At 41.9% G+C, this 116548-nt stretch overlaps 2 protein-coding genes across 2 annotated transcripts; both read right to left on the bottom strand.

Annotated features, from left to right (window-relative positions):
• Positions 1 to 14703: 14703 nt before the first annotated feature.
• On the bottom strand, positions 14704 to 18811 carry LOC137284834 (uncharacterized). The gene is made up of 2 exons (XM_067816844.1): positions 18279 to 18811; positions 14704 to 15259 (listed from the first exon to the last, which is right to left on the bottom strand). The coding sequence occupies exons 1-2, from the start codon at positions 18809 to 18811 to the stop codon at positions 14704 to 14706; spliced, it is 1089 nt and encodes a 362-aa protein (XP_067672945.1).
• A 2657-nt stretch (positions 18812 to 21468) lies between these two features.
• LOC137256214 (GAS2-like protein 2B) lies at positions 21469 to 114370 on the bottom strand. Its single transcript, XM_067793939.1, has 5 exons — positions 113455 to 114370; positions 48107 to 48214; positions 42894 to 42990; positions 38431 to 38863; positions 21469 to 26857 (listed from the first exon to the last, which is right to left on the bottom strand). The coding sequence occupies exons 1-5, from the start codon at positions 114067 to 114069 to the stop codon at positions 24235 to 24237; spliced, it is 3876 nt and encodes a 1291-aa protein (XP_067650040.1). The 5' UTR covers positions 114070 to 114370; the 3' UTR covers positions 21469 to 24234.
• Positions 114371 to 116548: the final 2178 nt, after the last annotated feature.

The raw sequence follows: 116548 nt of genomic DNA, 5'->3' as shown, positions 1-116548 counted from the left end.
AGTGGGAAAGATGAAGAATGTGGGAGTGAAAGTTACTGTACCATAAATAGTTTTTCGTCACGAACTGAAGCAATGCCTAGAGCATACATTGGGTTTCAGGTAATCTGAATGAACAGTGTCTGTCTGGGTTTTTTTTGTTACGGAGCATCGTCTGCATGAATAATGTTAATACTGAATTAGAGATTTCATCAAATAGCTTCAGGATATCACAGATAGAGATAATGTGATCCGAATTGTTCATCTGAGATATTTGGCATTGAATGGAAGATATCTTTAATTGAATTTGGAGATATCTCGAAAAACACTAACGATATCTCAATAATGTTTGCCGTTCCTTCCTGCTACTTGTATTACAGATATTAGTAAAGATGTCTTCCAAATTATAAGTGATCTCTTTATTGTGATTTGAAGTAACAGTAATTGCCTGAATTGAATACATCTCTAAATATATTGAGGATATCTCTAATAGAACTAAATACATGTCAATCGTTTGTGGATATGTTACTTATTTCAAGATACCTTGAATTGAAAATATTTTTTCCATGTCAGTTGTTCTATTTTACTTGATATCTGAAAGCAATGATAGATATCTTGATTGATTTTCCGATATCATAAATACCTTATCCACATCTTTAAATACTACAGGTACCTTCAGAACACTCGAAGATATCAGTGATGTCTTAGTAAATGTTAACACGGCCTGCCATACAATCCGGTCTGCTTTGTTCGAACACTTTTTGTGGATGGGAAAAAGACTTGAGTTTAGTTTGTTTACCTTTTCTGTTTTGTTTTTGTATCTGACACCTAAGTTGCTAACGTATAGTACACCTTAAATGTAATCAGTTTAGCACCAGCACAACACATGTAGATTTATGTTTCGATTTTGAACTGAATATATACCGACAGAACTTCTTGCATCTGGATATGACTCGACACAAATTACAGCAATAGCTGTACACAAAGGCCGTGCGCAGTCAATAGTTTCTTTCGTTTAATGACAACCTTCTTCCAAGCGTTTATGTCCTACTTGTACATTAAAGATTTAGATACTGCTGCGTGAGAGATTGTACACATGAGTCGTCACAAACTGTTACTGTGGAGGATCAGAAGTGCACCGTTGCATTTATTGCTTGGTAGTCGGAGCAATTTACGCCATGTCAGTATGACATTATCTATCTGAAGCAACTCAATCACACATGACTTGAATCAAACTGGAGGAGGTGCGTCTTGTCGCTGACAGTTTTGAAAGAGCGTTGTCAACACTGTTGGTGCTGACCTCGAATACAGTCAGATGTGATATCAGTAGTACAAACATGATTGTAGTAACCCCAAACTCATATCACATATGCTTGTGTTCATAAATGGTTGTCTAATAGTGATGCCACCGTGTGTTTACACATGACGTCGTCGAAAGCATGTGAGAAACAAAGTCAACTGTTCACCTGCATATACTGTACAAATCAAAATGGGTATATTTACCAGACATATATACCAGAAGCAAAAGGCGGTGGGGTAGAGTAGTGGTTAACGCACTCGCTCGTCACTCCGAAGGCCCGGGTTCGATTCTCCACATGGGTATAATGTGTGAAGCCCATTTCTGGTGTCCCCGCAGGAATATTGCTAAAAGCGACGTACAACCATACTCACTCACTCAGTCATCAGTCCAGAAACAAGAAACAGTAAACGGATTCAGTGTAGATTTTACTGCCGCTAATGATCAACCGATCAACAGTCCATAAAAACAGGGGCGATTGGGTAGCCTAGTGGTTAAGGCATTAGTTCGTCACGCCGAAGGCCCTGGTTCGATTACCCACATGGGTATAATGCCCAAAGCCCATTTCTGGTGTCACCAGCCGTGATATTGATGGATTATTGCCAAAAGCGGTGTAAAACCATACTCACTCACCAACTCTCGTAAAAACAACACACATGACATATGCACACAAAAAAATCACATTAGAAGGGGCTCACATGCAGGTGCATACCTTCAACAGATAGTGTGGCACCATGTGCATAGAAGCATGCCTCGGACCGTCTCATTGTTAAGGAACCAAATGTCGATAAAAGTCCAGGGGAAAGCATTCCATATACGAGAATTAATTTGGCCTTGTAGGAGGATGACGTCGTGTTGGATGCGACCCGTGAAGATCCGGTTAGAATAGGTCTTTAGCAACCCATGCTTGCTCGCTACCTTGGTTGACACATGTCATGATGTTCAAGCCGTTATCACTGGAACGTCTTTATTGCGTGGTCAGGCTCGCTAACTTGATTGACACATTCACATTCGGCTCCCAGTGGCGCAGATTGATGCTCATGCTGTTGATCACAGGATTTCCTGGTCCACACTTGATTTATAGATGGAATATTGCTGAGTGAGGCGTGCTACTAAACTCACTCAGTCATTCACTCGTACAAGGTACACACTTTCTCCCATTCGTGTTCAGTGGGTTGCGAATCACGGGAGACTAGGGTAACATGGTAACATTGTTCTGTGGTCCATGCAGATAGCAAAGATACTGACCATGTGCGTTTCCATGGTCCCTTCGGCTGTTTCAGCTGTTCGGCAGCCCAGTTTTATATCGTATCGTTTTCTAATTGTCCCTGTACTCATCAATTAATCACTCGTATATCATTCGGCAATTCCCCCGATGTACGATGGTTTTTTGCACTTTGATATTTGCAAATGCAGACTTTCGAAATGCCTCCTGAAATGAATTCATTTTCTACATCGTCTTATAACATCATAGGAGATATCCACATTAATTAATATAGTTCAAACACAAATTTGTATACTTGAAATATTTCTGATTGTCGTTGTAATTATTTTTGTATCTGTGGAATGTTGGTGTTGTTGCATTTATACATTGTCTTAACAATATAAACAAGTTGAACAGTTCAGCTGTTATGGGTACGGTCCGAGGTTGAAGTCAAACACATTACATTGAATAAAAGCGTTGAGAAGATTCTCTCAAGCGTATGACTCAGGGATGGTGAGTACAGATATATAACTTACACACAATGGAAGACGGGAAGGGTACATAAATAGAGGCCACACTATTCTGTACTGATAAGGAAGAACAGCTTCTTTATGGATGAACAACTTTTTTATTCAGGTAAAGGGACGTTCCTATACAGTTTTCTTGTATGAGACAGGTAAGACAGATATATACAGAAAATATTTAACAAATAGTGACAAAGGCCAGTAACAATAGATACTAATTTATAAACATGCCACTCAAAGAAGTTAGTTTGTACTACCACACTATTTTCTACAGGCACGCTATTTTGTACTGCCTTACTATTTTGCACAGCAGCACTATTATATACAGTCACACAATATTGTACCGTGACACCATTGTATACAGCCACACTGTTTTGTACTGCCTTACTATTTTGCACAGCAACACTATCATATACAACCACACAATATTGTACCGTGACACCATTGTATACAGCCACACTATTTTGTACTGCCACGCCATTTTCTATTTCGACATTATTTTAACTGATAGTCTTCTCTACTGCCACACTATTTCGCACTGACAAACTATTTTGTACTGCATGCCACACAATCTTGTACTTCCACCCTGTCTTGTACTGCAACACTGTCTTCTAATGCCACACTATATTGTACAGCCACACTACCTTGTACTGCCACGCTATTTTGAACTGTCACACTATTTTGTAAGCCACACCACTTAGTACTGACACACTATTTTGTACTGACACACCGCTTACTAACGGCACACTATTCGTACTGACACACCATTTTCTACAGCTTGCCACACTATCTTGTACTTCCTAACTATTTTGTACTGCCACACTGTCCTGTACTGCCACTCTATTTTGTTACGGCCACACCCTTTAGTACTGCCACACTATCTTGCACAGTCACACTGTCTTTATAACTGTTTTGTAAAGCGGCATTACTTTGTACTGACACACTATTTTTTTCCTCCACACTATTTTCAACTGAAACTGTATGTAGAACTGACACACTATTTTGTACTGCCACACTGTTTTGTACTGCCTGCCACACTTTCTTGTACTGCAGCACTATTTTGCATTGTAACACCATTGTGTACAGCCACAGTATTTTGTACTGACACACGACGATGTACGGCCACACTATTTTGTACTGACACACTATTTAGTACCGACACGCTACGATGTAGAGCCACGCTATGTTGTATCGACACGCTATTTTGTACTGACACACTACGAGATACAGCCACAATATTTGTACAGCCACAGTATTTTGTACAGCCACAGTATTTTGTACCTTTGTATGATTTGTATCGCATCATAGAGCTTTGTTCGTTTCACACCTGGGTCTTTTACGGACTCACCCGGGAATAACTACTCAGTTCAATCCAGGACTCACCACGAAACAATACGTCACCGAGCATTGTAACGTTGAAACATGGCGTTCGCACACAATAAAAGTAGTGAATAAAAAAAAATGAAAAACGTTATCCCTGGTGAGCAGTCAGATGCGCTTGTGTGAAAAGCCATAATCATCAGTTTTAATTTCTTCAACGGTGTATTCATATGCCTATTTCATATCTCCATGTGACATCAGAGATACCACGTGATCAACAAGGCCACGTTCAGAACGGTCCTTTCAAGTTTGAGTGCGAGATCAAGCTTTGGCTCTTTAACCACAGAAGTATTCTCCAAAATCAAGAGGGCACGATAGCACCAAAGTAAACTTTCGAACCTGTGACCTTTGTTGTTATCTGCTCAGAACTCCTGTGTCCATTACACAGGGTTCAATTTTTTTTGTTTCTAATATCTGTAACATGCATCACTAGATATTTCATTGGAGTGAGTGGGTGGTCGGTGAGGGGCTGAGTGAGTACGAAAATGCCCTCTGTGGCACTATCCAAGCGATATAATGACACCAAACCCTTCAAGCTGTATCCGGGTTTGTGGTATGAGGAGTGAAAGCTTTACCCACTTCACTGAAATTAAAAATTTTAATAAATTAAGCGACCTGTCAATAGAGTGTTTATTGCCTTTATCACCGCAGATTTCATGTGTTTACTTTAACATCTGTTGACAAGGAATGGAAGTACAAGACGCTAGACCTTCGCAAGAGGATCTCAAGTAATGCGATCAAAGGTTTTAACATTCAATTTGACTTCTATTATACGATCTCGTGTGTTCTCCAGAGAACAACAGATTTGCATGTGTGTGTGTTTTGGAACGGGCTGGTGGGATATAATCATATTTTCGTGACCTGCTAGTTCCATCACTACTTAATGGAGCACTTTCGACAGTTATTGTTTCATAGGCACAGTCACCACTTGAGAGTGGGAAGCGTACAAGGGGCTCTGCATTTAGCAGATATTTCTAATGAAAATGGAAATGTAAAGGGTTTGAGGATATTTTAATGTAAGCATCAAATACAAAAATAATGAAATTCAGGAACAACAAACATTTTATGATTGTTTCGATTAACTATTTTCCAGACTAATACAAGCAAACGTCATACACTAGCCACACATGTGGGAATGTCGTTTTCTAACTGATGAATCTCAAAGTTATAAGTTTATATAACTCTTATAGACTGTACGCTTACCGATGATATTCTTCTATTACTCTGGAACATTCCAAACAGGTACGTTCTACAGGTACAACGAGGAAATATTTGTTGTGCTTGGGTTTAAATATGCACGTAAGTGTAGCTTATTTAAACACATCAAGACAACAGTTGTCTAAATGGTGTCATCAGAAACACTTAGTTTCTATGGAGAGAGTGCAGTGTAGAGAGATTGCATACTGTCACGAACGTCCCTGGCAGTGTCTCTCAGTAACGTCAGTAGCCTCCGGTACATCAGTCTTCTCCGTTTAGGTGGCTTCACTGTTGGCGTCATCGTCGTTGATGTTGTCGACATCGTTGTTGTCGTCATCGTTGTTGTCGTCATCGTTGTTGTCGTCGTTGGTTTGAAATGAGTAGATTTCATATCTAAACAATTGACGGCATCCATTTTCTCCGGGTACTTGTCACAGTTGAGAGAATCCGGCCAAGAAAATCCAAACTTATTCAGCAGGCCTTCACAACCACGCTTGGCGTCCTCGCATACGTGCCTACACGTGGGAATTGTGCCAAGCAATGGATCGCAGTAGGGGAAATACGTAGTGCACACCAGGAACTTGAAACTGTCTGAGCATTTGACTCTTATTAGTGGAGAGAACTGAAACACTTCCAGACCTGCACTCACCAAGTCGTGACCGAGAAAGTTTGGGAACTTCGACGTATTGTAAGGCATGTCCCTGCACAATGGAGGAAAAACTGTTGGCGCAGAACACATACCTTCGTTGCTGGATCTTCCTTCGACAAGCAGAGAGTGGAAAATGAATAAAGCAACAAGTCCCCGTGTTAGTCCGACCATGATGATATCCGTCGGTATAGTGACATCAAACTGTGGATTGGTCTCTTCTGATGTTGGTACCCAAACACGTCTTCAAACTGAAAACAGCCCTCCGGCCCTTATTAGCTGATCAGTGGATGCCTCGGCTCTTTTTTCAAACAGTGACTAACTCTTGACATTGCAGCGTCTACGCCGTCTTCAAATGTTTACATATTTACGTCTCTCCGTGAATGCATCCAACGTAGGTGTTCTGTATGACCTTGCTATCTTGACGCTCTCAAAATTTGTGACTGAACGTCAAGACTTATCTTCATATAAACTCTCTTCATCCATGTAGGGGGGTCATAACAAAGACACAAAAACTAATCACTGGTTTAAAAAATTATACGCCAAATAAATATGTATTTTGTTGATAACATATATACACTTTATGGATAGCAAAGACACACGGTATGGATAACAAAGACACTTTATGCCTAGCAGAGACAGGCTTTTTTGGGAGCAATTCATTTTACGGGCACACAGACACACTTTATGGATATCACTGACACGCTTTGTTGAGAACAAAGACACTTCACACACAACAACTTCACACTTTACGGATATCACTGACACATTTTATTGGGAACAAAGACACTCTATGGATAACACAGATCCTTTATGGGTAACACAGAGATAATTTATGGATAACATATTCAAGCAAGACCGACCAAAGAGTGTGGTACAAATTTATATGTAAAACGATATTTCTATCTCAAAACAAATATAAGCTGTACACATGATAGTTCTGTACATTCGTGACCAACTTGTCTTATTCCGGGAAGGGCCGAATAACGACTCGTGCCCCTCTCGAAGGATTTCATATTGGCGAAGGAAAACCACAACTACTTCAAACAAAAGGATAACTCTGTCTGCTCGATTCTAATGATACTTAATATCACCCGTGTACTCGCACATCATTGTGCTGTTTTTTTATTTTGCTTATTTACTTTGAAGAATAAACAAAACGAGGAGAGGAACCTACTTGTTAAAGACACATTCTGACGTAATTATTACCAGATGTTCTCCGTACATTTCCAATTTTGACTAGGGTTTAATAATTACAAATGGGATTTTTTATTGAATATGGAAATAACATTTATTTCAGATAATCATAACAAACCCGTGCGTTCTGATTGGTTTGTCGTATTTTTGCACATAACAAACATCGAGTTGGGTCGAGTCTTTTTGGAGGTTACAGAAAGGCGCGAGTGGTGACGAATGAGTTCTGTACACCGATACTAGTATATAACAGGACGGTAACGCAGCTAACCATTTCAGGCCCTACAATGTAAAACATGTCCCTTAAAGGTTCTGCTTACTTCTCCCAATTTTGTATGATATCAAAGAAAGTCATAGGTCAGGAGAATGTAAAACTGTCATCCTCTGCTCCAAACTACATGTTCGTCCGTAACATTTAACAATTCGATCTGGTCATCTGTTATTTGCAGCCGCCCTTGCGCTATCGCCACGAAAACCAAACTGTTTTATGTTATCAACATAAGGACGTTAAACATCAATCAATATCTTTCTTGATCTTGTATATGAGATAGGAGCATTTCCTTTCCGCTGGATATATCCAGAAGCACATTTTTAGAAAAATATTCTGATCCGAATCAAAATCAAGATAACGTTCTAAACAAGCTACTGGACAAAGCATGGCTTATGTACGTCTTATAGCAATCCATGTACCGTCTCTGTAAATGGCAATCTTTGATTTTTCAATGAAAACATGCATATGAAAATGACAAATTAATTAAAAACATCAGAACGTGATACATAGAATAACTCAGCTGATCGAAAAATTCCTGCAAATGCAAACATACACACAGAAAGCATCTAAGTTCAGGTAACCCAGCTCCTTGCATTTTGTCATCATACAAGCGTTCAAGAATATCTACCGTGACAGATTCTTTCTTAACCACAGCTTACGAAATTATAAGGATTGAATATGTTCCTAAATCACGCCGAATGGATTCTATCATTCCTATCTATAAACAAAATGGCAAAGACAAAACAGATAAAAAAAACTATAGAAGTATCACAATTACATCTGTCATCGAAAAACATTTTGAAAAGATCATACTGAATAGAATAGAGCGGTGGATTGAGCAAAACGAGTTGAACTTTCCAGACACTCTACAGTTTGACCACCAGAAGAAGAACTGAGCCAAGACATGGACTCTCCAGGAATGCATCACCCATTACATCAACCCTATCTCCTCTCTATGCAACGTTCTTTGATAATGAAAGGGCTTTCGACCGAATATGGCAAGATGGCTTGTTTCACAAACTATTTGACCTAGGCATAAACTAAAAGTGCTGGCGACTCATCCGTCATTCATACAGTACTGCACAAGCATATGTTATATTTCAAGGGTGTTCGTCAGATTTATTCCATATCTAACGTCGTGTAGGCCTCGGAAGAGTTTTGTCTGCATATCATTTTCTGCTTTTCATTGATGATCTCATGAAAGAATTAAGGACTATAGTATAAACATGGCTAATATGAACATAATTGGACTACTCACGGAATGCAATCTCTAATTGACTGCCTGTACGAATATGCCAAAAAATGGCGCCTCGTTTTATGATCCCGACAAAAGCTGTTCCATGATATTCAGCAGGAGGCAAAGCAGACCCTTAAACCTAACATTCAAAATTGGCCAAAGCATTATTAAACAAGTACAAGAAACAATATATGCAGGAGTATTGTTGACATCAAATGGAATCTCCACATGTCGAGCTAAGTAAGCCCGTGCTTATCTGAATTTGTTCACAAATGTGAGCCACATTGCTGAAATATATATATCTACAATATCTTGTGACCACTAACTGTTTTGTATTTTGTATTGTTCATTTATGTAATGCTCTTCGCTACAACGGAGGAAATAATATATGTCTGTCTGTCAAGCGTTCAAGACTATCTACCATGACAGGTTATTTCTAGCTTCGGCCAGGTTTTTCCCAGCTGACTCCATGACATTCTTGATAAAAACCATTCTCAATGGGACTCACAAGCCCAAAAACTTAAATGTACATGATGCAAGCTCCAAAATGCTGTCGACACAGGTGAAACAGTTTCACTACTGATACAAAATCTAATGCACAATGCAACGGCGATACAGGTAAATCGCAATTAATCTCATCTCATAGCGCCCACTTTTCCCGCGCAGCAAACCGGTACTGATACCTTCTCTTTGTCGAATCAACTGTTGCTCCAGACATCGATGGGATATCATCAGTCAATGCTCTAACACTTCCTGGGAGTTCACTCATGCACTCTAATACTTTCTATACTCGTGCTGGCAAACCTCTGTAAACACTCGCAGAATATATGAACGAGAATCAATGATCACAGCAAGTATTTTAAAATCAAAATCTTTCTGACAGAGCACACCACCTTGTGTCCTAGAAGCTGCGTACACTTCCTTAGCTATGTGAAGATACATCCAATCCTTGACCTGTAGAATGAACACATTCTAGCACATATCAACGGCCAGAAACATGCAGAAGGTCATTCGAGAATCACTAAAGTACCATCTGCACGTCATTCCTTCAAATGCATGAGAACCCATGAAATCATTTTGGGGGGGGCGGAATGACCCAGCTGATAGTTCGTCTCCAGTTGACGTTAAACAAACCACGCTTGACTCCCAGGATAGCTGTGTGTGTGTGTGTGTGTGTGTGTGTGTGTGTGTGTGTGTGTGTGTGTGTGTGTGTGTGTGTGTGTGTGTGTGTGTGTGTGTGTGTGTGTGTGTGTGTGTGTGTGTGTGTGTGTGTGTGTGTGTGTGTGTGTGTGTTCAGGGGGGTCAAACGGGATCAGCTGGTCAGTTTTGTTCACGATTGCGTAGATCGATGTTCATGCTAGTCATTACCAGTTTATCTTGTCCACAGTCGATCATTCCATTTACAGACCTCCGGCATGTAGGTGGAATACTGCTGAGTGCGGTGGAAAAATAAACTCACTCACTCACTCTTGCTAAGAGCGACGTTAAACAACTAACAAACATAACATTCGTAAGCTGTAATTTGTCTGGATACGTCACATGTTGTATATGACTTACTCCAGGCAAATCTATAATTACCAATTTTCATAACGCCCTCAGCAAAATATTAGAATACCGTACCAAGAGGAGACCTCAGAGGCAAAGCATGAAAGTTGGCGATGACGATGACGTAATGAAATGACTGAGACTCTCTATATTTGTTCCAACACTGGGCATCCACTGACAATAACATCTTCATTTCATAACCTGCATTTCATATTGACATTTTGATGTACAATCCTTTGTCCGCCATTACAATGTGCCTGACATTTCACTCTGGCAGGGAATAGAATAAAAGTACCATCATGTGTTGAAGAATATTATCCCACTTAGTCTTTGTGCCTATTCTCGTTGTTGTAGTGAGACGCTGTTCCAGATGAGTGTTACGCGAAAGAAGGATATCTTACGTTTTAATTTCCTTCAACAGTGTATTCATGTACTTTCTCCGTGAGACAAGGGAGACACCCGAGCAACGCCTAGTTTAGTACCATGGAGTGTGCAAGATAAAACTAGTAACGCAGCAAAAATAACCTCTTTTCAACAAAAGTATAATTATACATATCAAACTAAATCTAATAACTAACAATTGCTTTTAGATAGTTTCAACTACGAATAAGACATTCCTTTAACAAATCTAATTACTAAACCCATGCAACGAACTTCTACTTGACTGATCCCACTACCTTTCGCCCTATCACATGTTTGAATATCCAATATTCACAGGGTGTTTGACAAACCTCGTCTCATCTTACTGCTCTTCCAATGAGAAGGGGAATACTTCATGGGGTTTATTTTACTACTTTGCTTTTTTTCTATAAATCCTTTGAGCTTTACCTCCATAAAGAGGAGAGTTCCCATCCCGCACCTCCTCAACACCTCCTCAGCACCTCCTCCTCCCTAACACTTTTTACCGATCTCTTGCTCATCTCTTTTACATGGATGACATCGAGTTCCATGCCAGTTTGATAGAGCAGACTCTCCTTGTCGAGTCTCTTTCTAATGGTATCCGCATGACATTTGGACTCGAGAAGCGTAAATCTCTTCATTTGAAACGTGGCAAAGTAACTAATAATGGACTGGTTCAGTTACAAGGCGGAGGAGTTATGGAGCATCTTGTGGAAGATCAGGCCTACACCTATCATGGAATGCAAGTTCGAGACAAGCTCCAGAATGCCCAGATTTAAGACAAACTTCGGGCCGAGTACAAATTCTCATTTCAAGAATATTTGGAGCTCAGAGCTAAATGCTCGAAAAAGTTAAAGCCACCAATACTTTTGCCGGTCCTTTTTTTGGACTAGTTGAATGGACTATATAAGATATCCAGAGTCTTCACTACCTGATCAGAAGGATCGTGTCTGATCACAGAGCCCAACATCCTCGTTCTTTAATCAATCGTTTATATGCCAATCAATTCTGGAGGTCGGCGTGGCAAGGTTGTTGAAACCTGAATTTGAAATTTGAGGTAGAGTGTGTTGATAGCGATGTACTGCTGGATATCGTCCACTAATGTGCTCGCACGTGGAAACAGCAACATATTTAATGGTATTTGTTGGTAACGTGATTTTTTACCAAATCAGACTTTGTGGGGTTTTTTCAGATTATTACTTAGGAGAAATTTTATATAACGCTATTGCATTTGAGTACTTCACATGTTGATGCTGTAACTTGTAATACACAACATAACCTTGTGTAGCATTTACATAAATTGACAGTCATTGAAAACTGTAGTCACAGGTAACGCAATAGAATACTACTTGAAAACAAATCACCAAAATCACGTATTAAGCCCAAGACAGATTCATATCAGGGGATTCATTGACGAAATGTTTGGCAATCAGATTACTAAACTTCTGTTCATCCAGTTTGACTAGTATTTATCACATAAATTGGTTTCAACAAAACATTGTAATATATAAATCAAAATGAACAAATGTCCAGTCAATGTCTAATGTCTAGATAAAATTAATCATGGTACATGAGTTCCAAACTGTCTCACTTGTGACGATGTGATGGGCACCTCTAAATAAAAGAAGACAGTAACGTCATGGGCCTAAATATGTTGTGTGCACTTTTCATTGGAATCATAAAGTCACGAGAGCAGGATAACACCAACGTAATGGGCTATGTGCAACGAACGTTGTTGTTATCTGTTCGGGTCGAATGTGTCTATTTACCAATGTTCGAATAGTTTTGTTGCTAGCATCTGTAATATGTTATCACTAGATATTTCGTAGAGGCAAGTGAATACATTGGTATAGAGCAAAATGCCTCTTGTGGCAAGTTCCAGCAATATCACAACCTTTGAAACTGAACTCACCAAAGTGTACCCAAACATGGACTCAAACCGCCTCTCTGTCGTGACGGGTTCGAGCATTGCCCACTGACTGATATACGGACATATTGAGAGAACGAATATCTTGAAAAGAAATTGAAGTAGCAGTCCTTAGTCCTCTGTTTAGATCTCAAAAGGATGTCAAGTTAAGAGATCAAAAGTTCCAATAGGCTAGGCCTCAGTGAAACATTCACCCCGTTTTATTGTAGGCATGTGAAGGACATTATGACGTTGATGCTTCACTGTCGAGCTATGATGTCAGAAGCATTTCCAATTTTGACTTCTATCATACTTTCTCGTGTGTTTTCCAGAGAGAAACTGAATTTCCTTTGCATATGTTCTGCGACGGGCTGGTGGAATATGTTGACTTTTCCGCGGCCTGCTAGATTCCGCGCTGTTTGATAAGTGGTTTCGACTGTTACTGTTTCATAAACTCCTGATCATCAGTGAAAAGTGGGAATCGTGAAAGGGACTCCGCATTTAGCGAAGTATTTCACATGAAGATGGAAACCTGAATCGTTTAGAAGGTAATGTTATGTAGGCACCAAATACACACTTTGTTCATTTTAGGAAAATCAAACAGTTCATATCTGTTTCCATGAATGTCTCTTCCAGACTATTTCAAGTAAACATAATGAATGAATGAATGAATGAATGAATGAATGAATGAATGAATGAATGGTGAAGAGGCCACAGGAGCTTCACACAGGCAACAAACTATCGGAATATAACTGAGACACAAGAAGCGCCTGTAAAATCAGAAATATAGCTGTAGTTGACAAACCAGAGATTATGGAAATCCCAAGAAATATGTTAGAATAAGACCATCGTAAAATGAACATTCAAGGGTAAAGAGTAACTCAGTTTCTATCACAGGAATAACACAAAGGGGACATATTCGCCGATCTCTTGTTAGTCCCAATTTACAACCATATTCAATCATGTGACAGTGGCTGGAGCGCCGAAGAGAGCCAAGGAAGTTCTGTACACTTTCACTGTGAGATAGCTCTGAAACTGGACAGTATTTCTGATGGATTTATAAAGTGTTAACTTGTTTAGGTTAGCACACTATATCTGTTTATGAATATCAATACATCTTTGTTTAAAAGTTTGAAGAAATAAGAGGGAATTTATAGTGTCCTGATTGATCCACTCTGAGCCGTAAGAAAAACGTCTTAATTTCTTCACATTCAAACCCCTGCACTCAACGTCCCAATTTGCAAGGTCCTTTTCATACAAATAAACATGCATAAAAATAATATTGCTATATTGAAAGAGGAGCCTTACCCAACACAAGATGATTTGTATAATGATTTACTTTTATGGAGTAGCATCCAAGCTCGTCCAGCTTAATTTCATTTGTTGTTGACCTGTTCAGGCACAAAATGGTTTTATAAAATGTACAGCAAAGGTTTTCAATATCAGGGGATATAGGGAAGATCCAAAATTCACTACCATAAGTCAGTATAGGCATAAAACCTTCACATAAACAATGTGGGGTTGAATCTGAAGAGGCACCTTGTGAAAGTAGTCAATATTTAAATATTAGATTTGATACAATGCATGGTAAGCAAGTGTTTTTATTAACTGGAATTATAACTCCCATGCCTTAGGATAAATACCTGATGATAACATCATAAATATCATATGCTAGCCACACATTTTGGACTGCATTTTTCTGGTTAGTGATGTTCAAATTTATAACTTTTATAACCATGCATGCTTACTAACAGTTTCTTAATACATTGGAACATTCCAAACAGGTACGTTGTAGACTCCTCGGTGTTCGTGTGTCCAATCAATGCAACAAAATATCTGTTGTCCACCTGAATGATATTCACGCAAGTGTAGCTTACTCAAATTCCTCAGTTGTCTAAATAGGTATAATTAGAAACGATTTAAGTCTCTAGGGAGAGAGTGCAGTGTAGAGGGATTGCATGCTGTCACGGACGTCCCTGGCAGTGTCTCTCAGTAACGTCAGTAGCCTCCGGTACATCAGTCTTCTCCGTTTAGGTGGCTTCACTGTTGGCGTCATCGTCGATGCTGCTGTCGACATCGTTGTCGTCCTTGTGCTCGTCGTTGGTTGGAAATGTGTAGATTCCATATCTAAACAATTGGCGGCATCCATTTTCTCCGGGTACTTGTCACAGTTGAGAGAATCCGGCCAAGGAAATCCAAACTTATTCATTAGACCTTCACAACCACGCTTGGTGTCCTCGCATACGTGCCTACACGTGGGAATTGTGCCAAGCAATGGATTGCAATAGGGGAAAAAGGTAGAACACACCAGGAACTTGAAACTGTTTGAGCACTTGACCTGAATTACTGGAGAGAACGTAGCCACTGTAAGTGCTGCATCCTCTGAGGTTTGGCTGAGGGAGTTTGGGAATTTCGTCGTATTATAAGGTATGTCCCTACACAATGGAGGCAAAACTGTTGGCGCCGAACACACACCTTCATTGCTGGATCCCCTTTTGGCAAGCAGAGTGTGGAGAATGAACAGAACCACAAGCCTTTGCGTTAGCCTGACCATTATGATGTGCGTTAGTTTTTATATCTCAAGAAAGAGCAATCCAATGCAGGTACCCTGTATGACTGTGCTATCTTGCACTCTGACAATTTGTAACTGCGCGTGGAGTTTTATCATAGGTAAACACTCTTCATCCAGGGGTCATAGGTCAGGGGCTGTGGTAGCGATAACGTCATAAGGTTGGTTGTTATGGCATATTTTACTGCTAACATTTCAGTGTAATGTTGTTATTTTCCAGCAGGCCATTGTAACAAAAACAGGAACGCCGTTTACATTTCACGCAAAATAGACACTTGTTGATAAAAAGGGTTTGGGGATTACAAAAGCACACATTGTGGATGACAAATACACATTTTATCGACAAGGGCGCACTACATGTATAACAAAGATACGTTATGCATAGCACAGGCAAACTTTATGGAAAACGCAGCCACAATGGATAACACACTTTACAGACAACAAATATACACATTACGGATAACACAGACGCATTTTCGGATAACACAGACATTCTTTCAAGCACACTAGAAGCATTGTAGGGATAACACTGACACAAGTTTTTGAGAACAAAGACACATTAGACTCAACAATCACACACTTGTGTTGTGACTGTATATTAACACAAGCACTTTAAAGACAACAAAGGTACACGTTACGGAAAACACAGATACACTCTACAGATAACACTGACACACTTCACTGATAATAAATCCTCATTAGGCTCAACAATTACACTCTTTATTGACAGCACAGACATTATGGATAGCACAGACACCTGTTCTGGATAACGGACACATTTCATGGACACTAAACATACAAAATGGATACAGACACTAGCGATAAGAAAGACAATGTGCATAACACATACAAACTTTAAGTATAACAGTGGCCAACTGTGTGTCCAACACAGGCCCACTTAAGGGATAACACTGACACATTTAATTAAGAACAAAGACACATTAGAGCTAAAAAATAACACACTTCGCTGATAAGATAGACACTATGGATAGCACAGACCCATGTTACGAATAACAGACACATTTTATGGCTGCCAAAGATACACATTACGGATAACTCAGACAAACGTTACAGATACCAAAACACTTTCAGGAACCCATGCATGTCTGGATAACACAAACACTCTTTCGGATAACATAGACATACTTTATACATAACACGAGCACGTATGGATAACATACATGATCTTTCTGGATAACAAAGTCACACCTTTGAATAACAAAGTCGATTTTTGAATAACACAGTCACTTTTACAGATAACAAAGTCGCTTTTGGGTGATAAAGGCACACGTAATGGCTATCACAGATACTAGTGCACTACGGATAACAAACACGCTTTATGGATAATAAAGCCACGTTCAATGAATAACACAGATACTGCGGATACCAGAAATTACTTTCAAGTACAAAAAGAATGCAGTATGAAGTGAGTAACTGGAGAGGGTAATCAGACTTGATAACGTGGTCGTGTAGATCGATGCCCATACTGTTGATCACTGGATTGTCTGGTTCAGACCTGACTATATACACACCACGGTCAAACAACTGGAATATTGCAGAGTGGGGAATTGGTCACGAGAGGCCTGTACATCGTGATTTCGTACTACTACACGCTGTAAGGCATGTTGAATGTGATCTAGCATTGTACCGTTGAAAGATGGCGTTCGCATGGTTCATGTTGGAAGCAGCGAATGAAAATTGAAAAGGAAACACATGAGCAATTATATTTGGTATTGATGAAGAAAGATAATCTTGAGTCAGAGAATCCTAAACGCTTCAGCGGTGTTTTCAAGTATACTTCCTCGGTGAGACCACGGAGCTACAACGTCATCAGCAACACAACGTTCCGGACGATGGAGGCGAACGTGTGCCAGATAAAACTAGAAACGCACCTAACATAAGTTTGTTTCAGTTCAAGTTTGAGAGCTAGAACAAGATTTATCTCTTTAACCACTGAAGCATTTCTGTGTCTCTACAAAGTCACACCAGCACGATTCCTCTTATGCAATACACCATCTGCCTTGAACTTTCCAACCTGTGACCTTGTCTTCTATATAGTCAGATGTGGTATGTCTATTACCCACTGTTGAAATTGTTTTGTTGCTAGCAGCTTTAATATGTTATCACTAGATATTTCAGAGGAATAAGTGAGTTAGTAAGTGCCTTAGTGGGTGACACAAAGTCTCTAGTGGCAATATCCCAGCAATATAATTAAACTGTAACTATGTATAAATCGGGTCTGCGATGTGACGAGTGAAAACGTTACCCACTTGAACAATTTATTTTTAAAACTAAGCAACCTGTGTTGTCTATTGTATTTATCAACGCAGTTTGTGTGGACAAGAAACAGAAATACAAGGCATTGGTCCCTCGCTTATCAAAATCCCAAAAGTATTTCAAGTAACACAAAATAGGTTTTAACATTTAAACTTCCGTAAAACACTCAACTCTTTAACAAAATGAATGAAAATGTCGAACGAAGGTCAAAGATAGAAGGATGAAAGACTGAATTTATTTTATTTTCCATGTGGAGACTTGTGGAGCCTGTTGACAAGGAATGGAAATACAAGATGCGATGGTCCTTCGTTTAGTAAGATCTCAAAAAATGTCAAGATATTACATTATTACATATATTTAACATTATTACTGTCTAGACAGTATGCTTACCAATATTTCTTATTACATTGGAACATTCCAAACAGGTACTTTGTAGACTCCTCGGTGTTCGTGTGTCCAATCAATGCAACAAAATATCTGTTGTCCACCTGAATGATATTCACGCAAGTGTAGCTTACTCAAATTCCTCAGTTGTCTAAATAGGTATAATTAGAAACGATTTAAGTCTCTAGGGAGAGAGTGCAGTGTAGAGGGATTGCATGCTGTCACGGACGTCCCTGGCAGTGTCTCTCAGTAACGTCAGTAGCCTCCGGTACATCAGTCTTCTCCGTTTAGGTGGCTTCACTGTTGGCGTCATCGTCGATGCTGCTGTCGACATCGTTGTCGTCCTTGTGCTCGTCGTTGGTTGGAAATGTGTAGATTCCATATCTAAACAATTGGCGGCATCCATTTTCTCCGGGTACTTGTCACAGTTGAGAGAATCCGGCCAAGGAAATCCAAACTTATTCATTAGACCTTCACAACCACGCTTGGTGTCCTCGCATACGTGCCTACACGTGGGAATTGTGCCAAGCAATGGATTGCAATAGGGGAAGTAGGTAGTGCACAACAGAAACTTGATACTGTTTGAGCACTTGACCTTTATTAGTGGATAAAACTGGTGCACTTGTAGCCCTGCACCATCCAAAGTTTGGCTGAGGGAGTTTGGGAACTTCGTCGTATTGTAAGGCATGTCCCTACACAAAGGAGGCAAAACTGTTGGCGCCGAACACACACCTTCATTGCTGACACTTCCTTTGGCAACCAGAGTGTGGAGAATATACGAAACCACAAATGTTAGTCCGACCATGATGATGCCCAATAGCCTCGTGATCTCTAGTACCAGCAAATTCAAACTGTGTATTGGTCTCTACTGATGTTCGACACCCAAACAGCTATTTCAGCCCTGATCAACTGATTTTCCAAACAGTAACTGACTGTGGTGGTTAGGTCAGCTCAGTGACGCTTCGACTTCACTTCGAATGTTGAGACATATTTACGTCTCTCCGTGATCTTGTCCAATGGAAGTTGTGTTGATCAAGGCGATATCTTGACACTTTCAAAATGTGTAGGAAAAATGGGGACCTTATCTTCAAGTAAATACATTTCATCTCGAGTAACATCGCTATTGTGGCTACAGGTCAGGGTCTGTGTCACTGTGGCTGTGTTGTAACAATTTCGCATTTAATGTGAGAGCGAAAATAGTCGTATCATACTGTCGGAATGTTTTTGCAAAAACCGAATCTCGCAGAAGTTATACGGTAATATGCTCGTACTGTTTCAGAAATGATTTTGACTCTCATATAATTGGTTAAACAGGTCACTAAATTTAAAGTGAGTAAGTGAGTTAATTTTACAATGCTTTTAGCAATACTCCAGCAATATCAAAGCGGGGAAATCGGAAATGGGCTTCACACATTGTACGCAAGTGGGGAATCGAACCCGCGTCTTTGGTGTGACGAGCGATTGCTTTTACCAAAAGGCTACCCCACCGCTGTCTATATTTAAAGAAATTCCTATACTTTAACACATCGTTTTTTCGAATTAAGGGACTTATGTGAATAGTTGCAGTTATCCAATTGCAAGGTACGATAGAACCATAAAACGATCACTAAAATAAGAATACGATAAGGACCAAATATTTACTTCGAGACAACAGAAGTTCGACATGCTTTATAGTATATATTACTTAAAAACTTGATTTCACCGAAAACCCCATCAGTACCGATTGCTCCGTTGGAGATATTATATCACAATTAATGCTATTAACCTAAACAGCCTATCTAACAACAGACTCGTCGTGGGAGATAATCTTAGGTCCGTTTGTCTCGCAATGGGAACGATTACTTAGAAAATTACTCGAAATCGGAAAAGGTCTTAGACTATTAAATGTCTTCAAATGATACCTCACTGAATTTCCTCTACCCATCAATACCCTCTGTATATTATCATAATACCCATGTGTGGTAAAGGTTCTTTGAGAAGCGTCCCGGATGTTGTGTGTGCAAGGTGACCTCTGTAACGGACGGGGCACAGGGTTTGGAAGAACAGGACAAACACGTGTCACACCTGCTACATGGCATACCTCGTTGTCGACTGACAAGATGCGCAACTCAGCTGATGAGAAATAATTTATTTGATTTGAAGGTTTGTTGTATCTTTTATCGACTTCAGAAAATACTGGATTGTGATTGGTTGATTAAAGTCATTCAGAGGTATGTAATCACATATAATCAACACTATGTATATCTTTTAATCAGATTATTCTTAAGAATGCAGTTATGGTATAACAAACTATAATATCTCTCATATTTTTCTTAAAGACCTCACGCTCGTAATATTTATCTCCCTCGGTGTGAAGCGGAAACAGGCAACCGTGTTATGACATTAACTCTTCTAAGGCCCTTGGTATGTCGTGATTGCCTAAATCTGCCGTTCATCCTTCATTTCTGGAAAACGGACTATAACCAAAAACACAGTTCTTGCACAGATATTGAGGGGGTCTCCATAACACAAGTGCCAGGGTGTTATTGATCAGTGTCCACTCTATAGGACTTGTGTCTTGTTGGTAATCTGATGTCATTTCTGTTTGAAGTTGAATCTACAATTTCCATACTTGGGTCACTTTCTCCGGGAATGCTCTTTGGTTGACTGAACATTGAAAAGACTTTGGTTCTGAGACATATGTATTTCAGTGTCGGTATCAAATTGTGAATTTGCTTTGTGCATTCAGTGGTTTCACGATGTCTGTCATAGAAATAATCTATAATATTTTCTTTCTAAAACAATTAACAAGGAAAACAATTACCGTAAATGCCACAAATTCTGCGGTACGTGCTGAAACTGGTCTTCATATACTTACATACAATATGTTCTCACTGATAACAGTGTGTATGGATGTCAATTACTGCAAAATTCCCCCAATTTCAACAATACTATACAGTGCTAAGTATACTTCATATTCATGTATTTCATGGTAAATTAAAAACTGCCCAAACTGAATTTCGATGCATATTATACAAAATGAATATTTCGAATGATAGCTCAACAATAATTATGGTCAAATGGGTCGGGCTATGACGGACACTTAACTCCAGTCCCATTCTTTCTTCCTCCGAACTCCATTTTTCAGAAACACCCCTTCCTCCGACCGACCGCTACTGCCAGTTCCGTGAATATCCGGGTTAGGCTTGGTTTACAGTAACGCGCCCTTGTCGTAAGTGGCAACAAGCTAACAGGATCAGGTGGTCAGGCTCGCTGACTTGGCTGACACGTCATCGTATCCCAGTTGCGTAGATCGATGCTCATGCTGTTGATTACTGGACTGTCTGATCCAGACTCAATTATGTACAGACCTCCGCCATATAGCTGGAATACTGCTGAGTGAGGCGTTAGTCAACCTACCATATCAACATACCATATAGGGTGTATAAGTTGGACCTGTATATCAAACACAAGACAATTAAGTCGAAATATATGCATTTATTTCATCAAAATATGCACGCAACAGAGTGAAAATAAATAAATACTGTCTTCTATTCCAAACATCACAGAAACAGCCTCTGGAATGCCAATAAAGATAAACGATGGCGCAACGTTCTTGACCGAGAGTTACTTCCCTTAGCATCACCATGACGATAAGGCTTTTTACAATTGTCTTAACGAAACATCTGTACAAACAAATATTTTTTAACTGAAAACCAAGGAGGGGAAACACAACCGTTACTTTAATGAGGATAGACTATCCATGACAGACAAGTGATTTAACTTACAGAGACGTTTTAAATGGCAATAGTTCATTGACCTGCAACGTATGTACCCGCGATACTTGTAATCGGCTGGTAAATATGAGTCAACCGATTGCCTTACACGCCTTGCAGTTAAAAGGGGCAAGGTATTTCGTAATGTATCTGCCAATACTATTGATTATAGATTATATCATGATCACTAATATTATGATGTATTACCTCCTTGGTGTATATTCCCGGAAATGAATACATGTCCAAAATTATACAGATGAGGCAAGGAGAGCACCGGTCTTTGAAATCAAAAAGAATATAAGAAATGGTTCGAACATATTTTTCAGTTTTTTAATCAATATTTAAAATTTTCTTCTTTTTTGAGGGGGCATTTTAATTCACGAAAGTTTAAGGAACAAGGCGATTTGAAACCAACGGATTTCTAAATATTTCAACATTTTTCCAAAGCAGACATGGGTTTAACACATTATATCCATGTGGGTTAATAGAACTCGGTTGTATTAACAAATCAGCATGGGAATAAATACAAGGTGCGGTCCATTGTTAATTCTTTTCCTCTCACTGATAACATCCGTCAACTAATGACAATGAAAGTAAAGGTATCCATGGCGACACATACACATTATCAGAGATATCGGTTGAGTTTCTTGTTTCTTCATGCATCTCACCTTGACCTCGAACTAATGTCAGATTTTGTAGAATCAATGAGATTAACTCTGTTCATCGCAAATATTTGGGGGCTGGTTTGAGATGTGTATTTTTCAGAATATTTAATTTGGGGGTTCAACAGAACAACAGAATATGCCGGGCAAAGGGGTACATGAATATGTATTGTGGCGTATATCATTCATATCTGGGATAGGTTAAGCATGTGAACCCCAACATACATGTTACTTTATAAATAAAATGTACAGATATATACATCCTGTAATGTAGTTCCAATATTTAAATGCATTTTATTCTTCACCTTGCCAATTTACTGGAAAATCGAAGTAAATTATGATAAAAAGAGAAGGTAGCGTTACCAATGAAACACGTCTACCGTATTCGATAGAGTTATGTCCCTTGCACCATGATCTCACGACATCCGACTATCAGCAAAACGACTAAGTTGTTCGAATGTACACAAATGAAAATGTCGTGGTCGCTTGCATCATCCGTGAATATATGAAATAATGAGTGAAAATGCTATTATTCTGAGACAAGCAGTTCACGAAATATATCTGTGTATGGATATTGATTTTCTCTTCAGAGTGCACGCTGAGGCAGGAATATATTTTGAGACAGCTCAATAATTTGAATCTATACCTCAAAGTATCTAATAAAACTTATCGAAACTACAGAAGGCCTTGGCAATCAGTTATACTTTTAGCAAACTCATGAAAACATTGCTTTTGTTACATTAGCTTGAATTTACTTCCACACATCAAAAAATTCACAATGGTTGGCCCATGAGGAACTACCATGTCACGTGACGGCTACATACCTGTACTTCCTTCAACTCACCTGTATCACGGCCCTTCTCAAGCTATTTACTCCAACTGATATACAGGTAAAATGCGTAAGAATATGTCCTAAAAATAACCAAGTGTTATTCTGACAAGCTCACGAATACATTCTTCAAACAGTACATTCCATCGATCATCTCAACGATCTGTACAGCCAAGCCCTTCAAACAACTTTTAAATGAATCCTTGGTCTTTCTGCCTCGACAGCAGCACAACGTCCATCCTCACAAAAAGCTCGTGGACGGCTGAGAGTCTCCATGACTCACTCAGTACCGTCACAAACAAGCGCACGGGTAAAGTCCATACGAATGCACACTTGTCGCGAGACACACCGCTCACGTAGTCATCCTTCTTTCCAAATGCCCTGAATTGAAACTTGAACCGGTTTCTTCTTTATAGGTTGCATTCCAGAATGCCAACACAAACACCCGATGGCTATCAGCTGACCGATAAGTGTATTCAAACTGGTAAACCAATAATTGTACAATGTTATCTTTAAATTATATTCCATCCGGATATTCGTCATTTATTGACACGTCTTATCCTTGAACAATTCACGAGTGAAGTCCGAAAAGACAATCTTGTCTCGTGTTATCCAAAGGCCATTCTTCCGTTCTGGCATACACAATGTCCTTGGACATTCAGTTCTCCTGAAGTAAGTGTGATAACCAACGATGTCATACCCAAACAGCAAGGTTCACGAAACCGAACACTGAACACCAGCGTATCACGTGCTTCTCAAAAGAAGTTATAGAGGCCTCGCTCCTTCATATTGCAAGGAATTCATTTTCAATCCATGACAGTTTTACGTTATGAAAGAAACGGATAGTCCTTACATAATTTTCTATAGCATAGATGAGCTGAAACAGAACCTAGGTATGATACACGTATTGCTCTCGTCTCTCACGTCAGTGAATCTGTGGAAGAAATACCACTAGTCGATGAAACTAGTTTGAACTGCCACATCATACAAATTCGGAATCATTATCAGCATTTGAGAGTGAAAGACTTGACAGGGAGGACACCGAGTTGGAGGGACTTCTTTCCTGGGATACTGCTCTCACCAGTCGCGGTGTCTTGTCCTTGCCGTTGAGGAAGGTACTTCGGCCAGTGGTCAGCGGGGTGGCCATTCTGGGGACGGGGGTTTCAGATCGATCCTGCAGCTCTTCTCTGTCACTGGCGATTCGAGCCATCTCAGTCAGCTCGTCTTCATCATCCGGATTATAAAACACAGCTGAGTCCTCGTTTGATGTCTCACTCAGGTTCCTATGGAGGGTTTCTTTATCGAAACTTAAACTCGTTGACAGATTACTGAAGGATTTTGATTTTCTGTTTTTGCTAAGATTTGGGGCCGGGATTCTGGATTTTGGCCCATCTGAGTCTTCCTTCCTGGGACGAAGCTTTGCCATTTCCTTCAGTTTATAAGCAAGCGCTTCTGCGGTGTTACCGAACGTATCCTCGTCGCCAGAATCGATTTCGTCCTCTATACCCGAGGAAGATACCCCGTTGAGGGGCGTGGAGGTGAGATTGTGGGTTGAGGATGCGAAAGATGGGAGAGACCGTGAATGGTTTAGAGGGGACTCCAAAGTGTTATTGCAGTTCACTGGAGTTGAATGCGAGGACACACACTTTGAGTTGCCAGAACTCAGCGATGAGAGAGAAGAATTTGAAAATCTCACAGAATTCAAAGACCTGTTAGAGGCTGCTTTAGCGTCTGGATTTTTCAATATTCCCTGAGATACAGTACTGTCGCGATTGTTCACGCTGTCGTCATCATTGATGCCACCAACTGTGTCATTAACAGACGCACGCAATTCTTTTTCCCGTAACTTTTTGAATAATTTTTCCATCTGCAAATACGCTTTTGCGTCTTCAGGGGGAGCTTCAAGTTTATCCGGATTAATAACAACTCCATTTTCAAGGGGAACACGAAGAGCCTCTTTAATCTCTGCAAACGACCGAGAAGTCAATTCAAGTTCTTTCCTGTTCATAGAATTCGGGGTCATAGCTCTTTTCGGCCTTGGGGGTAACTTTCGTTTCGTATCGTGAACCGTGGAATTGACCCAAGCTTCTGTCCTACTCTCTACAGACTTACCAGAACTGACAGAAATCTCCGACTTTCTTCTAGTCATCTCTCGTCGAATCATAGAAGGATCAGGAGTCCTAGATCTCTGACGAGACCGAGGGGAATCACAGCTTTCACTTGAAGCACTTCGAACAAATCTGTTCGTCTTTTTGCTAGAGTCATACTTAGTATTTCCGTTTGATGTCAAAGTAATGCAGTGAGCACCATCATTAGTCCTGGACACCATCAAACACTCCTCCGTAGCTGCTTGTCGAACGAGTCTCCGTGGCTCAGCACTGGAGGTTCTCTGTCTCCTTTCTGCAGCACTCACAGTCCTTGATTTAGATCTGGACCTCTCGTCACTAGTCACCGATTCGGATTCTTCAGAAGATAGGGATGCTTCCGTGGAGGTTCTACTGACACTACTGCGAACATCTGCCACGCTCTGAGATCTTTTAGACAGGGGATAATTGGAACTCCTCGACACAGCACTGGTTCTTGAAACGACACTCCTTCTTTCCCGCGAAGGTGTTGCCGTTCTTGATTGGCTTTGAACCGGGCCAGGCGTGGAGGACCTACGAGCGTGGAAGATGCTGGTGTAAGATTTCTCTTGAGGCACGGTAGATGCTGGCCGGGGAGGAAGTTGTTTCCGAGTCGTACTGGGAGTTGTGGGTCTGGCTATTAATCTCCTCTCCCCTTTCTGAGGTCCAGCAGGTGTATCATTGTCATTTGCCACAACCTGAGATGAAGGGGTTGAGGTTCGGGGGATACCGCTCGGGCGGGGAATGCAGGAAGGGGTAGAGGGTCTTTCACTAAGCACTGGGGTTGATGGACGGTTGCCAGACTGACCTAACACAATGTTCTCATCCACAGACGACGGGGTAGTGGCAGCGGAGTGCGTTGGTGTCTTGGGTCTCCCATAATTCCGTGTGGGCGTTTTGGGTCTCTGGTAAGTGCTTGTGGGCGTTTTAGGTCTCACAGAACTCGTAGGAGTCTTAGGTCTGGATTCAGAGCCCAGACCACTTGGCCTTGACACTGGAGTTTTCGGTCTCGACACGGATGTGGGAGTTTTGGGTCGGTTGGGTAGTGAACGTTTTGGAGTGTCCCCGTTCTGAGACAGATAGCCCGAGTCGTTGCTAGAACTGGTCCTACTGACTCTGGCGCCTGCGCTCGACTCCAGTGATTGACACACTGTCCTTGCCTTTTCCCGCACAGCCCGCCACGAGCTAGTAGCTGAGGCTGTCCTGGACGACAGCGTGTGAGCCTTGGCACTGTCGGAGCTCCCCTGAGATCGAGGAGAGTCGGAACATTGAGATGCAGATCCGTTCTGAGATGCTGCTCCGACCTGAGGCACAGAGAGCTGCTTGTTGAGAAGGTTCCGAAACTCCTCCAGAGTCATCGTGTTGATCTGCTTCATGTCGATGTCGCCGGAGGAGGCGGCATTGCCGTCGTCGTCCACGTCTAATGATTCCATGGACATCTTCCGCGGGGTGCACGGAGCTGTCTTGCTCACACCACTCGACCTGAAACAAACGAAAGTTTTATTAGTCACATAGTGATGTAAACATTTCGAATTTCAGTTTTATTCAGTATGTTTTTAGCAATATTCCAGCAGTATCACGGAGGGGGACACCAGAAGTAGGCACCACACACTGAACACATGAGGGGAAACGAACCCGATTGTTCAGTATGACCAGTGAACGCTTTAACCACAAGGCTACGCCACCACACCCTCTCGAATCTACAAGGACGTGTGAATGTGTTATTTTCAACCATCCAAATTGGTTATCAAGCAGCCAACAGATGTACATCATTACTGTTCAAACAAACGCTCTAAGAACATGTAGGAGCGTTGTGTACTACAAATAATCCTGAAGTGTTGGAAAAGAGTGTGTGAGGTTTAAAGTCGCAGAGATAACTATTCCAGTTGTTTCACAGATGGCAGCCCTTAACCGAGATGGACCAAGGAAATCAGTGATTGATATCATGAGCATCGCTACATGTATTTGGAGAACTTGATCAGTCAGTCAACATATCGGTTATCACACTATGACATAATGTGTGGCGTCACGTGATACTGACAAATGAGAAGTGTAACATCAGCACACTCATACGTTCGACATAAAGAAATCATTTAAATGACCGTTTCAATAAATGTGTTAACAGGCTAAATCACGTTAAACCAACAAATGCCTGGGACGTATATTACTACCAATGTCTTGATACGAGACAGAACCGCAATCTTAAACATTCACATAAAGGACAATTCTTGCGGACGTTAGTGTTGGAAATGATATAAATTAATTTGTCAAACACTAACTGGTTAAACATACTTCGCCCCTTACAACAGCAACAACAATAAATGTGAAAAAATGTGTTTTGTGAATATACCTAAACTGATACGTTCTCTTTTCCACATTAAATATTTGAATGGTGGTGCTCACACACAGAATCGTAGCGTGGTGACTCTAAAAACACAACTTCAGCAGCCATGACTCCATCAAACAGCGTGACAGTGACAATGATTCGTGACAGTGACTTAACTCACTCAGCTGTATCAGGAAACACCTCAATCATCTCAACGATCATTATCCCGCCAGGTGATCCTGGGACTCAGACTAATTGATGTTTAGTCGACGTTAAGATTTACATAAATTTACAAAATCGGTTTCTGTAAGTGATGGAGTGGGTTGGCTCCTAGTCAAGACCCATCAATATACCACCATGGATACGTGACTTGTGTATGATGTACCTTGGATGCTACATTAACACTGTGATGTCTATTGTCACCTTGATGCCACTGCTACAGCCACGCTTGGCTGGAACTGTATACATTTACCTGTACATTAACATAGCATCGACATGACTGAAGGTATTGAGGTATATGTGATGTCAACAAATCGCTGGACGGTGTTGTTTTCAGATACCTCCGTCAAGGAGAATGGCCATGTAAGTGTACATTTCCACCCCCAGTTAACTGTTGACTGAAGCTGGCGAAGCGGAGACGTGGGAAATGTTGGACCTGTCTGGCTGCTCGTGTTGGACCTGTCTGGCTGCTCGTGTTGGACCTGTCTGGCTGCTCGTGTTGGACCTGTCTGGCTGCTCGTGTTTATACATTCTCACTACATAATAATGTGAGTTTTTGCCGATGAGGTGAGGTGAAATGGAGATTAGGGTAGCGCCGCAAAGAGCGCGCGCGCATGTGCTATTTAGGTGTGTGTACGCGTGTGCGTGTGCGATGTTACTGTTTAGTCTTGTTGTACATGTGTTTGTTCTTAGACTTAGCATTTCAGTTGCCTGGCAAAAGGTTGGAAATAATCGAAGCAATGTCTCTTAAACTGGCGACTGATATCATGAGCAACTGACTCATCAAAGACATCGAACTGGAGCAACCAAGACAAAATGCAACCTCTAACGACCAGGGTCTCCTTTCACGAAGCAGCCTTTAACTAAGTTTAAACTTAACTCCTATAATGAACACTGAACTGAGGCTACCTTAGTGACTTACGATCACCTTTGTGCTTTGAGAAAGGAAACCCAGCTTGAAAATCCAATTCTAATCCAGAATCACCTGAGAAAGAAGGCTTTTATGTCATTTTATCACAAAATCAAATTGGTTTCACATTAGTCAACTAACCATTCACTATGCGCTTTTTTTTTTTAATCCAACTGCCAACTCGAACTGCACGTCCAATGATTTGGTGTTGAACTTCTTTGTCGTAGGAGATATGTCATAAATAACGTCGCCGGTGCTGATAACCCCATGGCTAAAATGTTCGCTTGTCAAGCCTAAGAACCAGGTTCGATTCCCCACATGGGTACCTTGTGTGAAGTCAGTTTTATGTGCGCTCCCATGTAATATTGCTGGAATGTGGCTAATCACGGCGTAACACTATAAACACTCACAGACAGTTGGAAACGGCGAAAAACCCAAGTCAATGCTGTAAACCCGACTGAACCAGGTGAATTATATCCAACTGGATAAAAACTAAGTAGGTGGAGTATTGAGCGACACCTACACAATCAGATATGTACTCGGCTCTATGTATTAAGCCTATTGATTGTATATCAGCTGATCTACACGCACTGTCGACTCTGTATACAACACAGTATAGTTGTGTCCACGATCATGTTTTAATCAAAGCGAAATAAATGAGATCAAATGGAAGGTGACATTCAAGGCACCACACCTTAACCTCTCACACATTCCACTTCAAGAAATCGGCCAAAAGAACGCATTCGTGACCTCTCGTGTCATTCCGGGACAAAAGAAAAGGCTGTTCACGGAAAGGGGCGAGGGTGGACGAACGAAGGGAGAGGGTTGATTTAACTTGTCAGCGACGAGTTACCTGCACTTTGGCTTGAGACAAAGGTTTCATTGTGTAACGTTGTGAGGTGAATTCAATGTCGGAAACCCGAGAGATTAGCACGCACAAGCAGGCATGTTATCGGATGGAGAGAGGCTAATGAATAATACTGGGCATTATATGTATTTTAAGAGCTATTGATAGTAGTGGTGTACATTTCATTACGTAACAATAGCTTTTGTTTCCAAGCCTCGGGCCGGTCCGGACTGAAGACTAAGACCTCTTAAAGCTGCTTACATCTGTATTTCTACACTTTTAGCTTAGGTACCGCTGTCTGTGGATATTATCCACCAATAATGATTATTAGCAATAATAACTGGCCAAGGTCAATCTGACTATCGTCCTTCATACTGATGCTGGGTGGAAGACCTTAGACCAGCAAACCCCACTCCAAACGTATCTGGCAAACCCTTTGGTAGTCAACCCTTTCATATCAGCTTTTGGGTAATATAATACTGATTTATGGAATTGAACTCTGGACCCTCGAGACGAGTGACCACGCCACCCACTAGGATACTGTTCTTCAAAGGTGTATCCTTTAGAATTAAACACGGTCGCCGGACAGCATCCTTGCCATTCGGTTAATATATGCTTAAACCATTCCAGCGTTCGCATCTTACGCTACTGACATCCTCTTGCATCCAGGGAGAGACAAACAAGGTGAAGCGAGTATCGCTACTCGGCAGCAGTTAAGAAGCTACTGTAATTCACCGTGTCTCTATTTCACTGCCACCGAAAACCAGTGTGACCACAAAACGTAGACTAACAGCTAATCTCTAACACATTTTACAGAAGAAGAATGGTTTTTAATTAAAATAAAATACAATGAAAGGGACACTATAGTCTTTCTCCGTTTGTAGAAACTGAAACGGCGGTGATCTAGACTTGCCATATATTCGAGATTTGCATGGGCTGGATTTATTGGGTATTTTTGTTTTAGGGCTTGTATGACAGACTACAAGAAGAGCTGAGATATCGAAAAAAATAAAAAAAACAAGGGACGAAGTCAACTTTTGAAGGAGCACCGTGTTATCTTGGGCCTGTTCATAGTCTGACTATAAGCTCCTTGTCAAGTGCGTCCCACGGTCTGTGGGGTGTCAACTAGAATGGGACCGGGGCAATCTCTGGTCTGATAGGGGGTAGATAATGGACACTGAGTCGGAGTACCGTCAGTGTTACCTGGGAATCGGGGAGAAATCTCCTTCATACCTGCCAGGTAACGGTGTATACCGATAAGCTCTGCAGTGCAGATGTGATAAAACTTTGATATATTAGCCTTTCAAGGAGGAAGAAAGACAGTTGTCACATCCGAGGTGGACAAACAAGTAAAAACAAATACGTTGGCCAAAGGAAACACGAAAACATCTTCTCATTCACCAGCTATCGGCTTACAGACTACGCTGGGGACAGACATGAGTTAGGGTGGCACCTCTGGGCGGGATATAAGCAGTGTAATGTTTTTTATTGTGCTTACTTACAAATAAAGGAGGCGTTGGAGTAGCCTGGTTGTTAAAGCGTACGCTCGTCACGCCGAAGACCCGGGTTCGATTCCCCAAGTGGGTACCATGCGTGGGGCCCATTTCTGGTATCTCCCTCTCCCTCCCCTCCCCCACCCACCCCACCGTGATATTGCTAGAATATTGCTAAAAGCGACGTAAAACCATATTCATTCACTCACTCCAAAACAACGCGTAGCTTTTCGTTTAAATATCTGTTACCTCTTCAAAATATCCCCATAAATACACGTACTAAGTACTTAATAATAAAGTATTAAGCTCTTCAGTATCCCAAGAATAACAACCAAAAATCATTCCATATTCACTTCAAGCCAAAGAAAGCCAAACTGCATATGATGCTGAAATGATTCGCATAATTTTGATTAAAGCGTCATGGTTATTAATCTTTAATTGAGATTATACCTACATCAGAAAATATATATTACATCCTTTGTGTTCAGTACATGTTGTCATTACATTTAAGAAATCGAACTTGGAAATCTGAGTGATAGGCGAACGCACTATCCGTTAAACTATCGAACCTGTTTTGGAAACAGTATCCGTCTTCTGTGATACGGGTCTGTATTCACTAGTTCTTGCCTTGGAGGGTGTAAATACAACCTGCTGGACCGAAACCGTCAGATACACCGTAATTACATGTTTGGGATAAAGTGCTTTAGCACTGTTTGGGTTGCTACATCAAGACGAGAGAGTATTTGACTCCTCAAAACGTGAAAATGAAGCGTTGGGAAGAGGAAAAAGTTATATAGTGTTCGAAACTAAGTTCAGTAGCTGCAATGTATAACTGACTTGTGAAAAAACTAACAGGTGCATACAAGCTGGTGCATAGAAAAGAACGTTAACTACAGAAAGATGTATGTCACATTAATACGTGAATTGGGATTTTAATACTTTGTACTAACATAACCTCGAAAATCACTCATCACTTCTGATTCAACTTGATTCACAAACAACCGAATTAACATTTCTATTAAGACAGTGAACTGTTACATATATATAACAATGGGTTTACAAACCTTAAATGTAGCAATATGGCTATTCGTTGATCCCGTGACATTTTGAAACGTGTACATCCGAAGAGTTTAAATCCCAAAACTATATTCTCTCTCCACACTCTGAAATGAGTGATACAGTTTCACCACGCCAGCATTCAACAGGGCATCTTCACTGTTAAACGTCAAGGCCTCAAATGCTCTCCTTGTTTAACACCTATTCTCAACAAACAGCGGCGGGTCGGCGAGTTCGATTGGATGAACTGATGTCCTGGTGAGATATGTGTGTCGTGGCCCCTGTTTCACCACACAATGGATGCACAGTGTAAACCCTATATTTTCAAACTCATTTCTATCTAATTGCAACGTCAGTATTATACATTATACTTAACTCTCAATGTATGAATCATCGTGCTACATCGTGTTCAGTACGGGTTTGAATTAATCATATGTTTCATAGCATCGCGGCTCGGTGGGGGCGATAGGACTGCTAACTTTCTCACAGAGAGTTATCTCAAGATGAAACTTTTAAATTAGACGCGCCAATTCATTGACATATATGAACAACACATTTCTACATATTCACAGCGTACAGCAGGTTCAGTGAGTGAGTGTGGTATCCTGGCACGGGTAAGGAAAGGAGTAAGGAGTGCGATTATCCAACGGCGTGGTAGTCGCATTGGACACATTGTCGGGTTTAATCACATTGTACTCTTCAGGAGGAGTATATGAGGTGTACACATACACACTGAGAGAAAGAGAGAAAGAGAGAGAGAAAGAGAGAGAGAGAGAGTCTCTCCCTATGTGTGTGTGTGTGTGTGTGTGTGTGTGTGTGTGTGTGTGTGTGTGTGTGTGTGTGTGTGTGTGTGTGTATTTAATCAACAGTGTGAAGAACAGGAAAGTTAAAAGCCAAGTTTCTGTGCATTTTCTTCTAAACACAAGAAAGGACGTAATTGAAAACTGGATTTTACCTGTAAAATCACAAATGCTATTAAATTGTTACCAGGTTGGAAAACGAACCCGGACCAGTACAGTTCTGGGTTAGAATTAATCTTCAGTAACCTATGCTTGACGTAATAGGCAACTAACAGGTTCGGGTGGTCAGGTTCGCGGCATTGCTTGACACATGTCATCGTGTGCCATTTGCGGAGATCGATGTTCATGCTGTCGATCACTGCAATATCTGGTCCAGATGCAATGTTTAGAAACTGATGTCAGATGACTTGAATATTGCTGAGTGTGGCGTTAAACGACAAACGAAAGGAGTGTTGAAATACGTTGCAGAAATACTGATAACTTCAGATACAAAACAAAAAGATGACACCCATGTCAAACATATATACTACCATCGAATACTCATTTCCTGTTTTTTTCATTTATCCAGCATCAAGCATGGGTATATGTGTTCTACAGCGCATGAGTTCAAACACTGAGAGTGTTGACAGAAAACTACCTGTACATGATAGATAGGCTCTGCCCGGATCAACAATGGAAGTCCACACGTCATTGATCAAGAATCTCATATAGAAAGCGATATAGTGTAACGATCTTTCATTAAACGTGTACGTCCAGATGAAACAGGTACAAGGTAGAACATAACCTAGATCGATACAATTCGATAGAAAGGTTACCAGGTCTCAATTCAATACACGTACCTAAATATACAGTAAATACATTACATTACACTGACTTGCACTTGTGCATGTACGCAGTCGGACTTGAGTCGAAGCTAAAGGAACGTACGCTACTTTCAGTTATCCGAGTTTCGGCTAAACCGCTAAATGTTGATCCCTTTGGGGAAAGCTGGTCCAGGGTTTCCCTTCGAGACATACTCGACATAACGGGGTTCGAGTGTGCTGAGCCGCACGAATTAATATTACCACAAATCCTTGAGTTCATGTCAGTGCAGGTATTGACAAATATTATTTTAACGTCCCTACAGGCACTAACTCAGTGGAAATTCGAAACAAACAAATGAAACATACTGTTATGGACCACACGTGTAATTGAGAAGCTATAGAGCTGCAATATGATGACAAAGAATCTACCCAATAAGTTATAAAGCTCTCTAATGTGTATTTTCAATAAAAAGGGGTAGCAGACAACAACCCCGCGTACCCTCAACCCAATTAAATATTTACATCAACAGCACTGACATACAGTTGATCACATCCCTTCCACTCCGCCCCTCTGAAAAACCAGGTTTTGTTACCTACAAAATTGGCCCACAGTTTGGGTATGTGTGTATGTGTGTATGTGTGTATGTGTGTGTATGTGTGTATGTGTGTATGTGTGTATGTATGTGTGTGTGTATGTGTGTATGTGTGTGTGATAATCAGAATGATGTAATACCCAGTACCATTACAAGCACACGCGTCTCGCCTGAAACTTGATACGCCTGCATGAGGGAATACCTTCCCAATCAAACTGTCCCCATAATGTGTGAGTCTTAACTCGGTATATAGACAGAGAAACACGATATTATATTGTAATAACTGTCCTCGAAGTCGCCATTTAGGCCTGGCGAGTGGACATCATAAAACTATACACACAGCCGACATACCTACACAAGTATTAATCCTCATTCCATGTCCACAGGTAAAAACTGACCACTCCTCCACCGATGGCCGCTGTGCGACATTGTGAGACTTGGTGTCACAGGAGAGTAAATATCAACTAGTAAACAAGATGATATTCAGCGTCCAATAACTCCAGTAAATAATCAATTCCCGAGCTGATAATGTCAGTGTAGGTCCGTTACTATCATGGAGGCCATATTGAATACGGCTCACCCGGCACCTGACAATACCGACCTGAGCCGTGACACGGGAGATTCTATCTACATACTGTAAACTTGCATATGGGTTCAGACCTGTCTACTTTCAGTCTACACACCTCAGGCATTCACAACACCCAAGCCGGATAGACAGCACCAAGACGGCCGTTTAATGAGGTTTACAGAATAGACCATAGTAAGGTTTAAACATGAGCCGGCAGTTTCGAGCTCAATGATTTATGTCATATTCCGTTATGCGGGACATCGGAGAGGGTTTGGAGGCACAAGTTATGACTCCAGTTTCATTATTTAAGAATGCCGGACAGGAGAAGTGGCGTACACAACCCTGAAGGGGGGTTGTCAAGCGTTGTTCATTCAGACAGTCACGTCGCTTTTCTTTCCCCACGTTTGTGGCGAGATAGGTATCAGACTGATTTTCGCTTAAAAGATCATCACCATTCATTCCTATTATCAGATAGAACAAGTCTTGCTTGACTTCTAACAGGTATTGTCGAGCCCATATCGAAATACACTGATATTTTAGAGCTTCGTGTGATTTTGTAAAATTGAATTGTAGAGATGTCTCATTATTAACTAGTAAAAAGTAGATATAAGCCTATAAAAGGTTAACTTGGGTTATATCGAACCATAAGGAGCCACTAATTCCAATTCGTTATAACCACAGTTTGGTTTACCCATTTCGACTAAAATAGACAAGAGGCCTGCACCATTAACACCTGTAGCCATCAGTTCGACATGAGAGTAGTTCGTTTTATAGGTACCTCGTTATAAACGTATTTTACCGTAACAGGACCATAATTCACAAAACATATCGTCCGACTAAATATCTAGTTAAACAGAACACGTAATGACACACAATGTCAATCGGTATTAATTTCAATACAGCTCCAAGTACATCGATCGGGGAACATGAGGTAGGCGAACATGAGGTAGGCTAGCCTTGTTAATGGGACAGACAGAGACAGAGCAGCAGCTTCTAACACAATGAAGCTAACCTGCAATGGAATTGATCAGCCAATTGAGGCCGGTAATTTACTGTCATTGTGCTCTACCCGCGGCTGAGACCCGTACCCAGCAACGACTATAAGAGTTGTTACAGACCATTGGGCTCTAAGTATGAATATTATTTTTGCTATAAATATGCCTGGAACCTGACAGAGAGGAGAAAAGGAGGGCGCTCGGGTGTTACAACATATTCTCCAGTAGATGGAATCACGGCTCACGCCGCATTCCAAAATACTATAGCCATATTACGTGAATAGAAAAGGGGAGCGGGTGGAACACGATGGTGGGATGGATGGGGATGGAATGGGATACGGAGGTGATGAGATCTTCGAAGATAGCGAATAAGTATGGCTTTACGCCGCGTTCGGCAATATTCCAGCAATATCATGGCATGGACAGCAGAAATGGACTTCATACATTGTACCCATGTGAGAATTGTACCCATTTGGCGTAACGGGCGAACCCCACCGCCCCAACAGACAGTAGAACAGGTGCGACTAACGGGATCGGGCGGTCAGGTCGATGACTTGGCTGAAATGTGTCATCGTATCCCAATTGCGTAGATGATGTTGATCACTGGATTCTCTTGTCTAGAATCGACTATTTCCAGGCTTCCGTCATGTAGATAGGATACTGTTGAGTGTGGCGTTAACCATCAATCCAACATGCATTTTGATACCGGTTGCATTCTGTTTCAAAACTAAGGTTGATCCCAAAATAAACCCAAGAGAAGTTATCTTGAATGTTAACCATTTGATTCAGTCATAATATAGTATTTAAAGGAATAGTGAGTATTGCTTTGCCGGTGTAGCAATATTCTAGCAATCACTCATTGAATGGACTTCGCACATTGTACCCATGTGGGGAATCAAACCTAGGTGTGATGAGTAAACGTTTAAACCACGCCCCTAATGAATACAATTCCTATGTAGTGAACTCAGCTACGTCACCAACATTTCTAATTAACAGGGAAGGAAATATTAAAATAATGCAATTTTACTTATTTTTCGGTATCTCTCTTGTTCTTTGTCACTGAGAACTTTCTTGCTGAACGTGCTAAGATTAAATAGAAAAGGTGCAATGGGGTTTTGTCAAGAAATGAACACTTGTTAACCCTTCATGGGCCCTAGTTGGGGTTGTCACCTTAATACACACTGTTACCTGAGGTTGAATACAATCAAGCCATTTTACTAGAAATGCCGTGACCTCGGTTAGGTCATTTCACTAGAGTTTTACCCACTGAAGGCACGTAGTGCCATCCCCTTAATACACTCCCTGTCTTTGCTAGACTTAAGTATATTTCAACACGGCCAGTCTGGCAATGCGACGTCATACGGAGTCACGCGAAGCATAAACATTCAGGAAATGTCGGTAAAAAAAGCTTCGGTTACCTCGGCTTATTGATTAAAATTCTCGTTTCGAGTTTCACATTCCACAGTGAAATGCGACTGTCTCACGGCAGGTAGTTTTTAACACTTTCAAACGTCTGTATTGTTGTTTATTGTGGGTCTCTCGAGGTGTGTATTGTCTGATTGTTTTAGCTGACGATTGGGTTATGTCAGAGTCTCCAACAGAGACCCATGTCCAAGATTTCATGTGAAACGTAATTCCGCTTGTGGAGGCTTGACATTGTTTGTTCTGTTTGTTTAACTTGGAATTCGGAAATCCCCTAGCCATGTGTTAATAGTCGAGTCTGGGACAGAAATTGCAGTGATTAACATCATGATCATTATCTCGGTGTGTGTTTGTTGCATAACGCTGCATTCAGCAGTATTCAAGCTGTATGGCAACGATCTGTAAATAATCAAAATTGATCAACACAATCAAGTGATCAACAGCATGAGCATCGATCTACGTAACTAAGATACGATGACATGAGTCATGAAGTCAGTGAGGCCGATCACACTGAGCGCATAACTTTTCACCGTTCTTTGAGACAATGTGCAAAAACCTACCCAAGTGGTCATAATAAAAGCAAGGAATTATATGTGAGCAAGAATACTGCATTATGAGTGGTTGAGCTTCATATTTAACGTCGCATTCACAGTTTTCATAAAGAGTGAGTGAGTTTAGTTTTACGCCGCACTCAGCAATATACCAGCTTTTTGGCGGAGTTCTGTCAATAATCAAGTCTGGACCAGACAATCCAGTGATCAACAACATGAGCAGCGATCTGCGCAATTGGGATGCGATGACATGTGTCAACCAAGTCAGCGAGTCTGACCACCCGATCTCGTTAGTCGCCTCTTACGACAAGCATAGTCGCCTTTTATGGCAAGCATGGGTTGCTGAAGGCCTATTCTACCCCGGGACCTTCACGGGTGTCATAAAGAACTGTATATCACGGACATACACGCGGCGTGTAAGCAGTGATGGTTCAGAGGGGTGAAGTCAAGGGGAGTAACTCTATTACATTACCTTGAATTAGATAGGGTAGTGTCCCTTGACCTTGGTCCCGGCGAGGCCGACCGTCGACTTGGCGTGGGGGGTCCCTGACTTGATTTGGGCGTGGGAAGTTTCCGACCCACATGAGACACCGGGGACGGACTTCTGAGTCTGGAAGGGTGGGGAGATTTTCTTCCGGACTGACTAGCATTCTCGTTAGACTGACAAGACAATTGCTGCGGAGTAGGAAGTTTCCGAGAAACAGGGCCAGGGGATTTACTGCGCATGACGGTAATCGTTGAGGATTTTTGAGACGCAGGCCCGGGCACGGACATTTTCCGCGGCGACTTCATTGCTGGTGTCCCCCCAGGGGTGGGGGTGGTCGTCCGTGGGGGCGTAGTTCGAGACGGGGTGGATCCACGACGCGCTTGAATTAGGCGCTGACTAGGGCCAGGGCGATGGTGACCTGGAATGGAAAAGAATGTGAAGGTCGTTTATTAATCAGTGTCAAGGCGAGAACGTTATGCGATGACGGTAATGATGTTTGGAAGAGGAATAAGCGGATTATCTCCGGGGTATTTCCTTTTCGGCAGGGGCATGAAGAGCTCATTGTTGCAGCCATCTGAGGGACGGCTTCGGTATAATTCTTTACTTGTTTCATTCACAGCCACTAAGAACAGGTCAATCCCAGGCTTAACGTAATGCCACTGATATTGACAAATGATTTCAATTATTTTGTTCTGCTAGCGCAGTGTTGAAATAAGCTTAAGCATTTTGCCATTTGAGTTCAGTGACTGTAATGTTTCATGGGGGCATCCCTATCTGTGGAATGCACGATATCAAAGACGTCGATTTGATCGCTCTGAATGTCCCCGGTGTCAGATGCACTAGCCGTTACGCGTGTGTGTGTGTGCGTGTGTGCGTGCGCGCGCTCTGTATTTTCCTATATTGTTTTTAATTGTATTGTGTTGAATGGCAGGGCATAAATCATTTGTGTTGTGTTGTATAGCCCGCTGGTATTATCGTGTGTCATACTTCACTGTATTAATAAATATAATTTTGTCTGCATGCCCAGGTGACTACAGTTTTACGTGCATACCAAGGTAAGCACAACTTCGTCTGCTTGCCCAGGTAAATATAGCTTTACGTGCATACCAAGGTAAACACAACTTCGTCTCCTTGCCCAGGTAAATATAGCTTTACGTGCATACCAAGGTAAGTATAGTTTTGACTCCATGCTCGGGCAAATATAGCTCTACTTGCATGCCAAGGTAAATGTACCTTTGTGTGCATACCAAGATAGATATAGCCCGATTTGCATGCCCAGCTATACAGAGCTTTCCGTGCACGACAATTTAAATATACCTTTAAATGTGTGTCAATGTAAATATCAATTTACGTGCAAGCCAAGGTAAATATCGCTTTACGTGCAAGCCAAGGTAAATATCGCTTTACGTGCAAGCCAAGGTAAATATCGCTTTACGTGCAAGCCAAGGTAAATATCGCTTTACGTGCAAGCCAAGGGAAATGCAGCTTTACGTACATGCTAAGGTAAATAGACCTTTACTAGCTTCACGCACATGTCCAGGTAAATATAGCTTCACGTGCACGTCAAGGTAAATGCAGCTACAGGTAGATATAGCTGACATGCAGTATCTGGTAAATACTGTTTTAAGGATATACCAGGTAAATACAGCTTTGTAAAATGCTTAGGTGAATTTATTTGACCTATATGACCAGGTTGTTTTACATAAATTCAAGTGCAAATAAAGCAATGCCAGGGTAAATATAATTTATAGTTTTACCCTCATTCCCAGGTAAACATGGGTATTACTAGAGGTAAGAATGTAAATGCCTATTTTCCCAGGTAAACACGACATGCTTAGGGAAAACGCTTGCCAGACAACAAAATATCAAACCAACCAACTACAAAAGACCATTGTCGATTATATTCCTCTATGAATAGAGGCCTTTACCGAGGCGAGGCGAGGGACGCCAGTGTCACCTTGACTCGGTGAAACTGATAAAAACATTGACCACGGAAAAGGTTTATTTCACGACTCTGTATGCATACATCTCAGAGAGGTACTGAAAATCAACAACAACTGACAACTGATCACTGGACACGGATCGAATGTATAAGGATATGGATCGAGATTATGTATAAGCAGATTTGCAGTGACAGTGTGGTAGTATTGCTATTTCTCAAAATTATGACCCAATAATGTCCAGTTATAAAAACAGCTCAGCGTTCTGTTATAATAGGGGGTGGTATCTAAGAGCTTCTTAAAAAAAGGTTAGACCGTAATATTTGTATATGAAGTAATGTCAGATATTCCAAATGCAATCGACGTGTTCTTGATTTTCAAATTCCATCTGTCATACCTGCGAGTTTCAAACATTCATATTTAGTACATGTTTGGTTGTTGTTTAAGGAGGCACTCTGCAATGTTCCAGCGCTATGTGATGGCAGTCCGTAAGTAATCAAACCTGGACCAGGCAATCCAGTGACTGACACTAAGAGTATCGACTTATGTGGATACAGTAACATGCACCAACCTTGTCACAAAGCCTGTCACCACGATCCCTTCCTCGTTTTACAAACATTAGTCTATGCTTAAGCAGAGTCTAATGTTTGGACGCGAGAATATATATGATCGTATGTTCTTCAACTAGCAGCTCTCTTAACCCCTGTCCTAACACATCTGGAGGACGTCGTAACAGTTTTGCAGTTTAACATGGACACCGCTTTCAGACACCACTCTCTGACACCGCTTTCAGACACACTATGAGTATACCGACTCCATGCCGAACACTCCTTGTTTTACCCCATTTCATACATCCAGAGCCCTTACATCAACTGAAATTGGAAAGGGAAAGAGGGAAACTCACGTCACAGTTAGCAGATCCTTGTACGGCCAATGGGGGAAACTTTGTCGATACACTCACCGTATCGAGTGTCGGCTTCATACATGGTACTCATGTGGGGAATCGAAAGCGGGTCTCTGGTGTGACGAGCGGACGTTTTGACCACTAGGCCACCCAACCGCTCCATATATTGTGGCAGTTGCAGTAGATCCAAGCACGACTATGATGCTAAAGTCTCTCTCTCTCTCTCTCTCTCTCTCACACACACACACACACACACACACGCGCGCGCGCGCACTAACCCCCACCCCACCCACATTGTTACATTGTTTATGTAATCTCGACCTTAAATAATGTAAATGTACCTCTTCCATCAATCACTACGAAATATCACGCGAAGCGACCAAGTCGTACCGCATATCGTATCTACAAACCGTTAAAGATATATCAATAATGGTAAACAATGGCATGTCTTTAAATCCAGATTAATGTCAAGAATAGACAAAGAGTTTCACTATACCTGAGGAATGTTATTTATACACATAGACGGCCCAGTATCTAAGCTCAAGTCGCCTGACGCCGGGTCTTCGCCTCCACCCCTCTGATTGCAATTGCCGGGTCTGCCCGTGGAAGTGACTGCGATTGATAGGGGATCGCTGCTACCAAGTAATCATCTTGTGTTTCCACATCGATCTCAGTAAGGGAGCATGTTATACCACAGTTGGGGGAATGACGCAACTGCGATTAACTGCTCTGGGTTGGCGTGATAGATCAGCGGCCGCGTGAACGTAATGAGCGACTTGCGTTTAACGCCACCTTGAACAATGTTTCAGGTTTATCAAGGTGTGCAAGTCTGATGCTGGAAGATGACTGTATGGTCACGTATGACAGAATGAGACTGTTTTTCAGCCGCTTTTAACAATCTTCCAACAAAAATTGGACTCCACGCATTGCAACCATGTGTGAAATCGAACCCAGGTCTTCTACGCGTTGGACCACTAGGCCACCCCACCACCTTGAGATCCAAGAAACATAGTCAGTGGGAACCAGAATTCGAATCCAGGGCTCTGTTTCACCAAGGAGATTATCCCTGGTTTCACAAAGATATCGTAGCGCTACGACTGTCGTAAGTCGGTTTACAGTATAGGAGGTACGACATACGGCAGTCGCAGCGCTACGACTATCGTAAGTCGGTTTACAGTATAGGAGGTACGACATACGGCAGTCGTAGCGCTACGACTATCGTAAGTCGGTTTACAGTATAGAAGGTACGACATACGGCAGTCGCAGCGCTACGACTATCGTAAGTCGGTTTACAGTATAGGAGGTACGACATACGGCAGTCGCAGCGCTACGACTATCGTAAGTCGGTTTACAGTATAGAAGGTACGACATACGGCAGTCGTAGCGCTACGATACCCACTGACTTTGCATCATACTGGTTGCCGTATTCGCGAAAATGTCATAGTTTCTAATTATCGTTGGTATCGGCAAATCTAGGGATGCAACTATGCACAGTAGACTATTACCTGTGCCGCCTGAAAACATATATTAAGGGTTCTGAAGAGAGTACTTTTAGTGTGTATGACTGTATACCCGGGAGCGGTAGCTGGAGTTATTCCCCTTACCTTGGAAGTTGCACCGGCAAGGGTCGTGTTTGTCGAGGTAGTGTTCGAGGGTATCCCAACCCCCGCCCACTCGCACCATCACGTGATTACGTAATACCTGGAAGCAGAAAAAGCAACATGTGACGGTCTATCTATATCATGCAATCAGGCCAGTCACGTTTGTGTTGTGTTCATGTAATGGAACCCATAGTCCGTATGTTTTAAATTTTATTTTAAATTCATTTGAAAAAAATGTATTTGTTTAAATCTATTACAATACACACTTAGGTCAGAAACCTATTCACAATAAAATCCAGTTTAGTTGGCAATGATGTTGTTGGGCAATGTCAAAGAAAGGCAGGTGCAAAAGCAGTTCAAGTTCTCTGTTGTCGTTGAAGATCTGGGCTCACTTCCCACATGAGAAAATTAAGGGAAGGCCATTCTTAATGTCTTCTGACGCCATATCGATGGAATATTGTCAATGTGGCTTAGAGCAACACTCATTCGGCAACTTCAAAGAATTTGCTTTCTTTTTCTTATAATCATCGGCCGTGACATTGCCGGGATATCGCCAACAGCGGCTTAGAACCCCACGTCCTCACTCACTTGACGTAACCAATCTCTGGCTTGTAGCTCCGGTCCATAAGTGCCAGATCCGATTATGTACTGATTCTTTGATTTATAGCACGCTCATGTTGGAACGTTAGGCTTGTGTTACACCTCAAAGTGCCGGCATTGAATCATGTGGTGTTGTATACTGTCAACAGAGGTAAGCGATCTGATCCAGCGTGCTGTGTTACGGGTGCACATAATGGCTGTTTTACGGCCACCCGGAGACCGAAGCGAGGGAGTCCATAAACTGCCTTTAATCACGTACCATTGCGGGAGCTGAGTGAGTGTTGTTTTACGATTTTTAGCAATATTCCAACAATATCACGACAGGAGACACCAACTATAGGCTTCACGCATTGTACCCATGTGGAGAATCGAACCAGAGTCTACAGCGTGACGAGTGAACGCTTTAACAACTTAGCTACCCTAGGGCGCCTGGTGGAAGCAGAACGTCAACATGACCAATCACGTATATCCACACTCTTTCAATTCCCATATGACCCGTGAAGGTCCCGGGGTAGAATAGGCCTTCAGCAACCCATGCTTGCCATAAAAGGCGACTATCGGGATCGGGTGGTCAGCATCGCTGACTTGGTTGACTCATGTCATCGCGTCCCAATTGCGCAGATCGATGCCCATGTTGTTGATCACTGGACTGTCTGGTCCAGACTCGCTTATTTACAGACCGGCTCCATATAGCTGGAATACTGCTGAGTGCGGCGTAAAACTAAACCCACTCACTCACTCAGTTCCCATACAATAGCATGTATGTTGTGACTGCACGGGCAACGAATCGCAATGCACGCAATTCGGATATGAACATACTGTGTTTGTATGCTGACTGCATGTTGATGAAACAGAAAAAATTATTCGGAATCAAATCAGCCGTTTGAATCAAAGGTGGTCAATGTGATTTGAAACATCTGGCCAATCAGAGGTGGTTAATGTGATTTGAAACCTCTGACTTTCCGATCACAGTTGGTTATTGTGACTTGAAACTTCTAACTGGCCGATCTGAAGCTGATTACAGGTATATTACGTTGTGTGAGATTTTGATGAAAGACTAAATTGAACCTGGTAAAACACAGATCTATGTATATCAAAATGCTAGAGAATAAATTCAAATCCAAACATCAACGGATCCTGGCATAGTTAGTGGAAACAACTCTTCCCAACAAATAAAATATGTCGTTGAAACCACCAGCCCCATCTCAAGTGGCCATGAAGCTATAACATATATCTGACAAAGGAGAAACATTTCAGCCGCCCTATACAGGTAAACGGCACACATGGTATGACAAGGAATTAGGTGTACAAACATCACGACCATGACCTCTTCACCCCCAAACAGGTACACGCCCCTGTACCAATACAGGCTGCGTTGATGGTGTTGTCACAGTCAGATAGGTTGTAATTAGCAGGTGTTTGAGGTCAGGGTGATGGATAGTTGTGCTACATGATGATGTCCAGTAGTTTTTCATGGAAAGTATGGGGATGGGAGGTAGTCGGGGGTAGGGGTGTCAATACTTTGGACCTGATCGGTGTCTTCAATCCTAATATTTACACCGTCAGCGGAAAAGGTTAATGAGACAAATTTACAACACGAGGGGTTGATTGATAATAACTTAATTAATTCAAAAGTAATTCTATAACAGTAACATTTTAGCAATAGTAATTTTTTAAAATATCATTCGAACATTAAGTATTCAACGAGCTCTTTCGAGGACAAAAAGGAATGCTAAGAAACAGTAGGTTGTTTTTCCTACATAACTGTTTTTATTTCCCTTCACAGACACAATGGGGAAGCCAAGTGGTTAAAATGTTGGCTCGTCACGCTGATGACACGGGTTCGATTCCCCATGTGTGAAACCCATTTCTGGCGTCCCCCGTCGTGACATTGCTGGGATGTTGATAAAAGTGGCGTTACACCATACTCAATCACTCACATACACTACACTAAACTCAGTTAAACGTAATTTAGGCACACAACGCTGAGCACTATACATATCTTTAAAAAATATCTGTCTGTCTTGATTATAACTCTATAACTTTAGCCGGAGAGAACATCTCAGTCAAGACTGTGACAGAATGGAAAGCGAGCCAATCACAGGAGAATTTGAACATTTCTAGGTTTCACAACAAATGATTGCGTCGAACAATGCGTTGACAGAAGCCATTTTGAGAGTCAATGAGACGGAAAGGCGGAGAGTCAAAGAGATGGATCACATTTGGCCTGGACTTGATTCAGTCTCCATTTCAAACAGTTACGTCTCGTGCGTGCAATTTATTCGACACATATCTTAAAAAGACAAACATATTTGTCTTCGGTCTTAAACTGAATATCGGTATTATATTTAATGCGATGTCAAATGGCAGACTATTTATCAGTATATAATTGGGTGAATATGATTTCTGGGCGCTTTCAGCAACTTTCTTCAATAACACGGCACGTTCTCACATTTCACCCACAGGGAGAGGTCTAACGTCATTTAACGTCACCCTGATCAATATTCCATGTATGAAATGGTGGTTGGTACCAGATATGGTCCTCTAACTCTTTAGCCGTTACTCCCTTTTGGAGAGTGAGTAAATAAGGTATACGCCGCCTTGAGCAATATTTCACTAATAACATCGGGGTAGGGGGAGATGGGTGGAGGGGTTTGGTGATGCAAAAAATTGTCTTTTCACATTATACCCACTCAGGGCATGACGAGAGAGAACATTAACTGCTGGGCTACCCCGAAGGGCAATTTACAAACACGGGTATAGCTAGTGCTAGCTAACCTAGAAACATAACCATGGCGGATTGGATGGGATTCGAATTGGTGATCATAGGATTCGGGCACACCCTGGAAAGACGAATCGCGCGTCTAAGAGAGTTTCACCAAGTCTACTTACACCAGAGCGAACAGAAGTAGTGTTGGGTGGTCGAGATTATCTTGCACCTGAGTAATCCTTATCCTCAGATAACAAAGGGAATTCTCTAAAGGGACAAATGTATACGAACACTGTGAACATATCAGCTTGCAATGCATGGAAAGTCATATGTGTTTACACTAAGTCAAAAGACATTACACGAGGCATGAGAATATTTGCCGTGGTCAACCTGCGCAGTAGTGACCACGCATTGTGGGTCAACGGCCGTTCTGGTACTGGGCGTCCTTTCACAAAGCACTAAGGTGATCGTAAGTCACTAGGGTAACCTTAGCGCAATGTTAATGAATGGGAGTTAAGGTTAACCTTAGTAAAGGTTAAGAATGAAGATTTTTATGGATATCAACTTCTTTATATGAGAACACAACGTTTCGGAGTTAATGCTTACTCCTTCATCAGTTATTTCACTTCTAAATGCCCTTCAAGACTTAGTAAAGGTTGCCTGGTGAAAGGAGACCCTCGACACATTAGTTGTTGTTAAGAGAATAGTAAAAGAAAAAAATACGACAGAATGAAGCGCGTCTCTATTGTTGCTGTTTTTGTTGTTGCTGCTGCTGATGTTGTTGTTGGTGGTGGTTTGATTGTTTGGTGGGAGTAGAGGGTCTTTTTTCATTTTCTTTGAGTCTGGACCAGACATCACAAACAGTGATCTACGCAGCTGATATACTATAACATGTGTCAGCCAAGTCTGACTAACCATAACCCGGATCTACACGGGTCAGTTATTTGATGTGATGTTTTCGTTTCTTTCTTCCTTTGATGTTTATCTGCGCATTGGGAAATATTCCAGGCATATGACGAGTCTGAAATAATCGAGATTGGGTCAGACAATCCGGTGACTCACATCATGAGCATCGATCAAGTTAGCGAGCCATACACCGTCTCAAGGTAAAATGCCGATGCCTTCTTTTAAACACTTCAACCAAAGTTTAACTTCCAATTGTTACAATTAAACATAAGTATCATAATATAAGCTTGGCTTTGTTTATTGTCTAACGCCGCACACTTCAAGGTGTATGTTAGTTTTTGGCGACATGGCAATCTGAAATGTGCCAGCCACATTGCAAAGGTGTGTAAATAATCGAGTCTGGACCATACAATCCGGTGGTCAGAAGCATGGGAAGAGATTTTTGTTGTGATGGGAGTAAACAGATCATGTTCTCGGGCTTGGTTGATTTGGGGTCACTGTTCCCCGACGGCAGTGATTAGGGTCAACACCTGGCTAGTCTTGTCCAGACTCGAACATGTTCAAGCTGTTGAGCTGCTATGAATGCGGCGTTACATAACATACCCTCACGACTCGTTTCAACCAACAGTTTCAAAATACAAAACTAGAACATTCCCACTTTCGATTAAGAAAGGCGGTACTGTTGACAGTTTCCGTTAAACCAATCAAGAGACGTCACTGAAAGAGGCAATCGGCTGGTCAGGCACGTTGATTTGGTTAATGAATGTACAATATTCGAAAAGCGAAGTGCGATGTCGATGTTCATGATATTACTAAGTCATGATGTCTGGTCAAATTTGATTACAGACAGATAAATATAACTGGAATATCGCTGATTTTAGCGTTAAACAATAAACACACAAACAAAGAAACATGAGACGTGTTTTCACCGCCCAAACCACGTTTAGAAACAGGTAAAGTGACTTTTATTAGCAAAAGAAGAAAGGAAACTTTGACCTACCCTGACGAAGATGAGAGTTTGGGAGTCGCCAATCTTGTATTTTCCCTCCCCGACCTTGATCAGCTGAAACTGTATTGGGCAGGAACATCTCCCCACCAACTCGCGCACCTGTTGAGAGATTAAAGATTCCGTCGTCACATCAGTTAAACTCTTCCAAGCTCGGTTCAAGAGTCGATAGACCGTGTCATGTGACATATCTATCAGATCAATTGAGTAAAGTTGTCATATTCGGGTTAAAGTGAATTGAAATTACGCTTAATCAACTGATCAGAACACAACAACTAGCAATGCACAATCACGACCAATGGTAAGTATGACAGGAGCCAAACAAGATGTATCCACTCGATATAAACCCGCACGTGATCTCACTGACACACCTGGGGGATCGCGTGCTGCACGTGTGGCGGACAATAATCAAGTAGATAGTGAAATTGACATTGTTTGTAGGCGTTAAGCTTCAGAGAGCAGAACAAAAGTCTATCGCGTGCTTCAATCTAAGAAATAATTATTCCTTAAAACCGCATCGGCAATTTGCAGCTATTCATGGCAAGTCACGATTAACAAAATGAAATAATGAATACCCCGGTAGTATTTTGGACATGGTAACACGCGGACATGGTAACGCACGGAGGGGGAAAGATCACGAGTTATACCGGTGAACAGAGTTGGTTTAAGTAAATTATGCGACGGTGGGGTGGTCAGGTGGTTAAAGCGTTTGCTCGTCACGCCGAAGGTCCGGGTTCGATGTTTTTCTCGCATTTTACCCATGTGAGAAATAGAGCCCGGATCTTAGGTTTGACGAGCGAATGCTTTAACCATTCGGCTAAGTCACTACCCCTCCAGGTAAGTTGTAAAGCTCCGAGAACGTAATCTGCCGTGGCGAGAACCATTGCATCGATTGTTTTAGCGTCGAACACACGGCCACTTGACCATTATTAAATACTTTATTGATTTGTCACCCTTTGCGAGACAAAAATAAACCCGAAAAACAAAAATTGGCATCCGTGTACCAGATTAAAACTTCATGGCATCTAACGTATTGCACTTCAGCATCCAGAATGGCACTTAACAGGACTTGGCATCCGGTGTCCCACACGGGTGTGAAATTATCTGGATTTATCATTCCGCGTTATGAACACTTGTCTCAAAGTTTGAGGTCATCTGTTTCAGAGTATCCAGTGCTGCTGATGTGTCTCTTCAACAAGAAACACTTGTAGAAAACTGGAGAAGAACATCAATGCAAAATTTATCTGATAACAGAAGCGGGCTGAATATAACAGATTAAAGTCAAGCACCAGAGAATGAATATCCTCATTTGTCTTTTAAGGCCATCTGATCTTTTCGTGAAACAAGGCAAACTAAAGCAACTAAAAAGAAATGCCACCAAAGGCGTTTTAACATTCAATTAACTTGAAATGTGCAACGCAATATTAGGAATGTCAGACATATGATTCATCCTCGCTATCGTTTTGTAAGGCTAGCCGTGATTGGGACACCGGACACAGGACACTTCAAGAGAGAAAGATAACCTCCTCACTGTCATATATAATTTATTGCTTCAAAGGCGTGAGAAATTTAAAAGTACAGCAAACGCATTATCGCTATGAAATATTAATGTGAAACGCTATGCCTGCAACAAAGGTGATTCATTTTCAGCACAGCCATATTGAATTATGATACTATATTGTAATTACGTTTCCAAACTTTTTAGCACGCAACTCTCACAACAAATATCGATCGATATCGATAATGGTCAACGCTTTCTCTTTATTTATTTAGTGAGTGAGTGAGTACGGTTTTTTGTCGCTTTTAGCAATATTCCAGCAATATTACGGTGGAAATGGGATACACACTGTACCCATGTAGGCAGTCGAACCCGGGTCTGTGGTATGACGAATTTGCACCTGAACCCCAATCCCCACCCCCGTCCATTTGTCGAACTCACTTTTTAATGTGACGCCACAACGTCTATTTTCTCAATTCTTAATCCCAAATTTAAGGGCAACTAAAAGTATATCCAAAGAAACCAAATATGAATATGAAACGTTAACGAATGACAATAGCCATTCCATATTGTGTGCCGAAACGGATTCTTTTAGACGTAGGAAATAGAAAAGGTAAATTTAGCGTTATCACTTAATAGGGTTGTGCAATAGTAACCTGATAAATTCATTACTCACTTTTTTCTCTTCTTCACTCAAAACGGATATGGCTCTACACATTTTTGTTTTCATAGAAATGTCAATATTGCCGACAAATATTTTCATTTCACTGAATATTTAACACACATTATTTAAAGTGCGGTCACTTGATGTGGACAATGCGAATAAAGGACACGACTAGCTGAACGCCTTGCATGTCCTCTCCAAACATTAAATATCAACATCATATGGTCTTTCCGCATCATGTTCACATTTCGCATCATACTGCATTCCTCGCAATGGTGAAGTTCCTCTTATAGTGAATTCCACTTTATAGTGAGTTCCTGGTTATAGTGAATTCTTCTTTACAGTGAACTGCTCCAGGACGATCCCAAGCAGTTAATCAGATCACATAAATTTCCACATATTACCGTAAGTCCAGAAAGTGCAAACTGTGAGGTATCAATTGCAAGAGATATTGTTTCAAAATTACAGCATTTTCCAACGATGCTCAAAAGAAGCCACGCCCTACTAAAACCATGAAATGAACATGCGTTGCCAAGAATCGGTGTAGGAATAAAATGGCATCTGCAGATGGTGGGCTGTTTGTTGAAGGGGTGACTCCGATAACTTTTAGTCTTGGACCTATCCGTATACGAATGTTGTTTTACGACGCTTGAAGCAATATTCCTCTTGCATCATGGCGCTAAACCTGCCATGTGCACCGACAGCTCTCTGTACTCTGTGCCGGGTGGCAGGTCGCTGGTGCCGGGTGGCAGGTTCATATCTCATAACACAGTATGCAGCAAATTGTGTCGTGCATAATTCACGTCTATACGGCAAATGCCTTCTCATATGGCAGCCGCTGATTGGTCTAAAACTGGCAGCGTATTGGTGATATTCTGGGCGTACTAGTTACACAGAGATATGGGCTAAAACCCAAGATGTGGGATCGATGTCACTTTGGGAATCAATCGATGTGATCAGTAATGATTGCGGATGAATGTCAAGACGATGTCGCCAAGCTGCTTGAGCTTGAGGTGGCGTGTGGATCGATAACCTGGTGTATCTCGTGATTTATTCCCGATAAAAATAATTTGACAGTTTGTATCCTGTATTTCCTTACTATAACTTTTTTAATTTTTCATTTATTCATTTTTCTTATATTTTTTATTTTTTACCTTTTGTTACTGTTTCTAGTGGAAAGTTTAACGCCACTTTAACCTGCTATGCAGAATTTCAGTCATGTCAAAAAAGCACAAAAAAAAAACAAAAAAAACATAACAATTTATGCCGTGTTACCTTGATCGAAATGACACAAAGAGAAGAGGTAATGTGTACGCTATGGCATCAAACGTGATCTTGATGTTGATCGCTAGATTGTCTGGTCCAGACTCTATTATTTACAGACCGCCGCCGTATAGCTGAAATATTGCCGAGTGCAGCGTTAAATTGCAAACCAACCTAACCAATATCAAACGTGGCGCTGTTACTAGTGTTGCGTTGCAGAGGCCGAGTCAGTGCTGAGCGAAGGGGCACTTTCATGCTAGCGACACTATATATGGGGCCAGACTATGTCAATAACAATCAAATTTGTATATCACCAAACTTAAACCACATCCATGAAAATATTCAATGTCAATTGATCTCACGTCAAGTGTCAGAGACATTTTACAAACGCCTCGCCTAATACCCACCTCGCGAGTACAGAGAGAGTTACCTCCCTTCCATTTGTGATTTTAGCTAGTTGATCTTTCAAAGCACATTTCTCTTAGTCTCTGAATATATATAAATTTGATTATAACAAATTATTTGAGGAAATCTGCTTTATTTAGGGCTTTAGTATTGCACGGAGGACAAGTGTGAAGGGAAAATAATATGGCTCAGAGACTGTGAGACTAATTGCGGTCACACAAGTCATTTAAGAAAGCTTGAAAAAATACGAATTTTAATAGCGAAACAGATAAATCAGTCTATTGTTTGAATGTCATTATTTGAATTTGAAGAAGAAATCATGAAATCATATTATCTCTTCTTCAAAACCATGACAGATTACTCTGAGAGAATCGTGTGGTTTGAACGTCATGGCAGTAGTATGACGCGATCCATCCTCGATATCTCCAGGGTATACGTGCCGACGTCTCTCCGCGAAACTCTGGATGCACTGGGGGGCAGCTGCACCCTAGCATTTTTTACAGATTTCTTTTCCTGCTTCTATGCGATTCACACAAGAGCGTTATCAAAGATATCCTTGAAATGTTTAACATCTCATTACACGTATGAATGAAAATGTTGAAGCGAGCGAGTAAGGTTTTCGCCACTTTTAGCAGTACTCAAGCAATATCATGGCGGGGAACACCAGACACGGGCTTCACACATTGTGAATCGATCCCGTAAGAGCACGTTTATCACAAGACTAATAGTTAGATTACTTGTAACAGAGATCGATTCTCAGGTTCGCTGACGTGGTTGATGCATGTCATCGTAAGCGTTTGCTTATGTGGAGAAAATGTCTTAAGTCTTCAGATTTCATGACACTGAAATGTTTTAGGGTCACTTCGACAACGAGCATCGGACATAGTTCAGGACCAATATCTCTTCAGCTAACGGAGCCAAGGTGCAGTGCGGTTATCTGTAATGTGTGTTTACATACCATATTGCTGAAATGATGTTTTGGTCAATCTAAATCATTTAATCTTAAGTTCACAACAGTAACGTCATCACAGGCTTTATCAGTAAATGCGATTATCTGTGACTGCGGGAATGTGCGATTATCTGTGACTGCGGGATTATGCGATTATCTGTGACTGCGGCAATGTGCGATTATCTGTGACTGCGGGAATATGCGATTATCTGTGACTGCGGGAATGTGCGATTATCTGTGACTGCGGGATTATGTGATTATCTGTGACTGCGGGAATGTGCGATTATCTGTGACTGCGGGAATATGTATACAACAGGGATGACAGACAGTCACAAATGATTTCGGTGACTGTGTTATAGACTCCTTTTTTGTTCACTCAGGCTTTGTGTTGTGTATGGATTGGTCAAGTGATACCTCGTGCCAAGCGAGCTGATTCCCCTACATTCGCGTTTTGAATCTTATATCAGTATTCATGATGATAGTCGGGCCGATGGGGTAGCTTAGCGGTTAAAGCTTTCGCTTGTCACGTCGAATACCCGGGTTCGATTCCCAACGAGTGCATTGTTTGACGCCTATTTCTGGTGTAAAAGCGGCACAAAAACAAACTCACTCACTCACTCATGCTGACATTCACGGGATCATCTGGTCCAGACGCATTAAACACAAAAGCCATGTTGCTTGAATATTGCTAAATGCGGCGTAAAAGAAACTACATATCCTTTTCATAGGACTACCAGCCGCACAAAAATAACAGGAACACACCCCATTCAGAACGCTACATATTCGTTGACACATATTGGTAGGTTTTAGTTGGCGCGTCCAGCAGATGACATTTGGCTAAACGCTAAAACATGATACAATTCTGTTGGTGTTAATGTTAAACCTGGGCAGCTGTTGCTACCAGCCATACATTATTCTTCACAGCATAAAATCTCACAGTCCCTGAACGGCATTAATGTACTTCCACCAAGCACCTTCCACATTGCTAAAGCTCTACATAATACAGGTTCACATTTCCTCAGGTTGTGAATCTACCATCTCACTGTGGCTTGTTTCCAGTTTAACAGGAATGCTCTGTTTCTGTCAAAATAATATATACAAATAGAGGCACTGGGCATGTTGAAACAACACAACTAGGGGAATATATCATAATATCTGATTGTATTATTTTCAAATAGGTCAAGACACAATGGACATATTTCACTATGAGCGGTCTAACCGATAACATAATGTTGGCTCCTTAAACTAGACAGGCCCTCACGCCTGAGCGCCTTCTGAAGGAAACAGCTCGTTCAAGGGAGGTAACTCCAATAACCTTATTAACCACAGATAAACGTGCCACTTAGAAATAAAATGTAACCTTGTTTTGGGCATGTACACTTGCCAACTACATCGGTAGACGTACATAATCTTAATACATTATACCTATATTTACATTTTATACTTGCGCCAAGCTTAATATCCAAACAAAACCTCTAATAATCAACTATGGTGGTCTTATAACAAGAATTCACTGTAAAATTTGTTTTAAAAAACACATAAAACGAAATATTTTTTAATACAACAAAGGCAAGACTGTCAAACATGTCCTTTCACGTCATCCAAATACTTCACTTATATGATCTGAGCCGATGTTGCAAAACCGGTCGCAATTATCATAAATGTAAGTTTCCTGGTCTCGTAACAAGGCTTCAAAGACGCGTCATATTGTTTGTTATGCACCCTGAAAATGTACCTGCGTTGGCAAACATCTGAATAAAATTTCCTTTGTAACCGCTAATGTAACTACTGTTGTCAAGCCCGTTAAATCAGCTCCTCGCGTTGGCTCGTCTGTGAGTAATTCTGAATGAAACCTGAACTCCCAACACTGTATTCCACTCCCGTGGGGTTATTTTTTTCATACGTGCGATGCCTCCAACAATGCATATCCTGTGAGGAGCGTGGAGCGTGAAATAAGCTGGAAGAACAACATATACTGTCTATTTATAAGGATATAGACTTGATTGACTGGGTATGTCTGTGTGAAGCGCACAGAATGTTATTGTCTATTCAAGAGAGATTACACATACGTGGGTGTCGAGGGACTGGCTACGAAGCAATTTAGTGTATATTAACATGGAGCTTGTCAATACTTTCTGTCACAGCTGTAGGTTATTCGTTTCGAATTCAGTCTCCATTTTGTTTTAAGCCATACATAAGATATACAATCGTGAAATGGCAGTTAAGGACATGTTGTAAATGTATAGCAACGTGCTAGTGTGTATGCGTGTATGCGTGCATGCGTGCATGCGTGCATGCGTGCATGCGTGCGTCCGTGAGTGCAAATGCCGTGTTTATAGTGCTAGCCAAGTGAATCCACGCCACACCATGGATACCACATACAGACACAATATACCGGCTCCATGACGACCATGATCCGCATGTCGACTGTCAGGCAGGGTATCAACAAGCAGCTTCTGTTGACAGTCTTCTGAATGATATCCGGGGAGATACTAACAACAAGACTACGGGGACAGAACGTGAATGTAGTCGTTGTGTTATATAACATCATATCAAAGAGAGCAGTTCCCTAGCGATTTTAGGTAGAAAAACAACATCATCTGTGTAGGACATCAAGAGTATTCAGTGTGTTATTGTTTGTTTGTTAATTAGCGGACCCGTGAAGGTCCCGGGGTAGAATAGGCCTTCAGCAACCCATGCTTGCCATAAAAGGCGACTATGCTTGTCGTGAGAGGCGACTAACGGGATCGGGTGGTCAGACTAGCTGACTTGGTTGACACATGTCATCGGTTCCCCATTGCGCAGATCGATGCTCATGTTGTTGATCACTGGATTGTCTGGTTCAGACTCGATTATTTACAGACCGTCGCCATATAGCTGGAATATTGCTAAGTGCGACGTAAAACTAAACTCACTCACTCACTGTTAATTAGCGACGCTCTCATCAATACTCCACCTACTCCACCACTGTTTGAAAATGATCGAGTTTGGACCAGACAGTCCAGTGATTAACATCATAAGCATCAACAGTAATGGGGATACGTTGAAATGTGTCAGTCAAACCAGCTGATCCCGTTAGTCGATTCTCACGACAACCTCGCTCCACCACATGGACACTTCACGCGTGAATCCAATTTCTTATGTCCTCCGCGTCATACTGATGGACTATGAAGGCGGCCAATTTCTTATGTCCTCCGCGTCATACTGATGGACTATGAAGGCGGCCAATTTCTTATGTCCTCCGCGTCATACTGATGGACTATGAAGGCGGCCCAACTCACTCTCATGACAGGCATTGGTAGTTGAGGGCCAATGCTAACCTGAGTCTTCTTGGGTATTCAGTCACTTATATAAGGAGATTATCGTGACGAAGATTAAACAGAATGCATGTCAGATAGATCCGTAGACTAGATAGGGTCCTATAGATAAAACTTTGACGACCCGACCCTTGACGAGTGTTTTGACAACATGGCTCAGGATTGACAATCACACAACATGTTCACAACGTGAACGTATTGAGATAGACATTTTTGGTGCAGAACCAAGTCGTGTCTCTCCAAATGCCTGCTGCTATTCACTATATGTGGGCTGTAATCGCTCACTGCGTGAAATCCTCGAGAACCACGGTATATTAAAGACATCACGACTACTTCCAATCAGTTTAAACGGGTTATCTTCAGTCTGTGTAGTGTCCTCGAGGTAGCCATGTCTACTGTAGAACCATGGTATATAAAATTCATAACGGCTACATCCACTCAGTGTAGGTGGGTTATCTTCGGTCTCCATATCACGGAATATCATGTCCCCTGGCTGATGTCGAGCCATCCCGCCGCTATCAACACCCTCTTCTATCGTCAAGACGATAACCCCTTCACGCCTGCCGCCAATAACACTGAGCTTCTCGGTTCTATTATGCATAATTTATAAGCTGTGATAAAACGACCGGCGGTGTGACACGGGGTCAGATTGACATTGTACGTGATAACTGGACACTTGCACCTGATTTTTATGACGAAGTTGAGACCGCGCCAGGATTAACGGATAACCAAACGAAATAAGTCTGGGCTTATAAAAGTGTTGTAATGTGCAAAACGGGTTCTTAACTCGTTCCAAGTATAACACCTGCTCGGTTGTCATTCTCGCAAGGAAACTGAGATACATGATTAAATATCACTGACGTGTTAGAATTTTGAAACAAATATCATATAATCTTTACAAGAACTGAATTGATATGTGGTGTTTGTTCGTAATTTAACTTCGCACTCCGGATTATTCACGCTATATGATCAGAGATGATCGACTTCACACAAACCAGTGATTGACATATGAACATCGGCACGTGCAGCTGGGCTACGGTGACGTACATCAACCATGTCATAAAGACTGACTGCCTCACAGTCACTCCCCTCACACGACTAGAATGAGTTGATGAAGACCATTTCAGTATCAGAGCAAATGGAGGGATTCGAACTCACAATGGAGGTTTTGAGAACACAAAGAGACGCAATCCGTGCAGGCTCCACGGCTACCCATCTCCACACTCTATCCATATAAATACAATTTCAGTTACATGGCAGGTCCTTGAAACTGTTGTGTCTGTTTGCAGAATGACATATACCCGATGTACTAGAAAGCACTTCTGTCACATGTTCTCGCAAAGGTCAATGACCGCCCATATGCAGGTAAGCTGGTAATTATGGCGATGATGATGATGATGATGATGATGATGATGATGATGATGGGAAGAGTAAGATTATTAATTGCAACTATGGTTCGATTCCATTAGTAATTATGATCAGTAGTCATGAGAATACAAGATGGGTCTTCAGCGTCATGAAACCTCTCATTTACCGTTAGAATCTATCAGTTATTCCGCCAGTGAGACAGCATTTAGTCATCAGCATGGGGTGACTAAACCACATTTCCGCTAGACGTGGTGAAATGTCGTTAAGAGATTCTCCACACGATTACCTGAGCGTTATCATCTGCCCTACCTCAAGTTACACCAATTACCTGCACTGGCCTTAAACCCTGATCTGACAACAAACTTAGCTTCATTTTCCGCTATCCCCTGCTACAAATTTGTTTACAGGAGACGGGAACACTATTTCTGCTTCTTTGTTGACGGTCAACAAACCCGTGTTGTTTTATGGCTTTACGATGTGTACAGTCAATTGTAGCAGTCAGTTACACAGAGCCTCTTAAAAACGAGAATCCACGGCACTGACTGTGTCACACCGTCGACCAGTTTGCGAAATTACAACTACGCCTGGTCATACAAGTATATACTTATCAAGCTCTCCCACAGTAGGCATTCATAAATCAAATATTTATCAGATGTAATCCGCATGGGGCTAGGTCCTTGTTAAACGGAGCGGTCAGTAACTGGTGGGCTTACGCCGCTGTTCTACGGACAAGTCTGCGCCAACATGGCCGAAGAGGTGGATATACCCCTTAATAAAGTTAATCCAAATGTCATCACGCTCTGGTTGTCGAGATAGTGAGTGTGGGGGCAGGGGATGAAAAGATTAAGGAAAGTGTTATGGGTAGCGCTGGATGTTGTTACAGTGTTTTGCAGTGACACGCTGGACTGTGGTCAAATGTCCTGCAAAGGGTTTGAGAGTAAACTGACTGGGGTGTGGCTTCCGGGAACGCTAGGGGTTGAAACATGCTCTAGAAATGTTTGGGGAAAGATTACCGAACCACAAACACGTTTGAGGGCGTTGGTCTGATATAGGAGTCGACGTTGTACTTTAATACATGTAGTGTTGTATTGAGCGACCTGATATAAACTGATATAAGAACAATTCATTTAAACAAAGAGTGGTAGGATAGCACAGTGGTTAATGCTTCTGATGAGTACGATGCGAGTTTGATTCAACATTTTTGGCAAATGTCACAGGAACATTAATATTTCATCAACAAACAGTTTAATCTGCATAAATGTATAACATCCATTCATTGAAGGAAATGAACCCATGTTTTTTTCCAGGTCGATATGTAGAGTTCTTTCCCTTATCCGTTTCTGGATCTGCTGGTCGTGGGACATTGATATTTCTTCACTCATAAGTTTAAAATATCCTTTCACAACACTGAGCGACATGAAGCCATTTATTTTCGAAGTCGAACCACACTATGTGGAGTTCTTTCCCTTGGCAGTTGCAGGATCTGCTGGACGTATCAATAGTAGTTATACACACCTATGGGTCTTAGTCTGTCAGTATCAGACCATTAATCACAGTTTTCACAAAGTGGGAACTTCTTGGGCCTTCTTCATAGAACCTTGTAACTTTTAAAGGTGTAGTTAAACCTAACTTATCCGTTCAAATAGAGCTGGAAAACTACAAAGTCGGGGAAGGGGACGGAAAATCAGTTCTGTTACCGAATTATTCAGTCAGGAATGGATGAATGGCGTGTGCTAGTTTTGGTGTACGGTCTATCTATAATCTGATCGGTACATTAAGAGGCGAATACTTCAGTCCCTCTGAGAGGATCATATCTACATATATCAAAGCGAACCAACACCAGCTCACCCTAGGCAATGAACTGTCGACGATAAGCGTGTATTCATGGTTAATAAGTCAGACAACCCAATCTACATCTGAAACACCTTTCAACCCTCATAATATATGGGGTTTCTCTGAGATAAAAAAGCAGTATCCCCCCGATTAAATACGTATGAACGAATTCGGCAAACAAGTGGGCAGATCATGAAGCAATACTAGCCTAAATCGGACGACGGACAACTTCATAGACCTCTATTGTCAAGGGATTGACTTGTGACGCGGGTATAATCTGTGACCAAATTTGAACAAGAACTGGGGCAATTGTCGCTGGATTCTTTCAGCGGGAGGTGGCACCGTCACAATGGCTTGCGCTGGAGACACACTAGGGAGGGAAGGGGGATATCATGACTATCACGGTGCACCAGAAACCCGAATAATTTGGCTTGACAGAAATACTATGACATGTTATACCAGTCAAAAGGTAGGGCATATATTCCATATTGCGAGCAAACCACTAGCCTATACCAAAACATATGAGAAAAAGTGACGTATATCCACCCTGAAGAAACATTTTGAAAGGAATGGAATAAACGGTCACACTTGCCCTTAATTTCCCTTATCGTCTGTTTCCTCCTTCTCATCATCTTTTGCATTTTATCAATCGTGTAAATCCAATATCCCCTGCTTTGTAACGGTATATACACATGGTGCATAGACTAACGCTCATATAGTCTTTATATAATTTTCATGGAAACAATCATTCCTTTTAAACTGAAAAAAGGTCACAGCGAGATTCAGAACCTGGGCCCAGATTTTCGAAGCTCTCTTAGCGTTAAAATAGTCGTTAGTCTATGCTAACGCATAGCACCGACGTCTATCTTAGCAGTAAGAGAGCTTTGAAAATCTAGGCCCTCGGGAAATCTAAATGTGCTCCACATATAGCAGCGTTGTATTAATATAATAATGTGGTTCAGGACTGCGAGACAGACTACAATATTGGACAAGGAAGTGAGACGTTGGCTACCCTTCGTCCAACACAGTCAGGGACATGAGCTGGTTTTGCCCCCCACACCGACCCACAGTTCGTATTCATAACGCTATTTCCTACCCTTATGAATAAAAGGTAACGTTTCACAGAATCGTGCTTGGCCTGCGCTGGGAGAAGATCAAGGCATTCTTATGGGGCCTTTGACACACTATTACAAGTGCTGACAAATACATTTGCCCTTGGACTTGACAATGACAAGGCATGAGATAAATAAAGAGGGTTTCCCGAGGAAATGTACATAACGTGTTAATCGATAAACGACTTTTAGTATTGATTCTTCTGAACTCTGTTTTTGAATTAACTCCTATAAGATATTCATAGCCACGAGTCGTGCTTAAGCGTCACCATACATATATACGAGTTTATTGGATGGATAAAATTATCAATTGTTGAAACAAATCGGTTACAGCTTTCTTTCTTCACAAACATAGTCAAATATTACTTATTTAAGTCTACGACAGAAATATTAACATTTCTTGTTCTGAAAATGTCATAGACAAACTTCGTTGCTAAGAAACACGAGAATTATCACACGATCGTGATAAAAAAAAGAATGGTAATGAGCATGTTTCTAGCACCAGGGCCGTGTGTAACTTTAAAATAATATCGCAGATATATTTTTTGCAGGTTGCAGCACGATCTGGTGCACTGCAGTGAACTGGGTCGACGACTGTACACAGTCGCGGGAGGCTGTAGCCGTAGTTGTCACAGTACATCCACAGTGGTTCACGTCTTAAATCAAAAGTGACGTCATGGAGAAGATCTTCACATCGCATCGATGTAAAAAGGACCAAATGCAGCGATAGTAACAGATCGCTTATATGGAGCTCTTATCCAAGCACATTACCTGCTCAGGCGCTACGAACATTACTTTCCCCGGTCATAGGATACTATCCTGCTTTCCATATGTTTGTCAGCTCCTAGGGGATCATACAGTCGTGCTGTCTGTTAGGCGCAATGAACTGAGCACTCACATTGCCAGCACATCCGCACGGGTACCCATTTTACAACTGGATGAACTGAAATGACGTGGATTTAAGCATCTTGACCAAGGATACTGCGCAAAAGTGCCTTCCTTGCCTCCCGAACCTAGGTGCCTCCATTAGGGATCAAACACGGGCCTTCTGCGCGATTGGCGGACGCCTTACCGCCTTAGCATTGAACTATTGCGGTCCATATGTACAAAACGTGCATTATTTTAAGTCTGCGTTATGACCTAGAAATTGGTGCTGACATCGCTTTGTACATGTAAACCCTCTTGTCTGTTTTTTCATGCTAAAGGATATTAATTTGAAAATAAATTAGAAAATTTTAATTAAATGTGCTTCTGGTAACATTTAAGCTCCAGTTTCAATTTAACAAACATATGATTTGGGAGCTGCAACTGAAGGCATGCGCACACACACGTACGAACACATACGCCTGGAGAAGACGGAAACCCTACACAAATACAGGTCCTCCGACCAGAAGAGACACCTTACTGCACACTCGTGCAGATCCTGGGTAGAATTGGTCTTCAAAAACCCACGCTTGGCTTCAAAGGCGTCTAACGGGATCAAATACTTGCCGAACTGATTGACTAATGTACCCGTATCCAAACTGCGCAGATCTATGCCAGTGATGTCAGCAATTGATCATCTGGTCCTGGTTCTATTATTTTATTGCTGAGAGTGGCGATGAAAAACAAACTAACAATCAGACATCCTTGATACAGTAATGTTCTTTACATAGGCGAGGACCAGATCACTAGATAAGTAACAACGCACCTCCATCTACCCTCAGCCTTACCCCAACAATTACAATGAAACTGCCGGGTACCTCAAGGTTATCGGGTAACCCGAAATTCAACCAGCCAGCGTTAACACATAGTTCCGAGCTAAAGGTCAGCCAGTGGTCAGGTATGTCTACTATCAGGTGTCTGGGATCGGCTGCACACTGTTTACCTGTCAGCTGCGGTCATCGATAAGATGTTTACCTGTGCATTACACCTGACAAGGTAGATCTGCGTTCATACACGTCGGGTCAGTCAGTACAAGCGACAACATTCAGAACAACTCGCTTAACACGGGAGTGAAAAGCGACGTGTATAAACATCCTCACTAGACTATTTGAGAACATTACCTCATGGTTTTTGTGTGTTACGCGTTCAGTGACTCATTCTTTAGATACATGTCGACCTGTTCAGCTATGTTTATTTGTTGAAAGACCACAATGTATGTCGTTCATGGGCTGAGTGAAAGAGTTTAGTTTTAAGCCGCTTTTAACAATATACCACCTACATCACGGAACACCAGAAATGGGCTTCGCACATTTCAACCATGTGGAGGATCGAACCCGAGTCTTGGTGTGACCAGCGAACGCCTTAACCACTACGCTAACCCACCGCCCCTTCAGGGCATGAGAGGTGGAAATCTTGCAGGATGAATTAAATGTATGTGGGTTCAAATTCAGATTGCCACCATTTTATTTATCTTGAAGTTATATCTAAGCTGTAAACATCTGACTTCCGCAGGGGTGAACATGAGATACCGTTAGATAAGGAAAATATGGTTCCTAACGGCACTGAGCCCAACTCACTCAAAGAAGAATGAAAACACACGGGGATTTAATGTTGCTTAAGCATTTAAGCAATGTTTCGGAGGAGACATAAAGTATAGGCATCACTCATTGTATCCATGTAGGGAATCAAACCGGGTTTTGTGACAAGTAAACACTATAACCAATAGGCTACCCCACCGCGCCTGTGTGTGTCAAGCAACCAGTTACCGCAGAAGCAGGGACGTGTTAAATCAGCTTTGACCGCCGTGAAAGCTCACTTGATGTGTGAGAAAGCTCAGCCTTTGTGTGTAATCGGAAAATACTTCGAGTTCATGTTGACATGATCATCAAGTTCAAGTATATATATCAGTGTAGCAGGGTTACTGAAGTGGGAAATAAAACCATAGGGGGTAATAAAACCAAGCTCGATAGGTTTATTGCTTCTTACCTAAATACCGAGATTTGAGATGTTTCCCTTCCATTACATGAAAGTGTAACAGATCCGTGAATGAGAGAGTGCATGAGTCCAAGCGACGAGCGAGTATGCTTTAACGTCCTAATTTGCTGTATTCCCGAACCATTACTTCAAAGAATTCAAGAAATTATAGATTTTACGAAACAGGTCAGTGTCGAACTGGGGTCTTCAGCGTGATGAGACACCGCTTTAACCGCTGGATATCCCCAGCTGAATTTAAAATCACAAATTTGAATTATAAATAAACGATTATTTTGCTTGTATTTTTTTTCCATTGATCACCAGCACGAACATCGATTTACGCGATTGGGATACGATGACGTGTGTCAGCAATGTCAGCGAGACTGACTACCCGGTCCCGTTAGACGTCGCCGTTGACAAGCATGGCTTGCTGAAGATCGATTCGAAACCGGAACTTCGGGGGTAGAAAACCGAAACCTGTTTCTGAACATTAAACAAGGCCATGACCAGTTATCCAGTTTCGCCCACCCGACGAAACACATTCACATATACATCATACACAAGTTATACGAAACATCAGACTATGGTCATAAATTAATAACTTGATATCTACCGCCGGTTGTTTAGCACCTACCGAGGTGTCACTTGCGCTTTATTGAGCTGTCAGGATGTTTATTGCTACGTGAGTGAGTGAGTGAGTTGTTCATCAAGCTACTTTACACATGTTGCACTGTTCCAGGATCATGTTTAATTCGTTTAGTGAATCATCATTTGAACTTATTAACATAAGTGAGTATGGTTTTATGTCGCTTTTAGCAATATTTCCACAATATCACGGCGGGAGGACACCATTTGGGAACCTGTGCGGGGAATAGAACCCGGGTATCCAGCATGAATAGGCAACCCTCGTGGTTAAAGCGTTTGGTCGTCATGCCGTCATTCTTCGAATCCGGGTCTTCGGCGTGACGAGTGAACACTTTAACCACTGGGCTACCCCAGCACGCCAATGGAATGTCATTTGCCAGCTTCGTGTGTGTGTGTAAGAGCACGCGCGTGTGCGTATGTGCGTGTATGTGTGTGGGGAGGGGAAGGGACTCAGTAAGGGTTTTACTTCTGACAGGCATGCCCGTAGTCTAAGCACATTCTAAATCCAACCATTCTACACGTTCCTGGCACACAGAGTCCACCAGAAATGGGTTTCACTCATTGTGCCCGTGTGGCGTATAAACTGCAAACCCGGGTCTTCGCTGGTATCCTAAAGATTTTGATTCCACCAGTAAGGTCGTTACGAGTTGCAAGCAGGTAACCCAATGGTTGATGGCATGAACTATCCTGGGTAGTTAGCCAGACGCCATTGTTGCCACTCAGTTCACACTTTTGTTACAGACCAGTTCTCGTGTTGTTGATCACTGGATTATCTTGTCCACATTCGATTTACATTTGACCGCCGCCATATAGCTAGAATATTGCTGAACGCGGGGTAAGACGAAACAGGCATCTTAGACGTTACAGTGGGTGAAAATCATTAACCCAGGTATGATAGTGACAAACACATTTAAAACCCAGAGTTTGATTATATTCTTGCATTATACCAATAATCGAATAATACTATTTCATATAAATTACACAAGTTGTCTGTAGCCTTGTTTCAAACACTTTACAAAGGTCACCTGCAACAGATGTCGTATTAATTGCTAAGTTGTCATGGAAACGATCTACGTGTCAGAGAAAGCTGACAGATGACAACACATCTATCTACAATTATATACACATATGGACATGTGACAGTCATGAATCATAGTCTGATTCATCTGTCCACAAAAATGGTTAAAAAATGAATTTAACAAAAAAAAAAAAAAGAATCACGTGGTAAGCGAATGCTAGAGTAATACTAACCACAGAACAACATTCGAAATTCACGTCGGCCCCTAGGCCTGAGGCCGACGAAAAACCACTCGGATCCACAGCTTTTGTTTTCTGCAGGTCCTTGCGGCTGACAGTTTTTTCATCCCCAGTAACTAACAGTATTGTTTCCACATTCAAACATTAAAGCCCACACATTCAGATCAGGACCCACAACTATTTATAGATCTGGGTACTCTGGGCCTGCAGCTTTTCCGGGCTAAGTAAAAACACTGCCGTAGCATAAACTGTTCAGTTATTTTGCTTTCACCAATGTATAAATGTAAGTATCATTCATTGCGTTTAACACAACCAAGAACCAAGCGGGAGTTAGTGAGTGAGTTGGAGTTAACGCCACGTTGAACACTCTACCAAAATCACGGTATGCCAACATACTGAGGAATGAATGTCAGTGCGCTGCAGCTCATTTGCCACTTAGGTAACAATTGATGATAACAAACACAATAAGAACAATCAGTGCGAATCTGGGATTAGAACCACCATCATCGGACTCTGACGCATATAAGGAGTGAAACTCCATCCATGTCGAAATCAAATCATGCACGCACGCACGCACAACAGGCCCCTTAGTCTAGAAAAATATGAACGGTCCGGGTTTAATGTATCGAAATCCGGTCAGCATACAAAAAACACTAATCTAAGTATGTCGGTTTGTTGTTTAATGTCGAACAACTCAAGCTATGCAATAGCCTCCATCAGACAATCCAGTGATCAACAACATGAGCATCGATCTTCGCAAGTGGGATAAGATGTCATGTGTCAAACAAGTCAGCGAGCCTGACTACCCAGTCCCACTAGTCGTCACTCACATGCATGGCTGTGTGACGACCAATTCTAACCCGCATCTTCACGGGTACACAAAACTTAAATGTTCCCTAGACTTCATTAAGAACAATAGTATCTAACTCAGCAGATTTAATTTTGTCATACTTAACATATACATGAAATGAGAATAAGTGGTTTTTATATTGAAGTTCAAATGATTCAACAGATGGTAAACAAGGACCTGATACAGACATTTCGTTGTGTAGCCCACATCAGATACTGATGACAAGACTGGCCCTGTTAGAGTCTCCGGGCGCTGACTTCATCGAACCACGCGCATGTGTAATGCATCTTCACTGGTCGATACACAATCTCTGTCAAACGTCTCTGGCTGTGACTTGTTCAATATTTACTCTAAAACTCGGCAGGCAAGAAATCTGTGCGTTCTTCCTTAAAGTTAATTTGCTGAGCTGTAAATTTCGCATGCCTTTAACTTCAATATCCTTCAGGATGTGCTCAAAATCAATTTTAATTACTAAATTAATTTGAGGAGATACGCCTCTTGGTGACATCCTCTGTTGGGGTTAAACCAACCTCTCTCCTGAACCTCTTGGGGCCAGCGAACGTGACAAATGTGTTTATTTCCTTGGAAATAAGTTTAAGATTGTAAGGTTTCTATTAGTTCAGGAAAAAAATGGAAGTGTATACGTCAGAGACAATACGCACAAAACCGACCAAACCCTTTCCAGTTTCATAAGAGATCAATAAAAAATCGATACTACGTCTCCGACAGTACCATGAGCAGGTCCTGACTAACTACCAACTAGTGATAATGCCAGGTGTTTCCCTTGAATCTTGACCCGTCACAAACGCATGCACCGGCAAATCAGTCTATCACTAGAGAAACACGGGAACACATTGTACCCGACATCATTTGTCAACATGTCGAAAAAGCCGACTAAAAGATGTCAGCTTTATTCACACTGATTATTAACATCATAACCCTTTATGTTTGTAATATGCCATATTTATGATGTCAAATAGTCTCCGGTGTGAGGTGAAGGTCATCGGAAGGTCGAGGACAGATGGTGTTTAAATCCTCCTCCAGATGATGCAGGATCACGAGTCTCTAACTGAGGTCGAACATCTCGTCTTGCCGGCTGGAGATCAAAGATCGATAGATCAATCCGCGTTAAGGGGTTTGCCAGGGAAAGAGTCAAAGATATCATCATGGCAGCGTGCCGGTGCATGCGTCAGTATTTCTGTGATTTGACCGTAATACAAATATTACATCAATCAAATCAAGATAAGGTTCTTGTTTGACACACAAATAACGTACATCGTGAGCGTTTACCATTTAGACGAGGTGTGTGTGTGAGTGTGGTTTTACGTCGCATTTAGAAATATTCAGACAATACACCCATGTTGAGAATCGAATTCGGTTCTTCGGCATGACGAGCAAACGCCTTAATCAGTGGGCTACCCAACCACTCCACCATTCATACGCACCCCAAAACACGTGTTTTGTTAACATACCATGCACTATATTCAGGGCAAATCTGTCAAGCGAGTGATTTGTGCCCATAGCCATTTTAACAGCATTCAAGCTTCATTACGAAGTGTTTATAGGGCAGGACAACCCCGAAGTAATCAACTTCTTTGATGCAATCAACGAGCAAGGTATGGTGCTCCAAAATCAAAGAATATATTTCGGGATTCGAACACAAGTCAGTAACCTGACAGAACATACGAGATGTGCCAATTTCATTAAATGCGATTTGGTGAGTAAACACATGCTATCACCGCCTTATACACAAACCCAACTCCTTTATAAGATTATTTGGTTATCTTAGGGACAATAACGATATAATCGCTTTATTCAACATAAACAAATATTCTTATCATTTCGTGGTTTAGCTTTTGTTTGTAGATGACACCAAATCCCAACAAACAGACAATGATTGAAAAACCGTTCGCCTGTGTAAATACATTCTATAATCGGACATATCTTCCCAGTATTGACACAGATTAGAGTTGAAATGAAATAAGATCATGTCTGATTTCAAGCCAGGGGATCTGAGGACAGCAAGTCATGTTGATATATTATTACCATGTTCACATTCCTAATACCAATAACCACTAAGGGGTGGAAAAAATGTTAACCCCTTAAGGTGTCAGCACTGCTTTGCGACGTGTAACAACATCGACTTGCTATTCTTATACCCGGGTGTTTCAAGTAGAATATGACTTGGGTTTTTTTTCTCGAACACCTGGTGTCATCAATGTTATCAGCGATTCATTCACGTAATTTAGTAATTATTTGGCCTTTTACGGCCACTGCAATCTATAAAGGCCGAGACAGTTTGTCAAAGTGGTCCGACACTGTTTATTCTTTATCGCCATGGTGTTATGTTCACACGTCTGTCCTGAAACTATCTTTTAAATAATATTATTCTGCAATATGCCGTCATTGTTCCTTGACCAAAGACCAGTGTCAAGGAAATTCGTTTGAAACTGACAATATGTACTGTGAGGAGAACTGACAATAGCATCATCGACCTACGGCACCTTGTGTCATCCAGTTTGGCAGACAAAACGTCATAAAACTAGACTAACTAAGAACTATTTCTGCTAGGCATCGTGTAATGGTAGACAGTTTACAGTGTATGTCTAACAAAGAGGATGTGATACGCGTGATCTCTTTTAAGGCAAGTTAGTTTGTTCAAAACTCTCTCTTTTCACATAGCAGAAAATTGGTACCCGGTGAAATATGTCGTGTACAGGCAGTTGGGTTTTCCCGGGGTAAATATGATCAGATTGAGTTGGATATCTAGAGTGGAAAGGCGCGTTATAAATATTATCATCGTATCACGTTTGTATATCATGGATATATTGACTGTTAAAATACCACTATAAAAGTGGGGTAATACGATAAGCTTTGAACCAGTGTCGTGAATCAACGATCAATCAAGTTGCTACAGTGGTTAGTCTGCCCACAACAAAGTCCCTTGTATCGAGAAAAGTAATCGAGAGTGACCAAGTTGAGGAAAATCACAGTCAAGGGTTCTCACAACCATGAAGACGTCGATACAACACCGCTGACGTACACGGACGTCGCATTTATTAGTTTCCACTGCCTCGTAAAGCGCGTTAGGACGCCACTCAGGCTGCAACCGGGAGCTAGCAAACACCCAACAAACTGTCTCCGATCATCCATAAAATTTACAAACGCCATTAAACACAGAAGTACATTCCATTATAACACCTATAAACAATTATGCTTTCTGCTATGTCCGGTAAATATGTATGTACGTTCAGAAGGATATGATTGGCGCCGTTAGTTTTCAGTATCAAAAACATCAAAACATTAATGTAGTTGAACAAGTCAAGACTAATTTACACTACAGTAAAATATTAGTTTATGTAGATGATAACAGCTGTGTGACTTTGATCATAAAGCACAAGGTTATGCATTAGCCCATAGCGATGTTATCGGCCTGATTCCGTGAGTCAGTGCATTACTCAGGGTCCGGCCACATATCTGTATCTCGTGGACACTTACTGTCCAGTGATGGATCAAAGAAAACCACAATAAAATACTACCCTGACAACAATAACAACACCTCACCTCAACAACAATAAGTGCTATGCGTGAACTTGGACCTCAAAGATCGGACCTCAAAGATCGACAGAGCGGTACAAAAAACGTCAGTCGGCCTGCATTGCAGTCATATGATCAGAACATTCAACAAACAATTCTGTCGGCTTGTACTGCACTCACATTATCAGAACATTCAACAAAACATTTAGTCAGCTTATACTGCAATCATATGACCAGATCATTCAACATTCAAAACAACATTCAGTCGGTCTGTACTGCAATCATATTATCAGAACATACAACATTCCATACACAAACAATCCAGTCGGCCTTTATCGTAATCATACAATCAGATCTCTCAACACACCCACAGTAGATATTTGTATTCGTGACAATATCGACTGTTAGTGGGGAATAACAGAATATATGATATACAACTGAATGGACTCAATGTAGGTAGTGTTGCGTTATAATCAACTATGCGACAACTCGCCCTATCAGCTGCGCCGAGCAAACCGTAGGCCAGGCCAGGTAAAGGCCAGGCCAGGCGTGTATACTAGAGGCTTTACAGAAGTCAACACTACAATGGTCCCACTACAATACTACCTTTGTTAAGTAAGTCACACAACTACCCCAAGTCTACATTTCACATTCGTGATGTTCACATACCTCGCAAACAAACATTACAGCGCTTTGACATGAAGGCCTGTCAAGGTGACTAAGTATATCGTACAAATACCCATCATTCCAATGATCGAGATATAGACATATACTGAACAAAAAAAGTAATGGATCATGGAGATATCTTTGCAAACACAAACCACAAAATTTCATCCCTACAAACATTTACTAACCCTGATTTTATGAAGTTTACTTGTTACAACAGAAAAAAATTTGAGTGTTTGCTCATTAGTCTTACAGTAAAATGACGACGGGAACACTGACCAGCTATGTAGGATTCGAACTAATCGTCCAGTGTCTTCAACGTCAATCTTTACTTCTGCATAAAACATGATGTGCATACTGTCAAATCTCGACGAGTCGAATTGATAGTGACCAAGTAATAAATGTATTTTACCACACTGCTACATGTCAATGTTCAGAATCTTCGATACAACAGTGATATATTTCCGTTATATTTAACGGAGAGTCTCTGATACTTTTATCAAACTGGACACTGTATAGTTTACAGTTTAAATATTATGTGATACTTACACTCTGTACAATAGGTCACTCTATCATAAAGTGAGGGCAGGATGAAAATAAGGGAAAACCTGAAAGTACATGCGTACCTGTAATCGTCTACGCATGCTCTATATGCACCGTGGGTGAAACTCTGAGAATGAATTCCTCTTAGATAGTGGTGAACACTTATTTGTTTCCCTCAGTATATATCTTAATGTGTATTACACAGTTAGCATTCATAGCATGACGCTTGTCGAAACTTGAATGAGTAGTGACAGTTTACATTTTGAATATATTCTCCTGCCTGGTAAACGTTATGCCTTACAATCTTTATCCCGTATCTACTGTCTGTACGTACAATCAACTGTAGCTCGAAACACAGTACCCCAGAAAAAAATGCCCCCTCCTTTCTTGTCCCTAGTCTCCTCGGTGACCTCAACTTTGACCTCACAGCAACGTGTGTGACGGCACCCCTACCTCAACATCCTATCACTCCACACGGCAGGTAGTCCATTGTCAAGATGACAGTTACACCTGAGCGGCCAGGTGATTAGCACACCTGTGTCAGGTAGACCAGGTAACCAAATACAACGGAGGTCACTTGAGGTCACGGTGTGGCCAGATGCAGATCGGTGACTGATGGGATGTGATTTATGGATGTGGAAGACTAGATGCCTGTAACCTAGTCAACTGTTGCTGAAGATAATGGACGGTCTCCACGCCAACACTCAACAACATCTTCACCATGGACGATGTAACCATACCAGTGACACAACAAACGTTGGTCGGCTCAGAGTCAGTGTCATGTGGATGAACAGAGCCTCCATATGAACCCGCAGTTTCCCGTGAAGAAATGGTTACAACTGGCCATGAAAGGCGACTGACGGGAATGGAGAGATCAGGCTCGTTGACTTGGTAGACACGTCATCAGTTCCCAATTGCCTAGATTGATGCTCTTGATGTTGATCACTACATTTTCTGGCCCAGATGCGTTTATTTACAGGGGACTGCCATATAAATGGAATATTGCTTAGTGCTGCAAACAAAACAAATTAAAGCGTGTCATGGTGTTTCTGTCAAGTAACTCGAGCATTATTCGGTAGAGTACAAGCACACACATGGTTCTGGTTTGGGTTGGGGTTTTTTGTTTTTGTTTTTTGGGCTTTTTGTTTGTGTTTGGTTTGTTTTTGTTTGGTTTTGTATTTTTGTTTGCTGTTGTTTTGGTTTTTTGGTGTGTTTTTTGTTGTTGTTTTTTTTTGTTCTGTTTTGTTTTGTTTTTTGTTTTGTTTCCTTTTGCTTTTCAAGAAAAGTCTACCCGTAAATCAGAACCCTTATATCTCCCGTTTGAAGAACTGATGTTTCCACCTCAGATGTCAAAATGCTAGGGCAAAGATTACTAAAGCTCTGTAGTGCTCGTGGGCGGTGGGATAGTTTTGTGGTTAAAGCGCTCGTTCGTCACGCCTACGACCCGGGTTCGATTCCCTAGATGGGTACACCGTGCGAAGCCTATCCCTGGTGTTCACTACCGTGATATTACTAAAATATTGTTAGGAGGGGTTTAAAACTAAATTCACTCAGTCACTGTACTGCTCGTGTTTTTCTGTTGTTCTGTTTTACATATCCAGTTGTAATTTTAGTCTAACACAACTAGCCTCGAGAATTACATATCAATCAGTCACAGGGAGCTATTTTGGGGGTGACTCATTATTAATTACACACTGACACCCTCCCGTTGTAATTTGTTCCGTGACGTGGCGGCCACAAGAAATACCATGCATTCACGCCCCACCACATAACACAATCAGCGGTTATCAGCCATGACAATGAAATAAACCAAGAGTCTGAAATAGAACACTGCATCACCCTGTTTATCTTACTTCAATATAACGAATGTTCAATTAGTCATCTTTGTGTCGATGATAAAAGGTCAATACAACCGTGGCCAGTCTCCAGACGCCACCTATCAAAATTCGCTCACCTGTACAACTCACTTGCCAGGTGAAAATATGAAAGACGATCCAAGGAACACCACCTTCTGAAGAGTAGACAGGTCACCTGACAGGCCCGTACGTGATATCTATTGTAATTTAGGCAATCTAAACACGGCTGGATTGAAGGCATCATCGTGGATGGCAGATGCTGTCTCAGTTTCACGACCGAGTCATCAACACAGCGTACTCTCCATAGTTAACCAGAACAGCCCCCTTAAAGACTAAAGCTTAGTCGCTGATTATATATCATATACAGGTAGAAACAGGTAATTCCTCTATAGTGAGATGGGAGATTCGAGATTCAGAAATTGATGAAAGCAAAACTTTATTTATTTAGAGCCTTACACACTACAGAAAGGACTGGGTAGAAGGGAAAATATTTGGGTTCAGGGACCCTGAGACCGACTAAAATTCTTTTATGGATGGCACTAGTTAGTTTGGTGCCAAGTTGGCCAACATATCAGTTAAAGGTTAGAATGTATGGATGTCAAGTTTATTACAAGGAACACGAAGTGTCGGAGAATGGCCTTACTCCTGCATCAGATGAATGATCACGTGATCAACATACCATTTCACCACGAATCATTTCTATATGACGTTCAAAGACTTAAATATATCAGTTACAGCCTGCATGAACGCATATTGGAGAATGTGCATATTAATGCAGGTCTGTGACGACCTGTACCATTTTGTTAAGCCCATGGAATCTGGGAATAGCATCAGGGTGACATGGATTCGAACCCACGACAAACGGTCTGTACATTTACGAAGGATGCACAGCCATGATCAAGCGTCCATCATGTCTAGAAACACAAAATCACTACGCACTGACAAAAATTATCCACAAAATGATTCTCATCGTTACAAGCATGAATATTTCAAATATGCCATGTCAGTAAAATGAACGACATATATTACGCCATCGATTATAATCCAAACACGCTTGGTGGACACCAACAGAAGCCATGGATGGTATACCGTGGATGGTACAGTTGGCGAATAGCAGGCAGTTGTGGAACTCTGGCGTGATGGAATGTGATCGATTGAGCCATGTCATGCTACAGGTCTTGTGACGTTTCTATAGAAACCAACTTGAACAATTGTTTCCTATGTGCATCAAACGTTTGATAAAGTTACATGCGCCGTATCGGTCAGCGCGTGTTATACGTCGTCCCTGCGCAGTGCATTGTAGGTGATGTCGCTGCAGCTTGCAATGCCCTCGTTGGCAGTTTCAGTTGGCCGGTTGTATTTTGCATGGAAGAAAAGATGCTGAGTGATGCCAGCTCACAAGCATGCCAGAGTGAGTGAAAATGGAACATAGCATCGGCTATAGTCAGCCACAGAGTCCGTGAGAATTGTTTTACGCCGTTTTTACTGATATTCCAGCAATATCACAGTGGGGAAACCAGAAATGGATTTCACAGATTGCACCCATTTGGGGAATCCAACCCTGGTCTAACAAGCGAAAGCTCTAATCACTAGACCACCCCTCCGCCCTCAGCGGTAAGATCAACTTTACACAAACATATGTCCATTTTAAGTACAAACTTACATTTACAAGCAATATTAGTCTATGTCCACATGTCATAAAATGATTCAAACAATGTCTGTTAAACTGCACAGTTAACGAAAATCAAAGAACTAGTTATTTCATCAAACCATGATCTGAAGCCATAAAAGAGATTTCCAATAAGAAGCCAGGATGGACAAGTCGTCAAATCGTGGTCAAAGTCGTGCAGTTCGCTGTGGAGAGTTCTCAGAATCCTCCTCCCAGTCATGTTTATATTCGTGGGTTCCACTCAGACTGTATCTCAGCGGGCTTTCCGCTGGCATTTAGCTGACAAACCATGACACAAGTCTAATAATATTGTTATTGTTATTCCGATGGCGATTTTAAACCCAGCGCACTCCTGTCAGTATCATATTCTTGAATCTTTCTCACGAATTTACGCGAGAATTACTTCAAATTAACAAAAACTAGCAAAAACATAATAGCGTGAGTTTTTCTACATACCGTTGACGTGTTTCTGTCCCTCTACGTCATGATAATCTACATCCAGGCTTCATGGTGACCTCTAATGAAGCCAAGGTCGTGTAAGCCTACATTTCAAGGAATAAACCAGGTCGTAGCTGCGACAAGCCAACGCTGTAACTACTGTGCTACACCACAAACCTACCCAGTAATGGAAATGTGAATAGTTACCGTGATATGCACATGGTGTATAGGCAGCCTCCACTCATCCATCCTTCCATCCACCATTTACCATCCATCCATCATCCAACCACCCATCCATCCACCACCCATCATGCATCATCCAACCACCCATCCACCCATCATGCATCATCCAACCATCCACCACCCATCATCCAACCATCCATCGACCCATCATGCATCATCCGACAACCCATCCATCGATCATCCAACCATCCATCCACCCGTCATGCATCAGCCAACCATCCATCCACCCATCATGCACCATCCAACCATCCATCCATCCACCCATCATCAAACCATCCATCCACCTATCATCCAACCATCCATCGACCCATCATGCATCATCCAACCACCCATCATCCAACCATCAATCCACCCATCATCCAACCATCAATCCACCCATCATCCAACCATCCATCCACCCATCATGCATCATCCAACCACCCATCCACCCATCATGCATCATCCAACCATCCACCCACCCATCAAGCATCATCCAACCATCCATCCACCCATCATGCATCATCCAACCACCCATCCACCCATCATGCATCATCCAACCACCCATCCAACCATCATGCATCATCCAACCATCCATCCACCCATCATGCATCATCCAACCACCCATCCACCCATCATCCATCATGCATCATCCAACCACCCATCCACCCATCATGCATCATCCAACATCCATCCACCCGTCATGCATCAGCCAACCACCCATCATCCATCATGCATCATTCAACCACCCATCATGCATCATCCAACCATCCACCACCCATCATCCAACCATCCATCCACCCATCATGCATCATCCAACCACCCATCATCCAACCATCAATCCACCCATCATCCAACCATCCATCCACCCATCATGCATCATCCAACCATCCACCACCCATCATCCAACCATCCATCGACCCATCATGCATCATCCAACCACCCATCATCCAACCATCAATCCACCCATCATCCAACCATCAATCCACCCATCATCCAACCATCCATCCACCCATCATGCATCATCCAACCATCCACCACCCATCATCCAACCATCCATCGACCCATCATGCATCATCCAACCACCCATCATCCAACCATCAATCCACCCATCATCCAACCATCCACCACCCATCATCCAACCATCCATCCACCACCCATCATCCAACCACCCATCATCCATCATGCATCATCCAACCACCCATCCACCCATCATGCATCATCCAACCATCCATCCACCCATCATCCAACCATCAATCCACCCATCATCCAACCATCCATCCACCCATCATGCATCATCCAACCACCCATCCACCCATCATGCATAATCCAACCATCCACCACCCATCATCCAACCATCCATCGACCCATCATGCATCATCCAACCACCCATCCACCCATCATGCATCATCCACCACCCATCATCCAACATCCATCGACCCATCATGCATCATCCAACCATCCATCCACCCATCATCCAACCATCCATCCACCCGTCATGCATCAGCCAACCATCCATCCACCCATCATGCACCATCCAACCATCCATCCACCCATCATCCACCCATCCATCCACCCATCATCCAACCATCCATCCACCCATCATCCAACAACCCATCATGCATCATCCAACCATCCATCCACCCATCATGCACCATCCAACCATCCATCCACCCATCCATCCACCCATCATCCAACCATCCATCCACCCATCATCCAACAACCCATCATGCATGATGCAACCATCCATCCACCCATCATGCATCAGCCAACCATCCATGCACCCATCATGCTTCAGCCAACCATCCATCCACCCATGATGCATCATCCAACCATGACACAACCATCATGCATCATCCAACCATCATCCAACCATCATCCAACCATCCATCCAACCATCATGCATCAGCCAACCATCCATCCACCCATCATGCATCAGCCAACCATCCATCCACCCATCATGCATCATCCACCTATCACCCAACCATCCATCCAACCATCATGCATCATCCAACCATCCATCCACCCATCATGCATCATCCAATCATCATCCAACCATCCATCCACCCATCATGCATCAGCCAACCATCCATCCACCCATCATGCATCATCCAACCATCCATCCACCCATCATGCATCAGCCAACCATCCATCCACCCGTCATGCATCAGCCAACCATCCATCCACCCATCATGCATCAGCCAACCATCCATCCACCCATCATCCAACCAACCACCCATCCACCATCCATCCATCATCCAAACACCCATCCACCCATCATGCACCATCCATCCACCATCCCACCATCCATCCATCATCCAACCATCCACACTAAACGCGAAAGCCCTGTGTTCAAACTAACATTGAAACCTTAAACAAACACGTGTCGACAGCAGCTTGATGTTCGTTATGACACCATTTGATCTAACGCATGAAACGAATCTGGATCTACCAGACTGTATTTCGGGCAGCAGCGAGAATATTTAAAATTAAATCCCCGAGACACATCGTCTATATCACATTTGTTTGAATCGCTGCACTTGACAGTCGCTAGGATTTGAAAACATTCAGTACACATTGTAACCGATACTCGGGGTAAAGAGCGTCACGTGATATACTCACGCGAGAGGATGCGACGTAAGACGAGATTTGAGGTGATCCATCACTCAGACGAATCAAACAGTATAATACGACGTATTCAGTGTAAAGTAACGGGAGAGGGTGTGTGATATTGGACCGACGGGATTATAGCACTCGGTGAACATCGGCAACAAACGTAACACTACGTGTAGAGACGTTTACTACACTACAACACACCGAGTCCTTTGTTTTCCTTACAAAGGCGGGGAAGTGAGACTGGAGGTCCTGGTTACGTTACATTAACATGAGATATAAACCGGTCTTGCTGAAGCAAACTGTCGGCGGGTTCTGTGGACTGTCAGTGTACTATAAAAACACTTGGAGAAACTAACGGGAACATTAGGAGAACAGAGAACAACCCTTGTAAAACACACAGATATACTACAGTGGCACATAAATAACATTATTGAAAGCAATCAGCGGACCGCGCAAGAAAACGACCAGAAATACTACAAGAACGTCCCAGAAACACTACAAGAACATCCCAGGAGGACTACCAGAAACACTACAAGTACATCCCAGGAGGACTACCAGAAACACTACAAGGACATTCCAGGAGGACTACCAGAAACACTACAAGGACATCCCAGGAGGACTACCAGAAACACTACAAGTACATCCCAGAAGGACTACCAGAAACACTACAAGGACATCCCAGGAGGACTACCAGATACACTACAAGTACATCCCAGGAGGACTACCAGAAACACTACAAGTACATCCCAGGAGGACTACCAGAAACACTACAAGGACATCCCAGGAGGACTACCAGAAACACTACAAGGACATCCCAGGAGGACTAACAGAAACACTACAAAAATATCCCAGGAGGACTACCAGAAACACAATAACACCCCAGGAACACTACCAGAAACACCACAAGAACATCCAAGGAACACCCCAATAAACGTCACACCACAAGAACGTTCCAATAACGCTAAGAGAAACAGAAAGAGAAATGGAAACAGTAACATATATTAAACATCACACACAAGGACATCAGGAAACACTTAAAATCATTTGCAGAAACAGCAAAACATGACAAAAAAGCACTGACAGAAACACTACGATATAATTACAAAAACACTAGGGGAATACTAAATAACCAGTGTCAAACCTTTAACACCCTATAACTGTTAAACCTTCACGAACAAGTGTGTGTGTGTGTGTGTGTGTGTGTGTGTGTGTGTGTGTGTGTGTGTGTGTATTTATATAAAGGACGATCGATCACTAAGATTCAGAATTATCCCTCTGTACACATGTCCGCATTCATCATGTTGTCACCATGTTGTCATCATGATGGCGTGTTGACGGCATTTTGTCACACCATGATAGAAGTAAAGACCTGATGGCAATGTCACAACGTGTGGGGACTTACAGACATTACCCAGCTGGATTGACATCTTGGGTGAAACGCTTTAAAGGTTCTGAAACCATCGCTACACGCATGTATAGCAAAGTATCTTAACGACAGTCACATTGGCGTCATGAATGTCATCATACCGATCTCCGTAACTGTCAGCATATTTTGTGGGGATTACATTTCCAGCACATTTATGACACCGACATGTCGTTTATTTCACATCAATCATTCCATTGGGGTATATATAGCCAGTGTCTGACACGTGTTGAAATAACGCGGAAGAAGCTGACAACGTAACGTCATCGTACGACGTTATTTGGCTATTATGTGAGTTAATGCCCCGTGGTTCCAACCACATCAAACAGTATACATCAATACATTTGGTAATACTAGTTTTTTTCTTCGTCATGTATCTTAGTTGTGTGATAAGATTCCTTCTGGCTATCTGCATCTTCCTAATAATCTTTCCGCCGTACAACCTCTGTCAAGAGGGCTTAATACCGTTGTAATATCCACCAACATCACACAATACAGAGTTGTATCAGCAGTCACGCAAAGCGAGGAAGTTTTCACATGTTTTTCTTCAATTTAAACCGAGAGTATGTGTTCTATTAGTCTTTCCTTCAAATTCCGAAACGAGTCGTCATTGACAAGTGATGCCTAAACGTATACCAAACCAAACTGAATAGGCATCATGATTATCATGAAATTGTTTGAAAAACAATTATTCACATATTACTTTTTATTCATATTCACACATTTCAAATAAGTACTGTTAAGAATACTGTCGCATATTGCCCAGTCGTTTATAAGAACGTATTTAGATTTCGTCTACACGTCTTTGACATTTTCTCATTCACTTACATCTTGATGACGATTCACGAATATGTGTTGATGAGTAGGAACCTTACAATGCTCTCACAGAAAGTTCTTGAATTATGAAAAGAATGTTTTCACTTTTATTCATATAAAGTAGGGAAATCCCCAAATATACAATTTGTACCCAGTCACCCGTTCTTCAGAACCTATCCCCATTTCAAAATGGAAAACGTACCCTTGAGGCATAATCAAGCACGAAGCAAAACATATCGTGTATTTTCGTAATCCTAATGCAGCCCTGGGCAGTGAAAGTTCGTGAAGAGCACTCCGATTGTCCTATTCACCACTACGATAGGTATCTATCATAACAAGCGTACGTCGGCTAGTTTCGTCTTTGTGTGACATGTCTATTTTTATTTGGAGGTTATAGCGTATGTAATGCTTTAAAACAACCTGGAGGAGTTGTGATAAACTATTTGTGTGGGTCAATGCACGGAGAGAGAATGCATTTTACGCCTTGGGAGCAGGTACAACACAAGTGAAATTGAACCAGAGCTGGGAGGTTGGGAGAGGGGAGAGCGGGAGGGGGTGTATTTCCTCATGACCTGAGCTATCAGGTGTCAAGCCTGAGGACGATTTCTTCGTATGGTTATACTGAAATTCGTAACAGATACCCTGCTCAAGTCTTTGAAAGGCATTTTGAATCTTAAAAAACATGACGACATAGAGACTCTGATGAAGGACACCGTTGGTTGTAAGGACATTCAAGGGTTATTTGTTTAATCAGCCGAATATGTTTTGGTTTTCTTGTTTGACTCCGCACTCAGCAATATTCCAGCTATATGGCAGCGGTCTCTGAATAATCGAGTCTGGACCAGACAATCCAGTGATCAACAGCATGAGCATCCATCTACGTAATTGGGATGCGATGACATGTGGTCGTTTCTAACGACAAGCAAGGTTGCTGAACACCAATTCTAACCCGAATATTCACGGGTGCGTTACGTTATCTGTTCTGGAAGGTGTCACACTTTCGTCTATAGAGTTAACATTGTTAATAAACATTATGAATAGTTCTTGCATATATGAACCCATTTCTTGCGGATCCTGCTTCGAACAAGGAGCGTAACTTTTCGTTGCCAACTGTAGAGCCTCAGACGGTATATCTCGACGAAAATGCAAAAGTACCTTTCTATTTCGATTTCAAGAGCTAATTTTATCAGTTGTTTTTTTTTTTAAGCGTGGCACCTTTCACTGACGTCAACATGGCAATACGAGGTCTTAATACAGACAATTCAAGCCACAGAACATGAGGTCCATGGGTACCTCTCACCAAAACCTCATTACATGATTTCATTTTACTCTTTGCTAGAAAAATAAACATAAATGATTCAAAACGATCGATTCTCCCAAATGCATCTGTGTAAGATGTCACACCTGGGATTGTGACTGAGTTAACGATGACGTGCTTGTATAAACGGCCTCTGTCACGTAACGGTCCGGTTGGTCATTATAGCCAGTTTACCGTTAATGATATTTTACAGCTTTCAGTATACTGGGGTACGCATATGGGTCATAGTGACCTCAGAACATTTGCTGAGATAGTGACGCCATTCGTAGTTTCACAGCGTTTATTGTGAGAATATTTACAAAATAAAGTGTGAGACGAGACGAAAACGTTGCGAAACTGATAAAAAGGACTAGAACAAGGAATGGTCTACAGAGAAACTACCTATTTTTTCATGACATTCTTACTTGTGCCTTACAATACCACACATATATACCACGTTGAGTCCACATTGTTTGCCTGTAGCTTAACACCGCAATATTCCAGCTTTTACCGTGGTCTGTAAGATATCGAGTCAGGATTACACAATCCAGTGATCAACACCACAAGCATCGATCTGTGCAATAGGGATACCATGACATGATGCAACCGAATCAGCGGGACTGATTACCACTTCCTGTTAGTCGCCTGTTACGACAAGCATGGGTTGGTAGAGACAAGTTCTAAGCCGAATCTTCGTGGGTTAACGTATTCTCCAAACGGTACTACGTGTCAGTTTCGGGATTCCGTCCCCTGGTCCGGTTAAAGAACACAATGTCTTTTCCACGATCCTCAAGAAATCTTCGCTAAAAACAGATCAACGCATGATTCAGATCATATCAAACAAGTGTGTCTATAAGCCACTCTCAGTGAGTGAGTTTAGTTTTACGCCGCTTTCAGCAATATACAAGTACCAGAGAGGGGAACACCAGAAATGGCCTCCACATATTGCACCCACGTGAATCGACCCTTTTCTTTAACATGGCGGAAACCACCATCCACTGGTGATGATACAAGTTGTCGACGAAAGGTGACATATGCTGCCCCGTCGGTGGGACATGTGATAAATGCATGCAAAGGCAGACCAACTGTTAATCTACAACACACGGAAATGTATGGTCCGAATAGGCAATATACTTGTTCAGAACAATAACCATGATCTTGAAGTTTATCTGCTTCAGTTTTTATTTCAAATACTATATACTCGACAAAAATAGTTAGGAATATATATAAAGTTTGAAATTTGAATAATGATGTATTTATTCATTGACACACTGATAAAATATCAGTCAAAAAATACCAATATCCCTAAAATTATCTTGTCCAGTATCTTATGATGATTGGGTCGACTATTTAACAGTGACTGATATATATATATATATTGAAATTATTACTTAAATGGTCCTCAAAAGAATTTATAATATGGTCCATAGTCAGTCCTTCCATCCAAAGGATCACGACAATCAAATTTCATGTGACTTGAAACCAACTCCAAAAGAGGAATTAAGGGAGCGTCCTTAATGTCACTGTTAACGGTATTTTGTTATGCCCCGTTTTGGTGCGTAATACCAATATCCTGGCCACAGCAGACGGCCTGCTGTAAGCACTACCTACTATGTTAAATGACCAGTAACAATGTAGGTCAATGTCCGTGTTTATTGTAACTCACGTCCAGCTAATTCATTGCTGAATCCCTACATAAACGTTCATGATTAATTGCCAATTAAAGATTTGGTTTGCAATCGACTTCTAAAGCTCAACAGCGAGATTAGAAGAGGGATTATCGTGATAGAAGGGTCTCAATATCCGCCGCGGGCTGGATCACGTTAATCTGGCATCTAAAGGTGGTTTTATTAGGCACTAATGCTGACCTGATACTGGACTGATTTACTGGAAAAACCATTACATCTAGAACCAACATATTCTACATCGAGACTGGCACCAACAATGCCATGATAACAAACTGTCCTCATCAGGCACCAATGCCACCAAGAGAGAACCAATTTCTCTTAAGGTATTGTACCACATTAACACCGGTTTATCTTTAAATGACTAAAACGCAATAACACATGCTTTTCTTCCACGATCAACCAAAATAAACCATGCTTATCTTCGTACTCCAAAGCACCAGCATCTATACCACCCACCAAAAGATAGGGATATAGTAAGCATACATGTAGGGAAATTGAGGGTCGCATTGCTAAGACATTGCTCAGTTCGAATTTTGAACATTGCCAGGGAAATGGCGAATTTTTTCTCAAACGTAATCCAAACCTTTCCTAACACAATTATCTATTGCCGTTCCCCTGGAAACGATATACAAACACATTTACAGCATATGTCTTCAAAGAAACGTGAAACCCCCGCTGCATCACATGCTGTTGATAATGAAGAGCTAAGTATATCTTTGAATAGCATCTATTTCAACCCAAACTTTCAAAACACGAACAGCGATCATGAATGAAAATACGTGTTATACTGAACTTTTTCTCTGTACATAACGATAAACTGGGGAGGGCTCTGATAGAACCATGTCAGAGTTTAGTTAATTAGTGTGAGGACATTTCAACGATAAATGATTTAATGCAGGTTATTTAAAGGTGCCTGCTTATATTAGTACTAAAGAGTGAGTTTAGTTTCACACCGCTCTTGGCAATATTTCAGGCGAGGGACGGAAGAAATGAGTTTTGTACTAAATGGATCCGATGGTAGTGTTCTGAAGTGTTGAAATTACGTCGAGATATTCTTTAACGTACTATACTCCGAAGAATAAATATCATTCGGCAGTCACGTTTTATGAACCCTTTAAGGTTCGTCAAGATCGAGTCGACTTAAATGGTCAAAATACTGCATAAACAGTTAATACATGTCATGCGTGTTTTGTAATGACAACACCTTCACGGAATCAATAACGCCAGCTGCTTAGAACATATGTCACAGGCACGGAGAGTACAAAGGCCCATACTGTGTACATAATACAGACATATATCTACATACATACCTATCAACCTACCTACGTGCTTTTATACAAGGGGAGCTGGTAGGGCGTTGTGAACACGGCAATCACATAATGCCACTACATGATTGAATAACTGGTAGTGTACATAGGCACATATGTTCATTACTGCTGAAAGTCGAGAGGGATCTTTAAGTGTCCAAGGTGAGGCATATATGGTTGTTGGGTGATGTTGTACGGATATCAGCGAGTGAGTGTGGTTTTAGGCCGCTTTTAACAATAACCCGACAAGGGACACTGGAAATAGACTTGAACCCATCTAGGGAATCGAACTCAGGTCTTCAGTGTGACGACCGAACGCTTTTACCACCAGGCTACCCTATAGCCTCTCATTTGACTAGGATACGACACTGACTGGACAAACTAAAGGTAACAAAAACAAATATTGTCCTTTAGCAAGTTTCGTCAGAGTGAGAGCTTGCCCGATACCCCTATCAAGAATACAGTAGCACTGCTCTGTTAAATGCATGTAAGTGAACACAACGCCATTGAAACGTTTTCGGAGAAAGTCTTTAAACCAGTTTAAACAATTTCAAAACACTTCCGCAATAATCATCTCAAAACGCACGTTGGAATGTCTGCTTTTCCTAATAATTACTTGATATGAGTCATATGTGTGTCAATCCCATGCCTAAACCGTATCCTTTTCCTACACTAACAGCTCTATAAGCCAATTAAATTATTGCCGCAGCCTTCACTCGTATCTTTATCAGACGTTGAGTAGTATGTAATGTAGCGTTCAGTGTATGATACAAATATAACCATGTACAAATACCGCAGCCAATCCGCATTAGAGTTACTATTTGTGAAGGCTACGAGACACGTCAAGGCTATTGACCCTTGAGCTCTTAAGCTAATTCATTTCACAGATCGTTTTCTCTGTAAAGCGTATCAAATCGACCCAAATCTATAAACGTCTTTGGTTCTTGTTTAATTCAATATCTCCTCCATTCAGTCCTTGTCACACGGAATATCATATTCTTCTTCAAATCCGTCAGCAGGAATAATTGAATGGATTTCTAAAAATCAAATTTGCAGAAATGTCGATGTCGTACTGAGAAGCGCAACCTAACACGTGAGATGCGCATTGGATGCATGAGACCAGTTCTAGCCAGGAAACCGCATTGTGGCACATTTATTTTTAGAAGTGAGTGAGTTTAGTTTTACGCCGCACTCAGCAATATTCCAGATATATGGTGGCGGTCTGTAAATAATCGAGTCTGGACCAGACGATCCAGTGATCAACAGCATGAGCACCTACCTGCGCAAATGGGAAGCAATGACATGTGTCAACCAGGTAAGAGAGCATGATCACCTGGTCCAGCTGGTCGACAAGCACAGTCGCCTTTCATAACATGCATGGGTTGCTGAAGGCCTAGTCTATCCCGGACCTTCACGGATCCACATTTAAGGACGGAATACAAGCAGGAGTGAGGTAGATTGCTATTCAAGGCACCCAGTCAGTCTTGTAACGCCATATTTGTAACAATCTATAGTTTACTTTATATTGTAAATAATACAGATGTGTCTCTGTATACTGAGGGGACATATTCTGAGGGGAAAAATAGGGGATCACGTGAAAGCACAAGTGTTCCCTAATTGTTTCCAGGTTTCTTCCCAATCTATGCGATACAAAGCTTGTGAGGAGAAAAAAGTAAAGGAACACTTGTGGATTCAGGTGATCCCATATTATTTTCCTTCAGTATATATTAAATGTGACCTACATCACGTATCTTTTCACACCTGTAGGTATCGGATTCTGATGAGCATTTAACAAGCTATTAAAATATGGTCCTGCAAAACGATCCGCTGAGTACAACAGGTGGTAGGTATATATTATTACTTGTCAATGCAGGAATCCAACAATGTACATCAACATGGCATACACGTGTTTCTCGAATGTGTAACGACTGGTTTTTAACCTCACGTCACTCCACGTCCTGTGTTTAATTGCTAACACAATTATGCTATAAAACACATAAGGTCAAGGTCAATGTGCCAACGTAACGTTGTAACGTGACGGTGTGTCCAGCCAGCTCCTCAGTGTAAACTTACACATTACATTGAATGTTAGAATGAATCTTTGTAAGACACCGGTCAATGGTACCTGCACCAGTATGCGAACGTTCAGAAAATAAGTGATTGCCCAGTATCCTGGATTAGAGAATGAGTGAGTAAGGTTTTGGCCACTTATAGCAATATTTCAACGGTGGAGGACAACAGATAGGTCTTGTACGTATGTGGAACCCTTGATATGTGTGTACGCAAGGGACATTAACTGAGACTGGGGGATTCCCGTTTTGCCCAATTCTTAAAAGTGGGGTGTGACCCATAAAAATAATTAAACCCAATCTTTAAGGTTACGCAAACCTTGATTACACAATGCCATTTAGAAAGTCGTCAAATGTAACATATGTCATATTTGGGATTTCACTTTCTTTGTAAAGTACACATTCCAGTACTTGTTTGTTGAGTCCCATCCGAGATTCGAACCCACACCCCCAAAGACAGGCACCTAATCGCCAGAGCCACCGCGACTTTGTGTGCTGGCGATTAGGTGCCTGACTCTGAGAGTGTGGGTTCGAATCCTGGATGGGACTCAACCAAAAAAGTACTAGAATTTGTACTTTACTAACAGTAATCCCAAATATGACATATATTACACAAACCTTAGCCACCAGTGTGGTTTGCAATTATCTTGCAATAACATATCGACTTAAAGTAACATAAAACTGATATTAAAACATTTAAGTCTCAAAGAAACTTTCAAAAGATGCTAAAACAATTCATCTCGCTTCCTTAACAAAACAGAGGTCCGTTCGAGAAAGTTACCAAACGCTAGATGACTCCACTATAGACTCACGCTTGGTCTCTGAATATATGTAACTTATATAGTAAGAAATAATCCCGTATGAACTGAAAAGGAGCACAGTGAGATGCGAGGAACCTGAAGAACACTAGACTTGCTTCGTTACAAACTTCAGCATTGTATGGGTGGCTAAGAAGAAAGGAAAATAATACGGTTCAGGGACTGACAGACTAACATCCAGTGTATTAAGGCTACTGTCGCTCAGTGGACCAGGCCCAGTGTGCTGGATCTGTACACCAAGATATGATAGCACCCTCACCTACTGAGGTTTATCGTGATAGCTTCTTGAAAACTCATCACAAAAATGATAACGTTGAAGTAATGTTGGACGCTTAGAGGATGTTCCTGGGGTAATATTCCTCGAGGACAGGTTTTCGCTGTGCGCGGCTTGATGAAAGATGCTGACATAGATTAATTCGAAAGGTGTCTGAATTCGCTAACATGGTTTCAGCACCTTTTTATTATGTACACAGGTGTGTTCAGGTGAATACTGATATTTTTTTACCAGTATCCTACGTGTCTCGGGGAACATGTGCAAAATCAGTATTAATTCTAGCCGGATAACTGAAGACAGGCAGTGATTAGAGTCTGGATGGGTTTTTTTCCTTCATACACATATTCATATCGCACTTATTTTTTCTCTTGACTTTAACATTTATTTCACTTTGTTCCATACGTGTGGTGACTTTAGAAGCCTAAATTGTTCTGTGACAAGACTTAGTCAGATGTTCAAGTGACATGATGTTGATCTTCAAACAGTATGTTTGAAAGCCGCTTTCAGCAAAATATTTGGTTGTAGAGACCTGCTCCACATCTACATAGCTCAGTAAACCCGCACAATACATTTTCTAAAGCGGTCAAATGTAACAGGGCTGAATTCTCAAGAACATTTGAATATGTACTTTTCTGAGTCATGTGAACATGTGAAGTCCAAGGTCAGTCCCGTGACGCCCGTGATCTGTAATAACCACATTTAAAAACCTAGTCAAACTCCTAGGTAAGGAAAATGTTTTAGAGGAATATCGCGTGCCAGTCAGTATTTGAAAGTGGAATTTTTCGTAAACTTCATGTTGTTTAAATTTGAGGCTGATTTGAAACACGCATTCAGACAAGTTCGTTACACCGAGTAGAGTTGCCAATCAAAGTGTCTTATGACAACCAAGTGCGGGTAATTTGAGATCACTGAGCCTGAGAAACAGATCCAGCCAAACTACGACCTCCAGAGACATAAAGAATGATGAGTGTAGGCAGGAGTCGAGTAGAAACGAAAGCAGTAAGTGAATATGATGGCGAATTTGTTTCAGAATGCTATTTTCAAATGACATCTCGTGTGAGAGAGATGTAAAGATGACAAAATCGTCCCCAGATGAATCATTTGAAAGGCAGCTACACAAATATTTACAAGAACACAGGCGATTGTTACCCGAGACCAAATTCCACTGACAGCTACATACGGACATGGGTCTTTTGCTCTAATCGTCTTAGTCTTGGTCCCCCAAACAAAAGTGTCACCATCCATCGTCAATCTGTACATGGGGGATCGGGCTTCAATAATGTCTGTCAAACCACGTGTGTGTCCACTGATAGCCCACCCTGGGAGGCAGACACGTCATTGTGTGAAATACTTAACACGAAAGAAGGTGATTTAACAAGATAGACTAAATCTGTGTGACTAATTGATGGTCTCCAGATTTCATCCAGCATGGAATCATGGTTCCAGAGGTTTGGTGCGAGGATGTTATTTTACCAAACATCACACAAACAGCTTTGGTCATCAACAAGTAATAAAAACGAACCCAGAGCATCGGGCGGACCCTTTAACCATTAGGCTAGTCCACCGCCCATTCTTTCTGGAATCGAGAAACAAACCACAGCACTAAGAATGAGGTTCCTCCAGGAGCAGACACACAAAAAACTGGTTATTCTGTAGGCAGTCTGAGAATGACGACGACGACGACGACGACGACGACGACGACGACGACGACGACGATGATGATGATGATGATGATGATGATGATGATGATCTGCATATGTACAAGCTGTGTTGCTGACGACCATTTCTAATCGTGATCTACGTGAATAATCTTCACGGGAAAATTATCATCATCATCATCATCATCATTATAATGACGAGGATGAAGACAATACGTTAAAAACGTGTTAACAGCCTTTATACGTGTCTGTTGTACACGGACATCCAGCATCATAGCATTAGAACAACACTGATACAATCCTTCCTTACGGGCTTTGTGAGATCGATACAATCACGCTCATTAGGCCAAACACTGACATCGAGCAAGTAAAACGCAACAAGTTAGGCCGGCCTACAACCACCAATGCTTACCAGAATTCAATCTGGAAGTGCTGCCAGTAATATGTGGAACAATCTCGGTGCCTTGAACATTGGTCAATACCCACAGCAACAAAGTAGCCATGCCAGAGACTCGGACGGGACCGTGCCTTATCGATCAGGTGATAGTTACCCCCGCATATTTGTCTTAACGCCACGATGCCGTGATAGCTGATATTACTGATGCTGTTGTTGCTGCTATTCCTGATACTCCGTGGCCCTAGGTCCGATAGGACGCCGGACGTCTGTGCTGACGTGTGTCGTGTTCCATGTTGTCGGCACGTAACGCCTTATGTCCTCGTTAATCGATTAACCATGGGAGTAATTCGGTAATGAAAGACACACACTTGACGCTGAATTAGACATGGTTAGTAGATAGAAGTTAATGTTAGTTTTCACGATTGTCTGCACTGGGTGAGAGGATGACAAATAACATGGACAATACAACGAGACGTTTCCTGAAAATATGCCATTGGCAAATACGTGTTCATTACAATTATAATATCAATATTTCATCCACTATTTGCCTTTGGCGTCTAGTGATGGTCGAAAATGTTTAGATTCTTTAAGCAACGCCTTGTGTTTGCACAAAGAAATACTTCCATTTTCACGAATTATATTTAAAAGTTAAATTATTATAAATGGCGTACGTCCCCTATACCATCGCCAAGCATTCTGTGCGTCTGAAAAATACGTGTTCCTGTCATGTCTGGTGTCCCCGCTCTTGATAGGAAGCCCAATAGCCCAAAGCGGCGTAAAACAATACTCACTCAGACATCCAGAGCAATGGACAAGGTATAGCGTTCAAGCTGTGGGAACAGGTTTATAGCTGTTGTGCTTACCTGTCCGTGGACTGACAATGTAATGGTTGTGTTTAACGAGGCGAGATGTGTATAACTGATATAAATATTGGGCCTGTATTCTCTCCAAGAAGCTAAGAATGAAAATCGAGTTCACACTGATCCACTGACCGGGGTAATAATAGAGCGCTGTAAGTAGGCTTTAGGGTGTGAATATCCCGTATTATAAATAAGCACATTATATAGTGGTCATCATCCAGATCTAACCCCCACGCAGTGATAAACTTATGTTTGCACGTCACGGCAAGTATTGGATATGACGAACATATTCTACAGGAGATCGTTTCATCCAGGGTTTACAAGACCCTGCTAGATCTGACTGCTAATTCCGAATCGTCAAGAAATCTGCAACTAACAATGATTAATAACATAAGCAGTTGTTTGAGCGGACCAAAACCTTGGTTATTGGTCATTTTCACCATCAGTTGTAGTGGTACTGGTTCAAATATGGTGAGTGAGTTTGTTTCTACGCTGTTTTTTTTTCGTAACATTCCAGCGAGGGACACCAGAAATGGGTTTCACATATTGTACCCATGTTTGGAACTGAACCCGGGTCTTGAGCCTGACCAGCGTGACTTTAACCACTAGACTATCCAAACGCCCGGACAAATACAGTACAAGACATCTAAGTGCTCTATTACAATAATCAGTTGCCATTTGTAACATCGGATTGATCAGCGTCACATTTACATAAATATGAAAAGGCACTTAATATTTATTGAACACATTGACCTATCTCCTACAGCGTGAATCATCGACTAATGAAATCTTACATGCAGTATTGTGCCGTTTTATACTAATTACCGCCTTTGTCCGCCAAGACCTGAGTTAGCCAGCTATTCCACGTCACTAGCCACTAATGATGACTATTATCAAGTACAAAGTAGTATCGCCCTCACCGGCATATTGATGACACGTGCGTACAATGACGACCAGAACACGGTCAAGTCCTTAAACCGAACATACAAGGAGGGTCGGACGCACAAGCAAATCACATTCCTCAAGAATTAGACCATATTCGGCTGCTGCAAACTACAGGGAATACAGCACGGTTCCCCCTTAAGGCGAATCCCTAAGATAGTGTACGATCGATAATGACACAGATAAGGTTGGGTTCCAGAGGAAATTGGTCCCGTGTTGGGCAGATGGGAATGGTGGAGATGGCAAATAGAGGACTTGTCTTGGAATTGGATTAAAGTGCAGTTCCTGCGTCTTGTTTAGTTAAATAAACACAGGAAAACTAAACAGACAGATCTCCGTGTGTCAATGTTGTCAGTGTAGAGACTGATTGCGCCTGATTTGGGATTAACGTGGATCTGAACAGTACACCCAATATTTATTGATACTGGCAGCCAGATAGTCCCAGGTGAAGCAAGAATATGTACAAAATGTAATGAAAACCTTCGAAGACGATTTCCATTCACGATTACGTTATATTAAGCCGTATTATTATAAACAAGACTATATAATACTGTATAGTTGATTTCAAAGGCACCTAGGAAACTTTATCATGAAACATATGAGATGAGTAGCAACAGCTACCGAATTATTCGGATGCCATCCCTGACCATCTGATAACAGATAACTGTAAATTGTTACCGACCAGCGAAGGTCCGGCTTAAAATATTGGCCTTCAGTAACCCATGCTTGTGGTAAGAGGCGACAAACGGGATCGGACGGTCATGCTCGTTGACTTAGATGACACGTGTCATAGTATCCCAGTTGCACAGGTCGATGGTTATACTGTTGATCACTCGATTGTCTGGTCCACACTCGATTATTTACAGACCGTCGAAATGTAGCAAAGTCCAGATCTCAATGCATTGGAAATGTAGCAAAGTCCAGATCTCGATGCATTGGAAATGTAGCAAAGTCCAGATCTCGATGCATTGGAAATGTAGCAAAGCCCAGATCAGATCATCATCGATGCCTGCTAAACAACACTGAACGACTTAAACAAAAGTAGATCTTACCGGGATAATCACTGGGTGAGTGAATATGGTAACATTGCATCAATGCTGTGGCAGCGTTAGCAACTATGGTGTGCACCCTTCCAGGCTATCTCCAGGGGGACACGTGACGATTCCTGATTAGAACTGTCTCCCAGCAACCCATGCTAGTCATCAAAGCTACTCAGGGAGTTGGATGGTCAAGATCAGTGGCTTTGTTAGTTGCATGTCATCCTGCCCCGAGGGTTTGTACCATTACCAATAACCAGAAAGTTGGAATATTACTGAGTGTGGCAATACTAAACAATAAAATACAACCACCCTTACATCCGGGTTTTGTTGTTGTTGTTGTCGCTGGTATTTTTGTTTTTTGTTGTTTTGTTTTTGGTTTGTATGTTTGGACAGTTTTGTTTTGGTCTGTTCGGTTTTGATGTTAGTTTTGGAGGGCTCTTGAATCACAAGGTACTCTTAGCGTCTTGAAATTAGTGCTATATGTATTCTGATTATATAACAATTCCGCGTTGATGCTAAAACGGGAAAATATAAATGGCCTAAACCAGTCCTCATATGAACGAAGTAACATGCACCCCACAAACATAACAGGGATACGATATACAATCCAAGGGTTCTTTAACGATCGTAAACACTATCCGCTGTCCTCTTCTTCTAGCATATTCGGTGAAGATGACAGACACAACCACATGATACGCTGACAGTCAGTACTGAGGCTATTTATAAGTCCTGCCACGAGCATTGGTTAGTACTGAAATTCCAATTTAAGAACTATCTCAACTAATCTGTCAATACTGTCAAACCCAACGACCCCATACCCTCGCGACTGAATGTGGTGCCAGATAGGTGCCATGGCAACAAGAAGCTCACTTCACGGTTTTCTGTTGCTCCGGATACAGAACCCTTTTCATGTTCTTTGTTTATTTAAAATACCTTTCGCATATGCTTTTCGTATAGTTTCGGCTGTGAATTTGTTACGGATATATATCTCGTATATATCTTGACAAGGCAGCCGCTTTATTATGTTAAGTTTTCAGCATCCCAACGGTGCGAGTAACGTTGGTCTATACGACGATTCATTTGATCGTACCCCAATCGATGTTTATGTTGTCAATCATAAGATTGTGTGATTCACAATCGGACCGCTGTCATATAGTCGGAATATTGCTGAAAGTGGCGATGATCAACAAACAAATCGTCGTAACCGGCAGCTTAGGAGGGGACTAGTGGTCCACTTGTTTAAGACTGCAATCCCGGCCTCGATCGGCTGTTTCATTGTTCGAATCTTATCGACTATTACCATCAGTTTGCAGGCAAGCCGTGCTCTCGTGTTCACCATTGGAAACATAAATAAAGGCCATGTATGGTCTTAGTAGTTAAGCAGTGACAACGATTAAACACAGTTCAAAAGAACTCACTCACTCACTCATTCACTCACACGTTGTAAGAGGAAACAAAAGGAATCTGGGGGTCAGAGTCGTTGTCTTGGATGACACGTCATCGTATCCCAACTGTTGACCACTGGATTGCTTGGTCTCAATTATTTACAGACGGCCGGCATACAGTTGGAATATTGCTGAGCGCGGTGTTAAATAACAAACAAACACAAATCGCTCACCCAAACCACACAAAAATGTTCTAAACGTATATCTTATTACATTTTAATGGGTTCTTCAGGGTTATCTCGGGAAAGTGTCGTTATTGTCAACATCTTTGTACTAAATTCTTAACGTCGCATGAACCTGAAACTTAACATTGATGCTAAATAACTTTAAGGGTCTTTAAAACCCATTAAAGTCAGTCTCGAAGTCCATTAGATGGCAATAACATAAATAACGATGTAAAGATCCAGTGGTATTTCACGACCTGTTATCCAACCATGACGATATCCACGCGCTTTTGACTTTTGAAGATAATGGCCTAGCATGATTATTAATACATGTGTTTGCGCACTGCAGCTTTGCTCTAAACACGCAATTGAGTTTGATTTTGAGGTTAAAAACAATTGTCGAGAATGATATAGTTTGGGTATTGAAGTATACCTTAAACAGCCTGTGGCGTTGACCCACATCGTAACAAAAGACAGAAATTTCATACATAGCGATGAGCGAAGCGCGACGGAACGCTTACAGAGTGCCATCGAGCCCAGTTATTGCTCGTCCAATAATGATGAGACTCCTTGTGCGCTGGGGATTATAATGGCGTACTGCTTATTGTTGGCGAGTATTTACTGCATAGACATATCGGCATTTAAAGACTTATAACGACACTCGACGAACAATGAGATGATTTGGGGATGATAGTTTACACACGGTATTATACACTGCCTGGGAACCGGGTTGGGGCATACACGAAAGGATTATAATTCTAGGTTTGAAAAAAAGACGGAGATAGACATGGGGACTCTGATACTGAAACCATTATACAGTAAAGCAACCTTATACCGAACATGCATGCATCGAACTGACGGATAAAACGGACTATTGTTCTGTATGCCCCGTCCACTTTCTGTATATTTTAGTCGAAAATAATATATGGTTCCTTTGTGCCTCCATACATTGGTTCATCGGCTCATCATTATCGCTTTCGGTCCATTTCCTCATCAACAGCTGTAGAGCTCTACACTTAGTGTGGTTGAGGCGTGTCAGAGTCTACCGATTATCAATAACTTCCAGTGAAGTATCTAGTGTAGAATTCTTGGTTTACCTCTGATCCTACATCAACGGCTCCAGTGCGTAAATATGGTTTTGCTTTAAAGAATATTCTAGCAAAATCACGACTGGAGACACCAGAAACAATACCTGTGTGGAGAACTGAGCCCTGCTTTTTCAGCGTAGCGAACGAACGCTATAACCACTGGGCTACCCCACCACTTCCAAAGGTTCAGTATTCCCGAGATATTGACTGTGATTATCCATATGTTCAACACCGCTGGTCTGTGTTTCTGTCTCACAGCTTATTTTAACAACACGACTCTCATTTGCAACTTTCTTGCTGCTTTCTCTAACTGCAGGTACGTCTCATACTCCATTCCTTGAGAACTGAATATAGTCCACGCATCTGGGTAACGCGAGGAGAAGAGGGTTTTAACATCGCTATCACGAGTATCGCAGTTGAGGAATGACAGTCCACGCATGTGTGAACGTGTATTTGAATGTGAGCGTATGCATGCGTGCCAGTGTGGTCCACCACGGACTTGTTTCTGTTAAAATTAAGAGCTAGACCTCTGAGATACCATGACACGCATTAACTCATATAATCCACTAAGACATATTAAACTAACTCCGAGAAGACTCTGACTGCCGAACTGCTGAGCAACAGGCTGGGTGACAAGTATCACGTGATAACGTATACTGGACAAAATAAGTTAGGGATAATGGTATTTTTATGATTGATATTTTGTCAGTGTGTCAATGAATGGATAGATCACTATTCATTATTTGAAAAAAAATGCATATATCCCTAATTATTTTGGTCCATATTTGGGTGTGATGGGGTCGTGGCAGACCTGGCAGAAATAATACTAAAGGTAGATAAGGTCATGAGAGAGTCAAGACACGTCTTTGAAGAGTATATCCTGACACAATCAACGGGCGCAACTATGATCGGCAGAATGCGATTTCTTCAATCACCAGGCTACAACCACCCTTCGTATTACAATTTTAAGTCTCATTTCACTTGGTAATAATCAGTGAATAGGATGCAAGAAGATACAGTGAGGCACCATCATGGTTCAAATCGCTCATTTCAAGAAGGTCAATGCGCTCAAAAACAGGTGAACTCATTTCCCGAAACACGAAATTGCCTGTGTATTGCACCGTCGAACATGACTATTCATTGATTTTCACTTGCTGTGTATATGATACACCGGCCGCAAGGAGAATCAAAATTACCATTTCGACAGAAATCAAAGCAGGCGCTTGAAGAGCAGCGGCCATAACTGCCTGGCCTACTGACCTCCAATGACCCGGAAGTGATTGCGGGCTGTGAGAATGGACTTCTGGGACGTGCTCTTCTGACTGCCAGAGAAGGAAGGGAAATTTGGCCTGCATCTCTATTAGCCTGTGACCCAGTTAACAGCTCCACATACAATAGTGGAGTAGATCAGCCCTCCCTCACTGATTACAGAAGGTAGACGCCTTGTTTCCGGTGTTAGGGTGGCCTGCACTGCTCAGTCGGAGCTGCACACTCCATTGAGACACCACCATGTAAGAACAAATGCTGATGAATATATTTTTTACTGTTCTCGTGAGCTTTTAGAGTGGCATTTTAGAAGCCGGGAAGAACAAATTGACAAATTTTACGGATAACGACTTCTTTATTACGAGCGACGTTTCGATACAAATTCTTGTACCGTTGTCAAGCAGGAATGACAGGAATCTGTATCGAAACGTCGCACTCTCGTTAAAAAGAAGTTCTTACCCATAGAGTTTGTCAGTTTTCTTCTCATGAAGCAGATCTTCTCTGGGGACAATATGTGAAGGCTAATTCAAATAGGCAGCAGCAGATAGGTGATAATATAAACAATGCATGTTCATATATAAGTAATAAAGGAACTGCTGATAAAAACGCATGTGAACGCATGCCTAAAGCGGTGGGTGAGTGAGTGGAGCTTTTGACACTCATGATGTGAAAAGGATTTGTACGTTTGGTCCCCTGATAAAACTCAAGATCTGAATATTTTATTTACTGTAACACATGTTTTAATATTGATTCCTGTTTCTAAATGACACGCCATGGAACGAAAAATGTTAATGGCGAAGCTACCTGAATACAGTCGTCATTGAAGGTTTATAGTAAAAAAATATTATTTGATTTTACAGTCTGTAAAACTGTGTCTGAGAATTCTATTTTCATCACATATTAAAAGCATGTTTCCAGCACTAGGGGAGGGTTTGCAAGTAACACAGGTTTTAAGCAAACCTCATTCGGCGATAAACCCCGGATATACCGCGTGACAATCAGCGACCACGAGATGAGTTTATCAGTGTCGCTTTTTCACGTGAGAATGTTCTACGCCGTTCACGACATTTCAGCAATATGATAGCGGGGAGGTGGGAGGGTACCAGAAATGAGCGTACACGTTATGTCCATGAGCGGAATCGAACCTGGGTCGTCAACGTACCAAATGTTGCAAAAGGCTACCCCCATTGCCCTTCGCTTATGACGAGACACTGCCATCGATATACTAATCATAATATCAGCAGTTGTCATATCTCTGGCCTAGACTCAGTCACGCATCAGTGACGTCACACAGTATGTAAACCTTTACCTACACTCCATACACACCACGACCGTAACTATCGATCACAACCCACCTGTATCAGTTTACCGTTATGTTCACACAGGGCTTTTCACACATTTCAAATCTCACGAGTCTAAATGACATCCCATTATGTTGTCAAGTGTCCAGTTGAATAAGTCATTTAAATTTTCAAGTGCATTGACTTATGGGAGGGTCTGAGTCCTTTGTTGTCGAAATAAATTAATGGAATATATCTCCTGGTGTTATACTGTTAATGTCACATTCCCATTGCCATCCGATGCTCCAGGAACGACAGGGCTGCAGTGCCCGTCTACGAAGAGTTTTAGAAGTTGGTTTGTTTATTATGGTAAACAATGTTTTCAAGCTTGAAATCTGAGACAAAGAGTGAACCTTCTGACCATTGATTAGACAGATGATCGTACGTGTCAACGTTTGCGATTAGCACGAGCATGACTCTTCAGAGGTGACGTATTAATCTCAGCTTGTGTGTAGTTTGTTTCATGGTTTACGACACACTCTGTGATATTCCACCTATATGACGGTCTGTACACACTGAAGTCTGTGCCAGACAAGCTGCTAACAGAAATAATATGCTCTTTTTTCTTTAGGTCGCATAGAAATTCACGAAATAATGACACAAGAATTTCCTTCGTAAGCGTTTCAGCTTTATCTGGGGCGGTGGTGTAGCCCAGCGGTTAAAGTGTTCGCTCGTCATGCCGCAGACCAGGGTTCGATTCCCCACAGTTTGTGAGAATGTGTGAGGCCCATTTCTGGGGTCCCCCGTGATGATATTGCTGGAATATTACTAACGGCGTAAAACCACTATCACTCGCTAAACTTTATCTTCTGTTATCACCTGAGATAAAGTTGCAACGCGTGGGACTGAAATGCGTGTTGTGTTATTATTATTATGTTTATTTGTGGATGTACTTATATACGTACTATTGTACACTGATAAACATCACCCCTTGAGTAGGGTTGGGGTGGGTGTGGGGTGGATGCGTGTGTCCAAACAGAAACGAGTCTGACCGTTTTCTGTTACTATCATGTGAGACTACTGACTACCACCAACACAAAGCTCCATTGTGTCGGAGTACATTGGCATACGGTCACTCAGGTCACAGAGGTTGATCCCCAATCCACATTTAACCCTCTTGCAAAAATTATTTACCTGTCACACAATCGGCCATAATGCCCACCGGGTACCCTCCTCCGTGAAATAACAAGCATCGTGTCTTACAAATGTTAATGATACTTTTCTTTCAGTTGCTATTTAACAGTATTTTTGTACAGTGGTCATGTATAAAAACATGCCAGTATAAAACCTAGAGGGCTAGCATTTTACTGAGCTAAAAATAAGCTTTTCATATTTCAAACACCACCGCAGACCTCGCCGCACTTAATTTCCTGCTATACCGGAAGTGTGGATTATAATACGGTTCATAACAGCCTAGCTCACCGACTCGATAATGCTGCGATGGTGGTTAAAATACAGAACACTTATCTGTTAGCATGAGATTTACATGACCTACTCTCCACTACCATTTGAAGGCGATTTTCTGCCTGGCCCCTTTATCACAGAGAGTGCCCCCGCCATTATCTAAGCCTAGATCCCACTGATGACATTCACAGGAAGCACTGAAGCGCGACCATGTCGATGTCGACAAAACGGCGACGTAGGCAAAATGCAAAGTGTAGCTGGTTGTGAGAGCTTGGGACGAGAGTAATATCATTAGATGGGTGTTTATTTGCCTCGCCTCTTAGTATATACCGATTATGCCAAGGTATATTTAATCATACTAAACCCAGCAGGGGCTATTTAATGTTGAGACTGAGACACGAATCGGTTGAGGAGATATTGTAGACAAATAGACAGTCGATAGGGAGATATGACAGATGACTACCCCGGATGAACAGTTAAGACTGACAGCACGTTCGAGGGAAATCCCCGACTCAGTTAATTCATTGGATGTCCTACATGTCCTATGTGCTTCTTACGACGCTTAATCACCCTGAACATATATATTCCTCCCTGTCCACCCCCTCCTCTGTCTACTCTTGCTGCAGATACTCCACAGCCTGGTGATATTGCCTTCTCGGCGTTATCTGCCTACAATCATCCCTTTCCGAACTCTATCTGCCTGTGATCAAACCCTCAGCTCTGGCTCGGTATTATCATCCCCTCATCACCACTGGCTACCTATTCTCACCCATTTGTCAGCTCTGTCTCCCTATTCTCACCCATTTGTCAGCTCTGGCTCCCTATTCTCACCAATTTGTCAGCTCTGCTTCCCTATTCTCACCATTTGTCAGCTCTGGCTCCCTATTCTCATCCCCTTCTCACTTCTGGCTCCCTATTCTCACCTATTCGTCAGCTCTGGCTCCCTATTCTCACCCCCTTCTTACCACTGGCTCCCTGTTCTCATCCCCTGAGCTCTGACTCCCTATTCTCACCCCTTCTCACCTCTAGCTCCCTATTCTCATGCCCTACTCACCTCTGGCTCCCCATTCTCACCCACTTCTTACCTCTGGCTCCCTATTTCTCATCCAATCCTCAGCACTGGCCCCTATTCTCATCCTTTTCTAAGGTCTTGTTCATTAATTACATATTTTATCAGCACTCAAGCTTTATGACTAATTTCTATTGCCGAGACCATACGTTAATCTAAAACTTAACATACTACTAAATTCACAATGTGAATAACGTCCTCTTGGAGGCAACCTACTGCTAAAGTGTACTGATACCATAGCTGACGTATTAACAGCGTGAAATTACTCTTTCAAGTACTCTGCAATACGGAAGTATTTGGCGCTCTACTTCCGGTAGATACACAGAAACACATTAGAAAGCTTGAAAAACCAATATCAAGTTTCATTTTCAGACATTCTCACAATTTGCTTCAATATGTTAGAGATTAGCTGTCATTAGTTAAACCCTGTGAGTCGGCCGCATCCTCCATCCACCCTGGGGCCGGCTTCAGAAAGCGATCTTAGCGCTAACGCAGGCTAAACTGTTGCAGTGGGGTGACGATACAGATAGTCCACATGTAAAGACTGTTTCGTGGAACTAGGACTAGGTCCGTCTGCACAAGGAGATTATAGTTCATAGCCGTGGCGCTGAGATGAGTGAGTGAGTGAGAAGCCTAAGTGAAGCAAGGTCGTTGACGTAGTGCACTTCAGTCATATCTCCAGACATATGCATGGAGCTGATAAACCTATAAGCATCATCAAGGCGTATCAATTCAAACAAATGATCACAGGATGCTGGTGTTATCAAGGGAGGCAACTTTGCTCTTTGCTGTGCCTATATGAAAAACCACACGTCTTTCCAGATTGCTTTGCGAATACAGGCACTAAGTCCGTTCAAATGAAGATCTTAGGGGTAACTCCCATATATTCATCATCGCTTTGTGAATATGAGCAATAGTTGTGTTTCTCAAGCGGGTCAACACAGTAGTTGTTAAAAGGCAAGGCGGACATGAAGGGTATGGAGTATTCCAAACATATTCATACCTGTCATACATAAGCAATACTTCAGCAATATCATGACACCAGAAATGGGCTTCATAGATTCTACCAACGTGAGAAATCGAACCTGGGTCTTCGGCGTGACGAGCGAACGCTTTAACCACAAGGCTACCACCACCTCTGATGTAGACTGAACACTTTCCACTCACTATCCTAACACATTCCATGTGTACTTTTCAAAAGACGTTTAAGAGCACCCATCAACTTTCATAGGATCTCAGTTAATCCGTGATATGACACATTAATTAAAACACATTATAAGATACATGTATCCCTAATTTATTTTGAGCGGTATATCTAGCAGATACAGGCACGCGGAAGGTACTCTGACGCACACCTGTTCGTGATCTCTACGTGGGAGGGAATGTTTAAACATCATTGCAATATGAGTTAAGGAGTAATTTAACACATTAACACCCAACACCTACATGCTGGTGTCATGTATTTCTTTAATAAGCAAGCTCCTGTCGAACAACCTCTAACTGAAAATAACAAAGTCATATTTGATATCAACGTACACCTTTTCACTCCTGGAGATCCGGATTAGAATTGTTGTTTACCAACTCAAGTTTGTTTTAACATGCGACTAACAGGATCCGATGCTCAGGAGAGAGCTTGGTCGACACGTCATCGCATATGAGTTATGTAGATCATGCTGTTGACCTCTGCATCGTCTGGTCTACACACGCAGCCATATAGCTGGAATATTGCTGAGAGTAGCGTTAAACAGACAAAATTTCATCTCACAAGATACGAGAGCAACTGGGACATGTCCACATGCACATTTTACAATCAGCACGAACCCGTCACGAACCACACGAACAACTCTGAATGTCAACAAAAAGGAAGACAATCTGTGTGCAAGGATCGTACTTTAATGTATAATTAGAAAATACCGCACCTCATAGTCTCATTCTAAATTTGGAGAATCGTCCTCTTTTTATCAACCGTGAGTGAATGAATATTGTTGGGGTTTTTTTTAATTGTAAAGATTTATGGTCCAGCCGATTCTTCAATAATACTATTCAGACGATGAGGTAGTCTTATGGTAAGGCGTCCTCCCGTCATGCTGAAGGTCCGGGTTCGATTCCAGCATGGGTACGAAATTTGAAGCCCATTTCTGGTGTCCCCGTCGTCATAGTGCTGGAATGTTGCTAAATGCGGCGTAATACCCAGGTCACTCACTAATACAAGTAATGCCGTTGTTAATCTGTCGAAAACAGAAGGAATCGGTCTTTTTCTCTGCCTTTTTGCAGTAGTAAAAGTCGGTATATACCATGTCGCAGTTTAACATAGATATCCCACTTCTCTTATGTACATAATACTGACTCCAAGCTGAATCTAATACTGACTTCAATGTTCCACCTTTTAACGTCGATTGGTTTTGCGCTTCTGAAGGATCGAACCTTCCGCCACTGGCCAAGCAGACACTGCCTTAACTTCAGCGGTTCCATTGTAATTACGTCCCAGGGTTGCTCGCTTCCACTGACTCTGAAGTCGTGCGGAAATACATAACAATAACTACTCGCCCAGCAATGTAATGGGGAGATGTAACACAATCTGCATGTCCGGTGTTTGGGGTCAGCGATGTCGTAACAGTGACGGTTGATGAAGGCGTAACGTCATTTCACCGGTGATGCTGTGAGATGAGGATGTCGGCTGTTCTAAACTGTGTCATAAACATGTCAGACTTCGCCTTCCCGAGTCTCCGCTCATGGATAATGTAATACTTGTTAAACAACTAGTTATACAGGTGAAAGAGGTTAATACGACCCTTTCACTCACTGTCGGCACTGTTCAGAAGATCAAAGGGATATTTACCTGTCAGGTGATACCCTAAGTCGAGGTAATCACGCGTAGTGTCCTTGAAACCTTGAATGTTTTACAAAGCAGAAAAGTGAGTGTGAGATAATACTGCAGCTGTTTCATATTTCATAACAGAAAGTAAGTATTCCATTTTATAAAGCCCCAAATATTACACAATGGTTTGGGTTTTTGTTCTCAATTTCTACATGAATTGGCATTCTAATGGAGGAGTTGAGGAGATGAAGAATGAGAACTATTTATATAGGCAAAGAACTTCTATATTCTGTATGGAATAGATATATTCTAGTGTCGTTGTCAAGCAAGTGCTTTAGTACAGAATAAAGAACGTGTATATCAATAAAATTAATCCTCATTCCTTAATGTTTTTCAACGTTTTTTTTCATTTCTTTATTTTTTTCAAAAGGATTATTGACGTATGCTCAATGCGGAAACACGTTTTACCCTGGTCAATGAATCCATGTGCACTCGAGCTTCTTACTCCCGAGGTTTAACAGTCACTTAACCATCTAATACCACCGGGCACCCATTTACTGCAGGGTGAGCTGAACAGATGAACAACAACCTGCGTCATCGGAGAGGCACTATGACGCACAACGAGTAGCGAAGGGTAAAAGAATGGTCCAACATTTCGGGCTCCACTTTAAACACTATTCATACTGCAATCTGACCCTCATTTGTGTAGGAATTAGTTCTGCCAGTATTGTTGCATGAATACTCTGCATTTCCATTAAACCAAAAGCAACTGGTCACAGGTCGCGCTGTTATTTCAATTAATCACCTCATGCGTAAAATAATAGCGTCCATTAAAAGTAACCAATATTATCCGGCCAAATTCATCACGGTAATTCACGAATTATTGTCAATGTCTATTAGTATGCGAATCCAACTATGACGTTCTGTAACTGATTCACTATTACCATAATTACAGGTGGCACCGATCCAAGTATTCCCAATGTCTGGTAATCGGAAATATTGTAAAATTTCCGCCGGTTCCTGCTTTTGAAACAATGTCCGCCTGCAACTCTATCAAACCGAGGCAGGTCACTACACATTTATAAACGTATTTTCAAGTAAATAGATTCAAATTATTGCTCAGCTGGACACAGCCATGTTTAACGGTCACTTGTAGTCTACATTACTTTAATGGTCAGATTGCATGATCTGTCTATAGAGAATTTCATCGATATTTGTATCCCAACAAATTTGTAATTTCGTTAAAACCCATGTATAACATGCGTCATTCTATAAGTTTATCAACAGCAAATTGTCTGAACATATTTGTCATTGATTCGTAATATCATAGACCCTATGCTAACCACCAGGATAAGCATTTAACAAGAACACGTAATTGCTATGTAGTCATGGAGTGTGTGTTCCGTGTCATTATTGATGGGTCAGGTAGATAGTACAGGTATTTTAAAACGTCGTCTTTCAATTTCCGAAGGTGCAGTTTAATTGCATCTAAAATATACCATTTATACCCACACTGATTGTAAAATACTGCCATGCATTGCTGTACACATGTTAAAGCACTGGTTGCAGCTGGTTAACAATACAGAGACTATTACTGTATCAGTGTTGGGTTCGAACCCCACTTACCCCCGTATTAAATTAACACACTGAACGCAAGCATTTGCATGGCCTATATCTGACTATGCACATAGAACATAGAGCTGACATCAGCTGTCGACAACACACTTTCATCTAAGCGGGCACCTGCTGTGTCGCTCTGTACACTTGATATGCCTGTCAATCAATGTCAATCAAGGGACGTGCCTCCTATCACAAGTCCCTGTCGGGAAGCATTCAACAAGCACTTCGTTATAAGAAGTGAACATTCACTTTGGTTGTACTGGATGGTGGATCTGCAGAGGTGGTTCTGAGAAGTTTCCAAATGATCCTCGCGTTGGAAAAGAATCCCGAGAATAATGCTTGGTGATTTGTGCCAGACGGATGTTCATAATCAAAGAGAGTGGTAAGGTAGCCTTGGTGTCAAGCGTTCACTGGTCACGCCGAAGACCCGGGTGCGATTCTTTGTGAGAGGTCCATTTCGGGTGTCCCCCGCCGTGATATTGCTGAAATATTGCTAAAGGCGGCGTAAAACCACACTCACTCACTCATCGTTACAGCAGTGCCAAGTGAGCGGTGGCAACCTCAGTTCGACGACAACGACTGTTGGGCCTCATTGCCAAGACATGGGACTTTCGATCACCTTAGCGCTAAAAGCGCTTTGCACAACGGAACCCAATTTCACAAAGTTGTACGACATGTAAAGTGCTTGAGCTAAGATCGCGATAGCCCTGTCCCAGCATTGTAGCGCGGTTTGATGCTTTCTTCTGTTGCCATGACCACGTGGAGAGCATTACACTTAGATCTGATTTCAAAACCAACACGTTCAAGATGTTCAAAAGTCCGTTTGGTGTCAACCATATTTTTGTAAAAATGATGCCACCCTATCATTCTCAATGGTGCCAGGTGTTCATGAGTCCACATGGCAAAAAACAGAAAATATAACAAAAAACAGAAAGATCAAAATATTGACACATATTCGACGTGCGCCAAACTGTTAACTTGCTATAATCACATAGACCACTTTATTACACATGCATGAATCTACCGCCATGCAGCAACGAATATAAATAATTCACAAACCTCATACAACTGCAAAACGGCAAAACTTACTCGGGTTCAATAAATCAATAGAGGTGATCGAACTGAACTCCGGTTAAATCGAGGTCACGGTGTATACTTACACAGAAACAAACAGCAGTGAAATCTACTACAGTGAAATCTACAAGCCGTGTATACAGGCATGTGGGAATCCTATATCGTGCTAATGGTTATTGCTTTCATACGTGGAGACCGTTGACTGATATTTACACGCGATTTGACTGGGAGTTCGTGTATGCACATTCCTAGACGTGGGAACTGCCTCACACTGCAGACACTCACACCACAAACTGCCTTGTCTAGCTGCTTCAACGCTTAACCGGGTGTCATATTAGGCCGGGTCGGCATGACACTGTAAGAATGTTTCAATGATTGAAATGTGTTATACATCTATGACTATACTGAAGGACATGGTACAGGTTTATGAGACTTTTTTTTTCTACCCAATTCGGAGTTGTGTCGAAACCATGGGGAGGGGTAGAAAACCAAACGCCATGTTGGTTACCGCACATAGCATTGTTCCTTGTATCTGCAATAATCTGGAAATATGAGTTAGTTTAATTTTACGCCGCTTTTAGCAATATCCAAGCAATATCAAGGTGGGGGGGACTTCACACATTGTACCCATGCGGGGAATCGAAGGCTGTCGTCAGCGTGACAAATGAACGCTTTAACCACCTGGCTACCCTACTGACTGTTGCATAGAGATGAGCAATTTTCCAGCGACATCACAGCGGGAAGCGGGGGGCACCAGAAATGGGCTTCGCGCATTGCACCTAGGCGGGGAATCGAACCCGAGTTTTCAGCATGATAAGCAAACGGTTTAACATTGGGCTACCCTACCGCCCCTGTGAAACAAGCAGACCTTCAACAACATGGCAACTGTGACTCGATACGTGGATTAATACATTGTAAACCCAATAAAACACCAAAACACCAATACCAGCAGTGATGCATGACCAATACGAGAACCCAATCAGCGATCACGTTGCAGTTTCCATACATGACTAATAGATGGCTGATGTGACTACATACATCACACAATATGCCATCTTCACTAAATCAATACACATCACATCATAGCTTCCGGTCATGTGATTCCCTTACAGTGAGTGAGTATGGTTTTACGCCGCAGTTGGCAATATTCCGTTAATATCACACACGGGGAACACTAGAAATTAGCCTCAAACACTACATCCATGTGCTTGACGAGCAAGTGCTTATAATAATGTGACTATAATGTGACTCACCCTCTGAGGGGCTCAGAGGCAGGTTGGTAATTATACTCCCCAAGGAGCTGAGAATGAACGCACACTGACTGGCTTTCCGGGATAATTATGATGCAGAACTTGAAGCCTACATTGTACTTGGGATAGTGGGCTTACATGCGAACTCTTATTTTTAATAATATGAACAAATCTGGAAATAAGTCGAGACCTGTTCGTCATATGCGTTGTTCAGTCGTGGATAATTCGGGGCAGATTCGTTAAATGTCGGCTATATTTGTAGCATCCGACCCAAAACATGTAGATTCGGTGTTGACTGTCAGTACTGCTCCGAGCCTTATGACAGGGCACCGTAATCCCACATACTAACCTTCACTCGCTTTGAGTTCACTACGCAGGCGGATCGATATTTGATGCAAGCCGGCGAGGAAATAGTGCACAAATAGAATCGTGAGAATTGCTGAATCATCACGTTGGGGGAAACGTTGGGTTCCCCCGCCTCGTGTCTAACGAAGAGGATGACGAAACCCTCTCGGTTGCACCTCGGAACAGTAGCATTGTTGCTGCAGGGGCGGGATGCTGCGTCACGTGACCGTTGAGCAATCGGCAGGATTGTTCTGACACGAGGCCAAGGGTTTGGTCAGAACTAAGTATTCTGTTGATTCAAAAAGTAGGAATGAGGAAGTCGGCTGGAATTTGATTGCGTAAATACTGGCATCAACAGCATGGCAGACTGTCAACAAATTCCTCAGCTTCTTTGGTACAGAAACATAATTGTCTAGCCACTCTGATGTGGTACAGTTGAACTTAGATGTTGCTTTGCAATTGCCTTATGATTTCCGCAGTGTCACCTGTCTATAAACTATTTCTTGTATTCTAGGGCTGCAGACCCACGACAGCGGAGGTGAGGTTAGATTAAATAGGCAGCATCTGTCCTGAGAGGGTTAATTTAAGGTCAGTGGTACGTCACCCGATTGCTTCGTTCCAACAGACCATACAAGATGTTACTTATTGTTACCCTTCCTGGCTCTCATTCAGATAAGACAAAGAACGGACTGCACGTTATTATCTGGTGACTAAACTGGCGACCGTACCTCTCTAGCCCAGCACTTAGTATATGATACAAACCATACACGGTCATGGATATATGCGCTATATAAATAGCCTATTATTATTAGGATCATACAGATCCACGAACGTCAGAAAAAGAAACGTCTTTATAGCTCCCTAATAACACCTAACACATACAAAACACACACACAAAAACGCCAGTCAAGACGAACCCTTCAAATATACTTATGTAAACAAACAAGGGAACACATGAAAATACAGTGTTCCCTTATTTATTTCCAGAAATTAACCCACAGTGCAATACATACCTAGTGAAGAAATCTGTAAGAGAATAAAGGAACACCTGTACTTTCATGCGTTCCCTTTTTCGTTTACAGGGGTATTTTTCCTTTTCCGAAGCTTTCTATCAGTCTACCGGGAATGTCAATTTTGAAACCTCGATTCAACAACAAAACACTAAAACACCAGAGAATTGGGTATCAACTGTACAACACAGCCTGTCAATGTTTGAAAATTGAATTCAAAGCCAACGGAAACATACATTCAAACCCGGCGTCGTTTCGAACAGTTATCTTTTCAAGAACTTTAGACAATATTTGCTCAGCTATTAGTCACCCATATCAATTCAAATACACAGCTGACAGAATTCAAACTACTAACACGCAGTTTAAAAGCGTCGGTCGACTTCTTGTCCAAATGACACCTCTATATTCCCCGTGTACATTGGTATTCTATGAAGCTGTTGAAATCCTGAAGAACTGGAAACGCGCGTCTAACATTACAGTACATACTACTTGACAAAGGAGAATGTTGTACGACATACCAGTCGAATAGTGATTAAGTTAACGACGATTTTCTTCCAATTAGTCCGCCATCTGTTGCCGTCAACTTCAACCAAACATCCACGGGTTGTTGGCCTGTCAGGGAACTGCATCTCATGTGATGCAACTTTAAACGGTGTAAATTAGAAATGAGGGACAATGTTTATTCAGAGCTCGACGACCCCAGAGGAACCGGCGTTTCTCTCTCTCTCTCTCTCTTTATCTCTCTCTCTCTCTCTGTGTGTGTGTGTGTGTGTGTGTGTGTGTGTGTGTGTGTGTGTGTGACGTTCTGTTTCCATAAAGATTGTTTGAAATATGCCACACGCAGACAACCGTTTTTCCAGCATTCCAAATTCTAACATATTCACGTACACGTGAATTGTGACTGTATATTCGAGTCTAAGTCATTACCGCAGAGTGTACATGACCGAATCAAGCTCAGGAAAACCAATGGCTGATGACACAAGACCTGTCGTTGTATGATGACATATAATCACCCAGGTCACACACATTGTAAGTCAACTACACATACTGGCGTTTAACTACCCTTGAATATCCGGATTAGAGTAGGCCTTCGCTACCCGGTGTTTGTCGTAAGAGGCGACCAACAGGATCGTGTACTCAATGACGTTGACTAACTTGACATGTCATCGTATCCATTTGCGTAGATTGATGCTCATGCTGTTGATCACTATATTGTCTGGTTTAGATTATTTACAAACCACCGCCACATAGCGGGAAAATTGTTGAGTGTGACGTTAGATAACCAAGAAACCGATCAACCATAGGCTCATAGTGGCATTGTAAAACTATTCTTCTAGGAAATCAGCAACTGGGGCAAAAACATGGGGTATAAGAATCTATAATTCCACGGAACTAGCAGTATTAGACAAGCATGGGCAACTGGAAGCCAATCCGAAATCCCCATGGCGTGACAAGTGTGGGATATAGGTGAACCTGTGTTGCCCCGACTTCTGGGTAGACTGTACCCTTTCTGTGTCTGAGCGTCGGTAGCGGCCACAAATACGCGAAGTAGGTTACAATCTGGGTGCGTGATTAACGTTTGATGACATACCGACCAGTTCAGGTAGCTGTTTGTTAGCGACACGGTGTCAAGTCAACTGTTCATAGAATATTAATGCCTGCACCTTTATATCCCTTAAAGAGGCAAGTCTAGAAAAGCGGACAGTACAAGGACGCAAATCTATTATTTTTATAGAAAGTTTAATTAAACCATCAATAGTTACCTTTAAGTCTTATATTTATTATGACCAAAATACGTTATAGGTGGCACTTGTTACCCTGTCTATAGCTCGAACAGAACTGTATCCTATCTCGGAGTAGGGGGTTGAGAATAGATGAAAGGAGCGAGAGAGACACATACAGAAGGGGATAGGTTTGAGGAGGGCGGGAGAAAGAGGGCGTTATCAATGACCAACTTTCTAAATAATCACCATAATATGGGCATAATGCAAATTAGATTCGAACTCAGACCTCTTGTAAACAGATGTGATAGAGTTCTGTGAAGTGCTAATGGCTTTGAGGTCCATATTTCATTTCGCTATATCGCCTTTCACGCCTAACGGAGTTTGTTTGGTCGATCAATCGAGAGTGGTTCTTCTGCGGAATTGACGTAATATATCAAATACGCTCAGACCCTATACATGGTTGTTTCATAGTATGTTGAATAAATACATTTAAGCTGTAATTCCCTTTTGATATCTCACAAGAGGCAGTAACAATTGTCACACACTGCTGCCGATTAACTGATCTAATCTCTTCCAGCAGGGCGCTGCCTGGTACACCTCGTCAATCAGACTAGTCACGCTGTGACTTGAATAACATACTCGGACAACAAGACGTATGTGCCTAAGCTGCTTTAATACATTACAATGGCTAAAACTTCGCAATGACCAACGGACAGCCTAGTCGAATGTGTTACGGATTCGATAGTGTTTAGAAACCTGACCGCATGACTTCATGGTCAAGAGGTCTGATCCCGCTGAGTACACCTGATGCTTCACAATATACAATGCGATAGTCAGCGTCATGTCAGAAACATCTTGAGAGTATGTACCCCAATGCTCTCAGACCACCATACGCCAGTGGACTCTCACGTTTTAAATCATCGCAAGTGTAAGTTCACAACTTATCTTAGACCATCGTAAGTCTGTCCATATTAGACCGTAAGTCCACAAATTATCTCACACGACTGTTGATGACATAGTGCTATATTTCACCGAGTAGAACTTTATACCGCAGTGTTATTAATGAACCGAAATATGCCTAAAGGTGGCGCAAAATAGCGTTTATTCCCTCATTACTATCGTAATACACAAACACGTATCAATCGTCGTGGTGCTAAGGTTGTTTTAGAAGATGTCTCTTGGCCCTGACTACGAATGTAGCAATACAATTATGACAGCTCGCTGCTTCTCCCCACGTTCAGCGCCTTAGCTTCAGAGTTTTAACAGCAGCTGAAGTTATGAGACTTAAAACGGAATATAAAACCCAGCAGTTGAGAGAGAGGAAACGGTCTCCGGGGTTGATCTTCTTAGACTTTAGCTATGGTGCAGAACAACCCCGCCCCGGGGAAACTAACTAACCAGCTGTGGCGTCTGTTCTAGCAGATATGCTTAACGCACGGACCTAGCTGCTCATATAATCGTATAGACCAGGCGAGGACCCAGACGTTCATGTATTGGTGGACATTATGCATGGACATCACACGGAACTCATACATACGAGTACTTCCCGCGAAGACGAAGCAGCTCATTCTTAAGTGAACATCACGCAAGGAACTAGCAATTCATACGCAACAGATACAAATAGTGTAAAAATATTTATCACTATTACAGTTAAAACAAGATAATAAAAGATACGATCCTTATCAAAATGTCCTTTTCTCCTGTATGGATAATATCACGTTCAGGAGTTCATTTCTTTGGTCTTATCAGCTGGTTGGTAACGAAGCCATCGTGTATTATTAGAAAACTTTCTGTTTTTGTTTATTTCATAACTCCAGCTCCACGTGTTGTGTTTTAGCAAACGTCATTTAATGGGGATTTAAAAAGAAGTTTGGTTTTTTTCCATGCAGCCATCTGGCTGTGGCACGCGTTCGTGTCAATCAAAATCGGATTTTAAGCATGGAATCTTAGGGAATCAACCGTTTTGAAATTGAACACGAGGTGTACAAGATAGCGCGATAGCAGACTGGCGCAGGTTAGGCGAAGCACCGGTCGTGCAGAACTGCCTAGCCTCTCACTTCCGAAATGTTGAACACTGGTAGAAAGAGAGTCACGCCTTTCTTATTTCGGTGTCAAATTCGTTTACAAGAGAAACATGTACCGCTTTAAATATTGTCTAGAGGTTATAGTCTCGACACAACCTCGTCAGCTCGTAGCGAAAGTCTGTCATTAGATGCTTGCAGTAATACGATCCACCGCAAGACGGCGCCACTGTTTGAGAGAGGAACCTCTGATGTAATACTTGTAGTTTGCATGTGTACGCTGTTGTCACCGAGCATGTGCATCTCGTGTAATGAGAGCCACGTTCAAAGCGAGCGCGACTATCTTATGAAACTACAGCTGTGCTCTGAATTGCTACATTATCAAACTGAATCTATAACAGGGTTAAAATTCGGTAATACTAGGAGAAATATCGCTTTGTCAAAATGACCGACTTGACGGAAGAGCCTGTGACTGTGAGCGAGCACGTGCGAGACATGACATTTGCAGCTGCGTAAGCAAGTGGTATAAATCAATGTCACGCCCCATTTTCAAAAGTCATTTCCGTGAAGCGTTTCCTACGGTGTGTTTTTACCAATCATATTAGCATATTTCCGTTTTTTGCAAATATACTACACATACCGTGTACAAACTGCTGATATATGTAAACACAGCACATCTATCCATATATCCGCTGAACTGAAGCATGGGCTTGTTACGCCCCACTGCTAATGTACATTTCTCTGCGCCACTTCCTCGCAATTCTGTGTTTATTTCATAATAGTTGTGGCTCGTGTCTGGAGAGGTTATATTTAGGCTCATCGAATTTATTCCAGTATAACAACGGCACAAAATGATGTTCGCACTACCTGAACTTTTTGTTTTGTTACTTCCATATAATTAACAATTGGAGGCTCATGCCCACTTGTAATTAGTTAGGCAATTACCCAATTTCATTGTGTTAGACGTAATGTCTATATCAGTGGCTTGATGCCGGTCAGTCTCTCATCATGTGCCCTAATTTACGTATAGAATAGTGTAACTGCATACTAGAGACTACATGGCAATGCGTCATCTCTGTGTACGAGACTGTACGTCATTGTTGTATGTACGCTACTTCGACGCACGAGACTTCTGTACAGCTATACACCGTGTCTATGTAGGACACTACGTCAAAGCTGTTTGTACGCACTTAACGTACATGATAACGACATACGTATGCGTCATATCCATGTACAAGAATGTACGTCATAGTTACATGTACGCTACTTTGAGGCACGAGACAACGGCAGAAGTATACGTCAATTCGATTTAGCAGACTACATCGGTATTCGTCATTTCAACGTACCATACGTCAAATAGATGCCCACTTTTGGCAACGTTTTGTAACTCTTCGAATAATAGCCAAGATCTCGTCATGACTCAGACATAACAACTACAGCGTCTGTCCAACGACATCTTAAAGGTAACAAACATAAAACAATCTATAAAACGGACATAAACATTACACTTACCAGTTCGTCAAGAGACTTCAGGTCACATGTGATTATCTGAGGGGGTGGTTCACCTGTCGCTATTTCTTCGTCGATTTCAACCTCCATCTGCACGAGGGTAGGGGCTAACATCCCGAGCTTTGCCCCCACCCTCGCCACCTCTAACAAGCACAACACAACACTCTTTTCATTCTTCCTCATGACGAGATCCTCGGTTTCAAACCGCACAACATCAGGGATACCAAGATGTACACACCACGTAAGGAAGTTGGAGATGTTGTCGCGCGACATGAACGTCCCGGGCTTGACGTTGTTACGGTACTGAACTCCGGCTTCGGGGACGTCCCTGACGAAGTACGACTTCATCTGAACGGCACCTCCGTGTTCACGACTTTGACGGTAATGCTGAACAACTTCGTTCGCATGTCGACACAATAGTACTCCCGTTTCCAACTCCTCGAAGAAATTTTCAGCGGTGATATCAATTTTATACAACGCATGGAACCATTCCGCTAAATCCTCCTTCATAGCTAATAGATAGTCATCGCTTGTTGTGAATCCTCGCAGCGACTTGGGCTGCAGGACCAGCAACGTGCCCATACCGGTACTCCCATTCCCAGGGCTACACGAATCCATGTTGCCTATCTTAGAACACACACATTACATGTGGATAACGATCTACCGTCGTTAAACAATATAGTATACACGCTACGAGCAGCCATGCCGTACCCTCAACACACTACACATCGATATACCAGCCGACGGTAAGGGGTCAGGTCACTCCCCCGCCCTGGGAGCCGTGGGGAGGCGGTGGGGACCCATAGCAGAGCTGTGCCGTTCTCCATTCAAGAATCCACCCGCTTCAATCCGAATTCGTCCCTGGTACTTCCATTTCTCGCGAAGCCCGACTGAACAATCAGCTCACCTGTCATTCGCTGGCTGTAGACTCGCAGCGGAAAATCGTTTGTTGGTATCACGTGACCCAACGATCGCTGAGTACAACTGGGACCGAAGGGTTAGGCGGTGATGCGACGGTTACCCATATATTATCCCGTCAACACCCGACTGTGGCGGTCCCGAACCCTTCCAAGACTAGACCAATGAGGTAATTAGCAATGCTAAGCGCATGACGCGCCATCAAGCAGCATGGATATTCATTGAAGGAATACCAATGACTGTTGCTTGGTCGTGGGAGCTCTGTTGAGCGAATTGACGCGAGACCTGGAATCTATTATGAGCGCTTCAATGAACTTGGTGAGCAAGTGCGAAGTGATTCATATTTCCCTGGGTGCCAGGCCGCTGACGACGTGGTCCTGGGGCTTCCGTTAAAACAATGCCTACATCGAGTGATATGTGGCCAAAGGTCATACTACCGTTGTATACAGATGTAAACACACTGACGAACATGAAATGTGAATATAGCGTTGTACTAAATACAAACAAAAATGTATGGATTCAGTGGGGTGGGGTTGAGAGGGGGTGTTTTCATTCAGCGCAAATTATCTAACTTCCTCTTACTATATTAAAGCAAGTTATTTAATTTAAAGCGGATGTGCCAGTTACCTTCGATGCAATTTGAACCTAGTCGAAATTGTTTTTCACCGATTTTGACAGCGTCATGTGCGAATGTCGAGTGTTATTAAGCTTTGTGTTGATATTTTACATCATTTGTTTATATCATCAAACACCGATGAGTATTTGACATTGGATTTAGATGCTCTGCACCCCATTTCCTAGTCACTGCTGATCCTATCGTGAATAAACAAGAAAAAGAACATTATTGATTGTGTAGACCATGAATGTGTTTCCTACTGTTATGTTGACACATTTCACATTATCATGTTTATTAGATCTCGCTCGAGCAATACTCATTTTCAGTGACATACCTCCTCCAGTGTAATAGTGTAATAAGCACAGTAGATAACGCGCATATCTGACAAGCCCCGCCGATATTTCCGACCCTGAGCTGTTCATAGCACCTTGAAATACCTGCGCGTATGTTACATCAATACACGGCTTGTGATCTCATAATCCAGAGTCCACGAATGCTGGAATATGTCATTTATGTATGTGTCATATACGATTGGTCAAAATGTCGTCATCTATGTCTGTCGACGGGTTGCACGTGAGAAGAGGTTCGCGTATTGGATTGAGAATTGGACACTGTGTGTGTGTGTCTCGTTGCTAATTGGGCAGTAGGGTGATAGCCTTGTGGTTAAAGCGCTCACTCTTTACACCGAAGACCCGAGTTCAATTCCCTACATGGGTATAATGTATAAATCCCATTTCTTATGTCCCCAGCTGTATTATTGCTGGAATATTGTCAAATGCGTCGCAAAACCATACTCACTGACTCACCCGAATAAGCGACAAGGCCCCTTTCAAAGTTGAAAGCCCGAGACAATCAATCAACACAAGATCCTGCAGCGGAGCAGCATCAGATTCATTGAGTAGGGTTGTACGTCGCTTTTAGCAATATTACAGCAATATCATGGCGGTGCACCAGAAAACATCAAACCTTCTGGTCAGTGATACCGGCTAATAACTGAAGAAAAGTTGAAACAAAGCTTTCGACTGAGCTGATCTTCTCTCAACACAGTAAACGGGGATCAGGGCAGTTCAGAAGTATTCAGCCATTCGATGCAGATTGATATGAATAACCACAGACGTATGCACATATATCCGATGAACTCAGTTGACAGTGACACATCAAGTACTTCACATGACCACTGCTGTGAACAGTGTGCGAAATAACTACTCACCCGGAAGCCCGTGACTAGTAAAAATCCAGTCGGGCCAGTAAATCCCTACAGGCACTCGCCTGGAGGGGATTCCAAAACTGAATAGTGACCCAGTAACACATTTTCACCGTAATCAATACCGAGACAGACTCTACCAATGAATCCTTTCAGCTATGTTCGGTGTCCAGTACACCCAACTCACACACCGTTGAAGAGTTGACGCTGTTTCTGTCTTTGAATGAGAAAACTGTTTATTGTGTGTCAGGAGCCAGTGAAATGGGTGGCCTCACACTTAAACAGATTCTGTCAAAGCAGGTGTTTCACATAGCCAGGGCGATTCGGCCATAAAATGTTACCATTTGTGAAAACGATGA

This window comes from Haliotis asinina, chromosome 1 (assembly GCF_037392515.1).
Source record: "Haliotis asinina isolate JCU_RB_2024 chromosome 1, JCU_Hal_asi_v2, whole genome shotgun sequence".
Classification (NCBI taxonomy): Eukaryota; Metazoa; Mollusca; class Gastropoda; order Lepetellida; family Haliotidae; genus Haliotis; species Haliotis asinina.
The sequence above is the reverse complement of the archived record's forward strand: the minus strand, read 5'-3'. Positions and strand labels throughout refer to the sequence as shown.

What these genes read in the sequence shown, in the direction of transcription:
- LOC137284834 (XM_067816844.1), bottom strand. Translation starts at nt 18,811, where the DNA reads ATGGTCGGACTAACATTTGTGGTTTCGTATATTCTCCACACTCTGGTT. An exon ending in CCTAAACGGAGAAGACTGAT is followed by an intron (nt 15,260 to 18,278) that starts GTACCGGAGGCT and finishes AAGGGGATCCAG; the next exon opens with CAATGAAGGTGTGTGTTCGG.
- LOC137256214 (XM_067793939.1), bottom strand. Translation starts at nt 114,069, where the DNA reads ATGGATTCGTGTAGCCCTGGGAATGGGAGTACCGGTATGGGCACGTTG. An exon ending in TGAAGTCTCTTGACGAACTG is followed by an intron (nt 48,215 to 113,454) that starts GTAAGTGTAATG and finishes ATCTCTCAACAG; the next exon opens with GTGCGCGAGTTGGTGGGGAG. An exon ending in AAACTCTCATCTTCGTCAGG is followed by an intron (nt 42,991 to 48,106) that starts GTAGGTCAAAGT and finishes TTCTGCTTCCAG; the next exon opens with GTATTACGTAATCACGTGAT.